This window comes from Chionomys nivalis, chromosome 13 (genome assembly GCF_950005125.1).
Source record: "Chionomys nivalis chromosome 13, mChiNiv1.1, whole genome shotgun sequence".
NCBI classification, from domain to species: Eukaryota; Metazoa; Chordata; class Mammalia; order Rodentia; family Cricetidae; genus Chionomys; species Chionomys nivalis.
Window position 1 is genome coordinate 39,803,293 of NC_080098.1, and position 144,179 is coordinate 39,947,471.

General features: G+C 40.2%; 1 protein-coding gene and 1 gene segment (V, D, J or C); one reads left to right on the plus strand and one right to left on the minus strand.

Annotated features, from left to right (window-relative positions):
• Window positions 1-229: 229 nt before the first annotated feature.
• On the plus strand, window positions 230-20,654 carry LOC130886032 (T-cell receptor gamma chain C region 5/10-13-like). The segment is given in 7 exon segments: window positions 230-272; window positions 376-671; window positions 6,323-6,386; window positions 11,625-11,954; window positions 17,220-17,267; window positions 18,199-18,243; window positions 20,229-20,654. Coding segments are annotated over 7 exon segments (969 nt in total).
• Window positions 20,655-24,926: 4,272 nt separating this feature from the next.
• On the minus strand, window positions 24,927-58,893 carry Stard3nl (STARD3 N-terminal like). The gene is made up of 9 exons (XM_057788212.1): window positions 58,802-58,893; window positions 42,058-42,340; window positions 38,727-38,804; window positions 38,156-38,233; window positions 36,098-36,151; window positions 35,880-35,997; window positions 33,167-33,262; window positions 26,250-26,323; window positions 24,927-25,391 (listed from the first exon to the last, which is right to left on the minus strand). The coding sequence occupies exons 2-8, from the start codon at window positions 42,280-42,282 to the stop codon at window positions 26,265-26,267; spliced, it is 708 nt and encodes a 235-aa protein (XP_057644195.1). The 5' UTR covers window positions 42,283-42,340; window positions 58,802-58,893; the 3' UTR covers window positions 24,927-25,391; window positions 26,250-26,264.
• Between the last annotated feature and the right edge of the window lie 85,286 nt (window positions 58,894-144,179).

The following is a 144,179-nucleotide window of genomic DNA, read 5'->3' on the forward strand; positions in this document are numbered from 1 at the left end:
ACAAAGGATATTTCCTAGACCTTTAACCTACATATGCATCTGACCTGCTGCTGTGGGACAGGAAACCCCAGAACTGCTCAGAACTGGAATAGATCATGACCTACCCTGGGGAATCACTGACCCTGCATTTCTCTGAGGCACTGGGACAGCCCCACCCTCCTGCTTGTGACCTGAGACTTCAGCTCACAGACTACTTCCTGCCTCTTTCTGAAGCAGCCTGACAGTTGGGATGTTGCTCCTGAATGGATTCACCTTTTCCTGCCTCTGGGTGTGTAAGTAGACATTTCCACATGCAAAGGGCAATGAAGTCATCCTCATTTCTGTTTCTTCAAATGCTGCTTCCTTTGTTCATGAGAATTTTCTCTTTGCTTGCAGTTGGACTTGGGCAGTTGGAGCAACCTGAAATGTCAGTCACCAAAGCAATAGGCGAGAGTGCCCAAATAGCCTGTAAAATCCCTCCAGACCTTAGCGACACAAATATACATTGGTACCGGCAGAAAGAAAATCAACAGTTTGACTATCTAATAAATGTCAGGCAAAACTATAATCAACGTCCCTTAGATGGGATAAACAAGAAAATTGAAGTAAGTAAAGATCGTCAAACTTCTACTTCAACCTTGAAAGTAAATTTCCTGAAGAAAGAAGATGAAGCCTTTTACTACTGTGCCATCTGGACTTAGCACAACATTAGAGCTTCTAGAACAGTCTGCATAAGAACCATCTCCCAGCTGTGCCAACCCACATCCTTCTCAGCAAGCACAGCCGCTTGCCACTTGATGCTCAGCTGAGAGGCCACCTGAGCCTTTCTCCGCAGTGCCCCAGAGCTTCCAGGCAACATCTCGAGTTCTATTTCTCCAGTAAGGTTTTGGAGACTGGAGTATGAAGGCAGGATGGCCCCACACTGTTTCCTACTCAGTTAGGGTGTCTGAGAGCTATTCAAATACAGGAAGGAGAGCTTGCAGCATGATCTGGTCTTTTGTCAATTCATTGCACAGAGGTTTGCTGCAAGTGAATGATTTAGAATTAAGTCAGGAGAGGGCAAAATATAAGGAGAGGCATGCATCCCACAGGGATATTTCCCTTTGTGGTTTCCTAGATCCTTTGCAAGCACTGGGGATTTTCAGAAACTGAGAAGTCTGTCTTCAGTTACAATCTATAGTTTATAATGCAGAAAGCTAGTGGCCATTTCACCTGAAAGTAAATAATCAGTTTACAGGGGTATATTAATGACCAAAGTACAATGCTCGGGAAGTGGTTCAATGTGACAAAGCTTGGTCCACAGCCTTGGAATCACAGCTGAATCAAAGCTCTATGCCTATCCTTCATTTATCTGCTAAGAAAATAATGAAAAGAAAAAGCAATAGCATCAAGAAAAGCAATAGGTCACAGAGCAAAATAAAAAAAAAAAAAAAAACCAGCATGCTATAGTTGGTGTGCTGGTTAGAAAGGGAGGGATTAGGATGAAGCAGATAACTGAGTGGGCTGGTTAGTGTGACCACAATGTGTTATATACATGTATGAAAGTCTCAAACAATAAATTAACAAAAAACAGTAATACATCCCCTTGCATCTCAGAAAGCAACAATATAGAAAACAATAGTTGATAATTAATGTTTATTCTGAGTTTAGTAGTGGGATCATTGAGTACATCCAAGGAACAAACACTAAAAGTATAAAACTAAAAATTCCTCTCCCATGCCCTTGAAATCTACTTTCTATAGACTGAAGTTCCAAGGGGGAAACTGCCTAGAATCTCCATGGTGGTAAGAATTGAAATGTTGTGGTTTTGAGGTCAAATTATCCTGGACTATCATTAACTACTTAATAATTGTTAATTGTCCTTGATAGTGTCTGAACAAGTATCTTTGTAACTAACAGATAAATCCTTTTGGAATATGTTGGCCACTATGAGATACTATCTGATGTCTATGGTAGAAATTTATGTAGTGATATTTTATTTGTATTTTAATAAATAAAGCTTGCCTGAAGTTCAGATAGTAAAACAGCTGCACCAATCAACCTTACAGATCAAGCAGTGATGACACATACTTTTAATCCCAGTAGCCACACTAGTTTGCCATAGAAACCGGCTAGTAGTGGTGGATGCCTTTAATCCTAACCCTGGAGAAGAATATAAAACAGGAGGAGATAGCTCTCAGACACAGTCTCATTCTGAGATTCCTGGAGGCCGGATCACCACTTCAGACTGAGGTAGAGGTAAGAGCCAGTGGGTGGCTGGTTGTTTTGCTTTTCTGACCTTCAGGTTGAACCCCAATTTCTGTCTCTGGGTTTTTACTAATCGTACTACAGATTTCCCCACTTTGCTATAACTCACCTGCTTAATATTTTCACCAAAGTATTTGAAAAGTGCCTTGGTTGATGAATTTGTTTTGTTCCATTACCACAAAAATTTCATTAAACTGTCCCGTGGAACACAGCATTTGTGGTCATCTCAACCCACGTTCCTGCACAATGATCCCTTATAGTTCCCTCTGAAATACTTCATCTTTTATTCCCATTGAAGTGAGAGCTATGTTTCACAAAGATACTTCAAAGAATTAATGGGGGAAAATTCTGATCTCGGAAAGTATCCTCAGGTAGGTGCTGTACTAATCACAACATTTGGGAGGTCAAGGAAAGAATGGCATGGTATTGGCAGCAACATAGTAAGATACTTAGTTCAGAGGGGAGGAGGACAGGGAAGGAGAGTGCAAGGCAGAAGAAAGTTTTTGATATTATTGATGTAATTAGTATTAATAATAGATATACTTACAATTTGGGCCTCTCCATGGTTTTGGTAAAGTTTTGGTAAAGTTGATAAAGATATTTCTGCATCTTTGGCCTGTAATTCTCCTCCATCTTCTATACATATTTAGGCTTGCTCTTTTCTGTGTGTCCCAAAGGCCTCGCATGTTGCATTCTTATGGCTAAGATTCACTGTTTTCTTTCACCTAATGATCCAATTCTTTCACGTTGCCTCCAAGTTCTTATATTCTGTTCTCCACATGATCATGCATTAGTTGACACTTTCCATTCTACTTTTCATAATGTGACCGACTGAATGTTCCACTTCCAGCATCATTTCTGATTGAATTTTCTTCCCTATCTCTCTCACTTTTGTCAGTTGTATTTTCAGATTCTCAATTGTCTTCATTATTGTTTTTTTTTTTTTCCTGAGACAGGGTTTACCTGTAGCTTTGAAGCCTGTCCTGAAACTAGCTCTTGTAGACCATTCTGACCTCGAACTCACAGAGATCCACTTGCCTCTGTCTCCCAAGTGCTGGGATTAAAAGAGTGCACCACCACCGCCTACTTTTCTCTTCATTATTTTATTCAGCTATTTGTTTGAATCTCTTAGAATTCATCTAGGACTTTTTTTTTTTTTTAAATTCTCTATGTAGCTCTGGTTGTCCTGGAACTTTCTTTGCGGACCAGACTGGCCTTGAACTCAGAAGATCCACCTGCCTCTGCCTTACAAGTATTGGACCACCATGTGTAGCTCAGGAGTTTATTCTTTTTTTAAATTTAAATGATTTTTTTAAATTTTATTTTTTATTCCATCCACAGTTCTCCCCTTGCCCTCCTCCTTCCTCCTCCCCACCTTCCCCCAAGTCCACCACCTATCCACTCCTAACAAGGGGTAAGGGCTCCCATGGGAAGTCAACAAGCACAGTTAGTTGGGGCAGGACCAAGCCCCTCCCCCCTGCATTAAAGTTGAGCATAGCATCCAACCATAGGGAATGAACTCCAATAAGCTAACTCATGCACCAGGGATAGATCCTGGTCCTATTGCCAGGTGCTTCACAGATAGTTCAAGCTTCACCACTGTCTCCCACATATGGAGGGTCTGGTTCGGTCCCATGGAGGCTCCACAGCTGTAGGTCTAGAGTTCATGAGTTTTCACGAGATTGGTTCAGCTGTCAGTCTTGGGGCAATCTGCCTGAAGAAGGCTTGTTCTTGTGGCTGAGGCAGGTGGGAGGGCGGGCTTTTGCCCTGGGGCCTTGGGCCTAGAGACTGGGCTGTCCAGCTGAGAGGCTGATCACCCACCTCTGGCCCACTCTGTGTAGTCAAGGGTGTATTTGTATCCATTTGAGCGTTAATTCATATTAACTGAATTCTCAGAATGTATTTATAATTAAAAAAACATTTTTCTGGAGTTTTGTGTAAATCATTCTCACTGGGAACTGCATATTTGGTAATTTTGGAAGAGACACAGTCTTGGCTTTTCCTATTCATCATGTTTTAACACTAGATTTACACACCTGAAGGTAATTTGCTGGTTCAGTTTTTGGTGTAAGTTTCTGGCCGGCCTTCACTGTGAGTGGGTGTTTAGATTAATGCTTGCTCTTTTCTTGGCTTAGTTGGTTTTATATCAGTTAGACGATGCTGAAGGTCAGCAATGGAGGCACTCCATACGGATTTATGAGTAAGGAAGCTGTACTGATGCCAGCACAGCTGGGAGGTATATTACCTCTGACCTCACCAGTTGGTGTTCTGCTTGAGTTGGCATGGAAATAATGGGGTGCCATAGTTGTCAGGGGTGTTGTCTTTAGAACTCAGGAAGCAGGCAATGTCTTCTGGTGGTGGGAGTTTGAGTACCAGAGATGAGTAGTGTCCTACCTGAGGAATGGGCAGCTTTTCTGGAGGGTTCTTTACATGATGGTGTAGTTTGGGATGACAAGAGTTGGCTCCGGTATGTTTAATTTATCTTTATTTTCCTTTATTTCTCAGTGCTTACTAAATCAATCTTTGTTACATACACACTCCCTGACATTGTGTGACTTTGGTTAAATTATGTATCTTTAATTAATTTTCAATGGAGAACAAAACAATATTAACCTTAATGAACTATTAAAAGGGCTCATCAAATAACACACATAAAGTTTTGTAATGCCCATACTAATCCCTCATTTGACAACTGAGGCATTAAACTGATGTTCTGGATTGTTAGCACCATATTAGTGCAGATAATTATTTAGAAAACTAAATATGTGCGGCTGTCTAAAATACACAGGTTTGTTTTTAATGCACATTAAAATGGTGCAAGGACATGTTATGTCATCTTTAAATTGTTCATTTAATGGAAAAACTTAAAAGCAAAACAAAGTCTAAAGCAAATTTTTTTGGCTGGGTGGTCAGAAGTCTAGAGTTGAGATGGATGTAAATTCTTCCTGCAACCTATTGCCACAGTTCTAGCAGAGGTCCTGGGTTTGGCTCCCAGCACTCACACAAAGGCCCACAACTGACTATAACTCCAGTTCCAGGGCATTCATGCCCTCTTCTGGCTTCTATTGACACTGAGCATGCACGCGCTATACAAAACATATATGCAGGCAAAATACTCACATAGGTAAAACTAGAATTTTAAGATTTACATTTAATACTATAATCAGGACATAATTTCTTCTACAGTCTTGTCCTCTCATCTGCATTGGTGACTGTGAGCCGACTGTTCATGGATGGTTGTTCTAATTACCAACTTCCATCTTTAGGGACAGAGTTCATGTCTGCTCATGTAACTTGAACCTGGGCTGCTGGGTCTGGGGATGACATGGTGGCCAGGTAGGCCTTTCAGGAGCTTCTCCTGTGCTCCAGGGGTTTCTGGCCATTCCTCTCCCCCATGGGTGAGTTTCAGATCACAGAATTATCTTCAGGGCTCCTCCCTCAGAATTTCAGAGCACCGAGTATTAATTTCCACTTTCTAGTGTAAATAAGGGATTTATAATTTTATGGAAGATAGAATTGTATAATTTTATTTCCTTATATGAGGGAGAACAAGAAATCATCAACGAAACCATTTCCTAGTTGCCACCACCCTGATAATAAATCATGTTGTCAAGAGATCGTGTGACTTCCTAGAGCATGAAAGGCTTGCTTCACCATCCTCGGTTGCTACATTTCCATTGCTATGACTGGAGAGCTTTCTCCCTTAAAAAGCCCCCAAATTACTGAAGGCACAACCTTGGTATTTCTGATAATAGAGGCATATTTGATGAATTATCTTAGCTGTTTTAGCAATATTAAGCATCTGGGAGTTAATTCTCAGAATGTTTCCTGCTAACATAGGAAAGCTGTTGGTTTGTGGCATGGCCCAGCCTCCTTCTGCTTTTAGCCTTCCCATTGTTTGTTGTACTTTCCAGTAACTGTTGCCTCAGAAAAGAGAACAGTTTGTGAGGTCAGTTCACAAGGAAATTTACAAACTCCTGGATAACACAAAACTTTCCAAAGGAATCCAGGTCAACTTTGTAAGACAGAGTTTCTAAATGTCTCATCATACTGAAGCTCAAGAGAGGGCTCATGTTTTTGTAGAAGGTCTGAGCAGTGTGACACCTCAACATGGATCAAGAAATTTTCAAAAGGGACAAAGCTCATAGTAATTCCCTCAGGTAAGAAAGTTATTTTACTGCTAACTTAGTAATGAGTAACCAATGAGATTTTTCTCACTTTTAGAAATTGAAAAACAATTGATCAACCGTATCCAGCCACAACTTCACAGTTATGAGTTATTGAAAATAGAAATAAAGCTATTTGTAAGCAATTTCTTCCTTCTTTGTCAGTCAGAAAACTGCAATCCTGTATTTAAAATGCATACACAGTAGAAGTTAGAATTCTGTGGAAGACTATTCATTAATATTGCTACTATATAAAGCTACTTTTCTGTCAAAGGTCTTTTAACTAATACTCCTCAAAGTGCAATTTTATTAATTTCTCCTCTATGTATTTGGGGAATTACAATATGTTTTTTCCTTTAGAAAATTGAAAGATTTCTATTCGTGATTATGATTACATACCTAAGGAGGTCAATTCATCCCTCTCTTTTACCTGCGAGAACGGATAGAATTTATGGCACTGAGACACTTGGATGCTGCCTACAAAAGGCTCAATTTAAAGGAATGTGGAACACTTCATAGCTCTGCATCTGCCTTGGATCATCTATGCACTCAGCTGATGAACAGTTTTTGTTCGGAATGTTAGAGATAAAAAGGCTAGACATGACATAAACTTTCCATTTAAGAGTTTCCTGCCCCTAAGGTTAGGTGTTGTGATTAGGCCTCACAAGACCTTGGACTGTGGCTTCCAGAAAGTCAGGTGGCTCTGGGGTCCCAGAATCCTTTCCACTCCTAATTTGTGTAGTAGTTATTGCTTTTAAAAATCCAAATTTAGGAAAAGCCTTTCAGATACAAAAGCATATAAAATCTGAAACACTTGTGGGTCTAAGCATTTTTGGATGAGTGATACTTGAAGTGTGGGCCAAGAAAAATTAGAGCATGCGGCCACAAATCATTCCATTAAAGGGAGAAATACATTAGAAAAAAAATTTGAAAGCTAGACATTGTGTTAAGGAGTATGTGCACCTTCAGCCATTATTCTATATTATTACAGAAACATTTATCTCCTTTCACAGAGGAAACACTAGGGCTGAGAGGCGTGATTTCTCCATAGTTACAGAACACACAACGGAGGCAAATATCATGTATTCCAATGTCACAAGCATGTTTTTGTTTTGTTTTACAGGGTTTCTCTGTAGCTTTGGAACCTGTCCTGGAAACTAGGTCTTGTAGACTAGGCTGGCCTTGAACTCACATTTCCTGTTCTGTGGCTTGATCTTTTACATGGATCTTTTCATTGGCACTTGATTCTAAACATTCACATTTGTATGATGACATGAAGCATCACATGAATGAAATGCTTCTGTTGTGAAGCCAAATTTAGCTTCTTTCTCCCATAAAAGATAATGGACATCTTTCTGAATATGTGTTCACTAGATGATTAAGGTGCTTCTTGGGTTATTTCTATAATGTGACTAGACAGTATGACATGACTCACTTTTACTTCTGTATTGGTATCAAATTTTATGGAAATATTGAAGATGTTAAAAGAAGGAAACTACATGAAATGCACTCCTTAGTTGCACAACTTAGAGTTATGTGACTTCATGATGAGATGGCTATGGACATAAACACAAGTTAGCCTATTCTGATGGATAGTGCAGAATTAAAACTTAGGGCTCTGGAAACATCAAGGAATCTTTCACTCAAAAGGAGGATTTCCAAGCAAGGACTAGCTTGTGAGATCATCATTAATAATTCAAATCCTGGGGTTGTGAATAGCAGCTCAGTTGTAGAATTCTTACATAGAATGTCAGGAGCTTGCAGGTAAATGTGAATTTACCTGTGAAATAATACAAGCCTTTATCAGTTGGAATTGGATCCTAGTAAGAAATCATGTTATAATTCATCTAGATGCCAGTTGTTCAATTTATCTGAATCATCAAATGCCTAAAGGTATTATTTATTATCTATTTACTAAATGTTTAAATACATGAATACTATTACTGGTTTATTAAAAGTAAATACATATTTAAAAGTATAAGTACATGCTAGGCTAAGAACTTATTTATACACAAAAAGCTTTTAAGGGAACAGATTTCTTCTTATAGTTATGAAATTTCCTATTGATCATAGGAGAATTGTTAAGATAGATAAATAAAAAAAAAACACCTGTTAGTATCATTCATAGCCATTATTCTGTAAAATTTCAATTCAGTCATTTATCCAGCATATTTTATTTATATTTACAAAAACCTGGGCAGAGTAGATTCATGATACTGGATCTAACTGTGTTTACTTGGTGCTGTGTTATGAAGCATCTACCTAACCATTATTCTTAAAATTATTCATATTTTCATTCATGGTTGTTCTGTGCTGTGAAGATAATGGCATTCCTCTTTAGTGGGTATTGTAAGAATTATTTAAAATTAAATATAGAAATTATCTAGCTCATTACCCGAGACTGGTAGATAATTAAATATTAACTTTTCCACAATTCAGGTTACTATTCCTTATAGATTTGTATGAACTCAGTAATGCAAATATATGGACAATCCCTAACACAGATCTCACATAGAACAGTCAGGATATGCATCATACTTATACTTTCTAAAACAAATACCCATTTCCAAAAGTTATTACAATTTAACATTCATCTTGTATTGGTAGAGAAAGCCTCACTCTACATTCTCTCATTTTGGATCTGCTTAAGTGCAGCCAGTATCCTAGCCAGAAAGCCAGGACTGAGAAACTTATCTCCCATCCTTCTCAAACAATCACCCCACAAGGTAGAAGGAGAAACAGCTATAGCACACAAACTGTGAATTGATTGTTTTCAATGCCTGTTTCCAAAACCCATTTAAGAAGAACTTAAACAATATCCACAAGGAGTCACTCGGCTAAGAAACAACAGGAGATCAAAAGGGGAAACAAAAAGGAGAAGCAGTTGTGGTTACCTAGTAAGAAACATTAAAATTTTATGCTTAAAGATAAAAGAAAATATAGTGAAACACACAGTTTTATTATTTGATTAAAAAGAAACAAATCATATTTTGAAATCTATGATAAATTTCAGAAAGGATTTCAGTGCACAAGACCTTCCAAAGGCAAGCAAAGCCCAGAGCAGGCACTGTCGTCCATTCACCGAGAGACGTGTTAAATGAACATAACACTGTCACCACATCAGTGCTGTGAACCTTTGACAGTTAGAGCCATGCATTTTTGGGAACTCTTAGAAGATAGGATCCAATATGGTGGACCTGCGATGATCGCATAGCCTGGCCATCTGCTGTTCCTCTAGTCTACTGGCGTTGAGACTAAGTCAGGAGTTTTAGGCTGCGCGTCAGAATGAGCTGGCTTGAATCCATTTGCAGCTGTTCTTTCTGGGAAAAGATAGGATTTTCATGTGACATGCTGCTGACTTGGGGCAGAACAGCTCTTCTGGATAACAGAAGTGAAGTATTTTCGTTCACGGATACACACTCGGTTGCAGCCAAGCAGGGCTCTCTTGGTTGCCTTTCACATGAAGCTAAGACAGATGATGCCCCTGAAGCTGGTGTGCGAAAGGTACTTTTGCTGAGATCATCACCTTGGGAATTCCATCAAAGTCAGAGCAGAGCAGAATGCAAAGAGGACAGAGGACTTCATTTTGCTCATATTCACCATGGATATGAGATCCCTAAATGCATAATTCTCAAGAGTAAGTGCAAGGCTTGGTCCAGTGCAAGTAAAATGTCATGCTGGAGCAATCATAGAACACAAATTCCTCTAGTTAAACTGGTTCACACTAGTACAGCTGTTTTAGGATAAAGAGATGATGCCTCCAAGACCATTTGATTTGCTCAGAGACACAATCTGTCATACACATATGTTGCCAACTGAAGCTCAAGAATCAGGAACTTTAAAGTTGTTTTGTCTGTGTTGAGTCACTGTGGAGTTTTTAGCAGAAAATCTTGAGCCCAAGAACAATACTTGTCAATGATTTTACTCTTTCTAGGGTTAGAGGGAAGGAAAAAGACAACCAAACCAGAAAATAGTAGGAGTACCAAGGAGAAATGAACATGATGGAGATGGCTGTAGAAATTTTACAAGAATTTTTGATATAAACAATTTTATTAAAGAATATGAACATTGTACGAATAACATAATAAGATTTAGCTTTATGTATGTGTGAACTATAAAACGCTAATACACAAACTATGCAATACTTACATGTAACAATCAAACGTAGGTGACTATTAGTGAAAGCTTATTTGGACAAGTAGATAGTAAACCACATCGTGTTGACAAATTCTAGGAGAAGCATAGAGTTTAAACTTGGATGCCAGAGATGGATCAAGTGTCTCTTAAATCAGATAAATTTATATTCAGACACATTTGAGAAACATATTCCTATTTTATCTTAGTAATGCTTCAACTCTAAATGAAACAAAAAGTTAAAGTTTTTTCTAAAGCCAAACAGAACATGTAAGTGTATAACTCTGTAAGATTGTTTAAAGAAGTCATAGATTTGTCTCCAAATCTACAGTTCTAGACACTGTCAATCATTGAGAAGGGAAAGTTTAAAAACAGTACAGCTCTCAAGCCTAGAGTGCTTTAGATGTGGAAATGAGATGCTGTGGGATGACAGAGAAAAAGTAAGAGCTGCAGAACTGGGCAGAGATCCACAGGCACAGGCAAGGGATCAACTCAGTGCATGCTAATGTACAATGGAGGAAACAGCCACTAAAACAGGCAACTTGCCTCGCGACATCTCATATGTGAGATCATACAAAAGAAGCACATTTGAGAGTCATCTAGGTGGAGGGTGGGCTAATTGAATTGCTAATGCATGGGAGAGTGATTTAGCCAGATAGGCTAAGAGACAAGTGCGGGGGGGGGGGGGGGGGGACACGACTAGCCATTAGGGAGTGTAGATCCCAGTCCTCAGAGACATAATATAGTTATTCTCAATACTCCTTCATCCATCTTGAAAATGTGATCTAATCTGAAAAAACACAGGACATGTAGCAAAAAATCCATGCTGGCTTGTGGAACAACAAAAGACATATTTCAATTAGGCTCCTCCAGTCAACAGCTGACTTCTAGAAGTCATGCAAAAACCTCTACTAATCATGTATCTCTAAAATGAGGACAATAGTAAATCTCTGCAACCTATGAAGGGTGAAAGTCTACAGTGGGTGCTAACTCAGTCATAATTTGTCTTCCTAGCACAGTGTTCCAGATTCTGCCAAATCCATGTAACAGTTGAATCTCCCTGGTAATTCTCTTTTTATATTTTATATTTTCCTACAGGCAAACGCTTCGATTCAGACATTTCCCCCAAGCCTACCATTTTTCTCCCTTCTGTTGCTGAAACGAATCTCCATAAGGCTGGGACATACCTTTGTCTCCTCGAGAAATTCTTCCCTGATGTTATAAGTGTATATTGGAGAGAAAAGGGTAGCGATAAGGTTCTGGAATCTCAAGAGGGAAATACCATGAAGACTAAAGATACATACATGAAGTTAAGTTGGCTGACTGTCGCCGAAGATTCAATGAATAAAGAGTATGGATGCATAGTCAAACATGAAAACAATCCGCGAGGAGCTGATCAAGAGATTCTCTTTCCTCCCATAGATAGAGGTATGTATATATTAACGTAAATGTGTTTCCAGAAAGCATATGTAAAAGGGAATGACCCTATTGTTATAATATGTATTGATAAAAAAATGAATCTTTCTTAAATCTTACTACATATATTATAAACACAAAACCAGGCATGTCTCACAGAATGTTATAGGATAAAATAGCAAAATGTTTGTTTTTAATTTACTCAGCCTCAGTTATACTATGTAAAATATGTAAATACTAAACAAAATATTTTTTAGAATTGATGCGTGAATTAAATGAAACAACATATCTAAAGGCATCTAGCCATTTAGTGCATAAAATGTTGAAATGCCGTTTCCACTTTTGCTGTCTGCACTTGATTCAGACACCAGAACAACACACACCTTTCAGAAATGTTCTACCGTGTAAAATAAACAAAACTTCCAAATTCAATGTAAATGCACTAAGTTTTGTCTTTAAGTTAATTTAGTTTTTAACTGACAAGATAGTGCTCATATAAAAATCATATTCAATAAAATAGTAGATCTATTTGGCCATTGAAGATTTATGGCAGTCCTGAGGGTTCTGATTTTTGCTTTATATGTTCATAGCATTCTTAATTTAAGTGTGGATGAGGCTCACATATACAACATGTTTCTGTTTCCATGGTGAGTTGTTCTCTTGCCATTTGTAACTTCAGCCACTTGGGTAAACATTTGCTGTGTCACCTAATGCCAGCTCTGAGTGAGATGTGGATGAAGAGGATGAGGTAGTGACCCAGCGGCTCCACTGAAGAGCTCGTACTCTATTTCACATCATTTAGAACCATGCATCATTCAGGAGCCGTGTCCTAGACACAGCTAGGCAGAAGAGTGAGTGGGCAAAGACAGGTAGTGGGCCAGTAGCGAGCTCTCCATATGGGCGTGTTCTTCTCCTGAGTCTTGAAAGCATACCTAAGGACCCAGGGGGACAGAGAAAAAGAATCCATTATTTTTCCCATGTGGTTGACAAAACCCTATTGATCTAGTAGAGAAATACACAAAGGACAAAACATGGGGACATCTTTGCCATTCAGCCATTACACGTTCTCATTAAGTCTTCATCCTCTAGAATACTTTATTTCAGCAGTGGCCAGTGAAGTCTGTAAAGATGCTCACCTTTGCCTAGGGTTTTTATGAATAGAAAACAAATTAATAGCAATGAAGGAAGTTGTTGTTGTTTGCCACAGCGTAGCAAATCATGACAAGAGAGTCCCCATGTTCAGTTTCCAGCTTAAAGAGATAAAGGCAAGACAAATATACAAAACTGGAAGTTAACGTAATTATGTTGTGAATTTTCTAGTGGTCAAGGAAAAATAAAGAAGGGTAAAACCATTGGTGATGAATGCATGCAGAGGAGAGGTTCCAGTTATTATAATTTACTTATAATGGACTCTGAAAAAAGTGTTTACTATGCGTGCCTCACGCAGGAAAGAAATAAAGGCATTTTTGGTAACAGCTTTCAGCAAAGAACTTCTAATGCTGTCTCTGGGAAGACGTTTTGTTTTGTGTAGTTTGTCTTGACTTAAAAAAAAAAACTTAATGAGATGATTATCAAAGGACATGCAGCTGATCGCTAACACTGCAATTACCTTAGTTTGAGTTTAGAAATTCATAGATTATATTCTTAGTAACCCTATATATTCCTTCATACCTCAGTAAGTTCATGCTGGTAAAGATTTTATTTATCTTTTAGATAATAAAATTACTAAAAGGATAAAAATAGATTTCTAGAGCCATTAAAGCAGATCTTGAAGACAGAAAGCAAACATGACTATATTTACATTTTTGCCAAACACACCCAAATCCATTTTAATGCACACAGAACTTGTTCTTCAGTAACATTCCACAGTAAAAAGAAATCCACACCTATGAGAACATATTTAGCCGAAGAATAAGCTCAAAGAACCGGTGTGTGCTTCTCTAATACTAAAATAAGCAAGCACATTATTTTTGTTTTTTCTAAAAAAAAAAAACCCATAGGAACCCCTGTCTCAAGTTTCACAAAGGAAACTAGAAATATAACTTGGATTATCTGTTCATCCCCAGAAATAACTGCACTGGGACCTTCAGATATTATAGTAAAAAGAATTGAAATCTAAGCAGGTTTTTCTTTATCTCTTTTTCTTTTTTTTTCTTCCTTCCTTCCTTCCTTCCTTCCTTTTTTTTTTTTTTTTTTTTTTTTTTTTTTTTTTTTTTTTTTTGTGACAGGGTCCTACTCTGTAGACATGGCTGGCCTGGAATTTACTGGATAGACCAGGCTTGATTTTTTTTTTCACGGTGCGACACATCAACACAACAAGTCAAGTATATGCAAGCTCACATGTCAACCAATATTTTGCTTAGTTTTCTACTGAGCATGAATTTATACATCCTCTCTTTTGAAGCAGAAGCTTTTCTAGTACCTATGAGCACAGAAGAAAAGTGGGTCTGGGAGGGAAGTTTTAGGAAGTTTTACATTGAGATTAGGATAATGGTGCAATCTTTGTAAACTTCAATGTGTTCACATGCAGAAACATCTTATATGAATGTCACCCGCAGAATTACATGCAGTGCAATTAATGTTTCTGGGATTGCAGGGCTCATATTATAATGGATGTCTTTCTATTGACATTATATTTAATGTGCAAATGTGTACAAATAGGTATATGAATATATTCACACACATATATATTGTGAAGTCATAGCCATAGATAGTTGATTAATGTTTGCTTTTTTCCCTTTAGTTGCCAACATCATTGATCCCACAGAAGCTTCTTTGAAAACTGAAAATGGTAAGTTTTAGGTTATATTGTCTTCCTCTTAGTCATCTAAACATTTGAATCCACCTTGCTTTCAGTACAAAAACAGAACAACTGAATTTTGCCGAACAGACTGAGTGACATTTATAGAAATCAGTCATTCCCTTGACATCATATTAACATAGTAAATTAACAAATGAGAGTTCAGTGAGATGCTCTGAACAACTTCAAAGAAGACCCTAGTCCATCCACCCATCCATCTATCTAATCACCCCACTACCCATCCATCCATCCATCCATCCATCCATCCATCCATCCATCCATCCACCTACCCACCCCAACATTCATCCACCCAACCACCCCATCCATCTATCCATCCATCCTACCACCCCACTACACATCCATTTGCTCATCCTTTAATGACTGGGAAAACTGTGATATCAAGTTATTCTAGCATTGCTTATAAACATTGATAAATAAAACCAACACCTCAATTTCAATTCAGAGAACCAGACACTTAAAAAAACTACACAGGCTTATCTTGTCTCTTCCCAGAATGTGGCTACAGAAACATGCACAGAAATGAAGAGAAAACAATGTATTCTTTATAGGATAGTTCATTTTGGAGGATAATAAATTCAGGGCTTGAGGGCAAAGGGTTGCTCATCTAGAAAAAGATGAACTGCCACGTATCAAAAGGCATTGTAGCTGTAGTCCATGACCTGCAATTACACACAATTCAGAACCCCCCTTTTTGTTAGTGTACAAACAATGTTGTTTTTTTTGTTTGTTTGATTTTATTTATTTATTTTTTTTTTTGAGACAGGGTTTCTCTGTGGTTTTGGAGCCTGTCCTGGAACTAGCTCTTGTAGACCAGGCTGGTCTCTAACTCACAGAGATCCGCCTGCCTCTGCCTCCCAAGTGCTGGGATTAAAGGCGTGCACCACCACCGCCCGGCAAACAATGGGTTTTATGACACCATTTTCATGCATGTGTACTTTCACTTTGCTCCTCTTTTCCCCTGGTTACCATCACTAGCTCTTCTTCTCCACTCTTGTTGGAATCCACAATTCCTCCTTCATATTTATGTATTCATAACCTCTACAACTCAGAGACATCATACAGCATCTGTCCTTGTAAGTCAGTTTTATTGTTTTACATGATAATCTCCACGTCCTTCATTAACCCTCAGATGATAATTTCTTCCTTTCAAAATTATTTTTAATGCTTTTAACTGAAAGAGAATTACATCCCACTTCCCATTTACCTTTCTTTTCTCCAGCACCTTCCAGTTATTCTCCCCCAATCTCCTCCAGTGCCCCAGACTTCAAAGTTGACAGCCTCTTTTGGAATGTGTGTGTGTGTGTGTGTGTGTGTGTGTGCATGCATGTGTGTGTCTCTCTGTGTGTCTGTGTCTGTGTTCATTTGCAAAAATATTTAAGTAGAACCTGCGGAATCTATTTTTGTTATTTGTATGTATATGGTTTTAAAGCTGACTACTCTACATTGGACAATCAATAAGGAGTTTCATCCCTGAGAGAGGCTAATTCTCCTTTCAGAAGTCAATAGTTTCCTGTAGTTCTTTGTGGGACCCCAAGTTTTCTCCCTTCTACATTAACATGTCCACTGATATTGTTGCTGTTTCCATCTTGTTTATGCAGCCCTTTCTGGGACAGATTGTTTCACAGAAGACTTCCTGGTATTGTGGCTACAGTCTGTCTTCTTCCTCTTGCGGGATGTCCCCTAGTCGTAGGTGCAGGAACTGTGATGTTGATGTAGATGTATACATCAGGACTGGGTTTTCACAATTCATTGATCTCTGCATTGTGTCCGGTTGTCCTTTTCTGTTTTGGTCTTCATTTGGTGAAAAAGGAAACTTCTTTGATGAGGGGCAAGAGCTACTCTTTTTGTAGGTATAATGTTTAGAACATAGTAAAAAATTGTGCCGATCTAGTAAATTGGTAGTAGTAGATTTTTTTTTCCTAAGGTTTATGACTTCACTAGGCTGGGAAACTGGTTAGTTTCCAGTACCAGCTAGATTTCCACCTATAGAATTGGCCTTAACTCCAATTAGTAGTGAAATAGTGTATCCCAGGTGTGGTGAAAAATAAGCTATGTACACTTCACTAACTTTGAAATTTTTGTGTACAAAAACAGGTGACAACTGTTTTCTTTTTTTTTTTTTTTTTGGTTTTTCGAGACAGGGTTTCTCTGTGGTTTTGGAGCCTGTCCTGGAACTAGCTCTTGTAGACCAGGCTGGTCTCGAACTCACAGAGATCCGCCTGCCTCTGCCTCCCAAGTGCTGGGATTAAAGGCGTGCGCCACCACCGCCCGGCGGTGACAACTGTTTTCTATGGAATTTCAGAGTAACATCAATTATTCTGGGAATTGCAAGCTTTATATTGTTTAATATGGCTTCTCCAGTCTCTGCATCAATTAATACAAACTGCATTTGTATTAATACACACACTTTCAAATAATAAACATGAATAACTAAGTAGCACTTTAATTTCTTTCAGCTTTCACAACTATTAATCCCAGAGAAAGTGTTCTGAGACATGAAAATGGTAAGTTTTAATTTATTCTTGCCTTTGTCTCATGAGAAACTGGTTTTCTCCTCTATATCATCTCACTTTCTGACCATCTTTGGATTAATGTTAAAAAGCAAACAAACAATTAAGCTAGACTGCCTGGCCAGTTAGCCTAAGGCAGCTCTTCTTTCAGTGACTACCAGAATGTAACCAAGTCAAACATTTTTACATGTGTTATGAGGATCAAACTTAGATTGCTATGTTTTCAAGACAAGCACTTTTAGCAACGAATTTATTTTCCAAACAAAGAAACTGTCATAAAGAAGTCATATAAGATTTTGACTGTATCTTTAAAGCCTAATTCTTTCTTACACATGGAGTCATTCAGAATTTAACTCATTTAAGTCCTACTATGAAATTAAATACAATGAATGTGAGTCATTTAATACATTGCCTGGTATAGCAATAATCACTCTACAAGTATGAGCTTTCATTATCACTTCTATCTGATGAGATCAATCTCTCTCCCCCCACCCCCTCTCTCATACATACACATTTTGTAAACTGAGACTTTTTTGTTTCCCAGCCACCTAGACCCAAATAATCACCCATAAACGATATTAATTACAACACTGTTTGGCCAATGACTCAAGAGTATTCCTAGTTTGCTCTTATATCTTAAATCAATCCATTTCTATTAACTTACATATCACCATGAGGCTGTGGCCTATCAGTAAGGGCCCAGTATCCTTCTCTTTTGGCAGCTATTTGGCGTCTGCCTAACTCCATCTTCTTTCTCTATCTCTGCTTTGATTATCTGCCTTGCTATATTCTGCCCTGCCATAGATCAAAGCAGCTTCTTCATTAACCAATGGTAATATAATATATTCACGGAATACACACACACACAGAACATGTCAAATAATAGCCATGGTAACTCACTAGAACTTTTTCTCATTTCTTCTAGTTAATAATTCTACTGATCTGGAAGCTTGCTTGGAAAGAAGAAAGGGTATGTCTTATGGTCTGTTTACCTTTATTTTATTAGAGAGAACATGATCTTAATCTTTGTAACTTTGAACTTCTCTGATTTAAAGAAAAGCATAATGACTGGAATTGCATGATAAACTGAGTGATGGTGTAATTGGACCCATTACTTCCTAGTCAACAACTGATCTTCATACAGTACGAGTTTGATAAGAGGCTTCAGAATCTTTAGTAGGTTTTCGTTTTTCTCCTGGTACTCATCACATTTGCTGCACTTACAGAGTTCATTTTAGACAAAAGGCCCTTGATTTGGGTTTCTGTGTATATGTTGCATACTGCATTTTCTTTCCTCATACACTGTAATAGTTTCCTCCATGTTTCAGATGTGTAAGCAAATATTAAGTCCTCTGGACATGTCACAATCCATATCTGGGGGGTGGGTTCCAACTCAGATCATCAAATGGCAATTTGATCATTACTCAGTTGTGTATTTTCCCTCTAATTCAGTGTAAGGAATTGCCTATGGTGCAATATCACATGATTTGGGAATGGACCTGAACAAGGACAGAGTTTGCAATATTCAGTATTTGAGATCTCTTATGCAGGAAAAAAAAAAAAAAAAAAAAAAAAACATGGCCTTGACTCACTAAGTGGTTACTGTGGTTTTCCAATTCCAACATTGTTTTAATTGATGACAACACATATTTCTTATAAAACTGCAAAATATTTTGGTTCCAATTGCCCATTATAAACTAATGAGAGCCTTGAGAGAGACCGGTGAGAGTCTTGGGAAATCTGGATTGACAAGTTCCTTCAGGCTTTTCAGAAGTGCCCTTGTGTAGAACCTCCCATGTACCCTGTTGTGCTGCCATTGCTTTTCCATGGACAGCGCCTCCTGATAGCACTGCAGGCAGTGTCTACAACGCTGCATATGCTCTGCTCTGTATTTATGGTTTTTTTTTGTTACTCTATTTTCTACTTCTTTTTTTTTATTAATTAATTAATTTATTTAATTATTAAAGATTTCTGCCTCTTCCCCGCCACCACCTCCCAATCCCTCCCCCTCCCCCAATCAAGTCTTCCTTCCTCCTCAGCCCAAAGAGCAAGCAGGTTTCTCTGCCCTGTGGGAGGTCCAAGGACCACCCACCTCCATCCAGGTCTATTAAGGTGAGCATCCAAACTACCTGGGCTCCCACAAAGCCATTACGTGCAATAGGATCAAGAACCCATTGCCATTGTTCTTCAGTTCTCAGTAGTCCTCATTGTCCATTATGTTCAGCGAGACCCGTTTTGTCCCATGCTTTTTCAGACCCCGGCCAGCTGGCCTTGGTGAGTTCCCGATAGAACATCCCCATTGCCTCAGTGTGTGGGTGCACCCCTCGCAGTCCTGAGTTCCTTGCTTGTGCTCACTCTCCTTCTGCTCCTCCTTTGGATCGTGAGACTTCAGTCCAGTGCTCCAATGTATTTATGTTTATATTCTACATCTGGGGTGATAGTTACACTTGGAGATGTAAAAGAGTTCTTTAAAGTCACTTCTGTGGACTAAGACTTCAGCTGTGCTTACTCAGTACCTTTTAGGCAAACTACCTTTCTGTGCCCCCTGCAAATGGAAATGAAAATAATTCCTTCATCAATAGCTATCAACTTATTGAAAAGATTAAAGTTTCATGAGCAAAAATGTCAGAATATTGTTTATAATTTGCTTTGTACATGATGGATATTATTTGCTTTATTTAGAAACACTGAAAGTGAAGAATTCTAAACTTATTCCCCATTTAACCTTCAAAAGGATCCATCTACCCCAAGTGAAATTTCTCTTTTCAGTAGTAGGAAGATTATAAATGAACTTATCAGGGGTTGTTATCAATCTGACTTCCAAGATGAGTCCTCTTGCTGGTTCTGGTAAGAGTGCTAGATGTTGTTACTCAATTCAGGTCACCAGAAAAAAAGTCCCCTATATGTTCTATTCTGTCAAAAGAGCAGAGGGAACTAACTACAGGATTCTCTTAGATCAGCTGCAGCTTCAAGTTACCAATACCTTGGCATTTTACACCTACCTCGGCCTGTTCTCCAAGAGTGTGGTCCACTTGGCCTTCGTTATCTTCTGTCTGTGTAGACGAGCAGCAGTGCATCGTGATGGCCAAAGTTCATGATGGATGATGCAACAGGAAACAGGAAGGTCATGTGGTTTGCATCCTTTTTCTGCCCTCAATGTTTTATGAGGGTCTAGCTGGATGTGCTTGCTGCTTTGAGCTCCTCAAGGTCACATATGAGGAATTTAGTATCCTTACTATACAGATGTTTTCAACAAATAGCCCATGAGAGCACCCAGCCATCCTGACCCATCTTCTCTCAGTGCCCAGCGACCCCCAGCCCCACCCAACAGCCCAGAGCATCACAGGCCCAATGTAGACAAACTGCAACTTTTAGTCTGCCCACTTCATGTTTTTCAACCAGATAATGCCCTAAAAGCCTCGACATCGTATGCTCTGAAGAACTTGAACTCTGTGCTTTGTTTGCTAAATACAATAAAAATCATGTCTACCTTTGATGTGTGCTTTTATTTGTGACAGTGACTGAAATTTCAAGGTATAAAGCAACACGACAATCTAGTTATGACATGCAATGCTTGTTCATAACAAGGTCCAAAACTATATTCCTAAGTTTGTCCCTAAGATGGTGGCTGGGTCAATATTCTGGAGCTGTGGGTCCTAGGAGCTGCAGCCAAGTGGAGAAGCCCAAATGATTGTTCTCCCAGGGTAAACTAGGCCTGGCTCATTTGGCTTAAGCCATTTCCATGGAAACAGGTCTAGTAGGATGTGAGCAATGTGGTCAACTCTGTTCCTGTTTCACAGTATCGTACTTCCCAATCCTCACACTGTTCCCAGGAGAGTGGCCCAAACTCCACAGAGGAGTTGGGAAAGTGAGGCAGAGATGGGTAGAAATTCTCCTACAACTATACAGCTTATAAAAACTGCAGATAGGTTTGAGCCCAGGCTGCCTGGCTTCAGTAGCCCAACTATTTCCTTCTAAAGCATTTGATTATGGAGCAGAAACAAGGTATTCCTCAGGAAAACCTTCCTCACAAGACTAGGAACTACTCAAGGGAATTGTTTGTTGTGAGGAGGGAGGCAGCTTTTTTGTTCCCGTCTGCTTAACCTCAAAATAATCACACAGAAACCATATTATTTAAATCACTGCTTGGCCCATTAGCTCTAACTTCTTATTGGCTAACTCTTACATCTTAATTTAACCCATTTCCATTAATCTGTGTATAGCTATATGGCAGTGGCTTAACAAAAAGTTCTCAGCGTCTGTCTTTGGTGGTGGCTCCATCGCTTCTCCTCAACTCCGCCCTTCTTTCTCCCAGCATTCAGCTTAGTGTCCCCCCCCAACCAGCTCTGTTCCCCTATAGCTCTGCTATAGGATCAAAAGCAGTTCCTTTATTCATTAATGGTAATCACAAAACACAGAGGGAAATCCCACATTAATTGTCTGTCTACGTTTGCTCTCCTGGTTTTATGTTGGTATTAAAATTACAGAGCAGAAGCCCAGCCTGACATTGGGCTGTCTAAGCAAGGCCAACTCCCACACAGACTTCCTGTCCACCAAACACGTTGCTGTATTGAATGGCTCATGTTGGGATAAAATAAATTCGGGAGCGGAAGTCTGCACCCATGTGCACTCAGTAGAAGATGAAGATTCATATAGTCCCACACAAAGTCTGGTCTTAGTCGTAGCCTTTCTTGCAGAACTTTGAATATTTTGTGTCTAATTATCCAGTGTCTAGCTCCCAGTGGCAGGCATTTAAGAACCAGCTGAATGTTCTGCACCCACGTCACAGCTGGGAAAACCCGGCTGTCACGTGTCTATGTTTTTCTATACACACCATTGTGCACAGGAAAGCAGTACGCCAAACGCCTCTCAACTATAAATACAAGTATCTTAGAAACTCCACGTTCTAATTACAAATCAAAGTGAAAACTTTTAGGCAACACACCCCAGAACTTTCTCCAGTACTAATGGCTATCAGTTTGTATTTCTTTTCCTCACAAAGAAAATTCACAGTGAGGAAGGTCAAAAGCCAAGGGCAGAGTGGACACCCAGGCCACAGAAAAAGCATGATTACAGATGAGATGCCCTCTCCCAGTCTTAATAGACAAGGCAGACAGTGCCTGAGAGTCAACACCTCGGGTTGTCTCCATGTGGACATGCACACAGCTGCACATACGTGCAATCATAGACCAAGAGTCTTATCCATGTTCTCTAGTGACACTGAGGTCTGCCCACTCACCCTTCATAGACAGTCAGCCCACTTAGCTTTGGAGACCAGGTGTATGTGAACACCCACAAGAGGCTTGTCAGATTTGAGCTATGCTAATCTTCCCAGTAGAAAACAAGGTCTCACTGTGGCAACAATTGAATTTTTTTTCTGAAGACAAACATGTCATCTGGTTGAGGTCTGTTTATGACCTGTTTATGGGTCTGTTACATGTATCTATTCATGTCCTTTTCCCATTCTCTACCACCCTACCATGCAGGAATACCAGCAGGCATGGCACCTGTCTGCATTTCTGTAAGCAGAGATACTAAACAAAATGTTCTCCATGCGGTAGCTGGATGAAAGCTCAGTGTGTATTCCACACCTTTTCTAATGGGCACATGCAAAGTTAGAGCTTCTACATTTGAATTAAAATGATATCTAACTTTCTTGTTGGAAAGACTGTTTACGATCAGCACGAGTCTACAAAGCTGGTTCTGTTGGAAAGCACACAGAGCTACTGTACATTTGGAACAATACATGAACAAGATTTAGAGATTAGATTTAAATTACATTAACTCCTCGATGGAGGAAAAGACCTGCTCAGTTGTCCTCATCAACTTAGACCATGAAACCCAATATGGACAAGTTCAACAGATCCGCCATATACAGGCTGCCCATGTATGCGTCAGCACTGCCAGGGCATAAACTGCATTTTGTTCAACTCCTTGAATAGTCCTGAATTGATCAGTCCTTTTCAGGCCAAGCTCCTGGCCCCACTTTACAGACATGGAACTGTATCTGAAGCAGGAAGAGCAGATGCAGAGACCGGAAACTGACAATAGGAAGCAGCAGCTTTGTGAGACGGTGGGTAGCCAGGACACAGGCAGTGCCTCCTGTGGTCTCAGACCTCCCAGCACCCTTCTTCCGGAGTCCACCTGGGCTCTCACGTCTCAGCCGTACAAGAAGAGTGCCAGGTGCAGGGGAGAGGGGACACTGGAGGTTGATGGTGTGCAGGCTGCAGCTCTGTGGCTGATGGCTTCATTTTCTCAGGCATCTTTGTCTACCTGCTTGGTCAATGTGGTTGCTTCCTGGAAAATGCTCAAAGTCAAACCCACCCACTCACTGACTGGGGCAACACCAAGGGTAGCCAGGATGTTAGAAGAGAAAATAAAGGCAGTTAAACCACAGTCAGTTCTGCTGGGTTTCAAAAGGCCATGGCTACTGGAAAAAAACAACAACAAAAAAACTAGTCTCACTGTGTGGGAGATGGCTGGCTGTCAAACTAAAGAGTTACACTCGGGTGCATACTCAACGCTCATTCGCTTCGGTTGGAATCTGATGCCAGGACCATACAATAGGTCTCTGATCATCCCCTTGAATGCACTAAGGAACACAGCTGATTCTCTGTGGCTCCAACACCAGCTTAGCTTCCTGCTGGGGGGTCTGAGGCACCTCATTTAGAGATACTGATGCTTTCATCTATTTTAGTCAGAATATAGAAGGTGCAGGAGTGCATTCTGATTCTGGCTGATGAAGATGTGGGCCACAGTAATGTGCTTTATGAACGAAAAAATGGAAGTCTACTCAGTGCTACTGAAACAGTCATCTTCCCCAAGTGTGTGCGTGCGTGCGTGCGTGGTGTGTGTGTGTGTGCAGACCCATGGGCTTACCTGTGTGTGATATCAGAAGCTGATATCAAGAACAACTGTAGGATATCAGTATGCAGTAATGAGAAGTCAGAGAACGAACGGGATGAACGCGGAGTGAACACGCAGGCCGCAGAGGAATCATGACTGCAGCCGAGATGCCCTCTCCAGGATCTCAGTGTCTGGTCTCTTAGTCTCTGATTTACAGCCACATACATATACTGCCCACTGGTGTCTCATCAGTCAGCTTCTTCACATTGCTGCACTGTTCCCAGGAGAGGACGGCCCACATCTACTGCTCCTGTCAGTACTCTAGGGTGTTCTCCACACTGGCTTATGGCTAGAAGCATATACTGCTCCACTCCTGACACAAGAAATTGTCATCTAGTTGGTCCAGTCACAAGAACGGACCCAGAGAGTTCCTTCTACTATCCCTACCCGAGTACCCTTCTTGCTGCACCCCAGACTCCCTGCCAGACTCCTCATGGCACTGCTGAGGTACAGCCAGTGATGGAGACTCACGGTCTGCCCCTCTGGGAAGTTGAAAGTAAAACTGGAAAAACAGCTGATAATGTAAATTAATTCATATTAATCCAAGCTAAGTAAACATCCAGGAAAAGTGACCGCAAAGGCATCTATGCCCTTTTCAGGTAGCCGTGTATGTCGACTATCAGACCCCTAGCTCAGAACAAGATATTCCAGTAGGATCATACAGAACACAGGACAATGGCCTCACCTTCTTCTTCTTGCAACCCTACCACTACTGGCCAAATATATAATATAGACAAAACAAAACAGTCAATTTTGTATGTTGGATTTATTATTTTAAAACTGTATAAAGAGCACATGTGCATGAGTTTAAAAACACAAGTGAAATGTAAGGAGTTAAAAAAGAAATACAAAAGAAATCTGAGACATGAAACAAAAAATACATCTTGTGAATTGAAATAAAAAGGTATCTCACTTACTACAAAATCGTTATTTCGACATATTAAGCAGTCTTTTGATTCAGATGCAGCACAAGACTGAGTTATTCATTATCGGGTCAGACCGAGACTCACAGAAGAGAGCAGGCGCACAGCACGGCCCAGCGGTCACAGGCAGGGATGATGTGAGTGGAGGTGGAGCACTGTCCATGAGGTATCGCCATAAATAAATCCATTCGCTCATCACAACAGCAGTGAGCAGATCCGCACTGCACTGTCAAGGGAACCCCATCTCCACCTGCTGTCCTTGGACTGCTTGCAGTGAGGGTTCTTCACACTTGGGAGAGAAAGGAGACAAATATTGGGCAGTTATGGGACCCAAGTGCTATGCTGCCTACCAGTTTCCTAAGTCTGTACTGAGGGTGACAGACACATAAAGGACAACGACAGGACAACACAGGGCTTTAATGTAAAGGTTTCACAAAAGGCTGATTATTGCCTGTGTGTCCAGCTGCTCTGCTGTGCTGGGTGCTGACACTGACAGGGACACAGGACTCGTCTGCTGCCCTTGCTTTGAGAACCACAGTCTGCTTCTTCCCTGGTGGCTACAGTCAGAAGTGCTGCTGCCTTTGGCTTGCTTACTGTCCTTGCAGGCAGGATGTTGAAGACACTCACCAATGTCCAGGCAGGAGCTCACAGCTTTCCTATGAGAAGCACTAACACCCTTGAAATGTAGCCCTGTAGGAGACTGCACAAGTCTCCAGGGTATAAGTAGGTGGACCCGAGTTCAGGTCCCCACTTCATGCTGTGCCACCGCAGACGAGCTCCTCACCCACGCTCTCCACCCTACAGTGTGACATGGAGGTACCAGCAATCCCATACCTCACAGGACAGCGGACCTGAAGACACTAGTAAGTGGTGGTTGCATCAAGCCAGCACCTGGCGCTGACATGCTGGCTAAATCAATGCTCATTTTCTTAGAAACGTGGGTCTCTGGGGATCTCTCAAACTATGCAGTCATAGCATAGAGTGTGAAGGCCTCCATGTGAGTAAAGTGCAGCTGTTACACACGCACAAGCAGAACAAGCCTGGCCCTGCATGGCTGCACACCCTGAGACACTTCCTTCAAGTCCATACAAAGGAAATACCCACACTTAAACACTTTGCTGAAACAATTTCACTTATGAACGCTTACTTCATAGAGCAGAACTCATAGTTCTAAAAGTGGTTTCTCGCTGTCCTGTTTTTCCTCAGCTTCTTCTTCAGATCCTAGGAGGTGGGAAAGAAAAGGAAAAACAGGGTTTTGTATTGATATTATAATTTTTTTCACTGTAATGTAGACATAAAGCCATAAAATTCCATGTAAAAAATACATACTTAATCCTCAAGAGACTGAGATTAATAAATTGCCATTTTAAAGTTTGACCTTAGGTTCTGTAGGGAAACTTCAAATACCACCTATACCTGTAGCTTAGTGAAATAGATTCACTTACGTACTAGTCAAAGGAACTAACACACCAAGAATTATTATTGGTCGTTAGCCTTTATCTCCGTCTTGGTTAAGACTTGCGTGTACCCTTCAAAACTATTTTATATGTACAGGGCTTTGTCTGCACGTATGTCTGTGCACCACACGCCCGCCTGAACAAGGTATTTGATCTCTGAGAACTGGAGTTACAGACACTTTTGAGCGTCTCTGTGGGTGCTGGGAATCGAATCTAGGTTCTCTGGAATGGCAGCCAGCGACGCGTCTCTCTAGCCCCGCTGTGTATGCATTCTTACGTGTAAATAATATTTAATCTAGATGTTTTTAAAAACCACTGCACAGGTTGAACTGGGAACAATGATGACTCTAATGCTTCAGAAGTGCAGCCAGGCGGTCACGTGTCCATGGACTACTGAACAGCTCTTCTGAACAGATGGTTTTTAGCCTTAGGTTTTTCAACAACTGAGCAAGCAGTCTAGCTCTGAAATCCCTTCCTTTGGATCTATACTAAATAAAAATACTATTTATCCTCAAGACTTTTTCTCTAAAGATCAGAAATCAGAACTACTGTCTTGAGTTATATTTCAGTGAAATAACTTGCACTCATTTAAAACTAATTTATATGTAATTTTTAACAAGAAAATTATTGCAAAAGCAAATTCATAACAGTTAGTAAAGTTTGCACATTCTAAGCTTGAATATGGCAAAACTTAAAAGCCAAATGAATATATACAAATGAGAATAATAGAAAATAACCATATAACTTATATATTTTTGAATATTTCAAAATGTCCACAGCAAAATGATAGTAACTAGTTTTTAACTCATAGCTCCACAAACAGAATCTTGCTTTTACTGTAGGACAGAGAGGCAGAGTGGTGTAAAATTACACACACTGCTAGAAGAGAACACCATGAGCTGTGAATGCGGACAGTGCTTGTAGGTTGATGGACAGGGCAGCTTTACGTTTTTATGGAAGTATGTAGCATTCTGGTAATCACGGAGGGAGTCTAAGAAGGAGAGTGAGAAAAGGCTGAGTTAAGGAGGCGGAGCCTCGTGGGTTGCAGTAAATGTGAGAGAGGCCTAGACCAGGAGCTTGAGCCTGACTTCTGTCTAGTGTCTGATACCACTAAGCACGGCAGAGAGCAGAGACTTCAAACGGAAAGCAAGAATGTAAGAGCCAGAGGATGGGGAGGGGTGGTGTGAAATTCTGCCCACCGGCATGACATTTCGCACTCACGAACTCCCAGCACTGCTGTGACTGCACGAGATCACACAAGTGAGAAGTGCTGGAGAAGTGCTAGTGTGGAAGGCAGAGAGGCACCTACGGCCTGCCCTAGAGGAGCAGTGCTGGCAGCTGATGGCTGCTGGGGCAGGAGAGTCACTCTTTAGGGGTGACCACTGGTAGGCTGTCCATGCCCCGATGGAATGCCCCCACACCCCAACACCCTGTACATATAGACAGCACTGACTGGACTCATGGGTTAAAGACAAAAGAGAACGCCAAGTTGTGAAGCAGATGCGCTGGAGGTGCTTACAGAGACCTAGAACGAGGAAGTGCAGATACATCCTATACATATAGGAAGTCTTCAAAGAATACGTAAACATTTTCTTAAAATTTCTTAAAGTTTAAAAGTCAAGGTTTTCAAAAAAGAAAAAGGAAACACATAAAGTAGCATAAGCCCATATAGAGTGCAATTTCACGGTGAACTTACTGAGCATTGGCGTCCTTTAGAGAGAGAAAAAAATCCAAGTTCAGAACTGCTACACTATACAGGCAACAAGATGCAACAGAAAGTTTTGGAAGTGTTATTTTTAAAAAGAAAACACAGCAGCACAGTGTGATCCTTCTGAAAAAACAGACAAGTCAAAATAAACCCTCCGTGTGTCTCCAGATACTTTATATAACCAGAGAAACATCAAAACAGAAGTAATAAATACATTCACAGGATACATAAAATCAACGTAAGAAAGAAAAGCAAGAGAAAAAGCAGCCAGAGATTTTCAAAAAAAGTAAATATTAAAAATGAAGAGACTGAAAAAGCAAGTCCTGGAATGGGGAAGCTGCAGAGTCGGGAGCATCTGTGGGAAAAGATTCAGGAAACAGGCGCAGGCGGCAGGGGCATTTGGCCACAATAGGGACTGACAAACAGTAGCTGATTTGCACAGCAGAGAAAGAACACAGGATGATGAGTAGAGACAGACATTGGCCAGGTAACATCAATATGTGCACTGGGGATGGAGGGATCAGGAATATATTGGCCAAATTTTCCTTTTTTTTTTTTTTTTTGAGAGCCATCAATTCATAATCTCATAGGCTGAAGAAGTGTGGAGAAGGATCCACATGGAGGCCTCATCCATGGTCAACCTTGTGGTAAACAAGGACCACAGAACAAACAGCAGGGCAGAATGCATGGGACACCAGTAAGCAAGGCCTAGTAGAAGATACAGTTTTGAATGCCTGTATCAGACCACAAGAAAGGTCTGGAGTCAGACAAGCAAAAACAAGTGACTCTTTTTAAAAAGTAGAAAGAGAACGTGTCAAGCCCAATCCAAAAGGAGTCAAAGAAATAACTGACTTAGCACATGCCAGTAAATGACTTTTAACAAATGGCAAGTGGGTTTAGTGGGAGTCACCGTTTTTTTTGTTTGTTTGTTTTTTTGTTTTTTTTTTGAGACAGGGTTTCTCTGTGGCTTTGGAGCCTGTCCTGAAACTAGCTCTGTAGACCAGGTTGGTCTCAAACTCACAGACATCCGCCTGCCTCTGCCTCCCGAGTGCTGGGATTAAAGGCGTGCGCCACCATCGCCCGGCGGGAGTCACTGTTTTATTAAGTGATTAAAAGACAAATGCACAGATAGCCAATATTAAAAGACTGTGCATGCAGTCCTTTATTTCCTCTGCATATGAAAAATAATTAAACTATAATCCTAAAAAATGCAAAACCAACCAAACAAAAATACCTACATCTCAACTGAAACTTCTAGACAGAAACCACATGAAACTTATGACCCAGAGTGAGGATAAAGAACTCTTCGACGTGTCTACAAATATACCATCCTAAGAGAGCAAACCCGTAAAGCAGGCTGAACTAACGTTAAAGCATAATACTCAAAAACAGCACAGGCCAGGCACCACGTGGCAGTAGGCCTGAAGCCTGCTGGCCCAGAGAAAGGCTTCAGCCTTGGTTAGAAAAGCTTCCTTCCGTCATCAACAAAGGTAAATGGAGAATCTCACAGCTGCTTGGGATGCTGAGAAGTGAGTGCTGAGCCATGGGTCTTAACAAGGACATCCACGTCACCTCCACGGACATCCACATCACCTCCACGGACATCCACAGCACCTCCACATCACCTCCACAGACATCCACATCACCTCCCTGTACATCCACAGCACCTCCACGGACATCCACAGCACCTCCACGGACATCCACAGCACCTCCACATCGCCTCCACAGACATCCACATCACCTCCACGGACATCCACATCACCTCCATGACTCAGGGAGCATCACAGGGAAAGGCAGAACGACTGTGAGACCCAGGACAACACAGAGGCTGTGAACCACTGTCTGATGGATATGATGTGGACACTGGATAATAAACTCCCAGCAGCTGCAGCTGCCTTCACAAGACTGGGAGATCAACTGTCAATCATAAAGGGGAGGGCTCAGCCGGCCCTACTCCTCCCTGGGGAGCTACTGAGTGTTGGTGACTCCTAGGGAAGGGGTGGCCACTGTCTTGAGTAGTATGGCCACTGGTGAGTTCCCCATGCTCCAGCAGACAGCTTCACACCTGTGCTCACAAGGACTCTGGTTAAAACCAGTAGGTCACAGAACCAAGGAAAAAGGCAGGAGACTGGGGGGGCGGGGAAGAAGTTGAATGTGATCAGATTATATTATATAAAAGTACAGGATTATCAAATAACGTAATTGAAAATATGAAAAAACATATAAAGTAAAAAGACATATCCATCATGTGGAACAGGACTGAGGAAAACCTGTCAGGATCTCGAGGGACATGTAAGATAAAGCACAATGGGCTGTCTTCCATCTCGTTAGACTACCAAACCCCAAAATGGGCAAACAGCATCACAAAGATTCAGAGAGAACTAAGCCAATATCCACTGCTTGAAGAGCATAAGAATGAAGGATTTCAAAGAGCAGCACATGAAACATTCTAGAGATATTTACCATACAGTTCACTAAATCTTTTAAAAACCCATCCAAGAAAAATAATAAATTTTGAATTTCCAAACACATATGGGGCTGCTCACAATTTGTTATTTATTTATTTATTTATTTATTAAAGATTTCTGCCTCCTCCCCGCCACTGCCTCCCATTTACCTCCCCCTCCCCCAATCAAGTCCCCCTCCCTCGTCAGCCCTAAGAGCAATCAGGGTTCCCTGCCCTGTGGGAAGTCCAAGGACCACCCACCTCCATCCAGGTCTAGTAAGGTGAGCATCCAAACTGCCTAGGCTCCCACAAAGCCAGTACGTGCAGTAGGATCAAAAACCCATTGCCATTGTTCTTGACTTCTCAGCAGTCCTCATTGTCCGCTATGTTCAGCGAGTCCGGTTTTATCCCATGCTTTTTCAGACCCAGGCCAGCTGGCCTTGGTGAGTTCCTGATAGAACATCCCCATTGTCTCAGTGTGTGGGTGCACCCCTCGCAGTCCTGAGTTCCTTGGAGAGAGAGCACGAACAAGGAACTCAGGACTGCGAGGGGCTGCTCACAATTTGATTACTTACACTGCTCAAACTGAAAAACTTGAGGTGTCACTGGCTAATAAATGGTGTAGTGTCACATGGCAAAAGGAACAAGAAAGACGCTTTCTGGAGTACTACCATTACCTAAGACTTTACACTAAAAAGGCAGCTGAATGCAGAAACCACACAGCATGACCACTGCTAGCCAATGTCCAGGAGACAAAGTGTCAAGGCAGGAAGAAGAACAACAGCCACCTTAGGGCAAGATATACAGTCAGGGGGCGGGGGGGGGGGCGAGGGCAACCAGGCCTGGAAAGTTTATTAGTGTAAGAAAATGGCCTAAAATTACCATTAGCCATAACCTCATGGTAATCCCCCAAGGGACCACTAGGTGGTGGCAGACACCACAGACAGAGGCCCTGTGTCTACTTGGAAAGCTTGGTGAGGAAGAACTTCATTTAATTACACATTAACAAAAGATGAATCTATTTATAGTATGGAAAGTTACACACACTTCCATTGAGTTTAAAACATCTATTAATTAATAACCCTGGGATTATAACCACCCTCCTGCTCTCCTGGAGAGGGTACCGTTCTACAGCACTCCAGTGTTTTAAGTTGCCAGGACTTTACAGGCACTTTTTATATTGTACAAAACAATAAAATCAAGTATTTTAGGCATTTTTACCTCACCCACTATAACATTTTAACCATTTTGAAGTGTCCCATGCAGTGGCATAAGGGTCACATTACTGTGTAACCATCAGCGCAATTCATGGTACAACTTCCTCCATCCTGGGCAGCCATTGTTACTGACTCTTGGGATCTGCCCTCAGATAACCACAATCAGGCTAGTGTTAGCTTTTTGCATCTGGCTTATTTTATTCCACATAGTCTGCTCAAGGCTCACAGATGCTGTGGCATGGGTTAGAATTTAACTCCTTTTTAAGGCTATAGTACATCTCAGCGTGGATACCACGTGTTCTGTGCTAGCCTGCTGATAGCCACCGAACACAAGGCTGGTATGATTACAGGGGCTCACTGTGTCTCGAGAGTTTGCTTTCCTTTTTCTTAGTCAGACAGCCAGAGAAGCAACTGCTGAGTGATAGCATAATAAATTCTAAGTTGAATTTTGCTGGGAAACACCACGCTGTTTTCTACAGGGACCATTTTCTCCTCTCATACAGGTTTGACCTGTTCTGTGTCCTCAGCAAATGTAGGGCATTTAAAAAAAATACTTACATTAACAGGGCACACTGGTACCTTAGCATGGCCTTGTTTGTATTCTTCACAAAGACTATGGGTGTGGGCATGCTTCTACACAGAACTGGCTTTCTGCACACCTTCTTTGGAAAATATTTATTCTATTTTAGACCTTTGTGCATTTTTGGTCAGGGCCTATTGCTGCTACTATAGTAAAGTCCATTGTTATTTTTAAGAGCACTCTGGCAGCTGGTTGTTGAGAAGCAAACCCAGTAGCTGTACAGGAGAAGAAGTGACAGACAGTAAACCCAGAAATGCTATCTGTTTGGAGCCGGTAGAATGGTGTGACTTGAAGCAGATGATGCAGAGAACATAGGCCAATCAAAAGCCTATGAATGGTGGGGTATCGACCATGAGAGAGGGAGGCAGTCCTGAGACACTTCCTGATAGGAGCACTTAGATGGAGCTGCCTCTCTCAGCCATGAGCAACCCTAGAGGAAGGCTGGTTTAGGGATGGAGGCATGCCATCCCAGGACTTCTCTCTTTACATCTGTCTCATCAACGGTCTCCTGGGAGACTCTCCCTACTTAGTTTTATAGCACGCCATGTTCAGTATCTGCTGAAATGACTGGGAAATAGAGCAGGAGGCAGAAGAGGGAAAAATAGAGAGGCTTCAAGACAAACCAAACACAAATGGCAAGGGACTGCTTTCTTTACCTGCTTCAGACTCAGGAGGGGAGTAAAACTGACCATCAGAAAGTCCTGCAGGGATGAGAACAGCCCTCTCCGATGCATCCTGAACGAGCAGGAGTCCTGGGAGAGAAGAAATGCAGATGCTAAGAGCCACATTGCCTTCCTGGTATCTTCCTGGCAAGATTAACTGTTATAAAAATGGTATTTAAATACATCAAATAAGCTATTAGCAAAACTTTGAAAATCTTTCAACCATCAAATAAAGATTTCATTAATAAACTACACATCAACTCTATGAAGATTAAAGAAAAAAGTTTTAATAATCATTTCCAATTACTCCTGGGTTCAATATTCAGAGCTTCAATCCCTCGAATATTCTTATTTCACTACAAACATCCACATCAATTTTAACACTAATTTCACAAAGTGAAATCAAACCTAGTCGTCATGGGCAAATGGTCTACCATCTAGACTTGGTTAGAGAAACAGCAGATGTCAACTATGATGCCTACATGGTCTTTTACCACCAACATGTAGCGAGTGCTGCAGACAATAAATTGCTATTTACTTATTTTAGTTTTTCAATATTTTTTAATTATGTGAGTGTATGCATGCACGTGCTCCAGGATGCCTGTGTGTCTGCATCCATGTTGGAGTATGGTCATGTGGGTGCAGATATTTATAGACCCAGAAGAGGGCATCTGGTCCCTAGGAGCAGGAGTTACAGTCAGTTGTGAGTCACCCTACTTGCGTGCTGGGAACCAGACTCAGGCCCTCTATAAGAGAAGGACGCACTCTTAACAGCGGAGCTATCGCTCTGGCCCTGCTGTCTATTTTATTTAATTTTTCTCATGTGAAGAGTGGAGTGACAGCCTCAGAGGAGGAGGAGACCATCCATCCTTGCAGCTTTCCTGCTCCAATCAGTGTCAGCATTAGGAACTGTGGTAGCAGGTACCTCACCACAGCAGGTGCCCGGTATGCGTCCCCTGTGCCACTACAGTGACGGAAAATGCTGCTTTGAACTTCATGGAATGTGTTTTTATTTTTTAATGTAAAAATCACTTTACTGTAGTAAACTCACAAAACATCACACAGGTTAGATGAGTGTAGCCACTCAACCAACACTTGCCCGGTACTGAACTCTCTATCTATGAACTGCTATATAGTTAGGACAGCCACTTTTCATCTCAGTAACATTTTAACACATTTATCCACCACCCAAAAAGAAGAAAAAAAAGTTAAAAACCAGAGAGACAACTATCTTTACATCCTCTCTCGTGAGTCATGTGTCCCTTACTTGCATTGTCCTCTCAGCACCTAATATTCCTGCTCATCTTTCTACATGGCATACTGTGCCTACAGATGTGTGTGTGTGTGTGTATTTAATACATACATTATAAACTAGACTCTATGTGAGGATAATACTGGCTCACTTTACTTTACTTCTTTCTAATTTTTTTCATGTTTATTTATTTGTGTATGTCTCTCCAGCCTTTGTGTCCAGCTTTACCAGATACTGTAAAACAACTTTAATCACAAACCATTCAAACTTTAGTCATGTGAGCACTTGACACACTTTCAATAATGCTCAGTTTGGTGTCTGTATGTAATAAAAGTGGCCTCCCTATGCTAACTTGATATTCCCTCTCCCTACTAGGACAATGAACACAGAATAGCAGAAGAATCCTGTTACACTGCTTGGTATACTCTGTAAATTCACTTCTGAATTAGAATTCAGTTTGCCTCTCTCTGTGAAGAAAGTTTTTCAAATCAAAGTTCATGTAAAGTGATTCTTGATCCTGTTGCTTTTGGAGCTATAATTATGCTTAATTTTCTATAAAACACAAGATTTTTTTCCTGTTAGGGCAAACCGAGGCAGATTCTGGGAAAGGGTCCAACAGGGATATATCTGAAACAGCATGCCTAGCGAAACTCTTTCCCAGAGGGGCAGACAGCGCTGTGTCTCCCTCCACTAACCGTTTCAACAGAGAAGAACCCAGGCCAGGAACCAACCACACAGCTCTCAATGGACCATTTGACCTTCCTCCTAAACACCCTCGTACACTAGATACCATGTGGTTATGTAATAACTTGGTTAGATTTTAGGAGAATATGGTGCCAGATGTCACTCAGTCACTCAAAGGAAGATAGCAGGAGGCTCCAAGAGCAGGATGCTGCTATAGCTGGAGTCTACTCTGAACTCCAAATGAACCACCATAGTCCCACTGCCAGGAACTCAACTGTCTGTTCTATCTGCAGCCCATCCTAAGCCTGCTGTATACACTGCAATAAAGCACTTTACAGAGCCACTGGCTTTGTTAAAACTGCTGCTCCCACTCACTTAAAATTGGTTCACCGTTTTTTGCCCCTGAAAGGGACAGTTCTGTTCTGTATAAAAGCTTAGCATCCTACAGGGTCCCTTATAGTGAGTGAAGATAAGGTCACCCAGGGAGTAGGAAGGAAGCACGGGGCTATTTTTGTTATTTTATGATTGTCTCTTGGACCAGGGCCATACCTTCTAGGGGAAGCCTGGTCCAGCAGCCAGAAAGAGGGGTCACTGTGCCACTCTGCGCTCACCTACACACCCACTTCCCTCAGTTCTGACACAGCCTCTGAGGAACATGTGCCTAACTGCCTCAGTTTGGTCCCCGAAGCGTCCCTCATGGTAAGAAGTCACAACAGTTCCCTACAGTGTGGTGTGTGCAAGCCTGGGAGGCTGAAAGGGCAAATAACTTACTGTTTTCTTCTTCTGCCTCTTGAGGCAGCACTTTGAAATCCAGGAACCAGGTCTCAATCCAGGCGAGGATGAAGGAAATGATGGGCAGCACGTAGCCGAACGCCCCTTGAGAAAAGAGCTGAAGAACAGGAGTGTGGAGGGAAAGTGGTCACCATCAGCTCACACACGGCTTCACCACGGCAGAGGGCAACGGTACAGGGAAGGAGAGCCACACCTACCTTTGAGAGGATGACTTTTGCTAATAAAAAGGCACTGGTCACTGCTGTCGTCAACTGCAAGACACACAACATAACACTTCTCAAACAGGGCACTTCATGCCTCCCTCAATAAGAAAGCTGGGCCAGGGGCAGACAGTGTCTGAGCGAACTGTGCTAAGCCCGGCTACTTCCCACATTATCTGTGCTCTCCCAAACACCCATGCTGGGGAAATGGGTTTCCTGTGGCACACGATCTGGGTAGATGTTTACTTCCCAACTAATGTGCTGGGAAACTTCTTGTCAGAGCGAGGTACAACTCTAGTACACGTCAGAAAGGATAGGTGACATGCTTAGAGTTGTGACCATGCTGAGCACTGTTCCAACTGAGACCTCAGCAGGGAGAAGCCTAAGGAGAGCGACCCGGCAGGATGGAGGTGAGGACATACTGAGTCTTTGTCTATAAGAACGAAGCAGACACACACCCCAAGGAATTCACTGCGAGAAACACTTCAATAGCAGACAATAATTTACTTTAAAGACTGATACTGATTGCTTGTCTTAGCTGATTTGCCCTTCCTACAAATAAATCAAATAATCAGAAACAAAAATAGGATTTGACCATTCCTTATTTAGACTATCTGAGATGAAACACAGTACCATCTGAACTAAGTGAAAATCTATCTGAAAATGAAAGCAGGTGCTTTATTGCGACTCTCTGCACAAGTCCGTGCACATCTCTTCTATAAGAAATGCCGAGATGGGCAATCTGGCAAACATGACTCTACATGGAGACTCTGTAACTGAACATCCCAAATGCAGAATGTTCTGGCAAAATGGAAAGGTATAATAATCAAAACCACCACGATGTTAGCTTAAGAGACAGGACTCAGACTTGCTGAAAGAAAGGTCAGCTACGTCCTGGAAATGAGACTCCCAAGTGACAGCGAGTCTGCCCTGCACTCTGTGGTGTGGAAGGCGGCACAGGCAGAGCCGTCCTGGACGACTATCTCCTGGGCAGTACTGCTTCCGTGCATACCAGCCCAGTAAAGACTGCTACTGCTGGTGCATTGCACCTTGCTCCTGAGCGCCCTCTAGTTTAAGGAGCTCAACAGATCTGCACCTGTCCTCCACCTGCCTCACTAGGTGTGTGGAAAGGATGAGCATCACTCAGGACGCCACAGACATGGCAAAAATGATGCAGACAGCCAACTGACTCTAACATGCAGCTTCTTTGTATTAACTGAGAATGAAAAGAATGCGCCCCGTCTCCATGCTAGATGCAAGGGAAGAGACTGCGGAGGTGGTCTGCTGGTCTGGAGAAGCTGGAGGAACAAAAGGAAGTGAATGACAATGGCTTTCTCCTCTTTGACAGTTGGCTCACATGTCTAAGAACATGTTGGGGCTTACAATCACTTAGCAGATAAACCGCTGAGCATGTCTGTGATGGTGTTTCCAGAGAGGTTTAAAGGAAGGGGGAAGACCCACCCTGAATGGTGGCAAAACCGTTCCATGGGCTGGGGTCAGTTGAGTACCAGCATCCATCTCTCTGCTTCCTGACCATGGATGCCATGTGACCAGCGGCTTCACACTCCAAGTATGCCTTCCCACCTCAAACTGTGAGCAAAAGAAACTCTTCCCTTCTCAAGTTGCTTACACCAATATAGCAATTACTTACACTGAATTAATTAATTCAGTGATAAAAGTAACTAACATAGACCATCGGGTGGGGATTGAGGGCGGGGGGGGGGGTATCATCAAAAGCAAGGCATTCTCCACATATCTCAGTTGGAAGTGCTGCCCTCCACTCTTATCTGAAAGCTGAGAGGGAGAAGGAGAAGCCTGGCCGGTGTGTCTTCCTTGGCTGCTAGACTCCCCACTAAAGACCATGCCAGTAACTGAACCAACTGTCTTCACTGCAGCAAGGCCTGCAAATTAAACCTACTCAAGTGAGGGAAGAAGGGGATTTAGAAAAAAAACTGGTAAAATTAGAACGCCTTAAAATCCTGTCTCCTCTCAATAGTCTGCTGGGAGCAGCCTGGCCACCAGGCCTGGAGATGACCCACGATGCCACACACTCACCGCTATTGCCCACCAATGGCGCAGTCTGCATACAGCATATCCAAGTATCAGCACTTTAAATCGAAACACTGCCAAAAGCTGAGGGGAAAACGGTAAGAAAAGTTACAATTTACTACGGTTTTCTGACTCAGCTGTGAACAGCCCAGAGAGACATGGCTCCCAGTGCATCACGTGGAAGTGTGGAACTGCGGCCCTAGATTTTTCTAGCCAAGGTTTCAAATCAAGTCCTTATTATCAATATAAATAGGAGGACAGAAAAAAAGAGAGGGGGACTTGTTCTTCCTTCCAGGGACCAGGTCCTGTCAGTGTGTTCTACTTCCACTAGGGGCGGATAGGTGTGGGGAGGCTCCTGCTGCTGGCTTTTCTTGTCTCTCATTTACCTTGACTCTTCTCGCACCATCAACTTCTTAGTGAGACAGAGAACACTGAGGGGGCAGGTAATTCAGGGAAAAGAAACAGGGTCAGTGCTCAAAGGAAGGAAAAATAGCATGGCATTTATGGCCTATTTCAAGGGACCTCGCCTCTTGCTGTCTGTTTTATTATATCTGAATTAAGATATAAAAGTACTCACAAATATATCAAAGTAGGAAGAGTAGTAGTCATAATGAATCACTTCCCTCTTCAGTGTGTTCTCGATGCCTCCATTCACCTAGGAGAAGCCAAATGAGGAGAGAAGTGAGTGAGAATCAATATAAGGTTTCTATACACTTCCCTGCAAACCTCCCTGGAACCCAGAAATGTCCAAAGATGAAACAAAAATAAATTCTATCAATTTGATTCGTCTTCACAGATTTCTTGGAAGAGCCAGGGACCCTAATCTCATAGTAACCATCCCCAAGGCCAGTTGCCATGACACAGGTCATATGTGCCAACATTTTCTCTGGCTAGTTTTGTTTTAATTTGCTCTTGACATTTAAAAATTTGACACTCATAGATTTTCTTGTATTAAAATAAGGAACAGATTTGATCTACAATCATGTATAACAAAGTTATAGTGAATGAGGACAATAAAATCCAACAGGATAACCTTTTTATTTGTTATTCATACTACCAAATTGAATTTTAAATGGCCAAATAAAGAATTATACAGATCAAACTATACAGAGAAATATTTAAGGTAATAATCAAGTAGGAGTCATATTCTAGGCCATTTATGCAGCCCAAGCTGGCTCTCTATAGCCTTGAGCTGTGGTTCAGCTGGTCAATATGAATTTCTGATTACAAATGCAGTCTTAAAGACAAGAGTCTGAAAAAAGGATAGAACAATTAAACAGGCAACTGGGTAAGAAGGGGAATTAATGAAGAACTATTTCACAAGGTTCCAAAATTGTTCAACTTGAAATAGAAATAAATGGTCACAAAGAAAGAGGGGGCCTTAGCTATTCCACTGACTTGCATTTGCTACAAAAACGGAGGCAAAACATGACCACTATTCCACCATGCTTTACAACTCATGAGGCGTTTAGGGCTCTGAGTGACAAGTATTGGTCAGTTATAGACCTAATTGACTGCTGATCTGCACACATGAAGCGTAGAAGCAAAGAGATCATATGCAAGTAGTCACCTACCGTCATGCTGTGCTCTGCAAACTACAGAAAGTTGCTGCCCAGAATATTGAATGAATAGTTACTTCCAGCGGCCCAAGCAAAGAAGGTTCTCAAGCACAAACATCTCCCTCCTGCTTCTGTTTCCTGGGTGCACACTGGTCAGGGGGAAAAACTTTTCTTTGCTATCCGGGTGCACTTTATCCTTGACTCTCTGCCTACAAGCGGAATTCTTACTGTTTATGTCTGTGATCCAAACTTGTACTTTAGCCGGTGGATGGTGGCGCACGCCTTTAATCCCAGCACTCGGGAGGCAGAGGCAGGCGGATCTCTGGGAGTTCGAGACCAGCCTGGTCTACAGAGCTAGTTCCAGGACAGGCTCCAAAGCCACAGAGAAACCTTGTCTCGAAAAACCAAACTTGTACTTTAAATTCTCATTTAACAAGACCAGCTACAGTTCAAATCTCTTTCCAATCATCTTTCTAGAATAAACCAAGCATCCCTTACCCACACATCTGAAAATTGAACTGCTTCAAAACCTGAGGTTGCCTAGAGTACACACATCCTACAAGTGGGAACGTCCACACCTGACCTCATGTGTGGACAGTTCACCTTCATGTCCACTAAAGGGTATAGCCTGGTCATCAGACTATGTGAATAAAGTATAAGTAAGTAAATTTGTTGTTACATTGGGTCTCAGTCCCAAGATATTCTGCTATATCTATGTAGATATTCTAATACAAAATCTGGAGTCTAAAGCACTTCTGAGGCCAAGCACCTTGGGTAAGGGACAGTGTGCCTATACTGTTCTGGGTTCCATTAACAAGTGGTCTTAAACACTGGGGTGGATACAAATGGACTTTCAACAAGTCCGTCACCGCTTCTGACTGTGTGCTTGCTGCCATCCTGCCTCTGGCTTAATCCAGCTGCTCACAACTGCTACAATGATCTTCACTCATTCAGAAAGTATCCGCCAGGAATCTACTGCATGCCCAGCATTGTTTCAGATACAGGAAATACTTCAGAAAGTAAAACAATGTCCGTCAGGAGCTTGCCAGTATGTAAAAGACAACAGCAACGAAGAATCACAACACACAGATTCAGACAGTGGCAGGACAGACAGAATAATGGTGACAGTTACACTGACACCAGCACCACGGTTCTCACAATCTCCAAGAGGATACAGGAAATCAATCAGTTCATGCAGAAGGAATACTACGATAGCGGTCTTAAGGTAGATCCTAGTCTGTTCCAGGGTGAAAGCAGGAGGCCAGAATGGGAGGAATGAAATGAACCGCTGGCAAATAAGGGAGACAGTGTGTGCACAGAGGTGTATCTTCCAGAAGGGCTCAGGTGAGGAGTAGGCGACACAAGCAGACAGACCCAAGGCTTTAAGAATAACAGCATCTGGTTTAGACAAGTGTGATAGTACAATAACTTTCACCTGTTTGTTTTAATTTTATTAATGTAGGACTAGAGAATTTAAAACAAGCTATGTTAAAATTTGCATTATATTTGATAATTAATGGGCGACATAATTGCATAGTTCTCCAAATTATTCTAGAACTTGTCCAATAAAATATGAAGAAGTAATCTCTTTTGCAAAATCTTAAACAAGTGAATTAAAGAGCAGACATAATAAAGAATGCATATTTCAGAAGCATTTTTAATATTAAAAATTATCTTATGTATATGGGTGTTTTGTTGACAGAATATATGTTTTTGCACCATGTGTTTGCCTAGTGCCCTTAGATGCCAGGAGAGGGCACTGGATCCCCTGGGACTGGTGTTTACAGATGTGTGAGCCATCATGTTGGTGCTTAGAATAGAACCTGGGTCCTCTGGAGGAGCAGTCAGTGCTCCTAACCACTGAGCCATCTCTCCACGCCCAACATTTTGATTTGATTTTAAGAGGAAGATCTGGTAAATTTTCATGTAAAAAGGTCCAGGAAATGGTCATTTTGCCTTTGAAGTCAGGTTTTCCTCCACTACTCAAGCACTACACAGAACACAGACGTGGATAACAGGCGTCTGCACAACGAGCAGAGCTGTGTCCCAGCGAGGCTTCCTACAGACAGACAGCTGAATGTCCTACAGGCTGTGCGGCTTCCAGCTCTCTATTACTAAGATAAGCACCAGGAACTCAAATTTCATAATCCCAGAGGAAGTGAACTTGAAGTTCACCAGGTGTGTTTACACTAACACTAAAAAGAAAAGATTAAGTCTGCTGGAGCTAGGTTATACTGCATCATTACAAAAAAAAGATGGAATTCACTAAATAAGACAAAAAGGATGAGGGGAAAAAATGTAAATTTTTGTACCTCTGGAAACAAGAAGCTATGAACAAAATCAACTTACATTTAACTCTATTATCCACAGTAATGTTACAAATAAGAGGTCAAAGGTGACAAACAGGCAGAAAGTCCTCCTGACATCAGATATCCCCTTCTTTTCCCTTCCTTCATAGGACTCAACCCTAGCCATGAGCTGCGCGGGGTTGATGGAATGGATGTCACGCAGAGAAGCGTGTGAGCTCTGGCTCCCGGTCAGAGCATTTTCCATGTCTTCTGGCAGGTGGTTCATCCTGGAGGAGGACTGCAGGAGTCTCCATTCAACTCCACCATCCCTAGTGGGAAGCAACCTGCAGAGGACAAAAGAGAAAATCCATATTAAACCCATACTGGGGTCATACAAGCAGGCTACCCTCACCCCTGGGAGATTCAGTCTAACTGAGCCACAGTGCTTTGTCATAAGACACTTAAGTTTGGAGAGAGGAAAAAAAGAGGAAGTAAAATAAGAAGCAACACTTGTACTCCATATTACTAAGTGGCTGCTTTAGAAAGAATGCCAATAAAGGAGAAAACAAGGTTACTGTAGGAAATGATGAAGTCGGGGTATTAAGCACAAATGCCAAAGCGTTTTCCGGAACCTGGAGCCAGCTCTTTGCCACACCAGTAGATAAAACGCCATGGTCTTGTCATCATCCATGGGCCAGAGGATGGAAGCAGAACACAGAAACAAACTATAACATAGTTCCCAGTGAGGAATTGTTTTCTACCACAAAGACATCATTAAATTTGCCATTTCCCCATCCCTTCTTCATAAACAAGTTTGTTTTTCTGGGCATCTTCTTAGGAAGGTAGGATTTATATCCCCCAAAGTCAAGCACTATACAAAAACCAGATTGATAATTATATAAGTCACGATTCCACGTCGGGGTTCCCCAAGACCTCAAGTGACTCATTCTAGAATCAGACTGCAGGAGTCATCTAAATGAGCAGGGTCCTCAGAAATGGGGTGAGGTCACGGGATGGAAACAGTGGGTGGCCGCACTGCTGGGCACCTCAGCTTCCCATCCAGGGAAGGACTATGCTTGTGCTTTAGGCCCCGCTGATACTCATGTTTTGCTTTGAGCATGAACGTGGACAGAAAGCTGGGAGGTACCTTGTGTCCAATTCATATGCTCACTTTCCTAACTGTCACACGACTGACAGGCAGCATTCAGGCCAAGATCATTTTTAGGAAGAAAGAGAACTTAAACAGATGGCTAAGATTCCCCCAGGCAGTGTGGTCTCATTCCGTCTTACTTGCTTCCCGCATTCTCTCCCCTTCCACCTGTCACTGCTCTCCACTCTCCCATGCTCAGGCACAGACGCCCTCTCCACACATTTTTATCATGTGCTGGCAAGATATAACACTGTTTTTTAAAGCAATCTAATAATATGAACTGGTATCTTACAATATACTTCTTGCTACAGTAACTCTACTTTCACAGGTTTAAAGGAAATTAACCAAACCACAGACATTTAATAGAAAGCTAATCTACTGTATGGGAGGTCAGTTAGTAGCTGCCTTGAAGGAAGAGCTGGTGACTGGAGGCTCAAAGCAGGAGTGTGTCTAGGGAACTTGGTAAAGTTCTATCTTTTGACCCTGTGTTCACTTGGTAGTTTTACATTCATGGACATGTATGTGTAGCCTTTCAATAAAATTTCCATTACAATTTTTAATCAATAAAATAAATATTTGTAATAGTTTCAATTACAAAATTAACCTGCTATCTAATAAAAAGAAACAAGCAGATAAGGATATTCCTGGAATAGCCATGGAAGACTGATTCAAAGGGATCCTTTATCAAGCCTTTATAATAAGTTAGGACAGTGCTTAGATTATAATAACTGTAATAAAACTCTAATGCTAAATGAAGCACATACATGTGTACATATATGACTATAAAATTAATTTCTTAAAAATGTATTCATGACATATCAGAATCTAGAAAATGTGATATATAAGTGAGGAGATTTTATTTTTCTCCTTTTACGTTTGCCTCAGTTTTCAAGTGTACTTTGTACACAGTTTAAAACAGGAGGAACTTTGACCACACGTCACACTGTTAGGATTCAGAACAGAATCGGCCAAGAATGTCCACAGCACTCTTTCATGTTCCTCCAAACTGGGTGATATTAGTTCACGGTGTTTGGGTTACTTTTCTCCTCAGATTCGGCAAATCAGCAAAAACATTCTGAGAATCTCTGTAGGAATCAACTTCAGCGTGTTGTAAAAAGAAAGCAATGCTTCAAAATTTGAAAATATTTTAGTATTTTCCATGTCAGTTGGGTCAACAACATTCTACTATTGGCTGAGCAGCTTAATTATATAAAACTTAAAACAACCTTTATTCATTCTGAAGTTCACAGGTCAAATTCACAGCTAAGCAACTCTGTCTCCCACACCTTGATTTCACACTATGTTAGGGCTAGGTTTGCCCTGTCTGCCATCTCCTTGGACCATATAAACCATAGGCATTTTTTTGTCATGAAAGGTGAAGGAGCATAAGAGACGAGGCAGACCATATCCACACATTTAAAGTCTATACTTGCTGTTTTTGCTCACATTAAGTCAGCCAAATCACATTTCTGAAAGTTTTACTAGAATTCTGCTATTCTATATGTACTGTCTTAGATACTGTAACACCAGGAATGAACATTGAACATCTGCAGAAGAAAATCGATGGTCTACAAAGCTGAAATATTTGCTTTGCTTTACTGCATTCTTTTTTTTTTTCCCCAGAAAGGGTTAATGATTTCTACTCAAGAGAGATCTGGCTGAGACATGAAGTGACAGTGTCAATGTCTGTAAACTGTGAACAGGTTAACAATGACGAATGTCAGTTTCAAATGGCTTTTGTGATTCAGGGGACAGCAAAACCATGTGAGCATCTATATTTTCCCCCAGGCCATTCTGTTGATACATGCGTTAAACATGGTGATCCTATCTGATAAAGACACAACTCCAGCAGACAAGTGTACCCCTCACCAAGGAAACATCTCTTGGCAACAGATGGAGACCACTGCTGAAAACCACAACCAATTATAATGCAGAGTTGTGGGCCCGGTCCCAGTGGATACAAAACACTCTCAGGGACCAATGCTAAAGAGGGGCAAGAAAGATTGTAGGAGGCTGAGGATCAAGGAATTGCTGTGAGATGGTGCCCCCATGAATGTCAGAAGCTACAGCCACAAAGTCTCATGACTCTGACTACCTTGAGGCAAATAAGGACAATAACAACGGACATGCCAACATGGATAGCATGGATGGGGAAAGCCCATGAGGACTCAACCCTACACAAAGAAATACAGGAAACTAAAGACTGCTGAGAGCAGGAGACTAATCTTCCCCAGGGAATAGTACACCAACTGGGTATCCAAAACAAAGTGGTGACCCCTGAAAATATATATACAAATAACATTATACAGACTGAGCAGGTTGTGTTTATGTATTTTGAAATACACACACATATGTTTATATATGTACAAATATGTATATATACACATATGTAACAAAAACTAATGAAAAATCATAAATTTGAAAAAGAGCAAGAAGGGAAGGTTTACAGGTAGGAAAGGGAAGGGATAAAATCTCAAAAAATAAAAAATTTTAAAGATGTTTTTATAAAAAAAAATGCAAAGACGATAATGCCTAAGGAAATCTTGAAATAGAACCAAACTAGAAGGCTGTGTCTCTTAAAGGTTTTCCATAAAGCTTCAGCAATCAGAACAGTATGTCACTATGTTAAAGATAAATGAATAATAGATCATGAGATATAGTTGGGCCCCATATAGATGTACATATATATTGGCATTTGACTGTTGATGAAGATATCAAAGCAATGGAATGAAGAAATAAAGCTTGTTTTCAGAAAAGCATGCTAGGACAACCATATAAAACTGGAAAAAATATGTATTTCAACCTCTAAATTATATCATGTAAAAAAAACTAATTCAAGAAGGAGAATGGGCTCAAACATAAACGTGAAGAATACAAACCATGAGTGTGGCATCAGGAACTACAAGAAGGGCTGGGAGAGGAAGATCAACAATGTATGGAGGTGTAATAATATAATCCAGTATTTTGTATGACAACTGAAATAACAAAGAATTTCTATGCATCTATTAGAGTCTGTGAACACTTCTACAATTTTTTATAATACAAATTTCTTAGAAAATACAAAAAACAAAATCTCATGACTATTTAAAAAAAATTTTGTGCAGCTGTCTTGAAAGACCACCTACTGTTCAACTGGAGACAGTGTGAACATTGATGTAAGTATGACTAGTAACAGCATGGTTGAATTCACGCTGGAAAAGAAAACCTAAATCTTAATAGACTGTGGCTCTACTGTAAAAACAGCTAAGAGTAGACAGGAGATCAGATAAACATACAGGAGGAAGAAAATTAGAAAAGTCGGTTTATAATTTCAGTATAGGTGTTCTTTAGGCAAGAAACATTAGTATATGCTACCAAGTATTAAACTTATGAGAGAGAGCTTCAAAGTATTACCTCTTGAGTGGTTCAGTTCTGTTGGGGGACAATACGCCTTTATAGAGGGGAGAACTGACAGTCAGCACCTGGATTGGTACTGGAACAAGCTCACATGATATCATTTATTGCATTGCAATAAACATTATAGCATACTCCCCACTATAAATATTTAACCTGAATGTAGTTATAAGGAAGCAATCAATTATAAGGAAGTAATTAATCAGAGGCCAAAAACAAAAAAAAAGTCAACAAAACAAAACAGTAAAGACAGCAGTGTGAACACTCTTGAAAATGAAAAGAACATAAAGAGCAGACATAAAAAGTGATGAAAGACCTGGCTTAAATAACAATTTTCAAAACAACCAGGGTCTGTGAGATGGCTCAGTGGATAAAAGCACGTGCAGTCCAAGCACGAGAGCCTGAGCTCAGTCACTAGGGTCCTCAGAAAGGCAGAGATAGAAAAAAGGCTTCACAAAGTTGTCTTCTGACTCCACGTGCACACTAGATCATGGTGATCCTACACACACACACACACACACACACACACACACACACACACACACATTTTTATGAGTTTTAAAGAAAATGTCATTTTGTAAAGAACAATAAAAAAAGGCTACAAAAGCAAGTTGCAGAATTGATCAGTGTTTTGAACTTGTTACGTGGAATGTCCTCATTCGTAGAGGATACACATGTTGACGCCCAGAGGCTAAGCATCATCATACATGCAAACTACCTCAGAGTAGTTCCACATCATATAGGCTGAAAGCACCTTTGAGGATGGAGTCACTGTATCTACACTGTTCTACAGACCATACATATAATTGACTACAAAATATTCCTTTAGCAATATTAAAAATATTACTGAACTTTTAGTTAACAAATATGCTGAGGCAAATATTAAGATACAAAGACTGGATAAGAATATGATAGTATTTTCATCATTTATGAGACATGCCTAAACTGAGAACCAAAATACAAATCTGTACTATAAATTTCAGATAGATAATGCATGAAAAATCCAAATGTTTCCAAGAAAACTTCACCCATTCTTCAAATACACTTGCATACCAGAGCTCCAGCAGGCCATCCTTTGAACACTGGATTTCAGTGACTAATAAGCCCAGACCATAGTCTACACTGGAAGGACTCACCTCCTAGAGATCATAGATGCAAGGAAAGGATAAGGGTTTGAACACTGTGGTCTGAAACTGGTCATGATGACATCACTGAGTAAGTTCACCTAGCAATACTAGAAAAAGATAAGGGAGAAGTACCTGGCAGATATTAGGATGAAGATAGGTAGAGGAAAGGCCCTGGGTGTGGTTGGCCACCCAGGAAGAAGTGTGGCCAACACGTCAGAGCAGTTGAAGCATTGGAGATAGCACAAGGGGATGAGAACTGGGGAGGGAAACAAGGCATGGGCATGTGGGACCACAGGTACCACTATGAAGACTTCCACTCCAAATAAGATAGAAGGGGTTCTCCAAAACCCAATTATGTCCAGTGTGTATAGTAAGTATGTACACTGTGAAGGAAGTAGAATCCAGGGTCCTCTTAGAAGACACAATATGGCAGTGACTCAGAAAAAAAAACAAAAAAAAAACAAAAAAAAACCATGGAGTTGGGAGACTAGGCCATGGCAGCAGAGGGGTAAGAACTATTTGGCGGTTGGACATGAAGGATGGACTGAAATGAGAACCAGAAGGGAACATAAAAGAACTGCTGTGTATTGAGATGGAGAAGACAGGGAGGACAACTGGGAACAGAACATCCATTCTGTTTGGATGCATAAAGTAGAGGATATTTATTCAGATCAAATAAAAGTAAGCCATGAGGAGGAAGATCAGGGAAGAGATACTGGCTAGATACATATATTACTGGATAGAGGGAACTAGAAGCTAAAAGATTCTATACATTCTCTCTTTGAACTATAAAGATGAGAAAAAGTAAGAACTAATGAAGTAAACTTATTTGCAGAACAGAAAACAATTTTGGGTTAGGTCCTATGTGAATTTGCTAAGAGTCTCCATGTTAATGAACAATCCCTGGTCATCATGAAAATGTAATAGCAGAGACATTTAAAAAGTTCAAAATGCTGAACCATAGATCCCTGCTGCCAGTAGAACCTATATGTAGTCAAAAGAGAAACCAAAAAAGGGGATGACTCAAGAAAGGAGAAACTTCCAATGCAAACTCAAGACAATACTGGTGTCACTGGGGATGCTGGTGGGCTACGGCTGGAAGACATCAGCCTACTTGCCTTTCTTCTTTCACAGACAAACTGGCAGGATGTCACAAAGTGGCCAAGGTCCTGTTGGGTGGCATCTAAGACTTGTCAGCTCACCTACCCTGCAGGGGTCAACACTCGGTAGTCACTCTAGCACTGCTAAGCCATGTGGGTGGAATGTTACAGCCATACCTCATAGCTGCTTCAGGGCAGTCTGATGGAGGCATTTTCTCAGACAAGGTTCCCTCTTTCCAGGTGACTCCATCATGTGTCAAGTTACAGAAGCAAACCAACGCAAGCCCTAAATGTGACATCTCTATCTCACTCTTCCCCTCAAGGCTGGGGGGGATCATTATGGACAAAAGAGCAGAAACACTTTAAGAAAAAAGGTGGTAACTTCAAGGAAAGTCTTTCCAGACAGAAGAGGGCAGATACAAATATAAATGCACAGTGATTGTGAAAATATGCAATAATCCTACACAAGCTTAAGATAAAATCCCAGTTTAGAGGGGCGACGTGGGCATGTGGTCCCATCCTTATTTGATGATCTTTTAGCATCTGATTGCTTTTTAGGGAAAGAAAATTCATTTTTTTCATGGTGTGACATTTGCTATATCAACCAGACTTCAGGGCAGGCCTCACACTCAGGAGTAGTTGGCCATCACAGAGGGATCGTGTTGAGGGTGAGGGGCAAGAAGCCGGGGAGGGAAGTGGGAGGATCTGAGAAGAGTTGGGGAAGGGGATGAAGATGATCAAAATACGTTGTATGAAATTCTTAAATAATAAAAGCATTACTTTAAAAATTGAACCTCTTGTAGTAGTTATCTTGCATTTCAAAGACCAGAATTGGGACTGGGTTTACCACATAGTCTTCATGTTTCCCAGACCTATCTTTTCTAATACATATAAACAACAGCTTAATTCCAAGAAGCAGCCTAGTAAGTAGCCATCCACTCTACAAGTCACTTTAGAGACAGCTGAGTTCCTATTTACTTAATATTACAGGACTCTCTCTGAAGGTACAGTAAGAACTGCTGAGCATGTCACTCTAACTTACAGCAAATCAATCCATTGCATCTTTGGTGTCTCTAACATAAGAAGTACTCAAGGAAAAATACTTGGGAAATGACAATATCAAATTTCCCTGAAGTCACTTGAGATCACCTTCACCAACTAGAGCATGTCAATAAAGAATATTCCATTTCCATCTCTGACAAGGTATTTACAGGCAGAAGTGGCATGTGATATTTCCTACAATGCAATTTGCACACACAATGGCCACAGCTTCAAAAATAATCTTCTAATCTCTACCACAGATAAATACGTGCAGTTGCAATGGTAGTGAATGTGAGCGAGAGATATCTGGAATACCTAGATAACTAGATTTAAACTGATACCTAGAATTTTTTTAAAAGTATTACTTTCTCTTTTTTCATTAGATTTTTTTTTCATACTTACACAGAAACTAGGTCTTCAAATGACAAGAATCAGGTACAATTTCCAGGATCATCTTTATCAGGCTAATTTGTGCTTCAGAAAATGGAATCACATAAAAGAACAATGCCAGAGATGCAATGCAACTCCAGGCTGAGATTCCAAGAAAGCAGTGAGCTGAAAACACCTCCCTGCTTCCCTCCCTCTTTTTCTCTTCCTTCCTCCCTCCATTCTGTTCCCTCTCTCATTCATTCTGATACAGGGTCTTGTGTAGCTCAGGTTGGCTTTGAGCCTGATATACATCAGATGATAACCTTGAACCTTCTAACTTTACCCCAAGAATCTTAGTGCAGGAATGACAAGCATGCTCCACCACGCTGGGCTGTAGCATGACCTCTAAAACCTTACTAGGTGTCTGTAAAGACTTTAAAGTAGCAACGTTCTCAGAAAGTTTAATCTTGTAATTTTAGAAATAAGCAATTACAAAATCAAAATTTTGTGACTAAACAAAGATCCTGCCATATACACATCATCTATAAACACTCCCAAATATCTAAGAATAGGCACTAACCATCAGTAAGGTCTAACCAACATATACACATCATCTATAAACACTCCCAAATATCTAAGAATAGGCACTAACCATCAGTAAGGTCTAACCAACATATACACATCATCTATAAACACTCCCAAATATCTAAGAATAGGCACTAACCATCAGTAAGGTCTAACCAACATATACACATCATCTATAAACACTCCAAATATCTAATAGGCACTAACCATCAGTAAGGTCTTACTGCCATATACACATCATCTATAAACACTCCCAAATATCTAAGAATAGGCACTAACCATCAGTAAGGTCTTACCGACATATACACATCACCTATAAACACTCCCAAGTATCTAAGAATAGGCACTAATCATCAGTAAGGTCTTATTTACAACTCTAATAGGAAAACATGCTAAGATTGACTCTGCTGCTGGCATCCTCACTAGTGAAAAACAGCCCCTATCAGTTCTCCCCAACCTCTTCTCAATCAGCATTCAACCAACAATCCAGCCTTTCCAATTTCCCAGCACTCCTCCCTTCCTCTGCTCAGAAACAAAGCTTCCCTTTCCTAACACTCCAGCTTACAATTCTGAGTTCCTCGTATAGGCTTGGCATTGCACCTTTGCCATACCTCAGTCCCACCTAAAAGGCCCATTCTGCCGAATACTTAACTATCAACAGCCTATCCACTACTCAAGGAAGCTCATACGTCACCTCCTCAAAACACTCTCCTGATCCCAAGGGCTTCTGAGGGCCTCCCGCAAAGGCTCAGGTGCATCTTGGTTTTCAAGAGCCTTGCAACAGGTGGTGAAAGCAGTAAGAGGCAGGGCCTGGTGGGGATTGGCTCACTGGAGAAATGCATTACTGCAGTCCCTGGGGACTGGTTGGTTCTGGAAAAAGCCACGAGATTGCAAAAGAGAAGTTGTGGGTCGTGAGTCTTCTGACCATGTGATCTCTGCACAGTGCTTTGTCCTATCTAGTCCTCTGCTATGCTGAGACACTCAGGGACCCTTGCCAGAGGCGGAGCTCTGGATTGCCTGACCATGGGTTTCCATCCTCCAAAACAATGAGCTAAATAGCCTCTCTTTTAACACTGGGGTGGACTTTACATAATATAAAATTATAAAAACTGAGTGTGCAAGTCAGAGGCATTGAACATATCCTCAATGTTGTATAATTTTCATCTCCAGTTCCAAAATATTTTCAGCACTGCCAATGGAAATTTCATAGCAATTACACAGCAGCTCCCTCTTCCTCCCCTTTGCCCTGCCCTGACAACACGATCTGTTTTGAGCATTTCGTATGACTGAAGTGCTGTATATTGTGTGGAGTGTCTTTTACTTATCACAATGTGCTCAAGATGCACCCATTCTACAGCATGTATTAGCACAAGGTGGCAGGCTGCTCTCTTGCTTTCTGTTGCACCTCCTGCATGTATGTCTGGGACATACCAGCCACACAGACGGACATACTCACTGCACCGGCTGCATGTATGTCTGGGACATACCAGCCACACAGACGGGCACACTCACTGCACCGGCTGCATGCACAACATTGTGTTAGGTGCTGTGAGGTAAAGTCAGATGGAAAAGACTCTGTCTCTAGTCTCATATAAATTTATACAAGTAGTTTGAAAACAAAGAATAAAACAGATATAATAGAAAGAAGGCTGAGAATCTGCAATTTATGACCAGAAATGCCATCAAGAAAAGGCTAACCTTAGAGGAAACAAGGCTCCTAATGACCTGAAAAGCTGTTGAAAGTATCAGTGAAGTGGAAACTTGAAATGGATGAAGCACGAGCATGTCTAGCAGCAGCGAGTCATCCTCTGTCGAGGGAGCCCAGGGGCGGGAGCAGAAGTGTGTGCACCAGTCAGAGAGAGCTGTGAAAGACAGCCTGGGGCTGAATGATCCTTGCCCATAAGGCTGGCTGAGGAGAGCAGGATCAGCAGGGCAAACACCAAAGGCCACCAAGAGGTCAGTGTTTCTAAAATGCTGGCAGAGAACTTCCCTGTTCAAAGAAAGGTAAACAAGAACTCCAGGTAAGAGACTCTCCACAATATGAAGTACGGCTGTGGTTCATTTCTCCAGGATGGAAGCACTCAATTCCAGAGTCAGTGTGTTCTCAGAGCCCGTGAGATGTTTATTAAACACTGGGGTGAGTGTAAGTCATGAAAGACAAAGTTATGAACAATACCTACCCCAGTTAAAAGCGGGCAGTTTAGTCTGCACCAGCAGCAGACTCAGGGCAGAGCATGTTAGATGACCAGCTTTACTGTCCACATTCCCTTGCCTTAAAAGAACATAAAACAATGCCTTACTCAACCATCCACACTGCCGCCTGTGCCCCCCACTCAGCATGTACCCGACTTCCATCATTTAGTGGATGCACAGCCCCTTAGGTCAGCAAAGCACTACCATGTACCTCCAAAAGGTCCTCAGACTAACCGTGGAGGCTGTGTTTACTGGCTGGCTTACACACTTCCTAAACAGGGAATCCACCGTCAATATGCAGAGATGAATGTTTTCACTAATGAAACAACCCAGGTTTCTAGTTTCTCTTGAAAAATCGACAACTGGCAATATTCTCCATATCACAAGTTTGCCACCCACTCAGGGTGTTTACTTCTGGCATCAGCTGTCTCTTGTTGGCACTTAATTTTTCTTCTGACTTATGGTATCTTTAGGTTAGTGACAGTAGTAAGGCAGGGGGCTGTGCTGGATAACAGTGGAGTGAGAGCACGCCTCATTCTACACCCAGCATTACCGCCTTGGCCAAGTCACTTACCCTTTTTATGTTTTTATAGATGATTTTCAAGATAGGGACAAAAATACCGCAACCTAGCTTAGAGGGAGGTTTGGAGAATGAATTAAAGACAACAGAGGTTCCCTATGGGATAGGGCATTAGGGAGTAGAATGTGCTCCCAGTCCTGGGGCATTTGCCATGTGGTTGTCTGTCTACGGGTTAGAGACTAGAGATGGCCGTGGGCCTCCTACAATGCAAAGGCTAGCCCCATAACAAAGCCTTGCCCCATTGCCCCATGACACAGCTCTTGACACAGAAAATCTTCTGTGCTAATTACTAGCAACAATGCCAAAGCAAGTCCTGGCTTGGTGATTTCACCTGTGCTGGAGAAAGTTCTAACACTTCAAGAGCTGCTGTTACCTTTGATGAATTAACAACAGTGCAGGAACAGAAGGCTCCCACTGGGAGCTGGAGTGGGGCACAGCAACTAAGAGCATATAATGTCCTTGCAGGAGACCTGAATTGGGTGCTGCTGGGCGTGGCTAACAAGCACTTCAACTCCAGCTCCAGGGGAACTGATGATCTCTTTTGGACTCTGCAGGTGCCTGAACTCACAGGTGCATATGCCCACACCCTAACACACACACACAATTAACAATAAAAATTTAAAATAAATTTAAAAAGAAAAATGTTACTGGAATTATCTGATTCTGCATCATCAAATTGACAAACAGGAAATGTTTAATTCAAAGAAATATGAAATATATTCTTCTAAAACAAAAATAAGAGTATACTATAATAAACAATAAACAATATTCAAAGTCTATTGTTCTGGAAGACACAGGATACAGAAGTCTGTAACTGCTTCTACTTAAAAAGGTCTAAGCGAAATCATGCATTTAATAAAGTGAAGATGAACTAGTCAGAAAATATCAGGGGAGGGGGAGAGTATGAGAAACCAAAGAAAACAGAAGAGAGTTTTCAAACTCAAAGGACAAAAGCAGCCCTACCAAGTTCCTGACCAAGAAGGCCCCCCAGACTTCAACAACCAGAGTCAAAGATCTGGGTGAGAACAGAGGCTTGCTCTCCACTCATAGGAAAAGAACTATCTTCCATTATGTCAGTCTGTTCACAAAGACAGGAACTATCAGCGAGTCCCGAGCAAAGAGCTTGCCCAGAGTTCTAAAGTACAACAAAAGCCATTACGTGTTCACCAGGCTCAGGGAAGCAGTCCAGAGTCCCTAGGCCACCTATATTAACCTATATTAACAATATTAATGACTGTTACTATTTTACCATGACTGTTTCAGGAGCAGTGTGCTCTCAACACCTAAAGATTTAAGTTTCTCAAAAGGGACTGGGCTGGAGACTCAAGCTGGAACAGGAAGACAGCTCTGTGGAACCAAAGCCAAGAAACTCTTACCAGCACTTCTCTCAAAGATGGCAATGAAGCCATGCAAATAAAGCTAAAGGGCTCTACACTGCAAAAGTCACTGCATGGACAGTGGCACTGAAGCCATCAGGATCCGTGTTAGGAGCACAGGCTGGATGCCTACAATGTGGGCTCTGATTTTGACAACCTAGATCTCTACGAATATGGGCACCGGATGCAGGAGTATCCTCACAAACACTGAGAATTGTCTAAAATCCAGTTTTGATTATTTTGGGTTAAAGTACAAAAAAGTTATTTTGCATAAATGTAAATATCTTCTGACATTTAAGAAAGATGCCAAATCTATTAATATTATTCTAAAGCCACTAAACTCAATTTCCATTATGATAACAGGTCAAAAGGGTAGCCAGAAGGCAAATTAAACTACTGATTTTAATTTTTATAATATTGTTATTCATCTAATGTAGTTCATCAAGTAAGAGGACCTCACAGCTCTTTTTATTTATTTTGTTTGTTTTTATTTATTTTTTATTTATTTCACAGCTCTTTTTAAAATGTAGGACCACACTACACTATTTCTCAATCATGTAACAAATTGGTTTCTCAAGTTTACAAACAGGTTTCTACTTTTTAAAAGTAGCGTGATAAGAATTACATCACTGAGCTAACCCAAGTACTTCCTCAGTCATGGGAAGACCTCTACTTGGAACCATAAATAATGAACCAGCAAACTATACGCCACATTACCTCATATCTAAGAATAAGATCAGGCTGGGGAACTACTAGCAACTTTTTGTTTGTTTGTTTCGAGATAGGGTTTCTCTGTGGTTTTCGAGCTTGTCCTGGAACTAGCTTTAGTTCTTGTAGACCAGACTGGCCTGGAACTCACAGAGATCTGCCTGCCTCTGCCTCCTGAGTGCTGGGATTAAAGGCGTGTGCCACCACCACCCCGGCTATTAGCAACTTTTATCTCTTTCAATTATCTCTGAAATTAAAACTTGAATTTAAAAAATTCTGATATACTGTGGATTAAATCCAGGGCTGTTCAAGTATTCTTTCCCTGAGCTACAATCCTGCCTTGTTATTTTAATCAGGAAACATGAGTCTTGCTAAATTGTCCAGCTGGCCTACAGCTTGGGATTTCTCCTTCCCAGAGCTTTGCATATAATCAGTGTTACAATCATATACCACTGTCACTCACAAGTCATATGTACCACTGTCTGGGAGTCACTCACAAGCCCTATGTACCACTGTCTGGGGTCACTCACAAGCCGTATGTACCACTGTCTGGGGTCACTCACAAGCCCTATGTACCACTGTCTGGGGTCACTCACAAGCCATAAGTACCACTGTACTAGGAGTCACTCACAAGCGATAATCTAACAAAATGGAAAAGCTCATGTCAAGTGCTAACATATACTTCCTCAGAAAAGGGAAGAAAATTAAAAAGATTATTTCAGTGCAAGGAAAAGCACTGTCCTAGCCTTTAAACTGCCTTCTATGAGTTTAGGTACAATGCTTTCTAGATACTAACTTTGATATAGGCAGACACTCTTTGCTAAGGGATTTTCAAGAAGGAAAAAGAACAGAATAAAATACTGGCATGAAAATCTGGAGGTGAGCATTTGGTACGCTTGGCCACTGTACACATTACGTGTGGGCAAGACTGCGTACCTCGGTCCCAGAGCCCCTTCTCCACGGAAAGGGTCCATTATGTGAGCTCTACAGTGACACATCAGCAACCCGCAGAGCCTGTTACAGACTTGGTGGAGAGCAGAGAGCATGTGGAGTGGACTGGAGTAAAGCTAATGACCTCATCAGTCTAGCTGAGGTGACTTACTGAATGTTCCCATCACTGATGGATGAAACGTTTCGTATTTGCAATAAGTCTGAAGGAACAGAATGCATGCAACGTGCCCAGAAAACAGCAGGAACTAAACAAAGACAGAGCAAACCTTAGTCATTAATACAAGTTCTAATGGGAAAGGCTAACCTACTTACTGTTACACTTTTGTAGTGTATGTTTGGAGCTGGACTGCCTGCCAACGCTTTCTAAATGGAAAGCAGATAAAGACTGTGTGGGAAGCCAGGCGGTGGTAGCGCACACCTTTAATCCCATCACTCGGGAGGCAGAGGCAGGCGGATCTCTGAGTTCGAGGCCAGCTTGATCTATAAGAGCTAGTTCCAGGACAGGTTCCAAAGCTACAGAGAAACCCTGTCTCGAAAAACTACACACACACACACACACACACACACACGACTGTATTGGAAATGATTGACAACTAGGAGATTAGGAGGAAGGAGATAAAAGCTGAAGATATGCAGGGTGTTTGAGTCCTGCACACAGCAACAACGGAAAGGAAAAGTAACTGTGGGATACAGGACTAGGGAAAAGAGGGCCATTCTTCATTAAGAGGACCTCCAAAGAGAAAAATACAAAATGAATTCTCCATAATCAAAATAAACAGGAAGCTGCTAAGAGTCTGAGCACCTCGAAAGTCTGCCCTTCCACTGAGGCCTCATATTCCTGTTCCTTTTACAGCACCACCTCCAACCAAGGTCCACTTGCCCACCGTTTCCTCTCAGAGCCACACGACTCCCCTGTCACTAAGCCAACTCTTCCTTCCCAGCCTCTGCCTTGTAACTGGCAACTTCCTGATATCCCCATGACTCACTCCAAACATTCAGGTTTCATCTAGACCATCACCTCTTCAGGGACATTCTCCTGGATCACACCGCAGCCACACCAATGTGTCCTACTGCTCCATAGTCTAGCATTCGCTCCTATCTAAAACCCGGATTCTATTCGCACATATATTCTATCTTCATGAAAATCTAAGGAATCTGAGTGTCAGAGCCTTATCTAGTGTCCAATCCTCAATTTCCAACACCTAAAACAGCATATGGCACTGACAGACATTCATCATATAAATTATCTAGTTATTAAATCCAAATGATAATCGCTAGCCTAAGAAGATAAGTCTTTGGAGCAGTTTTCACTTCCTTTCTTTGGTGCAATTTGATGATGTAACTTTTAAAGGTCCATGTTTGAAACAGGAAGATTTCAAAGAAAAATGTATTCTTCCTAACAATACAAATTATACATATGTATGGATTTCAGGGAGTGGAAATAAAGGGAAGCACAGTACACACTGTCCCTTCATGGGTATGTTTATCCAGCATTTTACTGATCCATAAATACAGCCATTACACAACAAAAATTGTTCTTTTTCATCAAATCCTGCTCTAGAAAAGGATGACGGTCAGATGAAGCAAAGATGAGAATTCCGTTTAGGACCCTTAAACAAAAACAACAGACGGGACATGATGGAGAAACTCTAGTGCACTGAGAAGTCCGACAGACCTGTCTCTGTCCAGTCTTACTAACCTTACCCAATCTAGTATTGGGTCAAGTGATGGATCCGGTGATTCCATCTATGAAAAGAGCCAAATGCCTTTACAACTGCCGTATTAAGAGAACACTAAGAAAAGTTCCACGATGTCCACTCATGTTCCAACCAAAAGAGGAAAAGAAAGAACTATACCGAGATTTAAAAAAGAAAAGAAAAAGCAGAATGAGGATGAATGAGCAAAGCGGGGAGCTAAAACATTCGTGACTCATGCTTTAATTTTCGTTTCGTTTTGTTATCTCAGGGCTTTTTGGGATGCAGGCGCAAGGCTGGTGACAGTAACCTGCCAGCCTGTTGAAGCCTGTCATCCCGGTCTTAATAGGGGTGCACGGCATGGGGCCGAGGCTGGACCGCCCGCCTCCTGGTGAGTGTGAGAGTGGGCCCGGCCAGGATCCTCCCGCATTCCGCCGCATTTGCACCCACAGGTCGCACGGTCCTGGCCAGGCGTGGGGAGTCCTGCGAGCCCCGAACCTCTACGACCTGCCCAGCAGGGCTCGGGAAAACAGCCTACCTCCTCTGCGGCGCGAGGCGCCCGCCGGCCTGCAGACCCGGCTCCGCGGTCCAGGCCCGCCGGGCTGGGGCGGGGCTGCAGGGCGGGATCCGCCGGTGACGTCAACACGCTGACCACGCACAGACGCTGCCGCTCGCCGGAATGGAGGGGAGGTGCAGCAGAAGGCGGACTGGTTTGAAGAATTGTCAGTCTTGTGACGACCAGGAAGCTCAGGAAGGAGGCAGGGGCGGGTGTGGAACTGGCCGAGCTTCTAGAGACCTTTAGGCTATCCATATCACAGCTGAGAGGTTGTAGCAGATTTTATCTCCCCGTTGGATTCTAGAGACAGCTTCATTTAGTCGCTTTATAAGGATTAGACTGCACCCGGTGAAAAGTAATCCTGAGGGTGGATTTCACGCCCTGCCAGCTTGGTTCGATCTGTCCACCAAGTACCTGACTTAGGACGCCACAAATAAGTTTCAAATCGCCCAGACTTACATAGGAAGCCTTTTTTTCTGCTCTCCCACTCCGTAATGCCTTTTCTTCCTGATCATTGTTATACACGAAATTGGGCACAAAGTGATGATTATATTTTGCCCATTAGATGTCACAGCTGCATCCTTCAAAAATGTAAAGGTGTAAAGGAAGATAAAATGCCCCATCAGTTCTGAAGATGCTCAGTTTATTAAAAAATAATACTGATAATTAAAATGCTCTTATAAAGCTATTTTAATTGGTTTTATAATATTTAAAGTACAGAACTGAATTTATATACATGCAAAACTTTTGAACATTACAAGTTCGGTGAAACCTGTGTTTATGAACTAACTAAAAGCTCTATCTTTATGTGATGGGTCCTAGCTCCTGGGCATTGACTTGTAAAAATAAAACACTCACGTCCTGATCTTCATTTATCCTTAAGTGTGCCTCATTGTTTTTTAAATGCTCTACAATAGTCCTCAGAACCAATATGTATAATTTGCCACTTCTGTGCCCTCAGACATAAAATATATTTCTTTTATTGCTAGTAGGAGAAATGCTACCTTAAACATGTGTGGATGCGTTTTCCCAGTTCTGTCCAAGTGCTGGTTTGGGTGGAGACACCAACAAGAGAACACACTGGATCTCAGGATGCGTGCATCTTCAGTCCTAGCAGTAGGCGCCTCTGATGAGGTCCCCTGTGCTGCTACAGCCTCCTCCGTTTCCACCCATGGAAGTGAAATAGTCCTTTGTAGCGTCCCTTTGAAGAGACACAACAGGCATATTTTGATTTTTTTTAACCTAAGTTGAAAGACATGAAAAAAAGGACAAGGTGTGTGTATATAAATAAACTAACTGCAGGGATTTTGTGCGAAATCATTTGGGTGACAAGGTGAAGCAGCTTGTGTAATTGCTATAATGCAGAAGCCTTCTTCCTAGTAATTTAACAGTACACACTGTTCTGAGAGTATTACCACTGTGATTAGTTTTCCAGATCTTGGACTTTCCAGACATAGTACATACTCCAAGTGTCTCTTTTATCTTGATATCCGTATTGATTATCAACTTCCCAGGATCAAAAATCATCTAGGAGCCAGACTTCTAGGCATATCTGGGAAAGTTTCTAGGTTGCATTAATTGAAATGGGAAACCCAGCCTGAATGTGCAGAGCAACATTCATGTTCTGATGTCCCCAAATAAAATGGAGCCAAGTAGTCACATTCACCTTGGTGTATTTCCAGACTGTGGGTGCCTCTGACCACAGGCCTCACACCCTTGCTACCAGGCCTTCTTTGCCATGTTGGATTGTGCTCTAAATGTGAGCCACAATAGATATTTCCTTCCTTGTTTGTTTTGTCTTATACTTTATCTAAGCAATAAGGAAATAAGTAATATTTGTAATATTGATATATGTTAAAAGAATATTGTAGTACTTTAACATTCTCAGTTTTGTTTATAATTTCAAATTTTGTTCATTCTACTGTTTCTCAATATTGGGTTATTTAAAGTTTGAAGTGATTACTAATGATGCTGATATGGATATTCTTGTACCAGATCATTGGTGCCTATAGCTCAACATTTCATCTTGGTATGTTGTGAAGTGTGATATCACTGTGCCTCAGAATACACAGATGTGCTTAAGAGTAATGGATATCTCCCAGTAAATTTTTTGCTTCATCAATTTCCATGTTCATAAACAAGGAAAAAAAATCTGATTGCTCAACATTTGCCAAAGATAGTATTTTCAGTTGTATTTGTTTGTACTTCTTTTCATCTTTTACACATATGTACACATATATTTATGGACATCGCAATGTGAATTTAACTTGAATTTCTTTTTTTTTTCCTGGAACTAGCTCTTGTAGACCAGGCTGGCCTCAGACTCAGAGATCCACCTGCCTCTGTCTCCCAGAAAGCTGGGGATTAAAGGCATGCACCACCACTGCCAGGTTTAACTTGCATTTCCTAGATAAAAATGAACTTACACAACTGTCCATCTTGAGAAGGAGAGTGGGTTAGGAATGTGGGCTCTTTTATTGGACTTAACTGCAGTAAGACAACCTGTGGGAAATCCTGCTCCTGGCTGGAAGTTTTCTCTCCAGAGTGCAGTCTTTCCCCTTTTCTCTAGAAGTCAAACAGACCTGGGATCTTGACACTCTAGTGCCAATACCTGATTTTTTTTATTTTAAAAAGACATTGAATTCTGCAAATCAATTCATGTGAGAGCTCTCTAGAATTTTGATTGCATACGAAAGGGGCATTCACAAAAGGACTACAGGCAGGATTACTGCATTTGGGCAAAGGTAACAGATTCTTTATGTTGTATTACAAAGCAAGCAGTTTGCTCTGCCATGTACTGTTACCAAAAAGTGCACCACATACTCAAAGTAACAGGTCCAGTGACCCTGGACTGACTCTGAGATAGTAACCTAATCTCACATCTTTGTAAATTCATTATCTCAAAACTTATTACACTTCTTTATAGACAAATAATGCAAGTGGCAACTGAACAAACATCCCTTCCAAAAACAGTGCTGGAAAAACTGGGCAGGCATATGTACAATTGGACCTCTGTTTCATTTCACATATAAAAATTAACTCAAAATGGGAAATGACCTAAGTGTAAGAGCTAAAGCTATAAAACACATAGAAGCAAATATAGAAATAAGCATTTATTTATGTACCATTATCTTTATTATAAATTACCATTTACCTAATTGCTTATTTATTCTTGTACATGTTTCCTTATTTTTCTTAACAAGGACGACACATTGAAAGTGAACTTGTTAAGTTGCTGACTTGAGTTCTTGTTGGTGACTATGTTGTGGTGTCGGTGACTGTGACTGCCCAGCACCAAACTCCCCAAGGTAAGCTCAGGTAGATCCAAGAAAGACTATGTCACATTCAAACAGCACACATCATTTTCACCCACGGAGAGTATAAATTGGGAAGGGAGAACCCAGGCAGAATCCGAGGAGATACCATCATTTGAAGAATAAACTGAAGTTAAAGGCATCTTATTCACATGTAGCAAATTGTCTCTAAGAAGTTGAAAAGACAAAGAAAATATGATTTATGAGCCCATGGCTAATGTTAGAACTTGGTAGAACTTTGCCAACCCAAACAGTCAGTGAATTTGGTCATTTCCATCCTGTTCTCTCCAAACATGAGGGATCCAGTTGCATTTTGGTGAAACTATTTAGTTCAATGTGGTCTCTCATGTAATTCAGGACCACAACTCCAATGAGAATTCTCTCCTGCTCCACTGAGTGAGTCAAAACAACCAGGAAGGAGGCACCCTTCTGCCACTGTGACTCACCATCCATGATACTGAGCTGGAGATCTGGGTAGCGAGCCACTGCATCTCCCTTACATGTGGACGCACTGCTAGCCAAGGTTGGTTAGACCACCAATTCCACATGTCAAATTAGGCCTTTGCCTTGCAAAGTACCGGGGAGTCACGCAGAGGTCATGGGTCTGTTCTTCCCAGCTATACTTACAGAGTTTTCACACAGTGTTTACATTGGCAGGAAGAGTCTTCTGAAGGCTCTGGTGGTGGTGTGTGAGGAAGGGCCAAAATAATGGCAGAATATCCAGGAAAGTGATGCTTACCATTGTCGTGAATTGTTGTCAAAAAAAGTTATCTTCATTGCTTTTTTTCTCTTATTGGAAAGTTTTAGTTTTACTGTAAGCATCTGTTGTCTGTTGTTCTTGCTGTGATGACAGAATTTGACTAAATTGTTAGTGATCCCTAGTGTTTGACAGGCCTACGTTGGTGCAAAGTTTTCTCCACAAATTATGTTCTCTATAATGTTCGTTGGAAAGCAGATAAATCGTACCCCCCCCCCTCTCTCTCACACACACACACACACACACACAGCATTAAATGCTTGGCACTTGTTCCTGGTGAACCTGTTTTCATAAGCTGGAGCTGATAGAGTTACTGGGTTTCTTTCTTTCTTTCTTTCTTTCTTTCTTTCTTTCTTTCTTTCTTTCTTTCTTTCTTGTCTTTCTGTCTGTCTGTCTGTCTTTCCATCCACCCTCCTTCCCTCCCTCCTTCCTTCCTTTCCTTCCTCCATTCTTTCCTTCTCTTTCTTTCTTTCTTTCTTTCTTTCTTTCTTTCTTTCTTTCTTTCTTTCTTTCTTTCTTTCTTTCTTCTTTTTTCTTTTGTTGGAGGGTTTTGTTGTTGCTTTTTTGTCTGTTTAGAAGTTTAGGGGGGAGTCAGATCCAGCAGCAGCTGCAGCCGTTCATTTTCTTCTGCAGCTCTCCCTATCTCCTCCCTCTTGCTTCCTGAAACAGGCTCCTGCTGAGGCTGTATCTGATGGTGTCATCCAGGTGCTCAATGACATGAAAGTGTGCAAGTGCTCACTACCAGAAGTGAAGGAATACAACAATGTGGGGATCTTCTGCTTGAGTGAAGACAAGAACATCATGCTGGAGGACGGCAAAGAGATTCCAGTAGGAGTTGTGAGGTGTACTGTGGACGACCTCTACACCATTTTTGTCAAGATACTGCCAGACTGCTGGGCGGTGGTGGCACACGGCTTTAATCCCAGCACTTGGGAGGCAGAGGCAGGCGGATCTCTGTGAGTTCGAGACCAGCCTGGTCTACAAGAGCTAGTTCCAGGACAGGCTCCAAAGCCAAAGAGAAACCCTGTCTCAAACAAACAAAACAAAACAAAACAAACAAACAAACAAACAAAACAAAACAAACAAACAAACAAAAAAACAAAGATACTGCCAGACAAGGACTGCTGCTGTGTTCTCTTTGATGCAATCTACGAGACCAAGGAAAGCAAGGAGGACCAGGAGTTCATCTTCTGGGCCCCTGAGAGTGTACGCCTTAAGAACGACATGGTCTATGCCAGCTCCAAGGATGCCACCGAGAAGAAACTGGCAGGAATCAAGGGATGGTAATGCCTCCGGAAGTACTTTTATTGTATAGGATTGTTTTGACCATCCTGGGTTTTTTGTTTTTCCATATAAAGTTGATGATTGTCTCTCAAGGTCTGTGAAGAATTTTGTTGGGATTTTGATGGGGATTGCATTAAATCTATAGATTGCTTTTGGTAGAATTGCCATTTTTACTATGTTGATCCTACCAATCCAATAGCGTGGGAGATCCTTCCATTTTCTGGTATCCTCTTCAATTTCTTTCCTCAAAGACTTAAACTTCTTGTCAAATAGATTTTTCACTTCCTTGATTAGAGTTACCCCAAGACACTTTATGCTATTTGTGGCTATCATGAAAGGTGATGTTTTCTGATTTCCCTCTCTGCTTCTTTGTTCTTTGTGTATAGGAGGGCTAATGATTTTTTTTTTTGAGTTGATCTTGTATCCTGCCACATTACTGAAGGTGTTTATCAGCTCTAGAAGTTCTTCGGTAGAGTTTTTGGGGTCGCTTATGTACACTATCATATCATCTGCAAATAATGACAGTTTGACTTCTTCTTTTCCAATTTGAATCCTCTTAATCTCCTTATGTTGTTTTATTGCTATTGCTAGAACTTCAAGCAATTGAATAGGTATGGAGAGAGTGGGCGGCCTTGTCTTGTCATCTCTATGCCTTTTGCCGACTCCTAGCTAACTCTTAGTTATCATTCACAGCTCTGTGCTTGCAATTGGAATGAACAGGTTTGTCTATTGATCAGCACCTTACCACCTTCTGGGAAGAAATCAGAGACCAATGCAAGTCAATAACACATTATTAAAGAAAAGATGACCTTTTCTACCTAGTCCCTGTCCCCACTCTGGCAGTGATTTCTGACCCCTTGAACCTGAAGCTGGTAGAACACGGAGAAGAGAGAGATGGCATCAGAAGCAGGTGGAAAGGAAGCGTGGTGTTGCTTTAATGTGATCTTTTTTCAGAGTGGCTCTGTGATCTCTGGGCCACAGGGTTTCACACTGTTTTGATTTTATAATAAAGAGAAATACATAAAATGTAACTAACTTTCTTTTATTTTAAGTGTATAGTTAATTGGTACTAATCATATTTAAATTGTGGTTCAATTAACTTGTAGAGCTTTCTCATCTTACCTGTAGAAACTATCTACTGAACAGCACTCTTATCTCTTCTTCCAGCCCAGGGCCTCTGTTTCTACGGCGTTTCCTCTAAGATAACTCTTATCAGTGGGATTATGTAGTATTTGTTTATTTGTGGTTGGTTTACATATGACATTCAGTGTTGTCAGTGCCCACGCATGGTAAAGACATCACAGGGTTTATTTCTTAAGGCTGAATTGCATTGTATTTTATACATATGTGCACATTTTTGCTTTATAATGTTGTTTTTTGACTCTATTTGAGGTTCCACATCTTGACTATGGTACTGTGATAAACATGGGTATGAGAATATTACTTGAAGATCCTGCTTTCAATTCTTTTGTGTATTTACACAGAAATGAGGTTGTTGAATCCTATGGTAGATATATTGGGATTTTTAAAACAGTAACCTCCATACACTTCCTGACAAATAATTTTACATTCATATCATCAGAGCACAGGAGTTCCAGTTTTCCACATCTCAATAATGGGGCTTTTTCAGGGGAGGTAATATCTCATTCTAGTTTTGACTTTTTGATTTTCATTTCTGCAATGAGTAACTCTGTTGAGAATCTCCGATATGTTGTGATACATGTTTTCAACTTTACAGAAGTGAGAGTAGCCTTGGAGACAGGAGATGGGTATGCCCGTGGGTGATTATTTTGGTTACATTAGTTGAGGAAGAAATTCTCTGGCTGGAATCCTAGACCATAGAAGCTGAGAAAGGGAGCCAAGCGCCAGCATGCCATCACTATTGTCTTCTTCCTAGTTGCATGTGCCCGGCTGCTTCCAGATCTAGCCACATTGATCCCCCCCCCCCCATGAGCTACACTGTTGAACTGGGAGCCAGAATAAACGCTTTCTCCCTTGAGCTGCATCTGTATTTATCCACAGCAACGGGTAAAAACAAAAAACAAGACAGATGCTCTTATTCATCTGTGTACTTCTTGGTAGAGCAATCCCTCCAAGTCCTTTGACATATCAATCACATTGAGTTTTTTTACTCTTTGCTAAGTTGCAGGAGTTCTTTGTGCATTTGAGCACTAGACCCTGAAAAGGAATATGATTTGCAAATATTTTCTCCTTCACAGGATATTTATTCACCCTGCTTATATTTTCCTTTGATGAATTAAGTAGTCCCTTTTTTTTTTTTGCTTTTATTTCCTACAGTTTTGGTATAGAACAAAAAAATTTGCAAAATCTGATGTCAAAAAATTTGTACCTAGCCAGTTTTATCTCTAATGTTTCCACTTTTAATCTGCTGTTAGTTTTAATATGCATTGTAAACACTCACATCTATTGTTTTGCATGCTGTTATTTGATTTCGTGCTATGCCTTAAGCACTGTAACCTTTTCCTAATATAGTTTGTGGCTTTTGTCCATGATCATTGGAATACAAGCCTCATAGGTGTTTTTTTCTCAGATCTTTACTGTTCTTTTGGTCCAAATGCCTCTCTTCTTTCTGCAGTATCAGCTTTAATTACTCTAGCTTTATAATGTTTAAGTCAAGAAACATAGGTCTTTAATTCTGTGGTGTTTGTGTGTTGGTTTGAACAGAGTGTTGGTTATTTATGATTTCTTGACACTCCATATGAATTTTAAGATTCCTTTAGCTATTTCTGAAAAAAAGGTATCATTAACACTTTTTAGGATTACATTGACTATAAAAACTTCATTCAGTAGTGTGGGCCTTGTATGAATATCGTCCTTCAATTCATGCTATGAGATGGTCTTTCATTTACCCTTCTCTTTCAAATTTTTAGCAGCATATTGTAGCTTAAGGCTTACAAGTCTTTCTTTTTTCCTTTAATTTTATTTCTAATTACTTAATTTTTTATTAAATTTATTTGTTTGGTTGTGTGTACACACATGTGTGTGGAGGTTGGGGGGTAACTTCTTATTTTACCATGTGGGTCTCGGGAACTAAATTCATGCTGTAAAACATCGAAGCTGGAACCTTTACCCTTTGAGCCATCTTGTCAGCTCCTATTTATTTTATTTTATATTTTGTGACATTAGGAATAGAACCTATGGCCTTACACATGCTAGCAAACACTATCAGGGAGCTATATCCCCAATTATATTTTATTATTTTTGATGTAGTATATGATTACTTCAATGATGTTTTTTATTTTAATTCTCCTGTGAATGTATAGAAATGCAACTAATTTTGGGTGCTGACTTAATATTTAGCTTTACTATCAAGGTAATTTCTGGTCTCCTGGACTGGTTCAGATGTTGCCTTTTTTTCTCTTTCAGTACGTATGTTGGAAGTCTTTAGAAGCATTAGTGTTAGTTCTCTTTTAAAAGTACTGTAGGATTTTGTGGGAAATCCATCTGTCATAGGCTCTTTGGCAGAGATTTTCAATTTCTGGTTACAGAAATTTTAAGAGCTTTCATTATTCCATGTTTTAGTCTTTGTAGCTTGCATGATTTTAGAAAATTATCCAAATTCTGATTATCCAATCTGTCATATAATTACCTACGCCCTTAGAATTTTTTTTTTAATTTAATGTGTATGGGGGTTTTGCCTTCATGTATGTCTGTACATCGTGTATGTTCAGTGCCCGGGGAAAGAAGGTAAGAACAGGTCATGGGATCATGTGCAACTGGAGTACAGTTGCTTGTGAATCACCATGTGACTGCAGGAAACAGAACCTGGAGCCTCTGCAAGAGCAAAAATCCACGCTTAACTGCTGAGTCTATCTAGACTCTTTGAATCCTTTTCATTTATGTAATATCACTTGCAATATCTCCTTTTTCACCTGATTTTATTTTAGTGCTTTTCTGTTTTTTCAGTTTAGGCAAGAGTTTGTCCATTTTATTAATCTTTTAAAAAAATCTTAATTATCTTAGCTTCTATATGGTTTTCTATTACAAAATTTAATTTATTTATTTTCTAATGTTTATTGCTTTCTCCCTCTGTAAATTTTGACATAGGTTATTATCTTTTCTGATTTCTTGAGGCTTAAAGTTAGACTGTTGGCTTGAGGTGTTAAGATTCTTCTAATTTCTCTTTTCATGAAGCATCCAGGGCTCCTGCTATTGTTTTCCTATTGCTGTACTAGAACACAATGGCCAGGAGTAACTTGGGGAGGAAGGGGTTTTTCAGTTCACAGGTTATAACCCATCATTAATGGAAGCCAGGGCCAGAACTCAAGGCAGGAACATGGAAATAGTCACTGAGGCAGAGGTTATAGACTCCATGGCAAATGCTGTTTCCTGGCTTGATCCTCAAAGTTTGCTCAGCCTGTTTTCTAACACACATAATGCCACCTCTTCAGGGGTGGCACCACCCACAATGGGCTGCCCCTCCCACATCAACCACTAATTAAGAAAAAACTATCCATTCAGCATACAGTTGTAGCTATTACTCAAATATTTTAACTTGCTCAGACCTCTTTTATGATCTAGAATAGGGTTTATGCTAGAGATTGTTCAATATGCCCTTGACCATATGTGTATTCTTGTGTTGGCGAACTGTATTTCCTGGGTATGTCTATGGCCAGTTGATATGTAAGTGTTTAAGTTGTCTGTTCCCTGTTGGCTCCTCATTGCTCTATTTCCTGCTAGAGGCAGATTATTGAAGGCTCCCACTCTGACTGTGCTGTCATTTACTTGTGAGGAAAAAGATATTCTTACTATTGCACAAAGAAAGTCTTGAGCCGGGCGGTGGCGCACGCCTTTAATCCCAGCACTCGGGAGGCAGAGGCAGGCGGATCTCTGTGAGTTCGAGGCCAGCCTGGTCTACAAGAGCTAGTTCGAGGATCCAAAACTGCAGAGAAACCCTGTCTTGAAGAAACAACAAAACAAAACAAACAACAACAACAAAAAGACACACTTGAACAAAATAGAAGAAAACAGCAAAGACATCTGTTTTTAAAACAGGATGTGCCATGACCTAGACTGGGCTGGCAAGCAGCACACAGGGCTAGACTGTCCCTGTCTTTTACCACTAACTCAAGGGAGAATCTTGGCAGTTCCTCACCAGTTAAGGTTCAGTCTTACAGCCTGCTGCTGACTGGCAAATTTGGAAAGTGGTGAAAATGAAGGAAAGGAGCAGGGGCAGTCACTGGAGTCATCAAGTGCCCGAAATTGAACAGGGTCTTTGAGTAGAAAAGGTTTTACCAGATCAGGGAGAGAAAAGCTTTGCATGAAAGTTTTACTATGTAGGGCAGATTTACAGAATGATGGCCCTCGGCAGGCCAGCAACCTTGACAGAAAAAAAAAGAAAGAAAGCAAGCCAAGAAAATGTTTCTCACATGCTTCTGCAAAATGTTGTTTCTTTATGATTGTGGCTTCTTCCTGGTACGCTGACTGTTGCCGCTTCAACCTTTTGTGACACATGTTGTATTTACCTTGGTGTTCCTCCATCACTGTGAGCTCTGTCATTGCCTTTGAATATATCAGCCGTTCCTGCTGTGCCATGTGGGAACTCCTCGGTGCTATTTTCCATCTTGTTAACCTACGCTGTCCCCATTACCTTCATTGACATTATGTTGCATTTATGAAAATTTTAGTTTCACTTTAAAATCTTTCCCAGTTTCACAAGATTCTTCATGTTTTATGATTTTTGTTTGTTTCTATAGATGCTCTGAGTTTTCTACGTGCTTTTTAAACCTACCAATTCAAGAGCTTATGTCAAAAGCTTCTCACTATTCATTTTGTTGGCTGCTGTTAGTTATTTGTATGTTTTGGAATTTAACTTTTTGCAGGTTCATTTGTCTGTCTATCTGTCTGGTTTTTTTTTTTTTGTGGTTTTTTTTTTGGTTTTTCGAGACAGGGTTTCTCTGTGGATTTGGAGCCTGTCCTGGAACTAGCTCTTGTAGACCAGGCTGGTCTCGAACTCACAGAGATCCGCCTGCCTCTGCCTCCCAAGTGCTGGGATTAAAGGCGTGCGCCACCACCGCCCGGCCATGTTTTTTGTTTTTTCGAGACAAGATTTCTCTGTAGCTTTGGAGCCTGTCCTGGAACTAGCTCTTGTAGATCAGGCTGGCCTCAAAGTCATAGACATCTGCCTGCTTCTGCCTCCCAAGTGCTGGGATTAAAGATGTGCTCCACCACCACCCGACTCTGTCTGTCGGCCTGCCTGCCTGCCTTATCTATCAGTTGCTCACTCTCTCATTCTCAGATTTCAGCTTGACTCCATTGGGATCTGTCTGCCTCCCTGCCTGCCTCCCTGCCTGCCTGCCTGCCTCCCTACCTGCTTGCTTGCCTTTACATCAATTCCTCATTCTCTCATCTCCCAGTCTCAGATTTTAGCTTGACTCCTTTGGGACCTCATGGCATTTCAGTGCGAACTAGATTTACATAACACCCAGAGCGGATACAGCCAGCAGTTGCTTTCTGTTCTGGCTTGTGGGGCTGTTTCTACATCATTTTCTCTGCCCAGAGCTTCCTCAAAGTTCTAGCTCCTTGCTGCTTTGGTCAGTCATAGATTGTTGGGCATTCCCCTCCACACCACCCCCATACAAACTTGTGAGCCTCTTTGTGAGCAGCACCACTTCCCGATATGAAGCCATGAGTCTGAGTGCGTAACACTTTCTGTTCTCTGGTGGATGAGTGTGTTCTTGTGTTCTCTGGTGGTCTCTTGCTCTTCCCTGAGCCTCCTTACAGTCCCAGAGCTACACAGCCTGTGGAGTCAGGGCTGTGAACCTCTTTGTATTTTCTTCTGGTTTCTGTGTCAGAACATGATTGTCTTGTTGCCAAGCTACATCATAGCTTCTCCTGCATGGGACTGACAAAATTTCTATATTTTCTTTCCTGTATTAATTTTAAATCTAAACACTTTCTGTAGATTTAGTTGCTGTTTCTAATTCTTTAGATATGGAGAAATAGAACATGTTTACAGTGGAGGTTATATGAACATAGTTTGTTTGCTTAAAGTACAGTTATAAGGTGTCCACATTCTTTACCAACAGCAAGACCAAGGACAACAGCATTAATGCATCTCTGAATTCATTGCCAGCCCCTCCCTTCCATTATTCCCTTTCCCACCTTTGTACAGCCAATCAATGTACGGCACTTAAACTGCTTTCTTTCTTTTTCTGCTGTTTTATTTTTTCTTTCATTGGTATCTATAAACAAAATTTAAATATTATATGGTTTTGAATGTAGTGTAAAGTACTGCTTATACTTTGCTTCTGTTACTCAACAGAGTGTTTAAGATTCATTTTTACTGACGAAAGTAAGCCCTGTTCGCCGGGCAGTGGTGGCGCAGGCCTTTAATCCCAGCACTTGGGAGGCAGAGGCAGGCGGATCTCTGTGAGTTCGAGACCAGCCTGGTCTACAAGAGCTAGTTCCAGGACAGGCTCCAAAACCACAGAGAAACCCTGTCCCAAAAAAAAAAAAAAAAAAAAAAAAAAGTAAGCCCTATTTTTTTTAAAATTATAATTTATTTAATTTTATTTTGTGGACACTGGTGATGAGGGTTTAAATACCCTGAAACTGGAGTTACAGACAGTTGTGAGCTGCCATGTGGGTGCTGGGAATTGAACCCTGGTCTTCTGGAAGAATAGCCAGTGTTCTTAACCATTGAGCCATCTCTCCAACCCCTTGTTGCACTAATTTTAAGTCTTGCATAGTTTAGTTTTCCATTGTATGAATGCAGCACAACTTCATACTTTCAGTGACTCTTAGGATTTATTATTATGAACATGGCTGCTAGAGAGACAAAAGAATGTGCCTTTTATATACTTATGCATGTAAAAATGCAGAAGCTTCAGAAAAACAAACAATGATAGATTAAAGGAGATATGTAGGCAAACTTCTTTTCCCTAGTGATTATTGCAATATGCACCAATATATTGGAATAACCTTCTGCGGATGAAGACTCACTTTTCCTCACATTCTGTTGGAGAGGTTTTACAGTTTTTGTCTTTCTGTGGATAATGGCAGTTTCTTTCCTTTTTTAATGTTTGTGTATATCTGTGTCTGGGTAAGTAGTTGCATGTATATGTGGGTGTCTGAGAAGGCCGAAGAGGGTAACAGAATTCTCGGGGCAGCTACAATGTAGCTGGGCTTATAGGAGGCTGTGAGCCTGGCAGTGTAAGTGCTTGGAACTCAGCTCCTCTGGAAGAGCAGCAAACACGAGTACTCTCAGAGCCTCACCTCCAGTCTCAACAGTAGTTTATTAATTTTATTTTATTAATTTTATTATGCATTTCACTGATAGCTAATGAGCACCTGTTTTCCTTCCTCTTTCATGAAATTTGTATTTCTTGACCACTTTGTCTATTGACCAAAGTTTTCTGCACCACATTTATCCTTGTTTATTTGTGATTGGTATACTTTCAGACAAACTTCTGTAGTTACAGTATTTGTAACATTCTTAAAACTTGTTGGCCATCTTTGTCTCATTGCTGTCATTTTCTCACTGTGACTTCTTTTAATGCAGTAAATATACTAGTTCTTTCTTTTTAATCTATGCTTTTATTTGTTGTTGAATAGAGTCCTTCCTTATTCTTTTATAAAATAATCTTTTTTCTTCTGTTTCTAAGGTTTTATAGGTACATCTTTTACATTTTGCTTTGGTTTAACTCAGACTTTTATCAACTTGGAATTAAAGCATAAAAAAGAGCTCTATTTTCCTGCAGATGGCCTGTCAGCCTAAACGATGGTATCTTCACCATTCATGGAGTTTCCTCATACATGTGTGTCTGTTTTATATTTTCTACTCTATCCTATTGGTCTTTTACAAAGTTTATTGCTTTGGAATGAGAATTTTTATTACTAACTGAGAAAGCAGAAGGATCTTTGGCTTCCTTCTCTCATGAGCAATTTGTTTGCTGTCCATCTGCATTTCCATAATAGCCTATTCAGCTCACCAAACTGCATTCATAGAACAAGCCCTTTGTATTTTGTACAGAATTACAGTGGGCTTGTAGGTCATTTTGGCAGAGTGGGCATAGTTATGACATTAAGCTGCTCCCTCCACAATAGGAAACATGGTCTTACTACTGAGTTACAAAAATTCTGTATGTATTCTCAACAGAAAATCTTTGCTAAGTTCTGGCTTTGCAAATAATCTTTTCTGGGATTTTCATTTCATTTTTTATGAATTATTTTTAACTAAACAGTGCTTTGATTATGTCCCTATCATTTATTTTTATTTTATTTTGTAATATAATCTATTTATCTGTTACTGTTTCTAGATTTTGTATAGCTATTTAAGATATCTTTGCCGACCCCACCCCCCAAGATTCCCATTTTTTGCCCATCAATCTTGTCTATTTCCCATAGCTGGGAGGATATCTATATGTTTTTCCTTGGGTTTACCCTCTTGTTTAGCTTCTTTAGGATCACAAATTATAGACTCAGTGGCCCCTATCCATTGCTAGAAACCAATTATGAGTGAGTACATCCCATGATCTTCTTTTTGGGTCTGGGTTACCTCACTCAGGATCGTATTTTCTATTTCCATCCATTTGCATGCAAAATTCGAGAAGTCATTGTTTTTTACTGCAGAGTAGTACTCTAATGTATATATATTCTACACTTTCTTCATCCATTCTTCTATTGAAGGGCATCTAGGTTGCTTCCAGGTTCTGGCTATTACAAATAATGCTGCTATGAACATAGTTGGACAAATGCTTTTGTCATATGCTAGGGCATCTCTTGGGTATATTCCCAAGAGTGCTATTGCTGGGTCCAGGGGTAGGTTGATCCCAATTTTTCTGAGAAACCGCCACACTGATTTCCAAAGGGGAGATGGGGAGAGAAAAGTGTGAAGGAGAGGATGAGGGGAACTGGGGGAATCGGGGTGATTGGGGGTAAAGGAAGGTTGGATGGGGGAGCAGGGAAACTCATACCTTAGTTAAGGGAGCCACCTAAGGGTTGGCAAGAGACTTGAACCTGGAATGGCTACCAGAAGCCCAGGGCAATGTCCCCAGTTAGTTCATTGGGGCACCTGAGGATAGGGAACCTGAAATGAACCTATCCTATAATCATACTGATGAATATCTTGCATATCGCCATAGAACCTTCATCTAGCGATGGATGGAGATAGAGACAGAGACCCACACTGGAGCACCGGACTGAGCTCCCAAGGTTATAATGAGGAGCAGAAGGAGAGAGAACATGAACAAGGAAGTCAGGACCATGAGGGGTGCACCCAACCACTGAGACAGGGGGGCCGATCTATTGGGAGCTCACCAAGGCCAGCTGGACTGCTACTGAAAAAAACATGGGATAAAACCGGACTCTCTTAATGTGGTGGACAATGAGAGCTGACGAGAGGCCAAGGAGAATGGCACGGGAACTTTCATCTGGCGATGGATCGAGAGAGAGACAGAGACCCAATTTGGATCAACCGTCTGAGCTCTTAAGGTCCAAATGAGGAGCAGAAGGAGGGAGAACATGAGCAAGGAAATCAGGACCATGAGGGGTGCACCCACCCACTGTGACAGTGGAACTGATCTATTGGGAGCTCTCCAAGGCCAGCTGGACTGGGACTGAATAAGCATGGGTTGAAACTGGACTCTCTGAACAAGGCGGACAATGAAGGCTGATGAGAAGCCAAGGACAATGGCACTAGGTTTCGATCCTAATACATGAACTGGCTTTGTGGGAGCGTAGCCTGTTTGGATGCTCACCTTCCTGGACCTAGATAGAAGTGGGAGGACCTTGGTCTTCATGTAGAGCAGGGAATTTGGACTGCTCTTCAGTATCGAGAGGGAGGGGGAGTGGACTAGGGGGAGGAGAAGTGGAGTGGGGATAGGGGAAGGGGAGCGGGGGGAGGGGGCAATATGTGGGAGGAGGGGGAGGGAAATGGGAAACGGGGAGCAGTTGGAAATTTTAAGTAAAAAAGAATAAAAAAATAAATAAATAAATACATTTAAGATAAAAAAAAAAAAAAGATATCTTTGCCGAACCTTAGGTCAAGAAGATTTATTTTCCCAAGAGATTTTCTAGATTGAGGTATTTTTTTTTACTTATATACAGAAATTTAAATATCCATCATTATTTACTGAAAATATTTTTTCACAATATTGAATTGTGCAGCTATCTTCATTGGAAATCAATTAACTATCTCTTGTTGTAGGTCTAGTTTGGAAAAATGCCTCCTCTACTCCTTTGATCATTGTGTCTACTTTTACATATGTGTGTGTGGGGTACATATAAATGCATATATATATATATAATTATGTATTTACACACACATTTATATCAGTGTCTCAGTATTTGTGACTCTTCAGCATAACTTTGAAGTAAGAAATTATTTCTTTTTTTCAAAATTATTTTTTCTTTTCCTTTGGCATCTACTTATTTCCATATAAATGCATAATCACTTTCTCAAATGGAAAGCCCACTATTTCTATGTTTATATTTGCACTGAATATATATTAATTTAGAAGGATTGTGGTCATAACATTGAGTCTCCTGTTCTGGTGATTCATCCAAGTTTCTGCACATGGCAAAAGTTTGTTTCTGTACACTCCCAATCAGTTTTCCAATATATGAATATCCTCTGACTTATTAGTCATAGTTGGACATCTGGTTTGGTTCCACATGATGTTACAAATAAAACTACTTTAAAGAATGATATAATGACTTTGTGTGCACATAAACCTTTATTTCTTTGACTTTAAATGATCTGGAATTTGGTTGCTTGGTTAAAAGGTAGCTGCATGTCTGATTTTTAAAACAAATTGTCAAATTGTTGTCTGAACAGGCTACACGCTTTCATTCCCATCAACAGAATTTGAGCAATCCAGTTTCTCCATATCTTAACCAGCATATGAGTGACCAGGTTCCATTGTGCATTAAATGTTATTGTTTTTATTTTCTACATTCTGACGAGTATGCAGTGATTCTCTGGCTTAAACTCCTACTCCCACTGGATAATGGCATGACCACCTTTTACTTTTCACACAGTCATTTGCCATTTGCATGTCCTTCTCTGCAAAATGTCATCTTCCTGTTTGTGATTGAACTGTTCATTTTTGGTGGAGGCCCAAAAATGTGAGCCTATTTCCTGTTAATCAAAGGTCAGAGAATTGGACCTTACTTCTATTCCTTCAAGGTTATTTTGTTTCTACGCAAAGGTTCCACCTAGGTGTACTTGCAGAGCTTTCCTCTCTCAAGGTTATTGTCAACAGGTGTGGCTAATAGCCAGAGCTTGTCCTCCAGGAATAGAGAGGTAGGCACGCTCCTAATCAAACAAGGATCCAACTAAGTTCCAGTTCCCTTTAGGAGATAACTTTGGATTCCATCCAAGGAGTGATTTGACTACAGAAAGTTTTGGTCTAGGGTGTGAGTGTGGCTTGTTTTGTTCTAGCAACAGAATGTTTAACTGTGGGGATAGCCTGTGACCTTCAGTTGGTATGTTAATTTCCTTGTATCTTGTTAATGTAGTTTTTTGTCTAACTCCTACCTTGTGGGGTCAGGGGTATTTTAAGCAGTTGGAAATTAAACGTGGGCAAATTTCAGTACTCACTGAAATTCCCTCCTGATACTATCTTATATGTTTCTCCATTTTATTATTTTCATTTGCGTCTTCATATTCTGTACTAATATTTTTTAAATCCCAGTGCTTCTACCCTGGCAAGAAGTATTTTTGTCAAGGCTAGTCCCCCAAAATTTTATTCTATTGTAAAAATTTTGGGTTATTATAAATACTAGTCATTTGGAATATCTGTAGTTTAAAAATTCTCTTCTGATTTGTAACTGTAGTTTTACCTTCTTAACATGACTGGAATCCATCTTTTAAAGATAATGAAGTTCAGTTTAATGGCCTTTCCTGTCCTAGTTTGGTTATTCTGATAAATACCATGACCAAGAACAACTTGGAGAGGAATGGTTCCTTTCAACTTAAAGGTTACAGTCTATCTTCCGGGGTAGCCAAGGTAGGTAGCCAAGACAAGTGCTCAAAGCAGTTTGCCAACCAGGTACATGGAGGCAAAAAGTAAAGCAGAATCCAGGTAAGAATACTACTTACTGACTTACTCAGATACAAATATATATTGTCTTTTTATGTAGCCATTGCTGGCTTGGAACTTGATGTATATACCATGTTGGCTTTCAACTCACAGAGATCTGTCTCTGCCTCCAAGCTCTTGGATTAGAGATTTGTGCCACCACATCCAGCTTCAGCTCCCATTTTTATGTAACCCAGGCCTATGTGACCATGGATGGTACTACCCACAGTAGACTGGACCCTCCTCTATCTACTAGAAATCAGGAATGCTCACAGGGACCAGAGAAAATGGCTCAGTAAGTAAGAGCACTTGCTGCTCCTTCAGAGGATCTGGGTTTGGTTCTGGTTTCCACACGGTAGCTCCCAGCCATCTGGACCCCAGCTTCAAGACAGATATGCTTTGCCTTCTACTGACCTCTGAGGGTACCAGGCCTGCATATGATGCACATACAGACATGTAGGCAAAACATTCATACATACAAAACAAAGGAAATCTTGAAACAAAAAGGTTTTTGAAAAATGGAGCAGTCTCACAGCGGCAATCCTCAACTGAAGTTCCCTCTTCTCGGTGTGTCAATTCAAAAACAGAGATTAGCTTTTGTATTGCCTCTGTGGACTCTATGTTTTGGCCAAATTCAAATGCATCCTAAGGATCTTCTCCTATGACTCTTTCCCTCTAAAAGCATTCCAGTTTTCTTTTTATGTTTAAGTCCATCATGCATTTGGAGTTACTTTTGAACAAGGTATGAATGGGAAGTGGTTTGTTGTTGTCATTTGATTATTTTCTGGAGGAGTTCTTGTTGTTGCCTATGGGTATCCAATTATACTAACACCATTTATGCTAGTTTAGCAACAGGTTACATAAATGTTCTAGAATAGAACACACACACACACACACACAAATGCACACACGTGGTGGGAGCAGATCTAGCTATCGGAACAAAGACAAAAGTTGACTTACTTAATGCCTAAGTACACTATTGGCTATAGCAGTAAGAAACGCTGTAGATGGGTGAATTTCTCCAGCTACGTTACTGGGGTAGAACAGAGAGAGAAAAGTTCAGCAACTGGGATCCAGGTAGACACAGCCAGTCAGGACATCATGACTTCACATTTAGTGGTGGGGACCACTTTTTGCAGCCCCCTCAAGCCTATAAAATGTGAAACCATTGTATTGTCCAGACTATTGCTGAGCAGCTGCAGTGTCCATCAGGACAGCTACAATGTCTGCCAGGACTGTCTAGTCTTTTGACAAGACACATACAATGCTTATGCACATGCCACTGACACGGGGCAATGAGACAAAATCATTGCATAGAGCATGTCACTGAGTGGAAGAGAGGCAATTTGATTTTGACAGAAAATATGAGAATCCTCACAGAAAGTAAAATATGACGTGAAGGAAGGATCAGGCTTACGGCACAGACTGCTGTCAGGGAAGCTTCCTCTTGTTTTCAAATTTACTTTAACCTGCTCATCTTACAAAAATGTCTAGTTTTAGGGTCTTGGTCCAGAACTGACAAGGTTTGTCTCTCTCATAGTGGTTTCTACATTAAAAGAGACAAACTATTTCAAGTTTTAAAACATCCCACCTGTTGTCACCATGAGTTCATTCAACTTGACCTGCTTGTGGTCACTTTAAAAAAAGCTATATACATTTCATTACTACTTCCAGAGGGCACCCACACTCAGAAGACGGGGGGTATTGTCCCAGTCACTGGTTGTTAGTACACTGTACTTTCCAGAATCAAGCCTAAACTTGTAGAAATATTCCTTTCCAGAGAATGTTGTTCCTTGGAGCTGTTTACCACCTCTGGCTTGTATAGTTTTTCCTCCTCCTCTTCACAGTTCCCTGAGCCTTGAGGGAAGATCGTGATACAAACCTTCCCACTTAAGAGCTTCAAATCTCTCATTCTCTGTGTGCTGTTCCTTTGTGGGTTTCTGTGTTAATTACTGTTTACTTCAAAGAGAAACCTTTCTGTTGAGGGTTCAGTGATGCCCTGATCTACGGGCACAGAAGGCTGTTGGGGATTGGCTTTTGCATCTAGAAAGAATGCAGGTGATGCACACAAGAAGAATACCAGCATATTGACCTCTACAAGGTCAAGCCTTACAAAATCCCAGAATGGAGAAGAGAAATGGGCACAATTTTTTTTTCTTCTTTGTAAAACAAATTTATCTTCTGCCAAAAGCTCCTCTGGTCTTGGTCTCTGTTTTAATGTTACTCTGGAGTCGGGGGAGGTGGATTGGGGTATGAGGAAAGTCCTGAGGTACCAGGGAGAAATAGTGAGGGAAGGAATTGCTACAGAGATTAACCCAGAAATACAACCCTGCCACAGAGGACTGTGTGGCCAAATAACCTTCAGTGTAATTAACTTTTCAGCCCTGCAGGCTTCAACCCACTAACTCTGAGAAAACAGTGATTGAATTTGGTCATGTTATGACTTAGAAAAAAATGTAATTTTGTGGTTAGTTTGCCTATATACACTTTCCCCAAGTCAGCGAAACAGACAGTTCATCCGATGTTCTCTTTCCTATACTTTCCTGTTCATAAACCACCAGAGGCAACAGATGGAGCCCAGACTCCTGCCCTGGACCCCCGTCACCCATCTCTACAGGGGAGGGCTTCTGAACACGTACCAATTTTTTAAAAATTTCTCAAAGGAGCTCCATAATCAAGGCAGTTTGCAAGCACTGGGGTAATTCAGCTTATAAACACTGTAACATTCATTTCCAACCCCTCCCTAGAATAAACGCATTGGTAATGGTATGGATGCTCAATGCATAGCCTGGGTTTCTGGTTCAAAATACTGAGTTTCCCCATAGCCCCAGCTTCTATGATATACACCAGCCCACTGAATCAACATTGTTAATTTAAACTAGAACAGTTGTTGTTTATAAGTTACTATGCATTTCTATAAAAATAATACAAGAGGTTTACAGAGGAGAAACCTGTTTCTTACATAAAGGGAGGAAATGCTCTTTTTTGAGGTGTTGTCTTGAATTTTACGCAAAGATGTTGTATAACCGTTGCAGAGCAGAGCAGGAGAACCCATTTTACGGATGTGTGCACAGCCTTGGGAAAGCTAAGCCACACTCATCACACACACCTTATACATGTTGTCCAGGATCCAAATCTAGATAGTTTCTTAGGAGAGCAAACTCACAAACCATGTGGGAATAAAAATGCTGCAAGTTTGTTCTGTATATCAAAACCAAAATCCCCCCAAAAGAAAAAAGATTACAAATGCTAATTTCGATGTCTTGAAACTAGACCCAAAGGCATTAGATTGAGGTTCTATACAGAAAATGCAGAGCATGAAGTCTTCTCTCCTGTAAGCAATAAGTGAAACTTAGCAGTGGTGCCTGCCTTTACTTCCAGCCCTGGTGAGGCTAAGGTAGGAGAAGTCTGGCTAAGACAGTTGGAGTCAAACATGGGCTGCATAGGGAGATCCTGTTTTAACAAACAAAAGGAACATACAAAATCATTCCAAATACTGCCACAGGCTCTCTCTTGAGACAAAACAGTGACATCCTTCTACAGAAACAATATTCATCGGAAGATGAGGGAAATGGCAAATCTGTACATCAAAGTCCTGAGAACAGCACAACAATGTCATCACCTCCCACAGTCAGCTCAACTCAAGGCTAGTTTGTCCTTTAATGTGTTTACTTAGCTGCTGCTTCTCTCCACATACATTGTTTTAAGCAAGTCCCACGTAACATATCACTAAATGATGAACCTGATCCTATGAATAGGCAAGTTTCAACAACATACAAACCTGTTTTAGGGATATTAATCCTATAAAATGATTTAAACAACAGAAACATACATAAGTCTCATACTGTCAATTTTAATTTCCTATAAGTAAAAGTATGCTGAAAAGATGACTCAGTACTTACTGAGTATATATGAGCCTTCCAGGGGTCCAGTTCTCAGTTACTAGCACCTACCTGTGAGGTGGCTCACAACTGATTACAACTCCAGCCCCAGGGTATCTGATGCTCTCCTCTGAACTCGTGTATTTACACACACACACACACACACACACACACACACACACACAAAATTTAAAACTAATAAAACTAGATCTTTAAAAAAGAAAAGGCTAGTGAGGACATGGTGATATATGTATTTAATCCCAGTACTTGGAAGGCAGAAGGAAGCGGATCTCTGTGCGTCTGAGGTCATCTCAGTCAACAATGCAAGTACCTAGGCCAGCCAGGGGTACATAGTGCTACCCTGTATCAAATTGAAGAAAACATTTTTAAATTTAAAACATTAAATAAATGGAGCTAAAGACAAAGCCCAGTGGTTGGACATTTGCTTTCTGAGTGCTTGAGACTCTGAATTCATATTTAAGTACAAAAACCAAGCAAAGGAACTCACTAAAAAGACTCAACAAAACAATAAAAAATATAGAGGAAGAAAACCAAATAATGCTACCTTTAAAGTAAAGCTGAAACAATATGAAGAATTCTTCTTAAATAATAAACAATAAAAAGGACTGAAAGTTTTAGTATTTCTTTAGCAGAGCTGGGAGTCAAACCTTGAGCATGCCTTGAACATTCTGGGCAAGATTTAAATTAAGCTTTTCAGTGTCACGTATAGTTTGTGCTTTGTTTTATTTTGTTTAAAAGGAAATAAACAGAGGCATTTGGGTTATGAGTTTGACTTTGGTGATTTTGTGACTGATTATTTTTCTTGCCATTGTTGAAAAGCAAAGGTGCCATGCCACAGCCTTCAAATTTTACATACACATATTAGTTATGGAGAGTTGTACTTCACTAGCTCTTCCTAGGAAGATATGAACAAAAGTCTCTTTTCCCTAGACAGAGCACCAATGGCAACTCAGAGAAACAGTGCCACCCATGTCTAGCTTGTTGATCCAGTGAGTTTAATTGTGCTTGCTCAAAGGAGTGTGGGCAACTTACTACCCACTGCACTGCCAAAGAAGAGTGCCCCCACCCTGGTAACTGCTGCCCTTAGGAGCAGGACCTGTGAGCCACCTTGTGAACCAGTGGTGATGGCTCATGAACCCTCCCTCCTGTCTTCAAGATAACATTGATGAACCCAACTCTGTGATGATCTTCTGAAGATCATCACAGCTTCTCAGACTTTGGGACAGCACAGTTATGCTCCCACAGGTGACAGAGGTCCACACCATGTGAGTTAGCATGGCGGATGAAGAAGGGGTTCCAAGTACCAGAACACACAGACACGGGTTAATTTTACCCATTCCTGAAGATGATGATAGACAGTCGAAGGTTTAGAAGTACAGGAAAGAGACTTTATTTAGAGAAAATTGAATAGAGACAAGAGTGTGTCTTGGTAAATAAAAGAAAATCAAAATTAAAAAAAAAATAGGATGGCCAGGTGGTGCTGGTGCTCGCCTTTATTCCCAACACTTGGGAGGCAGAAGCAGGCAGATCTCTGTGAATTCAAGGTCAGCCTGGTCTCCAGAGCAAGTGCCAGGACAGGCTCCAAAGCTACACAGAGAAACCCTGTCTCAAAAAACCAAATGAAACAAAAAGAGCAAGTGCCAGGACAGGCTCCAAAGCTACACAGAGAAACCCTGTCTCAAAAAACCAAATGAAACAAAAAGAACAGGATGAATAATATTCCATAGAGAGCCAGAGAGACAGAAACTAAAAATGATTGTTAAAATTGGGCAAAATGCACAGTAGAAAAATTTTGGAGGGGCTGGAGAGATGGCTCAGCAGTTAAGAGCATTGCATGTTCTTCCAAAGGACCCAAGTTCGATTCCCAGCAACCACATGGTGGCTCACAACCATCTGTAATGAGGTCTGCTATCCTCTTCTAGCAGGCATATATGCAAACAGAATATTGTATCCATAATAAATAAATAAATAAATATTTAAAAAAATAAAGAAAAATTTTGATGGTTAAACTTGAACTTCAGAAGTAGAAATGCCATAACAGGTGGTCAGTCCGCTAGCATTTTCTCCCTCATTAATCTGAATTTCAGGCATTTAAAGATAGCTATCAGAGAAAGCATTTCAAGTGAAGGTTTCTGATCTCACTGGTCCTGAAGGGAAAAGGAAGGACAAAGATCAGGTGTGGAGATGCTTCACGGCTGGAAGGAGGGCAGATAAGCACCACTTTTAGGTAAGAGGAAAGAAAGTTAAACATGCCTTTGTGGGAACTTTTTGGATGGTGTAAAGTTCTGAATGAAAAATGTAGCCAACAAAAAACAAACTACTAAATTCCTTAAGCATAATCCAAGTAGAAAGTGAGATTGAAACGTCAGTCATGAGAGAATGTGAAAAGCGCAGAGTGTTCTTGGGCTGTATATTTAGAGGAAGGGAGGCTTAGAGTCCAGACATAGAAAGTCCCTTCATGACCAGAAGGAAGAGCTGCGGCTCACACATAAAAATGGCTGTGGCTTTGTGAAGTGGATACACCAGGATTTGGTTTCCTCTTTTACAAGGTTGTGTTATGTCTTCTAGTATGTCTGTGAGGATGTGTATCACTTCTATGCGAAGATCGGGCAACATTCAGAACGAGTGTGGGAGGAGGGTGGTCCAGAAGCAAACAGAGGCTCTTGTGGGAACAGTGACAGGTCAGTCTCGGGGGTCAGGGTGAGCAGAGAGGCTTCTGCAGTGGGGACACAGTCCCATTCTGGGAGGGGAGCAGTCAAGGGTGTCTCGGCGATAAAGGCAGGCCCAGAGGGAAGACGATCCTCTGAGAACTGGAAGGTTGGGAGGTCATGGTGAGGGTATAGTGCTTTGCAGTCTGTGATTTTAGAGCCTACACACATTCCTGAGGCCTAAATTTAACCAAACTAGCTTTACAGTTTAACAGGGGAGGGCAAAGACCCTAAGAATGGTTTCCATCACTTCCAACTGTGTCTTCACTAATATCCCAGACCAATACCGGGCAGAATGGAGATCAGATCTCCTGACTCAACAATTGGTCTAATTCTCATCTCACTTTCCTTAACATTTAAGGGGAATCTGGTTAAAAGTAACTATTAATTAGATCCTGGAAATTACTGACTACAGGGAAGGGTGGGAAAAGCCAGCATGTAGGCTCCCCTTAAACATCATCCAAGCAGGTTGGGATCATGAGTTCCCACCAGCAGGACTCTGTTCAAGGTGTTTGTACCACAGGGGGTTTCAATTGCACACTTAGTTCAATACTTTTTACTAAAAGGCCATGTGATGGAATAACCTGATACGAGGTGTAATGTTTAAAGATGCGTCAACCAGACGATGACTTGGCCCGGAGGTTTTGAAACACTACGGAAAAATGGAACTCTTGGGCTGTTCTCATTAACTGCTGTGGATAACCACGGTTTTGCCCAATCTGCAAAGTATGCAAATGGAAGACTCACAGAAATGCTTTTGGGAAAATGGAAAAAGTAGATTTATGATTTTTTTCTTCCAGCACAATTTATTAGCATTTAATTCGATTTTCCCCTGTACCCTTAAATACTATCACCCACAACTCACACAGGAACTAGAGCACACTGTAGACTTATTATTGCTTTGTGGTTAAATATCTGTTACCTTTGAAGGCTTTCTTAAGTTCTTTCACACACACACACACACACACACACACACACACACACACACGACCTCAGTCTTTCCAGAGTGGAAGCTGTCTCTACATTGTGCTTTTGATTGCTTCACAACACCACTAGTGATTTTGTAGCTCTTCCCAGGGAACCAATCCCCTGACCTTAGGGAGGAGAATGGCAGGCTCTGAAAAAAGACCCATTGCCCATCTAAGCAACTTTTCATTCTGGTCTAAGCTGGCAAAACTCAGCAAATTCCACTATTAACCCACCACCCACATGCCCTGCACTTTGCTGGGTTAGAATGCTTTTGACTTCAAGGATGATTCTTAATTTTTAGTCCCTCAGCAAAGATTTGCTAAGTTGAGCCTTCTGGTAGAGTGAGATATTCTCCAAATTACTGTTTCGAAATGTTGTTGCTCAATGGAGGGTGAAGACACTTAAAAAAAAAAAAGATGCTCTCTCACCAGTCAAATGTAAATGTTTAATGACTTAGGAAGGAGACCAGTTTGCTTTGATTTATCCCACAACCTTCTAGCTGCATGACTTCCTCAAGCCATGAAAGAAGAGAAGTTCCAGCCAACTGAATTTTTTAAACAAAGGAAAAGAAAAAAGAAGGAAGGCAAAGTTGTATGTTCTTTTCTATACCTTAAATTATAGGATAGATGTGTGAAATTGGTTTTGATGAATTCAAACCAACAAAGGGGCTAAGTGACAGTCCGACCAACAAGCTAGCAACAGAATTTTCTAATCTTTTCTACATACATTAGTTAGACACGTAATATAGGTAGATTAGTGTGAGTGAGCTCACATAATCAGAAACACATCATGAATTCTTTCAGTATTTTTTCTAAACTCTAAAGATATAGACTTACTTGGGTATTTTAACCTGTGTTCCTAAAGCATTCTTGCTTATATCCTCTTCTCTGAACCTCAGACTCATTGCAATATGCCTGTTCAAATTGAGCCCAAGCAATGGTCTGTAGAGCATGCATTTATTTGGTTCTCCTCCCGGTCAGATTATTTTGTAGTGTCCACGGGAAGTTCACTCTGTGAGACACAGCTATTGGGTACAGTGAGCACTAAAGCAAACTTTTCCCCTTCCATGAAGGAAAATGGTCACCTCAAACTAATTCAAAATGATGGTGGAGGCTTCATGTTTGCTTGTGGTTCTGTTCTGCTTTGCTGCATCTTGTAATAAACACTCTGGTTGAAAGACTGAATTCTGATGGAGTGACATGATGCTGCAGGTCACTCCATAGCCACAGAAGGAGGTCTCTGTTTTCAGCTGAAGCACCCTGGAGCATGGGATCCCATTATACTCAGAGAATTGAAATATAACAGCGATTCTGACACACGGATTGCCTACAAACCACGAAGAACAGCCACAATGTCAACAACCCCCCTCCTTACCTCTGACCAAACATCCCGAAGCTATACCCTGGAGCTGTTACATAGAGTATCCTGGTTTTGGGGGTGGGTGGCTTGGGAAGATGACGTCTGTTTAGCTCCAATACAGCATGGGAAAACAGGGAGTGCTGAAACTCTTGCTCCCTTCACTTCCCCCAACAGATGAGAAGACCATTGTGTAAGACTTTGCCTATACAGTACAAGGACAAAATCCTGAATTAGAAGATCTCTGAGACTGGCCTGTAATTGTAATCTTTGTCATTTGGCTTCAAAATGTATTCTCTCACTTTTGTGAAAGAATTACTTAACAGCATCCGTTTTAGTGATGAATGGATCTCACAAGCCAGTTTCCTTAATTAACTGAAGAACTAATACTATAGTGACAAAATACTCCCTCGAGGACTGATTGCTCTGGATTGGCAGAATGTGTCTGCAGTTCCACTTCTGGGTGTTGCTGGGTGGACAGCACGTGTTAATGCCTAGGAGAGAACGGATATACTCCTACTTAGTGATGCCCATGGTTTGGTTTGTTCAGAAGTTAGGTGGTGGTTATTTATAATTGAAAAACACTGATGTTTGGTAAGACTGACATTTGAGCTCCAACAAATGGCCTAGGAAGGGTTGGGGTGCTAGGGAAATAATAAAAAGATTTGGAGATGGGAGGTGGAGATTGAGCTGGTACATACAATTCCCTTCAACTCTGACTTTGTGCTGTGTTGAGAATTTCTCTCTCTTCTGACTGCCTGAGCTTTGTTTATGTTTCTGGGTTACTGTACATCCAGAGTAAGTTTAACCACTAGCCGAGGCCATGTCCATTCTGTTCATTTCATGGTACTCAACTTTCCTTTACACATGAGCATCATCTCAAATCACTGCCTAAGGCTACAGAATGTATTTAAGTGAGAGCAAACCTTAAGGAGAATTTATTTATTTATTTTTCTCAATGGAAAGTTTTCTTTAGCTGCCATTGGCTGTTGGGTTGTATGGATCCCTAGCTCTTATATGGCAATGATTTCTTTTTCTTTTAAATGGGTTTAGAGATCAACTTCTAAGCATTGAACTGCTGAGGATGCTTCATATAATCTGAATCAAGACTGTAAAGGTATGTGCTTCAACTGTACAAAATAGATTCATTCATAAAAAGAAATTCTCTAGGTATAGGAAGGGTTTGCAATGTTAAAGGTACAGGCTGTTTTGCAACAAGGTCTTTGTTGGCATGGGAGAATGTTATTCAGTCTTAGATAAAGATGGGTCATGATCATTAGGGCAAAATCTGGAGAAATTGATGAAAGAGGGTGGGAGAGAGGAGAGGCAATACTGAGCTAATACAGGAAAGAAACTGAATATTCCCCAGTCTTAGCAACTCTGGAGTAATATGCAAATCATAGGTAAATTCAGTATCTTAATTATAAAAGTAAATCGGTATGGAGGGCCCACGCCTGTGTGTAATGACCAAGTGTCACTGCAGAAAGTGACACAAAGAGCAAGTTTCTTGTCCCCGTGGTGTTGGCCTTTGTGGGTCCATCCCTAAAGCACTCTTCTGCAGTGGCCACACGATGAAGAAAGCTTGTGAACTAGGAAGGGGCTGTGTTCCTGTAAGACCCTCAATAGTGACATTTCATGACAGAAATTATAAAAAGCAGAGTTTCCACCAGAATCCGCAGGTTTCCAGATCTTTCTTTTGTGGGGCAGGTTTAGCACCTGGGGGATTTTGGAGGTCTCACAGTAAGGAGTGTCCAGATAAAGAAGAAAAGGATATATGCAATCCAAGCTGACTCCCAGAGTCTGGAGGGAACTTTAGAATGGAGACGACAAAGGAATGCTTTTCTTCCGTCTTTCTTCAGGGTCCACCCACCACTCAGCAGGGAAAACCAAGGTCAATCTGTTTGGGGACTTAGAAAGGTTCAGTATGAGTGATAAGCTACAACCCAACTTACCATTCAGTAACCTCTTAGTAGTAAGGGCTTAAAGTCCAAGCTAAAAATGTGATTTTTCTCAGATCCACTGATATTTGTGCTTACTTTAGTGATATTACTCAACTCTAGACCTTGCTTTCTTACCCACAGAATGGTTAAAAAAACAACACAAGCCATAGAGCAATTTTGAAAATCTAATGTGTTAACCTACACAGTATCAATCCCAGTGCTTGACACAGTCAACTGAAATTTGCTAAACACTACAGTTTTACTGAACAAGATAAAAATTTGTTGCTTGCTATCTTTCTCTTAAACCCTCTGTTATCTGTCTTTAATTCAAGATCCATTTATATGATTATAACTTCTTTATTATTCTGTTTTATCATCATAGTACATATTTCTGAAGAGTATTTCAATATTAATATATTTTCTATCTTGGAAGAAAGATACACACCTAAGAAAAAAACATAAATTTGAGCAGAACCATAGTGTAAAGATTATAACGAAAACAACATCCAGTCACCAGACTGGAACATGTGTAAAACGAGATGAAAATAAATGTAGCTAATGGAGCATGCATGCACTCCCCACAGAAGCGCCAGACAGCCTCAGTCGGTTTGATGCCTGTTAGGAGAAACTATGTCATAAGGTAAATTATTAGTGTTGTGTGTGTGTATGCATGATATATGCATGGTGTGTGTATGTATGCATGGTTTGTGTGTGGGTGGAACAAGGAGGGCCACTTTGTGGACTCTATTCTCTCCTTCTGCCTTCTATGGGTCTTGGGAATGGAACTTCTATGACCAGTGTCTTTACTTGCTGAGCCACCCCACAAAGAGACACAAATTTTAAGGGTCTTTGGCTATACTTCACTTGAAGAGTGCTTGCCAGTACAAAACAAACACACACACACACACACACACACACACACACAGAGAGAGAGAGACACAGAGAGAGAGAGAGAGAGAGAGAGAGAGAATTTTATAATATGGAAGTTTCTAATTTTAAAGGGAAAATTTGAAACTGTGATGAGTTGATTAAAATACCTTCATGATCCAGATCTAGGAATTCTATGTCTTAGTAGGGAAAATGCCCAATTTCAATATTAAGTAAAATACCACCTCTCTAAGGCTTGGGAACATCAAGGAAGAGGGTGAGAAGTATGGAGGATCCGGAAGACAGGATGAAAGTCTGCAAAAAGCCATCATCTAGATTCATGCAGCTATTCCAATTATTAACCCATACTAGCTGAAGTTACCTGCACTGGCCCCACACAAGACTAGACCTAGGAACCATAAGGCAAGTTGGGAGGAGGAACTCACGGGGCCCTGACCCTTAGCTTTGAACTAAAAGCTGTTGATAGGTTCTGCGAGCTGAGGAACCCTTGTCTTTAGATGTGTACCCACCATTGAGCCCACACAGCTCCAACAGATAGCTCCATAACCATGGTCAGATAGACCTGAATTAGTCTCTGTGGGTCACAAAGCAAACCAATAGTCATGAATAGGAGAGAGTGATCTGTGGAGGAGGACATGAATTGTGTGCATGTTCTTAGGGTGCATTATGCTTGCCCCTGTCGCCTGGCAAGATAAACCTGGCAATACTGGGGTCAAACTAGGGTTTTATGGCTGCTATGTCACTACTATGTACACAGGTGCTAAAAAGGTCTCTTTAAAAGTCAAACTCCGCCCATTTCCGCTCCCCTCCCCCTTTCTGAAAAGGCAGGCTGGTCCTTGCCTCTTTGTCTCCTTTCTCTCTATATTTCTCTTTTCCTTTTCTTTCCCCTTTACCCCTCTCTCAATAAATTCCACACTTAAGCTTCCTGCAGGACGGATTTGTCTCCGGCCCGTCCCAAGGCCCTCCATCTCACCCACCAATGTCCCTTGTGCCATTTTAAAATGTGTGTAAAAACAGATCCAATTAATAATAAATGATAGAATAAAAAATTTGGTGAGTGCCACCTAGTGTTAAAAAACACAATCAAAAGACAAAATTCTGTTTTCTGATGTAATGCTAAATATTAGATGGTGATAGACACATCCTGACCAATTTTTAAGTAATTAACCACAAATGGAATCTGGTAGCTTTGGAAGCCTGTTTAATCACATGGAGTGGCACCATCATTGTCCTGGTTAGTTTCATTTTCACCTTGACACACCTGGGAAAAGCGAAACTCAAATGCCTCCACCAGACTGGCCTGCGTGCACGTCTAGGAGCATTTTCTTGATTGCTAATTGATTTAGGAGTCCACTGTGGGCGATACCTTCTCCAGACTGGTAGCCCCAGGCTATGTAAGAAGCTTAGCCAGCCCTGGAAGCAAGCCACTAAGCTGCTTGCCTCCCTGTTACCAGCTTTTGTTCCTGTCTATGGGTTCCTTCACTGAGTTCCTGCCTTGGCTTCCCGGGATGACAGAATGTAACTTGTAAGCCAGAGAAACTCTTTCTTCCCCCCAAGATGGTCAGTGTTTTAGCAGGGCAACAGAGAAGCAGACTAGGGAAAGCCTTTATTTTAGCATCGTGCTAAAAATGACTACAAAGGGCCTAATATTTCTATGCTCTAGCATACAATTTCTAGGGATCTTGTTTAAACTCTGGGTTCTAACTATTTCGATGTGCTATTTGGCACAGCCTGACGTCTACCTTGGGTTGTAATGATTTAGTAGGAGATGACAGAGAAAAAACAAAATGACAGTGTTAATGATGACCGCGAGGGTGAGTCTCCAGCACTTTGTTTTCAACAAGCTTTCAGAGGACAGGCATGCTCATCTCCTCACATCCTCTCTGTGGTTGATTTCTTACCTGTTGTAATAGGAGCAGCGGACTACGTTCCTGGCACCCGGCCGCCCGCATGGCTAGCTTTATACCCGAAATAATTACACGGAAACTGTATTCTTTTAAACACTGCCTGGCCCATTAGTTCCAGCCTCTTATTGGCTAGCTCTTACATATTGATCTAACCCATTTCTAATATTCTGTGTAGCCCCATGAGCTGGCTTACCAGGAAGATCTTAACCTGCGTCTGTCTGGAGTGGGAGAATCATGGCGACTCCTCACTCGGCTTCTTTCTCCCAGCATTCTGTCTGTTTACTCCACCCACCTAAGGGCTGGCCTATAAATGGGCCAAGGCAGTTTCTTTATTAAATGAAAGTAACTCCTCCATCACTTACCATGATAGCAGAGCTGTAACATGGACTGCTCCAATGTTAAACAATGTCTTCTTAATGGAAAATATACAGCCCCTGTAATTGAATTTCTCCAACTGTATGCATAGTTTTCACATCATTTGTTTATAATCTTATGGCTATTCATGTGTCTGCTCTAAGCATAACATTTATCAGTTTTCTTTAACTGAAGCCTTAGTTTTGGTCTTGTTTTGTTTTGAGACAGGATATCTCTACATAACTCTGATGTCCTAGAACTTTCTCTATAGACCAGGGATCCTCCTGCTTCTGCCTCCTGAGTGCTGGGATTAAAGGCATGTGCCACCACACCTGGCAAAAACTTTATTTTTTTTTATTTAACTGTTAATATAGCTGTATTGTTGTGTTCATAGGTAAAGTAAATTAACTAATTAAAATAAAAAAGATAGATAAATCTGAGCAAGAGACAAAGTGTTTGCATATTAAAACTACAAAGAAAATACAAGAGACAAAAACTACAAGTTCCTCACGGTATAATATTCTTATATGCATAATCTTGGTAGCAGAGCAGCTCAACTGAGATTCCGATGAGGTTGCAATAACAAGGTTTCATAACTTCCCACTTCCTTTGTAGAATGATCTGAAACTTGTGGTGAATCTTCCATGCTCCTGTTTAACCCAACAGTTCAGCTTCTGTTAAATTCTGCTCCACTGTGCAGTTAGTACAGACTGTAATAGAGAGTCTGTTTTGTAAGCCCAATTCCATGAATATCTGTTCAGAGTTAGTTCTCCAAATCAAAAGTATGAATGCTAGTTCAAGGTATCAATGACATCATGAGCATCCTAAATTTTCCCTTCAGTAGAAGTTGCATACCAGTACTTTTTCGAGACAGGGTTTCTCTGTGGTTTTGGAGCCTGTTCTGGAACTAGCTCTTGTAGACCAGGCTGGTCTCGAACTCACAGAGATCCGCCTGCCTCTGCCTCCCAAGTGCTGGGATTAAAGGCGTGCGCCACCACCGCCTGGCTTGCATACCAGTTCTTAAAGAGCCAAGAATATCTCTATCCTAGGAAAAAAAAGCTTGGGAGATAAACCAAATACTTTTGGTTTTCTGCCATCCCAACCTAACATTTTATTCCCATGTCCTCGCTCATTTTAGTCTTAGTAGGTTCACACAGAGTTTACATTTATTCCCAACCCCAAACCCCATAGGCGTAGAGTGAATGAGCTTTCATGGTTTTCTGTAGCTTTCTCTCAGCACCAGATGTTGGGCAGTAAACCCTCTGGTGAAAGAGGCAGGTAAGAGCCTGGAGAAGGGTATCAGAAGAATAAATCAACTGCAAAGTGTTGTCTTAGAGTTTCTATTGCTGTGATAAAATACGATGACCAAAAGCAACTTGGGAGAGAAAGGGTTTACTTGTCTTGGACTTCTGCATCACAGTTCATCATCAAAGAAAGTCATGGCAGGAACTCATGGCAGGAACCTGAAGGCAGAAACTAAAGCAGAAGCCATGGAAGAGCATCGCTTACTGGATTGTTCCTCCTAGCTTTCCTTTACCATCAGGACCACCAGCCCAAGGGTGGCACTTTCCACAGTGGGATGGGCCCTCCCACATCATTCATTCACCAAGAAAATGCCTTGAAGACTTGCCTGTAGGTTCTTCCAATAGAACCCAGAACTCAGAAATTGACTAGTCTATGTAGCCAGCTTGCTCTAAGTACTGGGACTGCAGGGAGCAGTCACAACAGCCTGGATATTTATGTGGATTCGGGGAATCAAACTCCAGTTCTTATGTTTGAGTGACAAGGGCTTTGCCCACAATCATCTCCCTATTCAAATTTCAGGGAAATTTACAAGTGACAGAAAATTATTACTCCTAGTTCCAGCAATTGCTCAGTCCACAATCAATGAACCAGCACATTCTGAATATGATTAAGGTCTTTTTCTCTTCGATGGTGCCTTACCTGTGCCCTCACCACCTTTCTAGGTCATTTTCCTCAGACTCTTATGCAAAGAATTGAGTCAATTCATGTGGGTGGAGCCTCTATGACCTAATCACTTTCCCAAAGACTCAAACTTCTTCCTCTCATTTCTTTTATTCTTTGACAATTGTATCTAATGTACTCTGATTGTTTTCTCCCTTCCTCCACTATTCCCAGATGCACTTCCCTCTTCCCTACCTACCCAACTATATGTCCTTTATTTCTCCTTAAATCCATCAAGTACAATTTATCCATATACTCTATGATGTTTGGCCTTCAGTGAAGCATGGACAATCTTGCATGGACTTTAACAGAAATTTACTCTCCCTTTACCAGCATCTATCAAAGTTGTCTGGATTAATATTGCACAGGTCTTGTACATGTTATTTCAGTTGTTGTGAATTCATATGAGCAGTCACCCTGCTATGTCTAGAAAATAGATTCCGTGTGTAGAAGACTACCTACTGCTCTTACAATTTTTCTTTCCCTGCTCCCCACTTTTTAAAAATGATCCCTGGGCTGGAGAGATGGCTCAGTGGTTAAGAGCATTGCCTGCTCTTCCAAAGGTCCTGAGTTCAATTCCTGGCAACCACATGGTGGCTCACAACCATCTGTAATGAGGTCTGGTACCCTCTTCTGGTCTGCAGACAGAATATTGTATACATAATAAGTAAATAAATAAATAAATGACATTGAACTGTTGTGGAATATTATTTTTTTTTTTAAAAAAAAAATGATCCCTGAGCCTCAAGAGGAGAGGAATTTTGATATATGGAGTGATAAAGATGTTGACTGAGTTTTCTGTCCTGCCCAGTTCTGCAGCTGTTTAGTCCCAAATAAATACATTGAGGTCTACATTAATTATAAACTGATTGGCCTGTTAGCTCAGGCTTCTTATTAATTAATTCTTACATCTTACATTAACCCATTATTCTTATCTGTGTTAGCCACATGGCTTGCTACCTTTTTTGGCGAGGCAGTCACGGCTTACTGTCTTGCTTCCTCTTTGGCTGAGTCACGACTGCATATTGCATTTCCCTCTTTCCAGCATTCTCATTGCCCCACCTCTACCTCCTGCCTGGTTGCCCTGCCTATACTTCCTGAAAATTGGCATTTTATTAAAAATAATAGAAGTGACAGGATAAAAGACCTTTGTCCCACAGCATTGAGATATTCTTTTTAGGGCTAACCACTCTTCAGTTTCTTTTTCTTTGCATTTTGGCCACTTGTAAGACTCCAATATTTAATTCTACTTAATATGCATAGTGTATGCATCAGGTTCCTAAACCCATCTTCAGACCATAGCACAACCTAAATAAAGAAATATGTAAAATACTTAAGTGGATACTTCTCTAAAGAAGATATACACTTGACAAAGTAAATGACAAGGTGTTTAACATTATCAATTAATAAAGAAATGCATATCAAAATGCTATGAAATATCACTTTGTTTTCACTAAGATGGCTATAATCAGGGAGAAGAGAAAACAAAGTGTTAATGAGGTTGTGGGGGATGATAAAGGGTGCAATGGCAACATAAGCTACTTGTGAGCAGAAGGAGGGCAAGTAAATTTGTGAGCTCCTCATTAGAAAATATGGTGAGCTGCAGTGTGGATAGTAATAGACTCTGTGTCTAGAGTCATGTGCATTGCCAATTGTAGGCATTTATATTTATATTTTATAAGTCTAAATTCAAGTAGATTGAATAATCTCATTTTGAAATTCTTACACATTTAACTTTTATTATCTATCTCATGTTATTTGAATGTTATAATATTTGCTTTGATCTGCTACAACTGTACCCCACTAGAACCCTTATTGTGACTTGAACACTAATGTGATGCTGTTGAAGAATGGTAGAGTTTTAACGAGGAATTAATGTCCTTCTAATGAGACTGGAAGAGGGAATTAATTCTGGTCAGAGTATATTGTTATGGAGTAAGTCTCTCCCTTTCTGCCCTATTGCTCATTTGTTTTCTTTTAGCCTCTCCTCCTATCTTCCTTTCATGTATGGAGCAGTATGCTATCCTTATAAAGAAAATTGGATACTGATACCATGCCCCTGGTTTCTGTGTGTTTTTATAAACTTATGCCCAAGCAAATAACTTTTATTTATATACAATATTCATCTTCAAGCATTTTTTATATCAAGAGAAAATGAACTAGACAATATACCAGCAGTTACACTCAAAGTATTGCTCACAGGTCCTAAGTATTGCTTTCACTGGGCAGAGAGAAATAAGTAAACAGGAGATAGAATCAAAGGGTGTGGACCAACACCATCTTCAAAATCCAGGTAAGAACCATAGGCAGTCGCTGTCAGGCTTCCCCTAACTCTTTTCATTAGCACAAGTTAATACCTCTGCTAATGTAAGAATAACTGTTCCTACCCTTCTAACCCATACATATTATCTTTTATAACTCAGAGCACACAACCCCAGATTTACTTGCAATTTTACTATTTTAAAATTATACTTTAATCTCGTTAAACTTCTCATTATAAATATACACTCATAATAGGGAACTTAACCGTCACGTGATGCAGTGTTAGTCTGCACACTGCTCTAAAGAAGCACAAAGGTCAAGATGTTTGAAGGAGAAGTGGTAGCATGGCCCAGCAAGTGTAACATGCAAGCTACACAAAAGGGACACCCAACCTTGCTTTTAATTTAAGCAATGCATATACGGCTTGTCTGTCCAGCCGCATTACTATTCACTATAATCATGGGATTATAAAGAGCAAAGCCAAAGATGAGCAAAGGAGTTCAGAAGATGGAAAGTACCATGGGCAACAGGGTACACAGGCGCTCTTGCAAATGACAGGGTCCCATGGCCCCATTCCAATGGCATCATAGGGTCTTGCTCCACTTACTCATTAGGAAAAACCATACACACATGTAAATATGACTCAAAGCTGAAACAGCCATCCATATATACACATATGTATATATATATGCATAGTCATTTTTCAAAATCTTTTAAATCACCATTGGTAAGAGATGGAAGGTTCCCAAGAATTAGAGAGACTATCCATAGGGGAAAGGGGGAAATTAAAGAAAACTAGTCATAATTTATAGACCCACTTAAGTCTGTTGTGCCTATTGCTTCTTCTGAAATGTAACACCAGCAGTGCTTGCACACGTTCTTGTTTCTCCTCAGGATGATGAGGACAGAGATGCTACCACCAACACAGCTCCCTAAACATGATGAAAGAAAGTGCTACTGAGAAAGGAATGATTTCTTGTGAGTATCATGTGATGGGACTTGCAACTAGGTTTAATCTCTTTATATCTCGACTTTGCTGTGCTGATGTACAGGTTGTCATTAAGTTGCTGAATGAAAATTCACAGTCAGTGTGATACAGGTATCATACCTTCTCCACAGAGAGTCTTGGCTATGAGAAAGGAAGATGTTCTCACAATTTTTATCCTTTAGTCTCGTTTGATTCTGGTGACTGTGGAGACTTTGTAGCCAGAGATGATTCCTCTAACTAACAAAAATCTTAGAATTGATAAAAGTTACTCTAAACAGCAACCACCTCACAAAGGCCACAAAGACTGACAACGTGGAGCCTGAAAGGTTGTGTTACTTCCTTTAAGGAAAATTTTGGACAAAGAGACAACATTTAATTAGATCTCTGGAACTTTGAGTCAATGGCATGTTTCAGAATGATCAAATTTAATATGGTTTGAGGTTTTGCAGTAAAATCTCATCTGATGCTAAGCAAAAAATGAAAGTCCCTTTCCAGAGTCTTGGAAAGAATGGGAACTGACAATATTGAAAAATAGGTTAAACCAAACCAAAGGAAACAGACACTAGGATGGAGGTTCTGCCAGCACAGAATGGACTGGCACAAAAATTCCCACACATTATCATTTTCCAAAACATCCTCTCTTGTGGAAGCCAGTGTTACCACTCGGGCTGCCAGAAACATGTGATCAGCCATTAATAACAAACTCAGGTCAACCATGTCCTGTGAATGTCCTCTTAACCCTTTAATCAAAGAATAATAGGCAGCAGCACATTTATTTGTGGAAGGAATCGAAGACTTGGGGTTACCCGTAAGAAGTCTCAAGGAGTGGCTTGCTTTCAGGCATCATAAAATGAGCTTACAGAAGGCCCTGAAACTCTCATGGTTTATGTTCAGCCATTCAGGGAGGCAGTTACCATTTCCATCCGTCTCTGGAAGCTCAAAGGTACTTCCACGAAAAGAAACGAGGCTGAGTGTCAATGTGCTCCTGGTAAAAGACAACCGCTAAAAATCATTTCTGCAAACACGTGATACAAACTAACACACCCCACCTCAGATGCTGAGAGGCTGTTTGTATTTCTCCAGGCAAGCACCATATATATCTTGGTCATAATTCAATTTTGTAAATAGCCCCACTTTGCAGAATTTTTATACTTAAAGCAAAGTCAGAGGGGCTAGGTTCTATTTGATTTAGTGCAAGGGCATTATGAGAATAAGCATGCGTTTTCCTTAAATGCCTATGTTATTCCTAGGGAAGAGACAGCCAAATTTTACTTGGGCATTGAAATACACATATCCTGGAAGACTTTGATTTGGCATAAAGTGTGCATTGTATTTTGCCATCTTTACCAATTTCAAATACATGGATGGATTTTTTAAGACTAAACAATATTAGTATTCATCTCCAGTACTGCTTTCATCTCATAAATTGGAACTCTTATCTCCGAGGAACAACCATCATTCTACTTTGTTTTTGCTTCTACATATTTCACATAAATAGCATCAGAAAGGGTTCTATTTTGTCACCATTTGATTCAGTAATGTGAATAAAACCCATAAAAACTTTAAAGGAGACTGAGAGAGAATAAGAATAGGTGCAGAGCCTCAATTAAAGAAATATATTGAAAAGATAGGGCTGTTGAGAGCCTGTAATGCATTCTCTTAATTAGTGATTGATGGGGGAGGGCCCAGAGATTGTGGGTGGGGCCACCCCTGGGCTCATAATCCTGGATTTTATAAGAAAATGGGCTAAGCAAGCCATAAGGAGCAAGCTAGTAAGCAGCCCTCCTTCATGGCCTCTGTATCAGCTTGTTTCCTTGGTTACTGGCCTATTTTGAATTTCTATCCTGACTTCCTTCAGTGATGAACAATGATGTGGAATAGTAAGGCAAATAAACCCTTTTCTCCAAAAAAAAAAAAAAAAAAGAATAGGTGCAGAGCACATTCAAGTGTGTGTGTGTGTGTGTGTGTGTGTGTGCGTGCAAGGACACATGAAAGCAAAAAGGAGGTAGAGAAATTAGGGCAGAGAAAATGAACTATGACACACTTTATTTAAAAATGATGTTATAGATATCTAAAATTTTGTATGCTAATTTTAAAAGTAAAATTATATTTTAGGATGTCTCCAATATAGATATCATATATATACAATATAGATATTGCTATACTATAACATATGCCAGAATTTTCTTCCTTTAAAAATTCTATATATGTATATATGTATATATATCCTTAGCAAAATTCCACATATATACACATATATGTATATATTTCATATATACATATATACACATATACATATTCCATATATATGGAATTTTGCTAATCCACTCCTGATGGATACTTAGGTTACTCGCACATTTCAGCTATTGTTAATAATGCTGCTATCATCACAGGTGCACATATGTGTCTTAAAAACCATATGTTTGCTTATTTTGGAACTGGCATGACAGAATCATTCTGTTTTGATACTTTTTTGAAGAATTATTATTCTCTTCTCTTAGTTGTTATATTCTTCCCAACAAGGCACAGCATGCATCTCCTGAGCACAAGATTTAATTTTCCAAGTACCTGCTCCTTGTTTTCTTTTCTTTTTTTTCTTTTTTTGTAGTGCCTTTTAATGCAGAGACTTTCTTCTAAAGTAGAATGTGTATTTTTCTTTTATTACCAGTATATTTTGCTACCATATCTATGAAATCCAATGTTGTGAAGGTTTTATACTTTAATTTATGAATTTAAAAGTCACAGCTTTCAAGTTTAGGCTCTTGATTTATTTTTCCCCTTTTTTATTACTTAAAACATACCAATCCAAATTCCCACTCCTTCCCCTTCTCCCAGTCCCCTCCCTCTCCCTCCACAGACACAAAGGATAGAGAAGCACAGAGGGAAATCAGAGAAACATCACCTTTCATGATAGCCACAAATAGTATAAAGTATCTTGGGGTAACACTTACCAAGGAAGTGAAAGACTTATTTGACAAGAACTTTATGTCTTTGAAGAAAGAAATTGAGGAAGGTACCAGAAAATGAAAAGATCTCCCATGCTCTTGGATAGGAAGGATAGTAAAAATGGCAATCTTATCAAAGGCAATCTATAGATTCAATGCAATCCCCATCAAAATCCTAACACAATTCTTCACAGACCTTAAAAGAATGATACACAACTTCATATGGAAAAACAAGAAACCCAGGATAGTCAAAACAATCCTGTACAATAAAGGAACTGCCAGAGGCATTACCATCCCTGACTTCAAGCTCTATTACAGAGCTACAGTAATGAAAATAGCTTGGTATTGGCATAAAAACAGAGACGTTGACCAATGGAATAGAATTGAAGACCCGGATATTAATTCACACACCTATGAACACCTGATTTTTGAACAAAGAAGCAAAAAAGATACAATGGGAAAAAGAAACCATTTTCAACAAATGGTGCTGGCATAACTGGATGTCGATCTTTAGAAGAATGAAAACAGATCGATACCTGTTGCCATGCACAAAACTCAAGTCCAAATGGATTAAAGACCTCAATATAAATCCAATCACACTGAACCTGATAGAGGAGAAAGTGGGAAGTAACCTTCAATGCATGGGCACAGGAGACCACTTCCTAAATATAATCTCAGTAGCACAGACAATAAGAACAACAATAAATAAATGGGACCTCATGAAACTGAGAAGCTTCTGTAAAGCAAAGGGCACAGTTAATAAGACAAAAAAGCAGCCTACTGAATGGGAAAAAATCTTCACCAACCCCACATCAAAGGACTGATTTCCAGAATATATAAAGAACTCAAGAAATTAGACATTAAAATTCTAAACAACTTAATTAAAAAGTGGTGTACTAAACTAAACAGAGAATTCTCATCAGAAGAATTTCAAATAGCCAAAAGACACTTAAACATTTGACAAAAATTCAACATCCCTTCATGATAAAGGTCTTGGAGAGATTAGGGATACAAGGATCATACCTAAATATAATAAAAGCAATATACAGCAAGCTGACAGCTAACATCAAATTAAATGGAGAGAAAGTCAAAGCGATTCCACTAAAATCAGGAACAAGACAGGCTGTCCACTCTCTCCATATCTCTTCAATATAGTGCTTGAAGTTTTAGCAATAGCAATAAGACAACATAAGGAGATTAAAGAAATTCAAATTGGAAAGGAAGAAGTTAAACGTTTGTTATTTGCAGATGATATGATAATGTATATAAGTGCCCAAAAAACTCTATGAGAGAACTCCTACAGCTGATAAATACCTTCAGTGAAGTGGCAGGATACAAGATCAACTCAAATAATTCAGTAGCCCTCCTATACACAAAGGATAAAGAAGCTGAGAGAGAAATCAGAGAAACATCACTTTTCACAATAGTCACAAATCACATAAAATATCTTGGGGTAACACTAACAAAGGACGTGAAAGACCAATTTGTTTTCATTTCATTTTTTAAAAAATATTTATTTATTTATTATGTATACAATATTCTTTCTGCGTGTATGCCGGCAGGCCAGAAAAGGGCACCAGATCTCATTACAGACGGTTGTGAGCCACCATGTGGTTGCTGGGAATTGAACTCAGGACCTTTGGAAGAGCAGGCAATGCTATTAACCGCTGAGCCATCCCTCCAGCCACTCATTTCATCATTTTTAAACATCATGTTAGAGGATAAATATTCAGCTTGGTTGTTTTGTGTTTGGGTATCTTGTTTTCCCAGCATTATTTTTGAAAAGACTGCTCTTTGGCCATGACATGATCTTGGACCCTTCAAACCCCGTTGTTTGGGAGAGGAGCATTCACACCTCTATAAGTCATCCCTCACCTAAGCGCTGTAAGGAAACCCAACAAAACCATTTGTTTCCCAGAGTGAACTTTGGCATATGGTACCTTAGCTTGTCATTGGAGTCTTGGAACAAGGGATAAAGAGTTTACATTTAACTTCTGAGAAGAAATTTTAGCCACACATATTTAACTGAAACAAAAATATAATAATAAACAATACGATAATAAAATAGTTGATATCAGTTTGTTGTTCTTGTTTTTGTTTTTTGAGACAGGGTTTCTCTGTAGCTTTAAGGCCTATCCTAATATCTATTTTAATTAAAACTGTTTCATTGTTTTATTCACGACAATAGATGTTTCACTAAAGTCTGTATTATCTTCCCATTTTCTTTGCATTCAAAGTTTGCTCAGATTCTCTACATTTAATGGCTGTTAATGGATCTTGATTACATCACTCATCAGTTGTTAGACTCAGACAAATTTACTTTTTAATATCTCACACAAAGACATATTGACCAAATATAGCAATATATGGAAATAATATTAAATTCAAATAAGATAGAACTTATTTTGGCACTTCAACAGTAGTTTCTTATGAAATATTTTTTCTAGTATTCAAGGTAGTATGCATATGTGTTTATGTTGACAATTAAGATCAATTTCATTTATTTATTTCATTCTTTTTTGATACTGCCTTAATGTTTTCATTTCAAAATTGTTCTGGGGAGGCATTCTCCATGATTCTCCCACTCCAGACAGATGCAGGTTAAGATCTTTCCTGGTAAGCCAGCTCGTGGTGCTACACAGAATATTAGAAATGGGTTAGATCAATATGTAAGAGCTAGCCAATAAGAGGCTGGAACTAATGGGCCAGGCAGTGTTCAAAAGAAAAAAAAAACAAAAAACCCAAAATTGTTCTGGGTTTATAAAATTATTTGAAAAGTTTTTCACTTCACATTGGCTGTCTAACAATTCTTTCAAAAGTGCATAACCAAGTATGAAAGACAAGAGGGAAATATATATATGTGTGTGTGTATATATATATATATGAACAAAACAGAAGCATGAAGCTAAAGCAATGAGTAAGATTGCAAGCCAGAATTTGCTAAGATCAAAACAGAGCATTAACTGATGTTTGGGTAGTAACTATTATGGGGGTTAGGGATACTGAACAAAGATAATCAATAAATCAGAGGGTGAGTGAGATGGGTGGGAGAACAAAAAGCATATTCTGAAGTAAATCAGAAAAGAAATGAAATTACAAGAGTCAAATAGCATTAACTTGTGTACAGAATAAATGAAATTCATTCTTTTGAAAGTTGATGCCAAAGCAGCGCTGAGAAATTGTTTGGCGCTCCACATCGTTTTCAGAAACTATAAACCACATCTATCCCTTTTAACAATAAATCTCCACGAGGAATAAATAGGTATGCACCCATATTTTCTGTTGTTTTCCCTAAAATTTCTTGTATTCAATTCCACACCCTGGAGAGATGATCTTCGGTTTAAATCTCAGGCTCTTATATAACACAATGACGAAGTGTTACTTTGTTTAGACAGATATCAAAACACATGGCTACAAAGGTTGTCTGGAAAGTGCAGGGAAGGGCCCCTTGCTGCTAGTGGGAAAGGGAAATTGCGTCTGAACTCATGAGCTGGCTTCCGTGGTTTTATCTGCTGCTGAAAGAGCAAGAGAAAGGGATACAATGACTGCATTGATGACTGCATTGTCTACGACATAAGATGAGCACAGTAGACAGGTGGGTATTTTGCTTGTGTGTTGCCTTTTGACACAGTAAATTACTACCCAAATTGTCTAAATTCTTAACTATTTAAATACGAATGGTCGAAGTTGACATTTCTTGGGTTTTTATACAGCTTTCTATTAACACACAGATAATAGCCCTTGTAAATTCCAAATTATGATATTTAAACTACTGTGATATAATAGTACAGAAAGTGAATGCCTCTTGTAACTTAGTATCTTATGCATTCATATGATGCTCTTAGAAAAATAGCACCTGGGGCTGGAGAGATGGCTCAGCCGTTAAAGGCTAGGCTCACAACCAAAAATATAAGAAAAATAGCACCTGCATTAGCTCCTTTTTTTTTTCCCTTTCAATCAGAGGATCCTCCATGAAAGATGGATATCACTATAATGAGAAAAGCTGGAAACATGACTTTGAACTCTGAGGCAGTGAGGGTGGGGCTCAAGAGTAGGCATTCACATTTGTCTTTTCTCTTTGCAGCTTTTTCTCTTTGTCTCTGAAGAAATAAAGGAGACATGCCAAAGATAAACCGTGATCAGCAAACACAAGAATGAAACTCAAACTTTGGAAATACAAGGAACTAGCTCATTCTCTTTCAGAAGGGAGGCATTCCCCAAGTCTCCTGTAGGAAGTAGTGGAATCAGAGCACACTGTAGTGGGCTCAACGTTTACTATCACAGGTCTTATTTTGTGCTCAGGGGGAGGTGCACCTGTGTGGATATACAAGTGTGCATGTGTGTGTGAACGTGTGTTTGTAGGTTAGAGGACATTCTACTGTGTCATTCTGAAGCAGCATCTACATTTATTAGGCAGTTTTTTGTTTTTTTAAACTGGCCTAGGATTCATTAAGTAAGCCAGCAAGGACCAGGGACCAACATGACCTAGCCCTGGAGTTATACCCCACATTATTATGACTTGAATTTTTTGTTTGTTCGTTATTGTTTTACATTTGTACTGGGGAATCAGACTCAGGTCTTTAGTCTTGCAAGACAATCACTTTATCATCTGAGCCACCTCCTCAATTCTACGCATTTTTCTATTTTATTATAAAAAGGATAAGGGCCTAAATATTGCCAAAATATTTAATCATGCTTATAATGTGTTCTATTTGGGGGGTGTTGTTGATTTAATCAGATCTTTGAAATGCTTTGTAAGTATATTTGATATATAATCATATTGTATTATTTTCTTTACTGAAGGATGAAATTTAAAAATTTTCAAGTTCATAGAAAAGTGGATTAGATTTGTAGAGAACATTCTTACAAATACAATTAGATTCTATAATTAATTATCATTATAGTTCTTTTAGTGCATGTCCATCTGTTTAGTTCTGTGTTCATCAATCAGTCCATTTTTTATTGTTTTAAGTATGAGATACATAGAGTTCACTTCCCTCAAACATTTTCAATATTTGTTGTTCTTTTACATAATAAAATTTGTATTCATGAGATGCACAATTTATTTATTTATTTATTTATTTTTTTGTAGGCTCAGTATATTTCCGACAAAACTCCCATGCTGGTGGATTTCAGTTTTTCCTTTTGTGTGTTGTGTTCTTATTTATTTATTTATTTATTTATTTATTTATTTATTTATTTAAGATTTCTGCCTCCTCCCTGCCACCGCCTCCCTTTTCCCTCCCCCTCCCTCGTCAGCCCAAAGAGCAATCAAGTTCCCTGTCCTGTGCGAAGACCAAGGACCACCCACCTCCATCCAGGTCTAGTAAGGTGAGCATCCAAACTGCCTAGGCTCCCACAAAGCCAGTACGTGAAGTAGGATCAAAAACCCATCGCCATTGTTCTTGAGTTCTCAGTAGTCCTCATTGTCCCCTATGTTCTGTGAGTCCGATTTTATCCCATGCTTTTTTAGACCCAGGCCAGCTGGCCTTGGTGAGTTCCCGATAGAACATCCCCATAGTCTAAGTGTGTGGGTGCACCCCTCGCTGTCCTGAGTTCCTTGCTCGGAGATGCACAATTTAAAAACAATTTTTCTATGTTTTTGTGTCCATAGGAGAGTATGTGCACACATACGCAGGTGCTCAAGGAGGCCAGAAGGGGGCATTAATCCCTCTGGAGCTTGAGTTACAGACAGTTGTGAGCCACCAGTTACAGATACAGAGATCCCAACTTTGGTCTTCTACAGAACAGTGGTTTCCCTTAAGCAGTAAGCCATCTCTACAGGCCCCAAATACACATTTTTTTTTTGAGACACCGTTTCCCTGTAACAGCCCTAGCTGTCCTGGAAGTAGCTCTTATAGACCAGGCTGGCCTTGAACTTACAGAGATCCACCTGCCTCTGCCTCCCGAGTGCTGGAATTAAAGGCTCGTACAACCACCGGCTGGCTCCAAATGCACACATTTAAACAGAATTCTTAGATTAGGATTGATAACACCTTATCAAGATACGGAACATCACAGCCATCTAGAAAACTTCTGTGCTTGGACCTCCTTCCTCGCTCCCTCTGGCCACACAATCACTGTTCCAATCTTTTGTCCCCAGTATATATAAATGCTGTCTAGTCTATAACGGCATACAAATGGATTAATGTAATATGCACTTTTCTGTACAAACTCTTTTCTTACTAAGAACTATGTTTAATGTACATCCATATTGTTTTGTGTATACATGGCTAATTCTCTTTTTTGCTACTGAGTACAAATCCACGTTAAAAGTGCACTGCAGTTTGCTCATGGTCTATCCTGTTATAGAAGACTTACATGTCACTATTGTCCAGCCAAAGATACAGCATGAAGCCAGAAGTCTTTCAAGGCTTCTAGGCTCTAGGTGGGCCTAGGTGGATGGACTATCCCATGAGGGGACATGACCAAACATGGTCTCAGACCTCCTAAATGGATTACTTCAACTTTATAAACCTGCTAGAAGTGGTATGGGTGTGGGTGGGCAGGGAATGGGGGAGGTATAAGTAAGGAACTGTCAGCAGTTCATGTGTAAGCTCCTCCCGCCCAGCACAGCTGTTGCTATAATCCTGTCTTCTCAGAAACAGCCTTCTCTCTGGCCTTTCCCACTGACCTTCCCTATTCCTTTTCCAGATTTATTTCTCTTGGGGGAGCGATTAAGAATAATAAAAGAATTGCACAACTTTCCCCCCTTTCTGCTGTCGGTAAAATTATATTGATTTACTGACCACAAAACACCCGCAACTCAAAAAGACGAGTCTGCCAGAAGTCAGCTTTGGGAGGGAGAATCAACACGAAAACCAGCCGGAGAAAGCAGGCCGAAATCTCAAAGACCAGTCTGAGGAAGTAGACTGAAATCAAGGAGACAAGTCTAGTTGGACCGGTCACCAGTGCTGCCATTTCTCAGCACTGGCTGAGGACCAGCACCCAAGAGCAAGGCCAAAGACAGAATAAGTAAAGTCAAAAAGTGGCAGCAGAAAAAAATACCTCTAGGGTTAACTTCAAGAACAATTGTGTGAGGGGAGGGATTGCGGACAGAAAAACAGAGAAAGGGAAGGGGAAGAGAGAAAGATAGGACAGGGAGAGAAGGAGTTGGGGGAGAGAACCAGGTGCATTCAGTCATCCTGTGGGGCTTCTTCAAGATACCAATCAGTTTTGACAGATGCAAAACACACATAATATGCATGTGCACACACACGCACATAAACAACTTTTGGAAAAGTCATAAAATTCTGAGAAAATAATAGAAGCCTCCTAGTATTTCAAAGGATGGAAACATTCTCAGTTGTGTTTATCTCCCCTAAATGCAGTTACCGATTGTGGACGAACAGGACTAACAATCTATGGAAAGAAGATCAAGGAATTAGAGAACAGACTCCACGTGGTTAAACTCAGCTTCCTGGCTCTGGTCGCTAATGCAGAGCTAGTTCTCCAACCCAACATCCACCCTTCGGGGCAGAGATGCTCCCTGCCGAACTGCTGCACTTCTCCTCGGCAAAGTCTCAACCTTGAATGAGTGCTCAAATACCTTGAATTTAATTTTGGAAAAAAAAATCAATAAAAAACCATTTACTCTATAAAGAAGCCTACTGACTGTAGAGTTGCCTAAGCAGTTAAGAGCACTTGCTGCTTTTTCAGAGGAATGGGTTTGTTTGCCAGTAGCCACATGGTGGCTCACAGCCATCTGCTACTCCAATTCCATGGGATCTGACTTTTACTGACCTCCAGGGGCACTAGGCGTGGGTGTTCTGTACATATGTAAATCCAGGCAAAACAGTCACACACGTAAAATAAGTTAAAAAAAATCTGAAGAAGAGGATGAAGAGGAAGAGAAAGAAAGAGAAGGATGAGGAGAAGAGAGCAGTTTAAAGTTGTCTTGAAAAGAAGGAAGTTCCAATAGGAAAAAATCGCGTCAACCTGAGATAGCCTTGCAGTATCCATCCTCCACAGTGACTCAAGTGAGAAGTGTGATTCCTCCTGTACAAAAGCCTGGAGATAACGAAGGCATAGTTCAAGAGTTGGACTCACAGCTGCGTGGCTCAGCTCAAGATGAATATTGACCACTGCAGTTTACACACCTTGGCCTCTGGGTCTCCACCGACCTTCAAGTGGTGCTCCATCCTCGTTGCGGGACCAGCTTCATTTCTGAGTAGATAGAGATCTGATTTACCACTGAATCCCCTCCCGGGTGACTAACCCCAGTTCCATCCTTGATTTCTTCAGGTCTCAGTTCTTTTTATTCACAAAGTCTGTGCTGACATTGTTCTTTGAAAAATTACTTATTTTTCTGCCATTTGTCAGACCATCTATATAGGCTACATCTTCCTTTCTGTCTTCCATCCAGCCTTCAAAGGAATCCCAGGTGTATCATGTGTTGCCTTTGATCTTTTTCATGCCATGTGTCTTGCACAGTGAACTCAGGACACTCTAAATCAGAGACCTGAGAAAACTAACATAGCACTAGAAATTATGGCATATCTTTCCTAATGGACAGTTACCAGGGATAGACATATTGCAAGCAACCAAGTGCCATATGCTTAAAATTCAGTCTCCATAAGATTGAAAAATGATGCTTTAACATGCTGGATTATCTTTTACTTTAGATCAGCACAGTTGATTTTAGGCTCTGGCCTCAGTGTCTTAAAATGTCTCCAAATATTTTGGCCTCTAACTCAGTGGTTAGAGCAGTGGTTCTCAACCTCCCTAATGCTGAGACCCCTCATGTGGTGGTGAAGCCCCAACCATAAACTTATTTTTGTTGCTACTTCATAACTGTAATTTTGCTACTGCTATGAATCATAATGTAAATACAAATCTGTGTTTTCTGATGGTCTTAGGCAACCCCTGTGAAATGGTCATTGACCCTCAAAAGGGTCACAACCCGCAGGTAGAGAAGAGAGAGACTCTAAAGCCATGTCTTTGCCCTCTCTAATTTCCAGCCTCAGTATAAAGGAATTAGGATTCAAGGCTTTTGTAGATTCACTATTTATGGACTCTGAGAACTGAAGAAATAAGTATGAGATGAAAGAGAGGACAGGGAAGACATGAAGACGTAAAAAGGATCTGTTCCTGCTCAGAACACCAAACATTAGAATTAGAAGTCAACACATAAAAGCCCCAGACCTATGCTAAAGAGAGGATGTGGAGCGTTGAGGAAAGGGAGACATGACTTGATAATCATCTACCCCAGCTTTTAAGTCATCAGCCCTTTTCTCCTTCATTGTCCCCATAATTCCTTTCATGTGAGCATTTAGTATCCTACAGTTCATTCTTCAAGTCCCCGTGGAATGCAAGCATTGCTAATGCAGTTAGGAGGCCCTGGCATAGGCTTATCCACTTCGAGACAGACCAGTCAAAAGTCTTCACCTCCTTAGACCAAGTCCTTTAAGATGGCTTCAAAGTCTGCTCTATGATGGAATCCTTCACTTCTGGAGAATATATGTCAACAACCCTGTCTCTGTAGGTGATTCTGGTGTGGGTTAGTGTGTCAGAGTGAGTTTCTTTTCCAGGTGTGGCTCTAACTGTTTTGAGTCTGGCTGGAGGCCTCAGTCAGGAAGAGTCCTAAAGCCTGTGTTTTCTTTTTTGTTATTTCCAAGAACCATTTAGATATGTAGTGGTAATAAATTGCTAAATCATTTTGGAAACATCTAAAAAGTTTTGTTTGGGATCAAATGCAAGACTTATGGGAAATCCCTCTCTCCTGGGAGTCAGTAAAAACATACTTTTCTGAAAGACGTGGGATAATTCCTTAGCACATTCTCTGCTTTGTTTCTGACTCCATCTTAGCAAGCTATAACTCATGCTATATTGTGAAAACCTCTAATTTGAATTAGATAATTCAAAACAATGACCAGTCTGGGATTCGCTTACTCAGTTAACAGAGAAGTCAAACTCAGGTGATAACACCAGTTTCTCTGTAACAGACATTCCTGCCACAGTGTTTGTGTGCCCATTATAAAATAGTTGATTGGAATATGCTGCTTAAGTAGATAACAGCAGTAACAGGGCAGCATTGCTTTTACCACAAAACAGATAAGCACTCAATCCGTTTGCTCTACACACATGCCCAAGAGAATAGAATAAAGTTGTTTTTTTTTCTTAGAGAAATTTATGTGATATTGTACAGGAAAAAACATTTCCAAAAACTTTATAATTCTCTCCACGAAAATTCTCTGTGATCTGGCTCAGAACTTATTCATATAGAAGAGTCATTTAAAGAAAGTGTTGTTCATCAAAACTAAACCCTGTGCACTTTCTTTCCCCTCTGTCCTTTTGCCTTCTCCAAAAGAAACTGAAAAGACTGGATTGAGAACCCCATCATCAGCACTTTTTAGCTGTGTGACACTTGGCATGCCATTTAACCACTGAGAGTTTTAGTTTCCTTCCTTCTTCAGTGGAAATAACAGGGTTCTTTGGAGAATAAATTAGACAACACATGTAGCAAGTGTTTATCTAGTCCCATTAATTCTGAGGCTCTCATAAAAATATTTTTAAATGCTTTTTTTGGTTTCAGTTTTTCCTTTCAATGTCTGCATCTACTTGCCCTGTGTTGCAAGCACTTCTTTTCATTTTTTGTTTTTGTTTTTTGTTTTTTTCGAGACAGGGTTTCTCCGTTTAGCTTTGGAGCATGTCCTGCAACTAGCTCTTGTAGCCCAGTCTGGCCTCGAACTCACAGAGATACACCTGCCTCTGCCTCCTGAGTGCTGGGATTAAAGGTGTACACCACCACCGCTGGTGCACTTTGTAATATATGGCCCTGTCTTAGTCTTAGGGTTTAAATTACTGTGAAGAGACACCATGGAGGGGGACTTGATGGGGGAGGGGGAGGGAAATGGGAGGTGGTGGCGGGGAGAAGGCAGAAATCTTTAATAAATAAATAAACAATAAAAAAGAAAAAAAAAGAGACACCATGACCACAGCAACTTTTATAAAGGAAAACAGTTCATTGAAGCTAGCTTACAGTTTCAGAGGTTTAGTCCATTATCATTATGGAGGGAAATATGGTGGCATGCAGGCAGGCATGGTACTGGAGAAGAAGCTGAGAATTCTATATCTTGATCCACAAGCAACAGGAAGTGAATTGTCTAACACACTGAGCATAGCTTGAGCAAAGTAAACCTCAAAGCCCACCCCCACAGTGATACACTTCCTCCTACAAGGCCACGCCTATTCCAACAAAGCCACACCTCTTAATAGTGCCACTCCCTTTGGGGGTCATTTACTTTCAAATCATAACAGGCCTTCATTAAACATATATATTTGTAACAGTTATTAGCATAAGCAGTGTAGGGTTTCTTCAATAAAATTAAGACCCCATTCTTCAGGAATATTTCATCTGCAACCCTTAGCACCTGCACAGTCTCTGGATGTTAGTCAAATGCTCAGTTGTTATACTGAAGATGCTCAGGTCCTTTAGCACTGGCCTGTAAGCCCAGCAACTCTGGAGTCTGACAAATGATTAACCTAGGATATACAGTGTGTTCAAGTCTAGCCTGGGCTGCATAGGGAGTACCTGTCTTAGAACAAAAGTAATAAATACAAGGGGCTGGGGATGTAGTTCAATAGTAAAGCAGCTGTCTATCTAGCATGCAGGAAGACTAAGGTTAAATTCCCTGGACCAAACACAAATAAGCAGCAGGTGTGACCCCAGAATCAGACCAATGGCAAAACCATGAAAATTTCACCAGATGTAGAGAGTGAATCTCACGAAATTCTACAGCAATAATTAAAACCCAAATATCTATAATAAAATGTATCAGAACACAATTTTGATAATCTAAATAAAGTATCTACGTGGAAACAAAAAATATCTCAACACATGTCACAAGTACTTAGTGAGAGAATTATTCCCTTCAAAATTGGGAATAAGAAAAGGTTGCTAGCCTTTCTAGCCAATATTCTCCTCAAGTTCATGGTGAAATAATCAATAGAGTGAGGCTGCCAAAAGGAAGTGGAAGGAATGAGACATAGAAAGGAGAAATAAAAGATAACTTCTAGCATCTTTTGTTCATGTGATTGATTTTATGTGAAAATATTCACATGGCAAGCCATGAGAAATTAAAATAGAATGTTTTAAAAGATTAAATTTTTTCCTCTCATTGAAAATAGATTTTTCTCTCACGTAACATATCCTGACTAGAGTTTACCCTCCTTCTTCTCATCTTAGTTCCTTTCTACCACTCCATCCCTCCAGATCCACTCATTAGAATGCAAACATATTTCTAACTTATAGTAATAAAATACAAAAGATTAAAGTATAAGACAAAACAAAAACTACCATATTGAAGTTGGACAAGACAAGCCAACAGAAGAAAAACAATCCAAAAGAAGGCACCAGAATCAGAGACCCACTTATTCTCACACTTAGGAGCACCATAAAAACACTAAGTTGGAAGCTATAGTGTGTAAGCAGAGGACTTGGTGCTACCTCGGTCTGAGTTCATATGAGCTGTGAACATGTCGATTTAAAGGGTCTTGTTTCCTTGATGCCCTCCATCCTCTATGGCTCTTATGGCCCTACAGGGAGGAATTAGATGGAGACATCCCATTTAGGGCTATATTCCAAGTTCTCCCCCTCTGTGTGTAGTGTGTGGCTGTGGGTATCTGTATTCATTCCCACCTGTTGCAGAAGAAAATTTTCTGATGATGGTTAAGCAAGACACTGATCCTTGAGTATAGCAGAATGTTAATCTGTGTATAAAATCAATACTAAAAAGCTCATATTTCGGCTAGGCATAGTGGTGCATGCCTTTAATCCCATGACCTGGAGGATGAGGAACAACCATCTCTAGTTTGCAGCAAGCTTAGGGTACAGAGCAAGACCTTAGGGTGTGTGGGAGGGGTGTTCATTTCTATTTATTAGAAACTGTTAGACATGAAATTTAACAACTGCTTTTATAATGCAAAGCCAGTAAACCTGAACAAATCTTAAAGCAATTGTCTTGGGATTTTATAAAGACTCCACAGGCCTTAAGAGAAATTAAAAAAATTGCAAACACAAATTGTGTGTCATAAAATATGAATGGATAAAAAATTTCAGGCATATCTATTTCTTTACAAAATACTGAAATCTATTGCTTACAGAAAAGCAAGATAAGGGTTTGGAGTGTTGGCTCAGTGGTTTAGAGCAGTGACTGCTCTTTCAGAGGACCTGAATTTCATTCCCAGCACCTGCATGGTGGCTCACAGAAGTCCATAACGTCAAGGGATCCAATGTGCACCAGGCATGCATGTGGCAAATGACCATATATGCAGGCAAAATGTCACTACAGACAAAACAACATTAATATTTTCAATTAAAGAAAACAAGGTCAAGAAGAGAAAGTTAATGTATTAGAAAGCCAAACTGATTACAAAGCTACTGCAGTGACGATAGTGTAGTTTGGGGACAGCAATAGAGAAAATGCTCAGCAGTTGTTGAAAATAGCTCAAAGAAGCTAGGAGTTATCCATTGTGTATGGAAACAACTGACATTTTATAATAAAACTTCTCCAATGAACCTGTAGGGCAGTCTGCTAATTAGAGTTCAAAGGTGCAAAGGAAGCTGTGTGAAAGAAGCTGCATGTACTTCTCCATGTAGACACTTTACTACCATGGCATTTTAGAGCTTGAAGTATACTGCATTTGGAGTTCACTTTATAAATAGTATTGGTGCAAAGAGAGAGCTACTGACTTGTTTAGATTTGAAGCCAAAAGCTGAGATTTTCAATGATAGAAGTGGGACTACAGGCAAAAGGACATTTTGTCTTCTGTATTACAGCTTTTAATTCAGAATAAGTTGTTTTAACACACAAATCAATCTTTTTATTCATACGGACAATTCTACCTTATAAAAAGTTGGATTAAACTCTTCTTCACAGAAACATTTTAAACTGGGCAGTGGTGGCACATATCTTTAATCCCAGTATTTGGGAGGCAGAATAAAGAGATGTCTGTGAGTTCAAGGCCAGCCTGGTCTACAGAGCAAGTACCAGGGCAGGGTCCAAAGCTAGCTGGATCTATCCCCACACTCCAGGCTTGCAACCAGATATACATCCTGCACACCAGAACAGTCCCCTGTGTCCACCTGAGTTAATTCTATATAAGCCATTTCTGACCTCTAGGCCCAACTCCACTGTGCATCTTCTCTTCTTCCCCAACATGTTCCGTTCTTATCAGATTCAGAACTATAAAAGAAATCCACGTGCTCAGATCTTGTTTCAGAAACACAAATAATGTGAAAGACCAAGGCAGTAGCCATGCTCTAAAGCCTGCTAGTGCTTTGGAAATGTTTGCCAATGAGAGAGACCTAGAGAAACCCCAGCACACAGAATTTAAAAGAAAAATTTTATATTATATACAAAATACTTTATAATATATTATATATTCCATCAAACAATCAAGGAGTTTAAAGAAGACACAGAGTATCAGGTCAATGAAATTAAAGAGAACTTAAAGATAAAAAATGCTTGAGTGATACCCAAGAAAACAGTAAGTTGGTGGAAATGATGAAGAAACTCCAGGGTTTGAAAATGAAACCCAGTAAAAAAAATAGACATGCAAAAGTGGACTCAAGTTGAAGTAAAGACAGACTTGAAGGACCCAATAACCCAAGTAGAAAACTAAACAGAAAGTCCTTCAAGCAGAATGAGTCAAACAGAAGTTAGACTATCAGGACTCAAAATCATAAAAGGATGCAGACAAAATAAGAAAGAAATTTGAAATTCTTTTGGAAAACACCAAAGGAACATAGAGAAAATGTGGGACATCATGAAAATACCCAAACTTTGAGTAATAGGTCAGATGATGGAGAATACTAGGTCAAAGGTAAAGACCTGTAATTCAAAAAAGAGTTGGAGAAAAAAAGGACTGTAGTCATTCAAGAAGCAAAGCCTAAAACTGACAGATAGCATCACATGAAGTAGAAAAAGGAAACAACTGAGTAGAGAGGCACCCTACAGAATAGAAAAACTCCTTGTTATCTTCTCCTATGATAGAGAATTGATATCCAAAACATAAGAAGAACTCAAAACAACTAAATATCAAGGGATCAAACAACCCAACCAACAAATCAGTGGAGAAACAAACAGCCTGTTCTCAGAAGATGAAGAGCTCTTGCACAACAGTTTCCTCCAAGGTCACAGCCTTTCATCTTGGGGAAACTTGCTAAGACATAAGGTATAAAAACAAAGTAAAACAACAGGATATTTAGGACAGGATGCTTACAAGGAGGTGAAACAACAGAATGTTCTAAGGGGAGGTGAAACATTCCATCCCGTGAAGAAACTCTGTTAAGATAGAAATCTCTCAAAATAGCTTCCAGAAGTCCCCGAAACTGACCAGATTCACCAGGCCGCTACTTCCTTAAGAGCACACAGGGAGAAAGGCTGCCGAGAGCCATTCTCAGATAAGCCCAGCTGTCTGGAAGAAGCACATCGCGGCAGAGCAGAGGCTCAGACCAACCGAGTCACCTGGAAAGGACACTCTTCAACCTGCTGCGTGTCGAGGCTGGGAAGCCTGCTTCAGGTTTCTAACTTTTGTGAGCTGTCACCCATGCTAGGGTGGGCTTTCGTGATGCAGCTCTCTGTGAGGTGTTTCTTCTGTAAGTAACCCCTTGCTCATATTCCATAGATAACCCCAGTAAAACTCATTGGTTCAGCAAATTGAACTTTGTGGTATCCTGGGCTCCTCACCTGGGGTAGCTAAATATGTGTTTGTGTCTGTGTGTGTCCCCAGGAAAAGTGCCACTCAACAAGTACAGAAGTTGGCATTTCACAGCTCTCCTTCCCATTGACCAGCTCTAGCATTCTTTCCACCCATTCTTCTTACATGCAGGGGGTTATTTAATGCAGCTGAGCGCTCACAGTTACCTATACTTGGTTCTTTGACCCTTTACAAGTTAAAACCATTACCTGCATCAAAAAGAGCTTTCTCTAACAGAAGCTGAGAGAAATACAAATTGATGAGTAAAAACATAAATATTTAGATGTGAGTTTGACGACATCATTATCTATCTTAACAACAAGAGTATATTACCCTCTAGGACCTGTGATAGCCCACTCGTGGATTTTTGATCAGGTTTACAGTGCCTCACATGAAATCCTTCCTGTTGAGCTGGCCTCATTTCAATTGTATTTTAATAAATGAAGATTGCCTGAGAAGAGAGTAAAGCAGTCCCACCTTAAAGACCAGGTTATGGTAATATGCACCTTAATCCCAGTAGCCACACTAGCTGTCATAGAAATCGGGTGGTGCATGCCTTTAATCCCAATGGTGCATGCCTTTAATATTAGCCCTAGAAAGGAATATAAGAGGGAGGGAGACAACTCTCAGACACAGTCTCATTCTGAGAATCCTGGAGGCAGGATCCTCATTTCAGACTGAGGTCAAGGTTAGAGCCAGTGACTGGCTGTTTTGCTTTTCAGATGTTCATGTTGAACTGTGATTTCTCTCTCTGACTTTTATTAATCATTCTTCAGATAACTACCATTCTAGCACCAGGGGTTATATTTTGTAGGGTAGGTCAGTATTCTTCAGGTGTATTATTCAGGGATCTATAGATGAACAGACTGATAGAAGTATATTATTCGGGTGTATTATTTAGGGCTCTATAAATGAACAGACTGATAAAATTATATATATATATAAATATATATGTACACACATACACTCACATATATACATCTGCATACATACAAATATTCTTAACATGTATAAAATATGTTAAGAGTATATATATCAAATATTCAACACACAGCATGGCATATATCAAATATTCAACACACAGCATGGCATATGTGTGTTGAATATTTGCATATATATTCTTAACACACATATAAATATTTTATATATGTTAAGAACATACGTATTCACAGACACTCACACACACACACATGCACACGCGCGCGCGTGCACACACACACACACACACAAAGAGTGATTTACAGGATGTGGCTCAGCTGTTCCAACAATGACTGTCTACCAGTGGAAAGTCTAAGAATCCAGTAGCTGTTCAGCCACTGATGCCAGATGCCTCACGTGGTCTTCAGTGTATGCTGGAATCCCAAAGAAGTAGGCTCTAATGCCAGTGAAGGAATGAACTCGACTGTAAGAGCAAGGGCCAGCAGGTAAGGAGCAAGTGCTACCTTCTTTCATGTCCCTTATTTAGGCTGCCACCAAAAGTTATGGCCCATATGTAAGGTGGATTTTTCCACTTCGCACAATTCAATCAAGGAAGCAATCCCTCACAGGTGTACCCAGCCACTCGAGTTTGGTTAATTCCAGATGTAGTCAAATTGACACCCAAGAATAGCCATTACACATGCTGAATTCTGGATATGGCGTAGATGCTACACACATCCCCTTCACAGCAACTAGTTGTCTACGTGAGACCTGCACAACATAAAGCCACTAAAAATTTAAAAATGGCTAGGGAAGGGTCCCCAGAGGTTCCGTCATTGTTGGGGAGTTATTGACAATGGGCAGTTGCTAAAGAAGGGAGAGCAAGTCACTGGGGGCATGACTGTTAATATGATGCTGTGCTTCAGTGGATGGCCCTACATCCATGCACACGTGACAATTACTAGTTGGACTCATGGTTACCAATAAAAATAAAATTGTAGAACATGAATTTGGGAGGGAGACAAGGTGGGAGACACTATGAAGGGTTGGCAGGAGGCTTTGTCATTTGAACATGTTGTTTATTATCTTTTACTTTTATAGAATACATCATAATTACATTACTTCCCCATTTTCTTTCCTCCTTCTAGATCCCCCCATATACTCCTCCTTGATCTCTTTCAAATTCATGGTCTCATTTTTATTAATTATTGTATATAATATATTTGTACATGTGTGTATTTACATATATGTATATATTCCTAAGTACATAAATACAAGTTGCTCAGTCTGTCTAATATTATCTGTATGTATGGTTTCAGGGCTGAGATTTGGTATTATATGACCAACTGTTCCACTTGCAGCATGCCTTAATTGACTGCATAAATGGTAAAGATTCCCATCCTGTGGGCTTTCTCTTCACCCAAATGATTGTTTTTCAGTTGTAAAGAAGCCTTTTAGTTTTATCAAGTCCCACTTGTCAGTTGTTGTCTCGTGTCTGAAGTATGTACGGACTTCAGCAAGAGGGTCTTACTTTCAACTTTTGCAGTCAGGGACAGAATGTATTAATTAGAACATTTCTCTGTCTAAACAGAGGATTCCTAAAGACACACTATTGAGTCTATTCTGACTGGGTAAAAGGGCTCATTCCCCACTGTTGTAAGGGTGCTAGTGCCAACCTGTGTCATTGATTTGATTTTCATCCTCCACGGCCCCACTTGATATAATTCCATTCGTTGCTCTTGTGCCTTCCTGGATTGCCTTCCAATATACTGAATCCTTCTGAATCTGGACGATTGTTAGCTCAGCCTGAGTCTTTTTCCCTGGAAGCCCCATGGCAAAATTTTTAGATCTAAAGTTGGGTCCAGGCTTGAATAAAAGAACCCTACAGTCTTGATTGGATTCAGAACTTCAAATCTTTGTATATTTTAGGAGGATTGCCATGGTTCATTTCTCAGTTTCAAGTTTCTTCATTCATGGCTCAGTTTGGTTCCTATATCTCCATCATCTGACCCATAGCTTCTTCACTTCTTGGCCCAACATGGTACTGTGCACCAATGACAAAACTGGCATCCTCTATACAAGTAGCAAATTCTAGGATGATGTTAAGCCACCAAATTATAGGCCTGCAGTTTCCAGTACTGTAGCTCGCTGGATTTCCCCCACTGTGAGTCTCTGTCACTAATGAATTCAGTATGTGTGTAATTCTGGTTGATCTCCCAATAGCCTTAGTCAGGAACCTGTGGCATTATCTGTACTGTCACAGCCTCCTGCATCCAAATGCATCTGTCAAGACTGTCTGAACTCTACTCCAATCTCCTCAACATGAACTGATACCAGCTAGATTCGGAGCATGGGTTCTCTGCTACGAGGTCTGCTCATGCCCTCATCTGATCTCATTAACCCACCCCTATAAATCTAATCATCTGTACCAGTGTAGACATACTCTAATAACTAATAAACCATGTCTTCTGCTATCGTCTAAAACAAACATTGCCAAATCCAGAATGTACAGTAGATAGAGTAGGGTTTTTGTTGTTGCTCTCTTTTTATTTCTACCATCCCTGCTGCGGAGACCCACCAGCAATTAACTGTCAGAGAGACAAATAAGTCAATTTTAGCATAGCTAACAGGGATGACAAATAGTTGGTCAAACTTTTCTAAACTTCAATGTGCTCTGATGACATGGCAGACTTGGAGAACTATCTTTGTTTAGAAGCGGTCATTTGTCCCAGAAGCTTGCCTCTGCTTACATTGGCATGGACTCCGGCCACATATTTCATACATGTGAGTCAGTTACCTGTACTCTAATGTTTTGTGTGCTTTCAGATTCAAACTACTTTCTTATTTGCAGGGTCAGTATGATTTATCTTCTATCAAATGCAGACAAACGCATGCCATGCGTGGAGATGAGAATTTGAACTGGGTGCCTACTGGAGAGTTGGCTTCATTCCAGTTTTGGCCACAAGCTGAGTCCTTGTGAGGCAGGTCCTACCAGCAATACATAAATATGAGAACATTGGTAGCAGGGATTCTCGGGTCATTGGTGTGTATAAACTATAGAGAAGCTGACTAAAACTTTTCTGTGTAAATGTTTTCCTTATAGTGAGCCACAAAAAAATTAAAGAGCTCTGGTCACCCAGATATACTTCTTATTTATAATCACTGCGACCAGAACTGCAATGTGATTCTGAATTTGAAACAGAGCATTTTATCCCAGTTGTCCTCATGAAATGTGCGGCTCATTTTGGTAGAATAGAAACGGAACATTGTAAGTTTAGAAAGAAGGCTCATTACAATATTTATTAGATCAAAATCCATCTTTAAAAGAATAGTGACCTAGAATATGGTAACATTAGCCTTGTAAAAATTGAACCATAGCTGAGTTAAATGTTGACTGCCCAAGGCTGTCTTTAAGAGCTTGTCATCTGGATTCACACATATAAACAGAAAGAACATTCCAGCAGCACCTATAATGAAAGAGCCAAACAAATCACACACCTCTCATGCCTTTGCATGCATCATCCACAATATGCAGGTAACATGCCCAACAAAACATTTTATACCTGGAAAGAAAGCCCAGGCTAGGGTGATTGCAGACAAAATTGCCTACTTCATCCGACTTCTGTGGCTTTTCCCACAAATATGCTGTGTTGTTCACATAGAAAAGTCTGCCATGGAAAGAGAATAAAGCATTCCTTTCCAGGATCACAAGCTACAGAGTTAGGAAAGGGAGTTTGAAGCACACTGAGATTCTGCCCCTGAGAATTTTCACACATCACATTTCATTATTAGGATCTATACTCAAGAAGCCAACAAAATGTGTCCAACTTTACTGAGAGAGGTCTATGTACAGGAAATGTTCTATTTTCATAGTTCTTAATGCAGACCTATACAAAATCTTACTGAAAACATTTAGGAGGATCAAATGAAAAAAAAATAACACAAACTGGCCAAGTTATAAAATGTATGCATATTTTTTTAAAAATTCCGCGGAGAGAAACATTAGTATTTAGAGCATGGATTGTATATAGATAATGAGGATTTAAGCATATTTTTCATCTTTTTTAGAACTATCTGTAGTTTTTCTTTAGTGAGTTTGGATTGCTCCTAATGATACTAAGTACCAAGTATGTGTAATATTTTTCAGCACCTAATCCACGAAAGGAAAGTAGATTCATGCCTTTGCAGAGTGGCCTAACTATCAACTAAACTACGGGTTTTCTTGCTTTGTTTTAGAAACTTCCATTTGAGTCCCCATTGAATGGATGAAAACCCTTCCTGGCTTCCTAAGAGTGCAATGGCCTCCGCTCCTGGCGGATTTTAAACAAGGTTCACAATGTGGCCATGGACTTCTTTCTACACCACCCTGCTCACCTTCACAGCCATTCAGTATTAGTTAGCAGAATACTATAAGGCAGAAGCTAATAAAATTCTATAAAAATTGCTTTACCATAAGAGAAAAATCTACTTTGAAAGTAAAGACTTCTTTCTGGGATGTTTTATTGGAGGTTAACTTGGTAGCATAGAAGGAAACAGTGGTGGCTGTATATAAGCTGTTAATTCTCGAAGACACCCTTACCCAACGGGCAAGGGACAAATGAACGTTACCAACCCCAAGAAAGCAAGTGTGAAAACAGGTGTTCCTGGATCATTAGGTGGCGAGGACAGGTGTGTTAGGCATGCTCCTCCAGCATCCCTATATTCTGCAGGTGAGGGAACTGGAAATCAGTGATCCCACTCTGCAAACTCAGAGAGAGCAAAGTCAAGGTTTCTGACACTCCGATTTCAGGGTTTCACTTCCCAGGCAACTGTCACCCTGTCAGCATTCTATTCAGACCTCAGTGGGAGTTTCTACACTTTTTGTAGGGCTATTGCGTGACAGATGCAGTGGGTCCTGGCTGGCTGATGCTTAAAACTGTACCACTGAATGCATTTCCATGGCCAACAGGAATTTATACAGCATACGAAAACCCAAAAGACATTGCCTTTTGTTACCATAAATATAATTTCTGTCCATTCTTTCCTGAAAGGTGTGAAAATGCAAAGCATTTTTAATTCAATAAAGAAGCCTTCTGCTCAGCTTTGATCCGATTCCAAACCAGAGGGACTCTTGTGCTGGGATTTGCATCAAAGCACTGAAATGATACGTGTCCCTCGCTAGACGGTAAACCGCAATGCCTCAATTCAGATGACCTCAAGGCCTGACCATAAAATACTCAGTGGCTTCTTCCGGTTACCTTTTCATGCTGACTTGTCCTTAATATAGCTAATGCTCCCCAGATGTATCAGTGGCTGTCTCCATTAACCCTTTGTGGTTTCACATGCACATTGGTTGCTTTTCATAGACACACAGGGAGGGAAACTAACTCCCAATGGAGAAAAATAGTAAAGTAAATTACATGTATATATGCATGAAATTGTATGTATATAATATGTATGTGTATAAAGCATGGTATAATAATTTCTACATGTATCATTATTTAACCTCAGCAAACCCATTTTTAAATAAACTGGTATCAAGGCTTCTTTCTCAAATAATTTTGCTCCAGGTTCCAGGCATTATTCTACAATCATCCTTGGATGTCCTTCATGGAGCCCTTGTAGATACCAAAATCTTCAGGTGCTCACATCTTTCCATAAGACGGAATAGTATTGGCATATCACACTAGCCTATCTAGATATAATAGACATGGTTATATGTGGGTTAGATTTTATTTCTGCTTCATTCCATAAGGTAGAAAGTGTTACTATTCAAATCTCCAGGCATCTTCAAGTGACTTAGATATTTTCTATGAATGCTAAAAGCAGTTTCTTGGATCTTTAAGGGACAAACATTTCTTCAGTCTCTGTTAGGGGCTCTTTATCTGCTTCTAGCCATGTAGTGTGCCTTGCATGGCATATTATTTTTAGGAAAGTCTATTTTATAATAGGATGTTTCTCGTGTGCCTATGTAAATGTGTCAGTGTTTCCTTTTGCAGACTCATGTGTGCTATTTCTTCTCCCCTATCTTCTATAAGGTAGAAACAGAATTTTAGAATGCTGGTAGCAGACTCATGCCAATCAACAGGCTAGCTGTGATAAGCAAAAATTTCAGAAATGTGTTCCAACAATGGAAGTGACTGATAGAGGGGTGAATTGAATGCAGTGCTCCCCCAATAACCCCATGTCTTATTTTCTTAGTGGCCAAATAAAAACATTACCTGGAATTCACTCCTACCTTCGAGCTGATGCAGATTTTCCAAAGCATAGTTTACTGAAGAGTCCTCAGGTGGTATTTATAATTCATTGCTAAGTCAAGCTTTGTTTTCCCCAGGTTCTACATTTCATTTTCTCTATGGTGTTAACAGCTAAGCTTGCCATCCCCTTCCTGCGATCTAGGCTACTGATTAGGATCCGGGTCTTGCAATAATAATAAACAGCACTGATCACAGATACTTCACATGTATATGTTCTTTAACTTGGTTCCAATTTTTGATTCGATGGTTTTAAATGGTGTCATAGAAAAATTGTGATGATGTACTCAAAATTCAGTTGATCACATAGTTTTTTTTTTTATTCTGGGAAAGTTTTTAACATTCAGAAGCTGGTTCTGAAAGAGGATGTGACTCAAACAGAATCTAAAACCCACTGTCATTGTATTGGCTCACACAGAAAGGGGGAGAGAGGGGAAGAGAAAGAAAGACAAAAAGAAGGAAGAGAAAGAAAGACAGGGAAGGAAGGAAGAAAAGGGAAGGAGAAGAAAGAAAGATTCACTGTTTGTGGAAATATAAATCAGTAGAGTCATTAAGGCAATCTGCATGGAAGTCCTTCACAAACAAAACCTGGAATGTACCTTACCATCCAACTACACTCTTACCCCTAAAAAATTAAGGTGCAGACTCAGCAAAAATCACGCTAATTACACACCCTGACAATGTAACACAAGAGACAAAGCTATGCTCTTTAATCCAGATGTTCCCACGAACCTGATGAAAATAAACCAACTGGAGCCACTCACTTTGGTTAGAAACAGCAGCATCTGGGTCGTCCGTAAAGTGTTCATCTTCAAATAGATGGCAGCAGAACCACAGCCATGAAGTCATTCATCGTTTCTACATAAGCTAGTTTCATTTTCTCCTTCAAATTCTTCCCTCCTATCATCACACTCTGCTTCCTCAGGCATAGGGAAATGTCTTGTTTCTCAGTGAACACCCATCAAAATGGCTGTAGGTCGTTTCCCTTTGTCAAATGTCTCTGGAAATAAGCTTTATCCACTTAGTCAAGAATTTGAATCAGCAAATGACTCTTTTGCTTGGTGGACATGGAAAAGGATGATGTAAGATTTTTAATAAAAGTGACTTAAACCAAATATGTGCCTGTTTCTTATAATAATATTTGAAAACATACCAATTGTATCCTAAAACTATATTTTAATATGGTTATTTAGAAAATACAATATCCCTAAGATGAAATAAAACACAGTAACTAAATGCTAAGTAGAAATTGTGCTGACAGTGTGCTCTGGAATAATCCTTCTGTACCCTGTGAATATGTACTACTTTCATTAGTTAATAAAGAAACTGATTGGCCTATAGCAAGGCAGGATAACGTTAGGTGGGACAATTGAACTGAGGATACTGAGATGAAGGAGGGTGGAGTGAGAGAGTTGCCGGTAGTCATAGAGAGAGCAAGACACAGAGAGAGCATACCATACTGGGAAATGATACCAAGCCACATGGCAAAGCATAGATAAGAAATATGGGTTACTTTAAGTGTAAGAGTTAGCTAGTAACAAACCAGAGCTATTGGACAAGCTTTTATATTAAGTCCCCAAGTCAGTTATTTGGGAACAGGTGGTCGGACCAGGAAACATCTGCTTACAACAGAATGTCAGTTTTCACTCCACTAAAGAAGACAAAAGTTGGAAACCTGAGACCTTTTTGACCAAACATTGATGTGCCTTCGTGATTTTATTCTATTCCTCCTCTCTTTCTCTCTCCCCACTCTCTCTGTCCTTCTTTCCATTTAAATAAATGAGAGGTGACATACATAATATAAGCAATGTGTATATCATCTTTTATTTATCTATGAATGTATACCAGTATAGTGTAGAGGTGTAACAAGATTATAAAATCAAAACTGACCATGCTTAAGAGGCGATAATTAAGTTTATATCTGGAAATGCAAAAAGTTTCAACTGAATATGTATTGGATAGAATCCTCTATCTAGGATGTATTCATACTGTACTGTTCCAGCGATTTAACTGCTTGTGGTAACCTTATGAATCTTTCATTTTGCATTGAGAGATGATCCAGATATATAAGGTATATAACATGGTATTTCTAGACAAGTAAATACTGACTAATGATTTTTTAAAAATAAAGATAATTAACATATTCATCGCTTAGCAGTTGTGTGTGTGTGTGTGTATGAAGAGGAACAGTACATAGGTGAATAAACATGGAAAGGAGGAATCATGGGAGTATAAAGATTCAAACAGGAAGAGGAATTTGAAAATGAGAGAATGAGTTAGGTGAAGGTAGGATGAATCCAAACAATGTTGGTATATGAAAACCTACTGTCTGATAGTCCAATTTAAAACATGTAAAAGAAAGGAAGATACTCCAAAAGACTAGACAAAGCCTATAAGAGTAGTGGGTCACAAAAAATAAACATCAAGATTCTGTGCAAGAAGTGGTATATTTTTATATGAACTATTGATTATGGAAATACCAGAGACACACACACCCCATACAAGCTCTTTTTAACTAGTGTGGTGGGTAACTAAGATTCTCTTGTTAAAGACACTACAAACCTTGAACTCAAGGTATAGAGAAATCAAGCTATAACTGAGCTCAAAGCTTCCTCCCTACTGGTTAGCTTTCATAGAGTATATGGTGTGATACAGGTTGGGGGGGTGGAAAAAAAAGTAAGATCTTATCAAGATGTGAAATCTATAAAATGTAACACAAATGTGCCAGGCAAGATATACCTGTTGGTGCTATAGTGTCACAACTATTACAGAGTAGTCAACTGCTCCCTTATTGGAGCTGAGTCTTGTTCTGCAAGAGGGAATCATATTGAGCACCATAAATTTAGCCCTAAACCCATTACTGAAGAGATCTTACACCTTAGGAAGGAAGATAACACTACTGATTAACTGAACTGGCATTACATCAGACTACCTTCTTATATCTTTGTTTATATCCACAGACAAGGTCTGCTCTCCTTTAATCAGAGCTTTAACCTCTCTTGCCCTATTCTCTTTATCAAGTGAACAGAAGTGAGTAAAGAGATCCATGGCTGCACTAGATGCTGCAAAAATGACAGCTGAGGCTTGGCTCTAAACAAGACATTTACACCATCCCTTTAAGACTAGGAGAACATCATGAAAACGGGAGCAGAAATGGCACAAGGCTGAAGATTTTGAAGAGGGTTGTGAAAGTGTCATCTTTTCAGCAACACCGAGCAATGACAGTCATGAACTCAGAGCAGCTGTGCCTACTGGCTGTGGGCCACACAACTTTGATTCTCATAATGTTCAGCTGTGGACAAGGAAGGAACCAACAGGTCATTACCACTTACTGCTAATTCGTTGAGAACTAACAGATTCCAAAAGAGGGGAACACATAGTATCCAGTGACACATAGTATCCAGTGGCATACTCACTGATGAAAACATCTGTCTCTGCTGAATAGTTCTAAATCCAGAGCCACATGTCTGACCCTGTGGGTTAACTAAAAATAAAGGACCCCTAAGAGCTAGGAACTACAAAATAAAATGAAAAGTAGTGAATATGGGAAGGTGATGCGGGAGTCCCCTCTGTGTGTTGCTTTTCTTGGTTAATGAATAGAGAAACTGCCTTGGCCTGTTAATAGGGCAGAACTTAGGTAGGTGGGGAAGCTAGAACTGAATGTTGGGAGAAGGAAAGAGTCAGAAAGATCCCACGGATCCACCGGAGACAGATGCTGGGAATTTTATCTAGTAAGCCACTGCCATGTGGCTATACACAGATTAATATAAATGGGTTAAATTAAGATATAAGAATTAACCAGTAAGAAACTAGAACTAATGGGCTAAAAATGTATTTAATTAATGTAGTCTCTGTGTGATTATTTTGGGTGTAAGCTAGCTGGGTGGTCGAGAAGAACAAGCAGGCTTCCTGCAATAGGAAAGAGATTCATAAAAAATAGAAGAGGTCTGGAAAGTTCGGGAGGGAAATAAGAGAGGGTGAACTAGCAAGAGTAACCAGAATGCATTGTATACACATACTACAATATCAAAGAACAAGATTTATTAATTATAAACAAGAACATTAGGATCTACTTGCTCAGAAAATTTCAAATTTGAAATATGTTATTAGACAGAGTTAGCATTTTACATGTAAAAAGTGTATCATTTTGTATTGGTGAGTTTTTGTTGCTATGAGAAAATGCCACAACCAAATACTACTTATGGAAGGAAATTTTATTTGGGCTTATGGCTTCAGAGGGTTAGCTTCCATAAATATGTGCAGGGAAGTATGGCAGCAAATGGTGGGTGTGGTGGGAGGGACAGGAAGTTAAGAGATCACATCTGTAACAGTAAACAGGAAGTGGAGAGAGTAAGCTGGAAGGAGGGTGAAGCTATGAATTCTCAAAGCCTCCCCTGAGTGATGTATTTCCTCCAGCAAGGCTAAGTCACTTCCCCAAACAGCACCGACAACTGGGCATCAAGTGTTCAATTACCTTAGCCTACTGGAGACATTTCTCATCCAAACCACCACAGCCTCATTCATCTCATAATCAAAGGTATCTTTTACCCAATCTGCCCTCTCACCACTCCAAGCTTCTAGGAACACCCATTCTATTCCAAGTTCAACTATTTTTAACTTCCCCAAAGAGAGATATCATGAAATATTTGTCTTTCCATGTAGCACAATGCCTGCTCTATGTGCTTTGCACTACAGTACAGTTCACAAGTCAAGAAAAGGGCTGGAGATTGAAACACACATACACAAAGACATGGATGCCAAGAGTGACCCAAGAATGCCCTCTTTATTGTGTTCCAAGACAGCTTATATTCCCTGATAAATGACCATGCCTTATTTCTTGGGATCCTTCAGCTGCAAGTCCACCAGAAACCACTCCCTTGCCATCACGGAGGGTCATGTGCTCAGAGCAGCTGCAAAACAAGTTGTAGGAAAACAAGTTGTTTACTCTGGCAGGCAGCAGGTCACAGGAAATCCAAGGTCTGGGTGTCCACAGTCCCCAACATCTCCCTCTTTTCTATATAATTAGAACAGGGTTCTGGACTGGCATGGGTGTAGCATAAATATGTTAGAAAAAAGTTGGAAAATGCCCCAGTGAACATAGTCACCGTACAAGATAGTCACAGCAGCCATATGGCTGATGACAATTCTGGCTGCCATGAAAGAGGCCGCAGCAGTGACAAGAGAGGCCACTACAGCCATAGTGAGAAGTCTCAGCCGGGATGGCTCAGCAGTCATCCTCGAACATCAGATCCTCCTGCCTCTGCCTCCTTCAGCAAATCCTACTGGTATTTTCCACCACAACCAGCCAGGGCGGTTCCACCAGGCCAGGCACCAACTGGGCCATGGCAATGTGCCTCCTGCTGCCACTGGGAGCTAGGGCAGCAGGCAGGCTCGGGGGCCTTCTGTGGCTACTGTGCCTTGGTACTTCCCTAGGGTCCTGCAGGAAAGCTGGCCACTGGCACCATAAACTTCTGGGCGTGCAAATCCAGGAACCACCACTGCCTGTGGCATCCCCCTCGGCCCCACAACCTCCAGTAAATAATCATTTAGGGAATTTGGACATCAGTATCTTTAAACTACTTCCTGCTGTTTATTGAGTGAAGTATTTTCTTTTGAGGGTTTGACAGAGACCTTTCAGGGAGTCTTGGTCCATCAAACCACATTAGTCTAGAATGAATTCACAGGTTTTCATCCTCTGTGGAAACAAAAACATACCCTCTTTTCTAAGGCAACAAATCCTTAGACCCATATTTTAAAGCCAAGATACCTTTCTTAGCAGTCCCCAAAATCAAATGTCTCCAGATTCTCTGTGAACATTCCATCTTTTCAAGGCCTTCAATTCACCCTCCCTCCTCCTCTTTATTACTTTCCTGCTGGCCAGTCTTCTGGAGGGCATTCCTCAGAGAATCTCTAGTTCCCAATCTCAGCTGTGCCTCCTGTGGTGCCTGCACCACCTGGAACTGCTATCGGGCAAGAGTCTGGGGATGAAAAAACACATACCCATCTTTAATTCACTCTCACCATTCCCAAGGGTGATCTCTCGGGGATCTCTAGTTTCCAATCTTGCGGGGGGCCTCCATTTGTAGTGTTCTGCCTGTACAACATGGGATGGGATGATTCACAAATCGGGCAAGGGGCTGGAGATTGAAACACACATACACAGAGAGACACAGGTTCCAAGAATGCCCTCTCTATTGTGTTCCAGGGCAGCTTATATTTCATGACCAATTGCCACACCCTAGATCTTGGAATCCTTCAGCTGCAAGTCCACCAGAAACCACTCCCCCACCATCAGGAAGGGTCTCATGCTCAGAGCAGCTGCAAAACAAGTTGTAGGAAAACAAGTTGCTTACTCCAGCAGGCAGGGGAGTCACAGGAAATTCAGGGTCTGAGGGTACACAGTCCCCAATATTCCTGTGTCTATATTTTTTCCTTTGGCACTAGGTCATTACAAGTGGCAGGGCATCCTGTTTGTAAAGGACAAATAATATTACAATATATATAAAATTGATGGGTTTTCATTCATTTATTCTCTCATGGGCAGAGGCTGTTTCATATGCTGGCTGTTAGCACACAGTAAATTTTTAATTCCATGAAAACAATTTGACCTTCAAATGTTTGTTCACTTGAAAAAATAATGTCTTTATATTTCAGTCAATTGGAAATATGACTATAACATATTTTTTGTGATAGCCTAAGAAGTCATCTTTGAATAATTTTCCCTATTTTTGATATTCTTAGTGCAAATAGAGTGGACTTTTTTTTTTAACTTTAAAGAATTTAGATTTGACTTGACCTTTTGAAGAATCTAGGAAGTGTTTAATGATGATGCATTGAGTGGTACGGATAAAATAATTTCCTGGGACGGAAGTGAAAGGCTGGATGAAACTTCCTAAATCATTTGAACTTGAAGCAAATTATTAGGTTTGAGCAGTTGAATTATTTAGTTAGTTAGAATTAGAAGTTAACATGTAATATGAAGGACCTGAGGTGGGAAGAGAAATACTTGAGGTTGGACTTTGTTTATATAAACTTTATTTTTATGAATTGTGAAGTCCACATAAATTCCTGAACTAAATTCTAACAATGATATTCTTTTCTTTCTTCTTGCTGATTCTCTTCTCAGAAACATTTCTATGGTCAGAGAAAGTTGCTTGTGTATGTGTGTGAATGTGTGCAAATTCTACTGTGCAGGTTTGGAGGTGAAAGTGTGTGTGTCAGCTCTCTCCAGACACCAAACTCAAGTGGTCAGTCTCAGCAGCAGCAACCACCTCTACATACTGAGCCTTCCTTTGGATCAGATAGACAATTTTCATTACAGCGAGGTAAATGCACACTTGCACAGGCAGATGCTGGATTGACCTCTAAGTTTGTGGCTATCCCATTCACATGTGCTTTCCCAGAAGTCAGAACTCAGGGCTCTTCTGTGTAACTGTTTTCATATTGTAACGCTATTCTTCTAGGGGGAAATAAAGCTTCAACTGTCACACAGTAAATTCACTAGGCAAATGCAGAAGACAAGGAGGGTCAGCTTGTTTTTCAGCCCTCTCACACCCATCCTCCCACTCCCACACCAGAGTCTCACTAGGGCCACGTTATGCAGATATTTATCTCTAAATCACACAATCCCATGTCTCTGTAGCTTCATATTTTCCTTAACTGCACTGTAATTCCAGAAAAAAAGAAAGAAAATAAAAGCCAGAATCATCATCAAATAAAACCCACAAAAGGTTCTGTTTAACTTCCCTCCCCTCCACCTCCCATCAAATGAATTCCTTGGAAGTTAGATCATGATTAATAATGCTACTTTTTGGTAAAATCATTCTTATAATTTCACAAAAATTCGAGTAAAAAAGACAGAAGAGTGAGCACCTTCCAAGGCCTTTTGCTCAGTGTTTCCTGATATAATCCTAATAAAGAACAGACCTTCATTGTGTAACCCGTGTATGTGAAACACAAAGAAAACCCCTAAGTGGCTGACCTCACTCTGCAGTGACCTCAGGTCTCCTTCGATTTTCCGGCAACACTTCCACACTTCCTTCCGAGCCTCTATCAACTGCGCTTTGCATTTTCCTGCCCACAGAATCCTTGGGATCAGTTTTCACTTCTATTTTTTTCTCCAATTTTTAGTAAATTCATTACCCAAAGGTAACCACAACAAAACATTTTCTGAGGTCTGCTGAAGCCGATCACCTTTTTGAGCGGAGGAAACAACCAGGAAATATACTTTAAGCCATGGACCCCAAACCATGTCCTCAGCTGATGTCCTTGAGCAGGATGTCATGATGATTGTGGGCACCACCTGCAGATCAGTTCTGATTTGTTTTGGGAAATCTATGTAATATAAACTTTCCTACAGCTTCTTCTAGCACTCTATGTATCCAACCTGCATATGTTTACATTCTGTAACAAATACACACTCAGGAGAAGGAGGGCAAGGGCTGCACTCTATCACAATGGATACTACTGAGATAGAACAACAAGAAAACAAGCAGAACAGCCAGCATAGGACACCTTCTTCCTCATAGAGAATCTATGATAATACGGTTCACTGAACAGTGTAAGTGTTCAAATATATGCAAATCATAGATAATTTTTTGGGGGGGATTTTTCGAGACAGGGTTTCTCCGTAGCTTTTGGTTCCTGTCCTGGAACTAGCTCTTATAGACCAGGCTGACCTCGAACTCACAGAGATCCGCCTGTCTCTGCCTCCCGAGTACTGGGATTAAAGACGTGCGCCACCACCGCCCGGCATCATAGATAATTTTTAAAAAGGATAGCACATGGGGTGTATGGTAGTAACACTTTTATTCAATGCAAATGACATCCTTGCATTCCTCCTTTTATGTCAAAATAGGAATTGGATCACAGAAATAGTTGTGAACACAATTCTTTGGCACTTTGGAAAATACTTAAAGGAAATAAGTACTTTGGAGAGTTTAATAGAGCTCCTAGTGGTTTGAACTAAATTATTTAAGGAAACATAATTCACAGTCTCCTTTTCCTTCAAGGATAATCAGAGTTACAGTGTAAGGCATGCATTTCTTCCTATCGAGCAGGCCTCAAATGCAATCAGAAAGAGGCTGGTTATTGCCATAATTGTTGTGCCACTATTTCTCTAGTGGGCACATCCTTGCTGGGTCCAGCACTGGGTAAAACACTACCAGCAGCTTGTGAGCTAGTCAGCGAATATGGTTTCCTTGTCATCTGGAACTGATTTCTCCTCACCAATAGTGCTTTCTGTAAGTTATGGTGGGCACACAGGAGCAATGTTGATAACCTGTGTTGATTTGATACCCCGGGCCCTCACTGACCAATAATTTGTACAGAAGTAATCTGTGCCTGGGACTGAGATCTTCTTTTCAATAACCCATTTTTTTCTGGGAACAGCACTGTTCACCCTTCCTGGGGATTGCTACATAAACTCCCCTTTTAAAAATTATATTGTAATTGGCTGACAAGCTAGTAGATTTCGATGTCTTCTTAATACACCCTTAGCTTTAGTTAACATTTTCTATATGTGTAGATATTTATCTCTTACTATTTACAAAATTTGATTCAAATCAGATTAAACACTTGCATAGAAGACCTGAAACTCTGGATTAACTAAAGAAAGAATAAAGCAAATACGTCATGACATTGAAATAGGCAAAGCTGTTTCTGTGTAAGACTTCAAAGACACCAAAACCAAAAAATTAATAAAAAAAATAAAAAAAAGTCATAAGGCACAAAGAGAAAATTTATAAGGCATCCTACTATGAATGATTTACTCACCTCCTAAATAAAAGAAAAATCAGTGTTTGTCTTGAAAAAAAAAAAAGACACCAAAACCAAAAGCAAAACAGAATCATACCAACTTTCGAAAATCCAAAAATGATATAGCGAACATAGTAAAGATATAACCTGTAGAATGGGAGACAATATATCTTTAAATCCACATTCTTATTTTTTACTGGTTCAGATTTGATCAATAATAGATACATATTTACATGTCTGTAGAGATGAGATTTGCTTCTTTTATCCCAATACAGAATTGTAAAATTATCCATTATTTCATACTTTAGATATTATGTTAATTTTTTCACCACTGTAACAGAACATTCAGGTCAGGAAACTTAAAGAGAAAAGAGGTTTATTTAACTCAGTTTGAGAGGTTGTGCCACATTGGGGCAGACGGCCATGACAGGAGTTCTGACAAGAAGCTGACTCCACACAGGAGGGCAGAAGGAAAGAGAGCTTGTGGGGGAAGTTATCTCTTTGGTTGCTTTGGCTTTCCTTTAGATAGTGAGACTATCTATCCCTGACTAGGCTGGGGCTATGTTACCAGGCTGGCTTCAAACTCATAGAGATCTGCTTGCCTGTGCTCACCCCTGTCTAGGACAAGAGCCATGTTCCATGATTTCTGAGGCCCCATTCATCCCTGCTACAACTAGCTTGCACGGGGAGCAGGAGAGCTGAGTCCTTGTCACATGGAGCCTTTGGGAACAGGTAGAACATAGACAATACCCCCTTTTAAGTCAGTAACTAGAGATCTACCTTATCCTTACGATTTATTCAAGGTTACAAATGCACAGATCATTTCATATAAGCCGTATCCCGGGACAGACATTTTAGCGGTGGTCATTCTCAACTCTTGCTTTCTGTTTGCCTCGCCATGCCTTTTGCTCTCATTCCTCTTGCTACTTCTCATGTTGTAAATACAGTGCATTCACACACATCACATATGCTTTTCCATCACTCATTCCACAGAGAGGGGACTATGAAGTGTTCTCTCTAGGTTATTTCTACCACTCAACACAGTTTGGAGCACTCTCTCCCCATTCATACATTGATGTTCTTGAAAAAAAGCTATTTCTTCTTGGAAGTTCTGGTAGAATTCTGCACTAAAACCATCCAGCCCTGAGTTTTATTTATTTATTTATATTTATTTATTTATTTATTTATTTATTTGTTGGGAGGTTTTTGATGACAGCTTCTACTTCCTCACAACTTATAGGTCTATTTAAATTTCTCACCTGGTCTTGATTTAATTTTGGTATATGATATAAATCTTAAAAAATTGTCCATTTCTTTTACATTTTCCAATTTTGTGGAGTTCAGTCTTTTGTAGTAAGACCTAATGACTCTCTGAATTTCTTTAGTGTCTGCTATGTCCCCCTTTTCATTTCTGGTTTTGTTAATTTGGTTGTTCTCTCTCTGCCTTTTGATTAGTTTGGATAAGAGTTTGTCAATCTTGTTGATTTTCTCAAAGAACGAGCTCTTTGTTTTATTGATTCTTTGTGTTGTTTTCTGCATTTCTATTTTGTTGCTTTCAGCCCTCAGTTTGACTATTTCCAGTCTTCTACTCCTCCTGGGTGAGTCTGCTTCTTTGTTTTTTTTCTAGAGCTTTTAGGTGTGCTGTTGAGTCGCTAATGTGAGCTTTCTTCCATTTTCTTTATGTGAGCATTTAGTGCTATGAACTTTCCTCTTAGAACTGCTTTCATAATGTCCCATAGGTTTGGATATGTTGTGCCTTCATTTTCGTTGAATTCAAGGAAGACTTTAATTTTTTTCTTTATTTTTTCCTTGACCCAGGAGTGGTTCAGTAGTTGACTGTTCAGTTTCCATGAGTTTGTAGGCTTTCTGGGGGTAGAACTGTTGTCAAATTCTAACTTTATTCCATGGTGATCCAATAAGACACAGGTGGTTACTAAAATTTTTTTGTATCTGTGGAAGTTTGCTTTGTTACTGAGTATGTGATCAATTTTTGAGAAGGTTACATGGGATGTTGAAAAGAAAGTACATTCTTTTGTGTTTGGGTGGAATGTTCTATAGATGTCTGTTAAGTCCATTTGATTCATTACATCTGTTAGTTCTCTTTTTTCTCTGTTAAGTTTCTGTCTGGTTGACCTGACCATTGGTGCGAGAGGAGTGTTGAAATCTCCTATTATTAGTGTGTGGGGTTTGATATACGATTTAAGTTTTAATAAATTTTTTTACATATGTGGGTGCTCTTATATTAGGGGCATAGATATTCAGAATTGAGACTTCATCTTGATAACTTGTTCCTGTTATGAGTATAAAGTGTCCTTCTCCATCTCTTCTGATTGATTTTAGATTGAAATCAATTTTGTTAGATATTAGGATAGTCACACTCACTTGTTTCTTAGGTCCATTTGGTTGGAAAACCTTTTCCCAACCCTTTACTCTGAGGTAGTGTCTGTCTTGAGGTTGAGGTGTATTTCTTGTGAACAGCAGAATGCTGGATCCTGTTTCCGTGTCCATTCTCTTAACCTGTGCCTTTTTATAGGTGAATTAAGTTCATTGATATTAAGCAATATTAATGACAAGTGGTTGTTAACTCCAGTTATTTTTTTTTTTGGTGGTAGTGTTTGTGTGTTTTTCTTCTTTGTATTGTATTGGTGGAGGGTTATCAGATGTCTGTGTTATTGTGAGTGGTGTTAGCTTTTTGGGTTGAGGTTTTCCTTCTAGTACTTTCTGTAAGGCTGGGTTTGTGGATATGTATTGTTTAAATCTGTTTTTGTCATGGAATATTTTGTTTTCTCCATTGATATGAAAGAAAGCTTTGCTGGGTATATTAGTTTAAGCTTGCATCCATGATCTATCCATGACCTTCTGGCTTTCATGGTTTCCATTGAGAAGTCAGTCAGGTATAATTCTTATAGGTTTACCTTTATATGTTACTTGACCTTTTTCCTTTGCAGCTCTTAATATTCTTTCTTTATTCTGTATGTTTTGTGTTTTGATTATTAGATGGTGAGGGAATTTTTTTTTGATCCAGTCTATTTGGTGTTCTGTAAGCTTCTTGTACCTCATAGGGAGATCCTTCTTTAGGTTGGAAAAGTTTTCTTCTATAATTTTGTTAAATATAATTTCTGTGCCTTTAAGCTGGAGTTCTTTTCCTTCTTCTACCCCTATTATTCTTAGGTTTGGTCTTTTCATGGATTCCAACAGTTATACCCAATCTTCCAAGGCAAAACTAGAGGTTGGCAATAAATGCCTGTTAAGGGAGCATTCAAAAGTGAGTATGGCTCTTGAACAGCAACATTCAAGATTTCCACAGCTGCAAAGTTCAAATCAGCCAAGAAGCCTGCAAAATCCTAATTTTATTTTCAGGAAATTTAAGTTCACAATACGTACTCAGGATTGTAGATAGAAGGTAACTTACACACACAGCATATTGCTTCCAGTGAATATTTTAAATTTAATACAGTAATACTGATACAAGTCCATAGCTTGTTTCTCCTAAATTTACCAAAAGCAAATGATCACAAAAGTGAAAGCACATTTCTCTATTTTACTAAATGATTTAAAGCCATCATAGTGCCACCAATAATAATCAAAGCTATAGGATGGGGAGAAAAGTAAGAGAGAGCAGGCAGAACCTGAGTTGGTGTATGTATGAGCTCATGATTGTCAATGGAAGCACATGAGAAAAGAGTGTTAGAGACACTATGCTGTCACTGTGAGCAAATACAGATGGTGTCTTTTTTTGTAGTGTGTGATGTACTTTTCTTCCCATGTTTGACAATACCAAGAGACATTTACTTAGGATTTAAAATACTCAGGGCTGTACTTTCAGTGACAATAAATGTATGGAAGCCAATTATATTTTCACAGTTCATGCCCATAGTTCAAGTAAGATTCTGAAGCAGAGCTAGAATTTGGAAATAGTTCAAGGGATACATTTAAATATGGGATTTAAATTGTAAGTATTTGTAGGAATGCATGAATAAAATTACTTCCCAGAGATGGGGAATTGCTTTGAGACCAGCCATTCAGTTGTTTTGGTTTCAGACAGTAATCAGAGCTGGTTATGGTCACTGCTAGTTTGATAAACGACTTTCCCATCATATTCTCATTTTGTGGGTTTGGGTCAGACACCATATTGTGACTTGGTTGGCATGGAGGCTGGTGCTTTACTGTATTTTTAGAATATTTAGCTTATTTAGAAAGTTTACATAATTCTGGTCACAGTGACTAAGGTGACTAGGGTTAAAATAAGACTGAATTTGACAAAACAAACTCTTCCAGCATTAGGGCAGGATGACACTCCCTTGTGTGCCAAAGTTGTACACACGGATGCTTAAGGTTGTAAACAAATGTGCCCATGAAGAGGAAAAAACACTCTCTCTGCTATTTGTAGGAATGTTGTATTCTTAAGAGACAAGTGAAAAAGACATCTAGTTGATGTCGTGAAGAATTTCATGTATTTTCCTACGTCTGAGGAATCAATAGCAGCCACCTGCAGCTCGCAGTGGAGGACGCTGGTGTAGTATTGTAGCCCCTTGCTAGAAACATTGAATATGGGAGTAGAAGAAGGGATTATAGTGCAGGTCTGAACTGGTGGTAAGTGAAAGGGGTAATAGAGGCTCTCTCTGTAGTTCACATCAGCTCTGTAGTCATATCCTACATCAAATGTGCTGACACAGAAGAGTCTTGTGGCCATTAAAATAATCCTCGTAAGTATCAAAGTATAAAGTGCATAGCTATTGCCTAAAACACACATGTATGTACATTACATAAGTATATTTCTTCCCTTTGAAGTATAGGAAAAATTATTTTGGAATTTAAAGAAGCTAAAAGGATGGCTCAGCAGATGAAAGTGCATACTGCTCTTATAGAAGCCCCAACTTTGATCCTCGGCGTTTACATTAGGGGGCTCACAACCCATGTAATTCCAGATCTGGGGAATCCAATCCTTCTTGCTGCCATGGTCCCATGAACTTATTTGCACACAGCCATACAATAAACATAATTAAAAATAAAATAAGTTTTTCCAAAAATAATTATGCTTGAAAACCTAGAGGAGATGGAACCAACTCTTCTAAACCTGGCTTTATGCTCAATTCAGTGTTCTCCATAGCAAAATTACACCATCTTGTTCTCTGCAGCTTTATAATAAGTCTGGATACTCACAGTATGAGGCATCTCAATATCACTATCCATTTCTCTACTTTCAATTTTTAAAAGCATATTAATTATTATTTTGTACTTCCATTTATATTCTCGAATCATCTTAAAAGTATCCACAATAAGCGCTTGTTTTGACTCAGGTCCCCTGGGCAAAGGACTCTGAACTGCAAGATCATGTACATTTCCTCATTGACAACAGGTGAGACAAGTGTCAGAAGAACAAAGAACAGAATTGTCATGGAGCACAATCTCTAACTGATCTTAATAATAAAAACCTAGAGTCAGATATAGGGGTAAATGCTGAAAGATCAGAGAGGCAGAGCATCTAGCCACTAGTTCTTACCTTTACCAAATCCTAAGACCAAATGGGTGATCCTGAATCTAGGAATTCTCAGACTGAATGCCTTGAGCTTCTGTCTTCTTCTGCCTTATGTTCCTCTCTCTGCCTAGCCATATCCCTTCCTGTCTCCACTTCACTGGTGCTGGAATTAAAGGTGTCTGGCTCCCAAATCCTGGGATTAAAGGTGTGAGCCACCACTGCCCAGTTCTGATTCTCTTTTAGACTGGATGGATCTCATGTAGCCCAGGGTGGCCTTGAACTCACAGAGATCCATCTGCCTGTGCCTCTGCCTCTGCCTCCCAAGTGCTGGATTAGCACTTCTGGAGATTTGGAATCTTAATACCAAGATATTGGCATATGGTATGTGGTGATGACTTTCTTCTTGAATTTTCAGTGACTGTCTTTATTAGTTTTTGAAGTGACAGACTAAAAAGGCAAGACAAGTTTTTCTCTATCTTTTTATATAGGTGTGTTAGTCCCATTCACAAAATGTCCCCATTCATGACCTGATTACTGATCCAGGAACCCACTGCCTCATCCTAATATGTTGCATGTAAAGGTTTTATTGTGTGGGTTTGGGGAGGACATAGCATTCAGTTCCTTGTGCTAGTTCTGAGTTTTTGCTGCTTTAGAACATCCCTTAAGACTTAAGGTCCATCAGGATTCTGTTCATTCTCTTCTGTGGGTAAACTTGCAATAAAAAAATAGAACTAACTAAATATAATTAACTAAAGACCCACCTAATAATTTAAGTAATGAATTGCCCAAATTACTCAAGAATGTAAATTATAATGCTTCCTTTCCAATACAGCATCTAGACTCTAGAGCCTTGTGGTATAACAAGGTTCTAAGATTCTGATTACCATGGCATCCAGAACATGGCTTACAAAGTTGTTTTTTTTCCCCTGTGTGTAAATTAGATAAGAGCATGTGAAGAGATGGCCAAGTAGGTCATCTATAGGGTAAACTTTTTTCTTTGCCCATAGAGTAGAACAGCATTCTTTGCTCATCCTGATAATGAGGCTTGGGCTACATTATCCCTTTGCCTCATCAGCAGCTTTTCTCTGTCACAAGGGTTCTTCTGGACAGTCGTCATAGCTTCAGTTCTGTCAAGCTATTTTCCCAGTGGAAGGAGGCATTCCTTCTCTTTCCCTTCCACCATTCAACCTGCTTGGCTTCTATGAAGTCCCCTCTCCGTTAAGTTGCTTACTGTTCTCTACATATATGCAAACTGCAGGCTCAGGAAAGGTTTCTGTTGCTGGGAGGTTGGCCATCTTGTAACAGCAGGAACTAGATCAGTGCTGCTGGCTCATAGCCACTAACGCTACTTTCATGATGAATTCATTCTTGAGGTCATTACACTAGCGCTTAGTGAGCCAGTAGAGAGGATGGTTGAGGTCAACTGGTTATGCAATTCAGTTTATCTTGTATTTAGCATTTTTTGTACCCTTCCCTGCTGGTATCAATGTTATGCTTCAGATTAAATGACCAAGTGAAGGTTATATGAGCTATAAATAATTTTAAATCCAAGTTTGAGAGGAACAGCTTCTGCTTTGATTCAGTGAACCTTGTATTTACTCTGGGCAGGCTATTTTTATTACCCGACTCCAGTGTGCTCCAATTCTATCCATTTGCCACTCTGACTCGGTATGTCAATGCCAATTCAGTCTCTTTGCCTGATAGTCCTAACTGTGTTTGGCTTTTCCACTTTCCCATTGACAAAAGGCTTAAAATTCTTTGCAGCAAATTATGAAAATAAACTACTGTGTGATATTGTAGAATCTTTAATCTTATCTCTGTTTACATCCAATAGGTTTGGGTGAGAAAAGTGTCCATTTCTTGGACCATTATAGATATTATCACATTCTAGTAAACATTTTCTTTGCTGCATGTGGCCACCACTCTAGATCACTACTTATTGTGATACATATACCCACCTAGATTTGTATAGCTAATGTAAGCTGGACCCTGGTCTCTACTGTCTGGAATCATTCCCATTAATATTAGTGGGCCTTGATAACTCCAACCTTAACGAGGAGAGATTGTCAGTGCTGCTGGTGCATATTTTATGAGAATCCATTATTCTGATAAAGTGGGTGGCCATGTAGCTCTTCTGCAGAGCATAGGCTGCAATTGTTAAACTTTTACCCAGACTTCCACAGTGTATCCACTCTAGAATGCCCAGTTCTCTAGACTTTTTGATCCCTTTCCCTTTGCCAGTCATGGAATTCTGGTATTTTTCTTTTTAATCATGGTGCTATTGATTGTTCCAGGCACCCAAGAGCAGTTCTGGGAACATGTTGATTGCTACTTGGAGATTCCAAGATTAAATAGTAAGATGTCTTTTCAAATGAAAACAAAACAAACTTTCCCTTATCCGAATTATGCACTGAACCACTTGAACCAGGACCTTCAGAACAAGTTCCACGAACATTTATCCACATTCTGTTTATGTACATTTTGGCATTTTAGTGGAAATTAATTAACTCTGTTGACTAATGTAAGAAAAATTAAATCCTTTTAATAACAACTTGTTTTTCCTTATTTGTTTAGATTACTTGAATAATTCTATCAAAACTATACATAACCTTGATGGAACAAATTATAAGACCTAGAACTGTGAGGGTGGGCATGAGGGAGAATATATTCAGCATAAACTACACATGTATAAAATTATACATTTATTAAAATAAACTATACATATATAAAATATGCATGCGCAGAAATACATACATTTAAAAATAATCACTGACAAGGTCTCCTAATTATTTCTGGACATTGTCAGATTTTAGCCACCAAAACCATTTGCTTTTAAACTGTCAAAGAAATTTGCTGACTTTTGTATTATTAATCCATCATCATAATCTTAGAAAGACTTATCTGATTCATTATGTTTTACTATTTTGTGTTATTAAGTATATATTCCCAATATTTGCTTCAATTACTAATTGTTTGCCTTTTGCAAGAGCATAGTTGTGTCTTATTTTTTCTTGAAATTGATAACACGATCGAATAAAGTTGTGTGGGTTTGATGTTTTCTTTGTGGGGATTCTTCTGTTGACCTTGAATCATCTTTACCAAGGAAAAATATGCATTCTACGGAATATTTTAAGACAATGAATGACTAGTAGGTGAATCAGCACAGCTACCAAATCATACCAACATTGCTGTCTGTGAGAAAGAAAACGCTCCCTGAATGTCTGCAAACAGAGGCTGGAGAATAGAACGGTTGCGTCCATGGCAGAATTCCTGGCATCTCATTGGAAATCATATTATAACCTATGAGCAAGTAACACAAACACTTTGTTTAGACTTAAGAAGGAAACTTTCCTTAGTGGCTAAGTGTGTGATATAAATCTTCTCTCATATCAGTCTCCAGTGATTTCGGACATGTTCGGACATGCCTTTGTTTGCCTGTACTGTTCTCTGAAGGTACCCTTCCAGATGATGTAATGTCAAAGCCGACCCATGCTCTCCATGCTGTGGATCTATCATATCTCCTGCCACTGTTCTAGGTTCAGATGGAATCTGCTATTCCACTTCAGTTTCCAACCTGGATGTAAACAATATGAAAGCCGTCATTCTTATAACAAGATAAAAACAGAACCCACTAAAACTCAACATTCCTATTAGATCTGTCACAGAGCAAATTGCCGTTCCAAACTCTAGTTCAAAAAGTGCGAAGGCTTGTCAGCCAGTCAAAGGCAGGGAATAGAAGTGGATGTTTGGTAAGAACGTGTAAAGAACGTGTAAAATTATAATTGTTGATTGCCAGAGGCTCTGTGTAGACAAACCTGGAAGCTAAAAATCCAGGTTCCTGGCTGGGCACAGTGGTGCAAAGCTTTAATCTTACCTCTCAGAACTGAGGCTAGTCTAGCCTAGAGAAAAAGTAAAGACCAAATTAAAAAGCAAGCAAACAACACAATTTCAAGATAACTTGTGATAGGCTGTGACGTACTGGTTTTAGGAATATAGGGCTAGTGAAGTAGAAAAAACAATTAGCAATCACAATGGAATAAATGGCACGTGTTTAGCATGACATACTGATTTTTAAATTTAGTAACTTCATTGTCTCTGGTCAGATTATATATTTTTCTTTTTAATGAGTAGGGATGTAGTTACCCTGCCCTGTGAATCACAAAGAATTTTATTTTCTTGAAAGGTTCATCTTTATTTTAAGTGTAAGGTTGTTTTGTCCACATTTATGTATGTGAACCATATGCATGCCTGGTGCCCAAGAAGACCAGAAGAGGTCATTAGATTCACTGGAACTGGAATTATAGATGGTTAGGAGCCACCATGATGGTTTTTGGTATTGAACTTGGGTCCTCTGCTAGAGCAGCCAGTGCTCCTAACTGGTGAGAAATCTCTCCATTTTCATCACAAAGAATTTTTTAAAACAAGATTCTAGTGACAAAGTTATAAATTAACAAATATAAGCTTCTGAAGAGATACATCTAGTTTTTTATCAAAAGACAAAGATAAAGATATGCATAGGATATACATGTATTGGAGTGTGAATAGTGGAGAGGGGTTGCCATTGTTAGCCCTACTGCTCACAACATTATTTCCTAGAAACTCTCTTGGTCCTTTTTAGTTTACACACCATGAGACAGTGAGATGTGGATAGTAACAGTTTCTATTGCACACAGTTCTGGGTTATTAACAGTTCCTCATGCAAGCATGCACCTTCTCTCTCTCTGTCTCTCCCTCTCTCCCTTCCTCCCAGCCTGCCTCCTTCCCCCTTCTCTGTCTGCTTGTCTGCCTGTCTGTCTGTCTCTCCATATATATACACACACACACACACACAAACATATATACAATTATATGAAAATGTCATAGCATGTCCAAAAAAAATCAAAAGTAAATTTAATTTTTTTTAAAGATAGTTAAGGAGGACTCTCCAGGTTCTAGTTACAGCTGAACAATAACTTTAATGACTTGATGTAAATGGTCCTGAGAGGGAACTTTCCCAGGAGCACACAGCTGGATGGAACTGAAAGTTCAAATAGCAGGTGGGTGATGTGGGTTGTCCTTCTGTATATGCACTGTTTTATTGGTTGATGAATAAAGCTTCTTTGGCCTATGGCAGGACAGAATAAATCCAGGTGGGAAACCCAAACAGAGATACAGGGAGAGAGTAGGCAGAGTCAAAGAAAGATACCATGTAGCTGTTGAAGGAGAAATATGCCAGGAAACCTTACCAGTAGGCCACAACCTCATGGCAATACATAGATTAATAGAAATGAATTAATTTACAATATAAGAGTTAGTCATAAATATGCCTAAGCTTTTGGCCAAGCAGTGTTATAATTAATATAGTTCCATGTGATTATTTGCATCTGAGCAGTCTGGAAACCAACGAACAACCTCTGTTCATGGGTGGGCAGGGGTAAGGGTCTCTAGTAGGAAACTCCAGGAGGAAAAAAAGGAAAACTAAGCCATTAATATGACAGTATGTGAAGGTGTGTGCCACCAAGCCTGGCAACCTGAGTTTGATCCCTGGAATCCACCTAGTGGAAGGAGAGAATCAATTATTAAAGATTGTCCTCCAGACTCTGAAAATCTCCCCAGGCAAACACACACACACACACACACACACACACACACACACACTTTACTAATTAATTAATTATAATGTAATAAATATTTTTGAGGGACTGAAAATATTGCTCGTTTCCTCAGAGCAATGGTTTCTCTTTCAAAAGAACCAAGTTTGAGTCTCATCACCCATGTGATAGCTCACAATCATTTGTAGCTCCAGATCCAGGCAACCCAATGCCACCTTCTGGCTTCCTTAGGTCCTTTATACATATGGTAAACAGAAGACATGCAGGCAAAACACCCATACACATAAAATAAAATTAAAATTCTAAAAACTTAAAGATAAAAGCCATTTAATTCTTTCATTTTTGTTACTCAGTATCACCTTTCAGAAGACCAAATTCTTATGTGAAAAGAAAGATAGTTCTGCAGATGATGCAGTAGACTGTGCCATAGAATGGCAACCAGGGGAAGGGAAAGACCAACTTTAAACACCGGATATCAAGTCAGTGGTCTGAGCTTCTCAACGTTCTTAAGTCAATTGAATGATGCCTATCTTAAGTTTTTAAGGTCAATGATTCTACAGTGCTTCCATTTCCTATTAAACTGCCTTCATTATTTTGAATAATCTATATGATGCTACACATTAGTGAAAGTAATTGCTATAGATATATGTTGACACAAACGTTAGGAGTATATGGGATGGATTTATTTTTTAATACATGATGGTAACATGCAAATACCTCAATCTGTATATTTTACATTTCATTGACCAAACACATCATGCAAAAACATAAATGAGGAAGATGACTCATAGTCTCAGAGTTTTTAGTCTGTGCTACCTGGTCCCATTGTTTAGGGGGTTATAATGAAGCAAAGGTGCTCACTCTCTGACAGTCAGAAAACAGATTGGGAAGAGGACAGAGACAAGAGGAAGATCATCGTTCAAAGACATGACTTCAGTGACTTCCTTGAATAAGACTCTATCTCCTGATGGTTTTGTCAGTGACAAGTTCATTAACATAGTAATCCATTAATATGACCTAAAGTGGCTTTAATTTTTACCTATTTTTTAGTATTCATTGATTTCTCCAAATCTGTTCATTATTCTGAAAATAATAT

What these genes read in the sequence shown, in the direction of transcription:
- Stard3nl (XM_057788212.1), bottom strand. Translation starts at nt 42,282, where the DNA reads ATGAACCACCTGCCAGAAGACATGGAAAATGCTCTGACCGGGAGCCAG. An exon ending in GCCATTGGTGGGCAATAGCG is followed by an intron (nt 36,152 to 38,155) that starts GTGAGTGTGTGG and finishes TGTGTCTTGCAG; the next exon opens with TTGACGACAGCAGTGACCAG. An exon ending in AGAGGCAGAAGAAGAAAACA is followed by an intron (nt 33,263 to 35,879) that starts GTAAGTTATTTG and finishes CTTCTCTCCCAG; the next exon opens with GACTCCTGCTCGTTCAGGAT.